Below are 117,921 nucleotides of genomic sequence, written 5' to 3' on the forward strand. Positions count from 1 at the left end.
GGTTGAATGACGAATGTATCGTCATCGTAAATTACACCGACCTTATCATTGATTTTTGAAAAACAATCAATCTTATCATTTACGGAGATCAAATCTACACAGAACCAAGGCTGGATCCGCGTGGAACTTGATTTTTTTTTTTGCTTTTTGGATAATAGGTTCCATCCAATATGCATGGAACCATTTTTTTTTTTAAATGATTAATTGTATGGCAGAATTGTTACATGGTATAAATTAAATATCGGCATCACATTCATATTTTGTAATGAAATATTGATGTAACGTTATCAGGATTAATTAGAGTACATCGATCCGTTATCGATGAGATTCCGATTTGAGCGTTTTACCCCGATTTAGAAAGGTCACAAAGAGATGGAGATCATTGTGTAAATTTTTTTTTTTATTTCAATCAAAAACAATCCGCTAGTTATTCATCAGGATATTTGATTTGACAATAACCAACATTTTAAAATTAAGTGTTATTTTAAGTACTAATATTTAAAGGTTTATTCAATATATGTTTGTCATTCTACAACCAGCCATTTTTATTAATACTCCCAAAAACAAAAAAAATTAAAAATGTCCCTATCATCTGTTTTTTTTTTTCAAAACTATCCCGACCGCCAGGCCCACGGGCGGCCCAATAAACCCACCAGACCGCCCCATGTAGAGGCGGACCAGTCCTCTATTTTAAGAAAAAAAATTTCTTGTTTAGAGTACGCACGTCAAAAAATAAGACATTTGATATATCTATGAAGTTATGTCGTAACTCTTTACTACGATTTATACAAGATATGCGCATGGGAATCAAGTCTGCAACTCACATGCATTGTTTTAACTTTTGTCAAATCAACGTTTTACTTTCGTCAAATCACCACTCAAAAAAATAAAAGAGCAAACCGGAACACCACACTCAAAGAATCCGTATCTTATGGGACCCAAGGTGTAATTTATATAGACGGTCCAGATTAATTCTCAGCCGAAATAAATTCAATGTCTTAAGAAAATATAAGAATATGTTTCAAGATGCGTGGCAAGTTAAAAAAACAGTTCATATTTTATAATTGAACATGTATTTAGGATCTGAATTTCACACTCAATAGCACGTTATAGCGGCGCAAGAGCATTTTCAGACCTCTGTCCATGCACAAGCACCCTAGTCTAAACTCAGTAGCCAAGCACTAGGCAAAGCCCACTGGTATAGTGCAATGCACTAAAAACATTAAATTTGACCTTTGCTGGTAAATTAGCAAGTATGGATTGATACAGGAACCAAACTGCAAAAATAATTATACCAGCATGTAGACCATTCAAAAATACACAGAATTGACATAAATTTTAATTTATTTGGATTTTTCTACAGTTAGTTATGAATTTCCAAAGTTTAGCTTTCGAAAAAACTTTAAACAGCCATAACTTTGGCTAGAAAAGTCAGATTTGCGCGTATGACCACTTTTCGAAAAAGGGGGGACGAGACGGATCCGAATATCATCCCGTGGTTCACCCTTGGGTATCTGAAGGATTAGAATTTCAAAAAAATATCGTTTAGTGCCTCAAAAACTCGGTTTAAGTTTTCGTTCAATGGTAGGCAGACAACGATCGGTATTTTGTTTAGTCAAAAGCCTAAGATTATTCAAAAATTATCTATATAATTATTTTAAAATTCATTTACTATTTATTGTGTTCGTTTGCCTATCTCCGAGCAAATGGTATTTGTTGACAATAATCAAATAATCAAATTATTCTCTCTTGCTCTCCAATTATTCTATAAAAAAAAAAAAAGTTGACATCATTGATGCAATCTAATCATATTTCCTTGTATATATTTGAATAAAATAAATTATTAAGAATCAAGGCAAAGTCCTTAATTAGTGTTATCTTTAGACTTGTGATATCTAACTGACAAATCAAATCAAAGTTATAAAGAGTTACGACATCTCACTCATAAATATATCAAATGTCTTGTTTTTTGACATACAAGAAAATTTTTTCTTCACAAAATTATTTAAATCAAAATATAGATCTCTCTCTAAAAAAAAAAGAGGACCGCCCGGCCCCCAAGCGGTCTGGTCCCTAGCGGACCGGCCCTGGCCTGGGTGGTCTGCTAGAGGATCTGGGCCGCCCGTAGGCTTGGCGGTCGGGGCAATTTAAAAAAAAAAGAAGGAATTTCAGGTATCCCCCTCAAAAACTTCAATATTACGTATTTCCCCCTTAAAAGTTTATAATAACGTATTTACCCTTCAAAATGATAGAAACTCACGTCTTTATCCAAAAATAATTAAATAATAAAATTGAACTCTTAAAATTTACTAAAAATTATCAATTAATTAAACATGACCATTATACCCATCCCTTCCTTCTTTCTTTCACTCTCTATGTGCCAGCTCTTATTCCTGGCGCCAAATGAAATCTCCCCATAAAAATCCCATAGATTCCATTGGAACCCTGAAATCTCTGACAAGCTGGGGGCCTTTCTAGAAAATTGGGCTGTCAGGGGACGGCCCCAGTAACGTGTCTTTGATGGGGTATTTCACTGGCACCATTTCTTCATCTTTAAAGTCATGTTATAGTTAGATAACTATTGGGAAGAAGAGTATATCATTGTTACAATTAAGCATCATAACGGACCCCATTTCACCTTTGTAAACATCTGCACATATATCTTATGGTGCGGGACCAAATTGCGAATCAGAAGTAAATCAGAATCTAGAGGATGATATAATCAAGCGATCCAAAAGAGGCAAAAATAAACCTATTTGGCATGGTGATTTTAATTTTTATTAGGTTGTCAAAAATAAGTGAAATTGTCAGGCAGGCAATCATACTTGTATCAGGTCATCAAAATTGAGAACTGAGGTTCCTGTGAGTCTGTGACTTTCTTTTCTCTTTTAAGTCAGCCAACTTCATATTTAGAAGTGCCACCATCTGTCATAATTTTTAGGATTCTGCAGGGGAGTGTAGAATCTTCCTTTCTTGCATGCATTTCAGACCCTTCAAAGGTATCCTCTTGTATTTTGATCCATATCTTGTCAACAAGATCACTTAAATTTAAGGTCCCTGAAGAAACAAAGCATTGCTATGTTAATTTCCAAAACACAACAAAAGAAAAAAGGGACCTCAAAGAAGTTATTTGGCAGTTGCAATTCTTAGAACACAACAGAAATACATAGCAAAACGCAGCTGCAACTGTCACTTCTCTGGCAAATTGAGGCAAATAAGTTCAAGAGATTGACATGGGTGCCAGCGTACCAGCAAAAGGAGGTGTATACAGAGGAACTGGCAAAGTCCGCCGGCTGGTACGAATGATCGTACACTGGAAGGCATCTTATCTTAAAACCCCACAACCCATAAAAATATACAGCCTACACACAAAAGTAAGTAGATACACGTGTTCATACGAAGGAAATTACAAGAATAAAACAACAAAACATAAATCAAATATAAGAAAGGACAAAAGAATCAGACTGGTATCCCATTGTTACTAAGTCAGCGGTGGCATCAACAAAAATGGTACAATTATGATAGCAAGTTGTATACTGTTTTTGATAGACTTGCAGAATTTTTCCTCCAAGTTGTTAAAATTTCCTTGGCACTAGAATGCTACGCTGGACTGCTGAAGGAATCAATATATATTGTTTTTTTAGTTTGTTAAAATTAATTAGAGGGAATAAAGTCAGGGAGGGAAGGAAATGAGTAAGGGTACTCTGGAAATTAACTGTACTGGTTTCTCTTCTATTTTGTTTAGTTTGAGAACATATGTCATTTGGCGTTAGGTTTTGTTGGGGAGATTTCTTTTGGCGCCAGGAATTGGAGCGAGCAGATAGAGGAGAGAAAGAAAGGAGAGGGTATACTAGTCATATTTTATTAATTTATATTTTTTAGTAAATTTTAAGAGTTTAATTTTATAATATTATTGTTTTTGGATAAATATGTGATTTTCTATTATTTTGAAGGGTAAATACGTTATTATAAATTTTTGAGGGGAAAATACATAATATTGAAGTTTTTGAGGGGATACATGAAATTCCCCCCAAAAAAGAAGAATGTAGGGACATTTTTAAAATTAAGTTTTTTTTAAGGGTATTAATAAAAATGGCCGTTTTATAACATGGTCCGTAGATTAACTATTTTTCAAAAAAAAAAAAAAAGCATGTGCAGATTGGATCGGCGAGGAACTTAGTTTACAAAAAAGAAAGAAAAAAAGTTCTAACTCCTTAGTTCTACATAGTGTTTTGCTAAACCCGTTAGGGGTTCAACCCATTTTGCCCGGCCCGTACCCGTTACCCGAGATACCCGTATTCGTTGCCCGGGTACAAACGGGTAGACGGGTACGGATAATAAACGGACTGGACTACCCAATTTGAAAAAAAATCCGTTGTACCCGTATCCGTCTACCCGCCTACCCTTTACCCGTACTTGACCCGTTACAAAATTTGAATTTCAAAATTTTTTTGGCGGCCTACTTTTAGAATTCAAATCCAGTACAATACCTGACTGAGTAGAATGAGGTCTGAGTCGTCAATTTTAATTTGGCACGAATCTCAAATTTGATCCCTATAGAATTCAGATCCAGTGCAATACCTGACTGAGTAGAATGAGTCAATGAGATCTGAGTCGTCAATTTTAATTTGGCATGAATCTCAAAACGGACCCCTATATCTCAACGGACTCCGAGATGTGTCCTTTAACTTGGCACGAATCTCAAAGCAAAAAAATTCAGAAAAAACAGAAAAAAAACCACCCGTACCCGTCAACCTGCAACAGGTACGGGTAATAAACGGGTAGGGTAGAGGTTTTGGGAAAACTACCCGTCTACCCGTTGCGGGTTGTACCCGTACCCATCCTACCCGTGTACCCGCCCTACCCGTTACCCCTAACGGGTTACCCGGAACGGGTCACAGGTAACCCGTTAGCAAACCACTAGTTCTACACAAATAAATCTGCGTCGATGATAGTTAATGAATTTCTAGAAAAATCGATCACTTAATCAGAAGTTTGAAATATTAAGATGGTGCATAAAAGAATTTCAGTCAAAATCCTTGCAAACAAGACACGCTCCATTGTCTGACTATGTTTGGTTGAGACCTAAACAATAAATAAGAAATTTAGGTCTCCATTATTCCATCAAATATGAGTTAATTCGGCCCTATCCCTCCAAAATTAAATCACCCTTCCATGTAAAATAAAGTTTAGTATGTCGATAGGAGAACAGCTTGGGTTCGATGACTATTGGATTCAAAGTGGTTTCAATGGGTTCGCTCACCATCGGTTTTGCTTTAAGATTCGTGCCCGCACTTTTGCGTATGCTTTAAAATTCGTGCGCACGAATCCTAAAACAGATCTGATGGTGAGCGAACCAATTGGAACCACTTTGGATCCAATGACCATCGGACCCAAGCTAAAGTCTGTCAATAGATCTAAATCTTTAGTTGTCGACCCAATAATACCATTTTTTTTTTATAAAACTCCTATTGTTGATCCGATAATATTATGTAAGATCTTATTTTATTTTGACATTATTTATGAACTTATTAACAATTATAAATTATGTAACACTTTCCTCAAAACTAAATAAATCATGTAAGACTTTATATTTTTATTTAGTTATGTTATGTTTGAAAACTAAATATTGTTTAGAAATAGTTTAAACATCACGTAACTTGTAATTTTGTAATACTGTATTTCAACTGCAATTTAACTGGTACTATAAAAGTTTGTTTGAACTTGTATTATCTATTATGTTTTGCATAATAAGAACCATAATTATTTCAGATTATTTGTTTTGATGGACAAAATAAGCCAAAAAATATATAATACCTACACAATTTTTCTATTAAATTTACTGCATTAATAGACGTAAGAAAAAATCAAATTATACTTTTAACTCACCAAAATATAACTAAATAAAAAATAATTTAAAACATGACATAACTTCAAGCTTCAAGCTTCAAGCCTCAACCAAATTTAGATAACTTAGACTGCCTTAAGTAAAACTAAAAAAATTAAACCACCTCTCAACCAAAATTTGAATTTTGAATTTTTTTGAATTGAAAGGCCGAATGTGTTCGTACGAACCGTTGGATCCTGCTCGCCGTTGTGCAGTAGTGGATTACAGCTAATATTACAGATAAAATTCCGTTACCCCTTACATCTCCTCACCGTCCATTTGAAAATCCGTTGATCCTCAACCGTCCATTCCAACTTGCCCTTTCGTTTAGGTCTATAAAATGGCTAGGTCTCCACTCGACAACTCACTCTCTCTCACACAACCACTCAAAGGGCGTCTTTGTATACGCCGCTTTCGCTCTCTCCTTCTCTCTTCCTCCTCTAAAATCTTTTAATTCGCTCGATTTCTTGACAAATTTTCGATTCGACAATGAGAGAGTGCATCTCCATCCACATCGGTCAGGCCGGTATCCAGGTCGGAAATGCCTGTTGGGAACTTTACTGCCTAGAGCATGGCATCCAGGTATACTTTTGATCTGATTATTCTCCCGATTTTTGTAATTTATAGAGGCAATAGGATAGATCTGTGTGTTTTATGACGATTTTACACAGTGAATGTAACAGATCTGTATTATTTTTCAAATGCTTGTCATTTTACTAATTGAATCTACTGTTGTACAGCCTGATGGGCAAATGCCAGGTGACAAGACTGTTGGAGGAGGTGATGATGCGTTCAACACCTTCTTCAGTGAGACTGGTGCGAGGAAGTACGTACCTCGTGCTATCTTTCTAGATCTGGAGCCAACAGTGATTGATGAGATCAGAACTGGTGCATACCGTCAACTATTCCACCCAGAGCAACTCATCAGTGGCAAGGAAGATGCTGCTAACAACTTTGCTCGTGGTCACTACACAATTGGCAAGGAAATTGTGGATCTGTGTCTGGATCGCATTCGCAAGCTGGCTGACAACTGTACTGGTCTCCAGGGTTTCCTTGTATTCAATGCAGTTGGTGGAGGTACCGGATCTGGTCTTGGATCTCTCCTCCTCGAACGTCTCTCTGTTGATTATGGCAAGAAATCCAAGCTAGGGTTCACTGTTTACCCTTCTCCTCAAGTTTCTACCTCTGTTGTTGAGCCTTACAACAGTGTTCTCTCCACCCATTCTCTTCTTGAGCACACTGATGTCTCTGTGCTTCTAGATAATGAAGCCATTTATGACATCTGCCGCCGCTCCCTTGACATTGAGCGCCCCACTTACACCAACCTTAACCGTCTTGTTTCTCAGGTGATTTCGTCTCTCACTACATCTCTGAGGTTTGATGGTGCCTTGAACGTGGATGTGACAGAGTTCCAGACCAACCTTGTCCCGTACCCCCGTATTCACTTCATGCTTTCCTCTTATGCCCCTGTGATATCTGCTGAGAAGGCGTATCATGAGCAACTCTCTGTTGCTGAGATCACTAACAGTGCTTTTGAGCCTTCATCCATGATGGCCAAGTGTGATCCACGCCATGGCAAGTACATGGCTTGTTGCCTCATGTACCGTGGTGATGTTGTACCAAAGGATGTCAATGCTGCTGTTTCCATTATCAAAACCAAGCGCACCATTCAGTTTGTTGATTGGTGCCCAACTGGGTTCAAGTGTGGTATCAACTATCAGCCTCCAACTGTCGTGCCAGGTGGCGACTTGGCCAAGGTGCAGAGGGCTGTTTGCATGATATCAAACTCTACCAGTGTGGCTGAGGTCTTCTCCCGCATTGACCACAAATTTGATCTGATGTATGCAAAGAGGGCTTTTGTGCACTGGTATGTGGGTGAGGGCATGGAGGAGGGTGAGTTTTCAGAGGCCCGTGAGGATCTGGCGGCACTAGAGAAGGATTATGAAGAGGTTGGTGCTGAGGCTGCTGATGATGAAGAAGCTGATGATGGTGATGATTACTAAACTTATCCGTTGTTGCTTGCTCAGTATAAGTAATGTGTGTTTCTGTTTGTTATGTTGTTTTTACCATTCATGTGTTTTTGTGGATTTCTAAGCCTACTATGTTGAAGATTTGCTAGTTTGATTCTGCTTTATATCTACCCTAGGTAGAGGTCTCGTTGCTTCGGCAATTTCTTTTATAAAGCATGGATAATTGTATCTGGAATGTTTGTCTCGTTGCTTCGGCAATTTCTTTTATAAAGCATGGATAATTGTATCTGGATTGTTTTCTTTCCTTTGAGACCAATCTTTCAAACATATATTTTTCTTTTTTTGTGTGATGACAAAATAGGTGAGATTGTTTTGTTGGTTCATCAACAAATGTGCCTCGCCAAAAAATCTATAAATGTTCGCAAGTTGAAAATAGGTATTCGTTTCAAGTAATGATTAATGTATCATGAGAAATAAGAAGTTTAGTATTTCGGTTTCTTGCCCTAATTAGGCCTTTATGGGCCTAGTTGGGCCAACTCAGAATGTGGTCCTATTTTGGGCTTACGGACCCAGTATAATGAGAGGTTGAATGACAAAATGTATCATCATCACAAATTAGATTCTTTATTTATATAAATAGTTTTGTATATACATTTCCATGGCTTTTGTGAAGCTATTCCTGCTTGAAATACCTGGCAATCGATGTGGATATTGTATAATTGTACAATGTTTCTGACCACCATTTAAAAATTTCCATGGTTTTTGTGAAACTATTCCTGCTTGAAATACCTGGGCAGGCGAAGTGGATATTGCACAATGTTTCTGACCACCATTTAAAACCTAAGGTGGAATTGTGTTTGGGAGTTGACTGCTATGGCAGTAGTCACAAACTTAATATATATATATATATATATATATATATTTTATTCTTTTCTTTGTGTTCATACTTTAATAATTTATATTGCTATTTTCCTTTTAACAAACTTTTAGCCAGGAAACCCAAGACAAAAGAATGAATTTGTACTATAGAATTATAATTTTTTTATTTATAGTTAAACGTAAAATAAGGGGTACTTTCATGCATATCATTTAAAAACTTTAAAATTACCTATTCCCCCTTTAATATTCATAATATAATTTTTATCCTTCTAAATTTCAAAAACTCACAAATTTATCTAAATTATTGTATTTTCTACTAAAATTCTGTTAAATTTATAAAGCACACATTTTATTCTTTATTAATAAATAAATTAGTAGTTTGTCTAAGAAAATTAATTAGTCTTCAATTGGTCAATTTTCCGAGGATATATATATAGTTTTAGTAAGAGACTAAACAATTTGCCTACACAGGTCCCACTGGTTTCTGTTTTTTCTTTTGATCCAGTAGCGATATACAGATTGTTTGTTTTCTCATTTCCGTTCTTATCCGAAACTGCTCTTCTCTTCAAAGGCAACACATTCCAAGAATTCTTCACGCGAATCGTGCTATGTAAGGTGATCCTTGGGATTTTTTTTTTTGAAAATAGAATTACTTTGAAATAATTTAACGGAACAAGCACAGACTGTTGGGGTTTTCGAAAACTAGTCTCCACCGATCCTAGGGATCGGTGGAGCAAAAAAAACACATCGTACAACGATCCTACGGATCGGTGCAGCCTATTTTTTATCTGTCACAGCACACTGCACGAAAGGTCACACTAAATATCCCTCCACTGATCCTGTGGATCGGTGTAGCTTCAAAATAGCCCTCCACCGATCCTGTGGATCGGTGTAGTTTTTTTTTTTTTTTTTTTTTTAAATCATAAATTTCTAATTTTTTTATTTTTTGTATTAAAATATTAGAAATGTTGAATATATTTCTTTGAAAATAGATGGAATACAATATAATTTGATTTATTAGAAAGACTGCAACAAATAATCCCGATCAATATTTTTCAGGTCGGATTTTTCGCGGCTGTAAGAAAAATTAATATATTTCTTTATGTGTTATTGGAAAAAAATAAAAATGCTCAGATTCTGAGTTATTGATCCCGGTTCAAAAGTCACTTCTATGTAATTCAGAAAATATTGTGATCTTTCTAGGACATTTAATTTATAAAAAGTTGTATCTATTTTTGAAAATAAACAAAAAACTTTAATTTATTTAATGATTGTTTTTCAAAAAGAATTCTCAAAATAGAAACAATTTTTTATTAATTAAATGTACTAGATGGATCACAATATTTTCTAGATTACCTAGAAGTGACTTTTGAACCGGGATCAATAACTCAAAATCTAAGCATTTTTATTTTTTTCCAATAACACATAAAGAAATATATTAATTTTTCTTACAGCCGCGAAAAATCCGACCTGAAAAATATTGATCGGAATTATTTGTTGCAGTCTTTCTAATAAATCAAATTATATTGTATTCCATCTATTTTCAAAGAAATATATTCAACATTTCTAATATTTTAATACAAAAAATAAAAAAATTAGAAATTTCTGTTTAAAAGAAAAAACACCACTTTTCGGTCCGTAAGGACATTGAAATATATATGTTGATGTATTCAACATATATCGCAGAACGTTGCATATATTCATCATATCACGTAATATGGAGGTCTAATATAGATTTTCTGTGACGTTCTGTGGCAAGAGAATGGTGCAGTGATAAATGGGCTGCACCGATCTTAGGGATCGGTGTATCATCGGGATCGGTGTAGGATGTTTTTTTTTTGCTCCACCGATTCCTAGGATCGGTGGAGGCTAGTTTTCGAAAATTCCAGCAGTCTGTGCTTGTTCTATTAAATTATTTCAAAGTAATTCTATTTAAAAAAAAATCGATCCTTGGTATATAAAGGCCTCAATTCTTTATTGATTCTCGTTTGTGGGACTAACTAAAGCTCCGGACCGGATTTGAATAAATCTAGACAGATTTGAATATAGTTCTTAAGTGGAATGGAATTGAACTCATGTCCATCTCAAAAAAAAAAAAAAAAAAAAAAAAAAAAAAAAAAAAATTAAACTCATGTTTCGTCAGATTTTTCTATCTTAAGTGATCACAACTATTCAACAAGAAATTTATTTTTTTGTCAATTAGTTGCCCACTTGTCCCTCGTGATTTCTGACCATCTCTTATTTTAGATAGGCCAGATATTTTTTCTTTATTTATTAAATATAAATACCATCACTTAGCTAATTTCTTTTTTACATTATAAAAAAAATGTTTTGATTATAATATTTGCATTATATTATATATTAAAAATTTAATTATTTCGTACTCTTATTAACATTTTGTGTCTATCCTTAATCGAAATTCTGAATTTGCCCCTGTTCACAGACATATTAATTTGAACATTTCTCTTAAACACGCTACATCTTTTTATTTTTTTAATATAAAAAAAATATACTTTATGAATTTAAAATTATTTTTAATATATTTCTCTTTTTTCCGCTGAAAAAAAGAGAAATATGATATTATGAATTTTAGTGGGAAAATACATAATATCGAAATTTGTGAAGGGTATACTTCAAATTGCCCCGTTAAATAAAATGCCTCAAGGATGCATGCACTGCACCTATTCTCCTCAATCCGAACTCAGATAGAGTCGTTTGACCCATTTTCCATTTGTTTTGTTAACGATCTCCCATTTCTTTAGCCCCAAAAGCCCTTGATGAATTATCACAGCTAACACACCAAAAATATTGAATTATTTTTTTCTTTAGGAAAAGCCCTAGGCCTCCAGAAAATATAATTTGTTCATTTATCAATGTGTTGAGATAGAAAAAGTTAAGAGAAAAACAATATTATTAGGTTACTATCTAAAAACCATTTCATTTCACTTGGTACTAAAAAAAAAATTCAAAATGGAACACATGTATTTTTATGTGATAATTTGCCTTCTTCCCTATATCAACATAACATTAGTTAATTTATAATTTTCATATGATTTTTTTTTTGTATTAAAATATCATATGTTGATCATGTTTGATGTACTTAAAATTATCAGAACCGTAGTATTATGTAATTTTTAAATGTTAGGTCATTAATATTTTTACGTATAAGTCACATAAAGTCACGTTGACAATAAAATGTATGAATTATCCCAGTAAATATTAACATAATGAAAAAAATTGGAGATATGAAACATTTATGAGGAAAAAAAAAAAACTAGCTTGCGATCATCACCTTCTTAATTTTAAGAGGTGCCTTGAGAAATGCATTACTGGTTCTCACATCGCCTCATTATTATCATTTAAAAACAATTTTAAAATCATTCCACTAAAAGTATAGAATCATGATTGCACATCATTGCTGATTTTATTTTATTTTATTATCTTACAATTGGAGCGATCAAAATAAGAAACTGAACGTAGTTTTCTTTTGAATATGTAATAAATCATATTAATAAAGAGATTTAATTTATGAAAAAAGATAAAGGTCAACAGCAGGGAGGCTATTAAAAAGAAAAAAGTCCGGCTAATAATTCATTGCCTGAATTTTTTTTTAAAATAATCAAAATAAACTTAAAATTAAGTCATTAGCCATGAAATTGTATCCTTACACATATTTTGTCTCACATGAAGTCATGAATTACACATATTATCTTAAAATTAAGGAGTTTTGTTTTGACTACTAATAAAAATGCATCAAATATCACCAGGTTTAATATGCACAATGCATAGGGGTGAAAATGATATGAATAATATCCGATCCATATTTGATCCGTATTCAAAAAATTAGATGTGGATATTCGATATTCGAATATCCATGTAGTTTTACGTTTCAATTATTCGTATCTGAATAATAGATATATACTATATATGTTAATATGTATTATGAAAAAAATATATTATTTACCATTATAATTAGATAAATATTATGAACTTTAGTATTTTTTATAAATATTCGATCCAATCCATATTCATCTGATATCTGACCTGTATCCGTATTCGAAAAAAAAAAATGATTTTACCACTATCATCTATCCGCTCCATTTTCACTTCAATGCATGTTTTATGTAGCCCATGCATGATTAAATTATTAGATTATAAATTTAAATTTGATTTACGAAGATTCCAAAATCAGTTAATTTCCATTGGATAACAACCCACAAATTGAAGCAGCACAAAAGAATCTACAAAGTTTTTTTTTTGTCCATCCAGTTTTTTTGAACAAAAACAACAACATCTTGTAAATTCATACATTCATAATCAATATCAAAGATCTATAGATTTATATCCTCTTATTGTTCAAATATTCTAATTATGCCCAGATGCATTTTGCATTAAAATATCTATAATAATATACTTTATCAAATATTATGATTTTTGATAAACAACAAAACATGAAAACTTGAAAAGCATGCATTTAAATATTACATATAATTGTGTGCGTTCATAAAGCAAACAAAATACATGATTGAAATGCCTCTATTTTTGGTGCTTCCATCATATCTCAATTTTTAAGAACTTTAATAACTCAAAACTCAAAATTTAAAACTCAAAATAAAACTATTGGATATGATCTACATCATTTTATCTATACACGTGTAAAATATTATGACATTTAAACTTTGTTTTGGTTGCCATCAAAATTTTGTAAAAACATACTAATGTGGGTAGTTTTTAAACGTTGATTTTTCAAATGATTAATTCACATAAAAACAAAATCAAAATGTAATATTTTTTTTTACAAACACAGATAAAATAACATAGATCACATAAAACGGTTTTATTTTGACGTTTATAATTTAAATTTTGATTTATTAACACATTTTTAAATATGATAACGCTTTTAAAAATAGAGGCATGGTGAATGCACAAAAAATGAAGCCATTTAAACCCTCCTGGTATATCAAACATTTACAAACACAAAATATTATTGTTACTCACAAAAAATGAAGCCCCCCGGTTCTTAGTTCTTACAAAGAATCAGATCAGATCAGTGAGAGATATATACAAAAAAAAAGTTTAAACAGAGACCCAATTTAGATTTACTATGTTAACCTCATACAATTTGAGAATTTACCATGAATCCGACTAATACACACAAGTCAACCATGAGTCCATGCTCAACTTGTACGTGCATTAAATAAACGCTCAAAAGATCTACAAACGACGGAATTCAAATTACCTAAGGTAACAGAAATTATGAATTTAGATCTTCACCGTCCAATATGATATATCTATGATCGGACAGTGTCGATCTGAAATCAAATATTATGTTACCTCAGAGGATGTGGAGAATTCCCGATTCACGAGGGAGAACATCCTTCTCTTAAACCTTGCGATCATCATTGAATAGTTCCCAAAGAAACCAATAGAGAGAACGAGAAAGATAGAAAGATACATAGAAAAAGAGAGAGAGAAAGAGAGAAAGAGAGGTGGAGAGACAATATAGGAGGAAAGGCTAATTCGGGCAAGTCCCAATGAGAGCCCCGGCTAACCTCTCAGTTCTTCCCTTTATATGGGTGGCGGAGCTCACAGTGGGGCCCACATCATCGGTCGCGCTCGCCGCTGGTTTCGTCGCCGCTCCCAACGCGTCCGCAGCGCTCTGAGCCAAGAAACCCGTCCCCAGCGCTCTCATTCTCATTCCCATTCCAGTGTCAATTCCAATTCCATTTCTAATTCTAGTAAACAGAGCGAGTTTTCTCAGAAGAGAGAGAAACCGAAGAGAGAGAAAGAGATCGTTGAGGTAGAGATCGAAGAACAACAAGAAGAGGAGGAGGAAGAAAGAGAGCAAAAACAAGAAGAGGAAGTTGTTGAAATCGAAGAGGAATTAGGCATCCTTGGATTGAAGCTCATACGAGTTTCCTTTAGGTGGAAGATGGCAGGATTTGAAACTTTCAAGAAGGTTTTGCATTTGCATTTTCATATATTCTCATACTTTAATCATATATTTATGGTTTATTTCTGTTGGGTTTGATTGTTTTACTATGGATAGAGGCTCTGTTTGTTTGTTTGTTTGTTTGTTGGTTTTTGTTTAGTTTTTGGTTCAGTTAGTTAACAATTACAAAAACAAAGAAACGAAAAAAGAAAAAGAAAAAAAAAGGAAAATATCTTTCTTCTTTTGAGAGGTTGGGGATGTCGGGGCTTGGATACTTGAGAGTTCCTCAAAGGAGAAGAACATTTAATGCATTAGATCGTTACAAAAAGGTTTTATCTGAAAAACTTTGAATTGTTGTTTATTTTGTATAATTCAGGTCCTATTTGTGGATAATTTTGTTGGTTTCTTAGGTGCATTTCCAGTGTCAATCTCCAATAGAAGTTTCACAAATTCTTATTTTTGATGAGTATTTTTGTTATTTTTTGGTTTATGAATTGCTTATCTGCAATTAATTTAGTTTTAGTTTCTTTTACTTTGATTTTGTGTTGCATTTAGTTTGTCAAACCATTTCATTCTTACAACAGATTATACCTATTCCTCTCAAATTTGTCAACCATCTCCATCTCCAAATCTGAAATTGTTTATGGTTCATCAACTTGTTCTTAATACTCTTTTCCTAAATAATATTCTGCTTTGATTTAATGTAATAAACAATTGAGCAGGAGGGACTAAATTATAATTATACCCATTAAAGTCAACCTTTCCTAACATTCCCCTACTTGTCCCCACAGATAGCACTATCATAAAATTCTTCACCGAAATTAGCAGAAATTGCTCTCAGATAATGAATCATGACCAATTAATTTCCTGACATTGTAATACAAGGGTGGATAAATGAGTGATTTCTTCTAAAAGCAAAAGTATTTTAAAATCAAAGAAAATAAAAATGAAATAACTCAGTCAAAAAGTAAAAATAGGTAAAGCAGAATATATGGAGTCCAAAAATACAAAAAAAAAAAAATATATCGATTTGGAACAGTTTGAGTTTGATTTAATATATTACCTCCTCATTTTGATCAGGTGACACCCGAATCAGAATTCTTTACAGAATACGGCGAGGCAAACCGGTACCAGATCCATGAGGTGATTGGGAAGGGTAGTTACGGGGTGGTGGCAGCTGCCACAGATACGCACACAGGAGAGCGTGTGGCGATAAAAAAGATCAACGATGTGTTTGAGCATGTGTCGGATGCAACCCGTATCTTGCGTGAGATCAAGTTGCTCAGGCTACTACGCCACCCCGACATAGTCGAGATCAAGCACATCATGCTACCCCCTTCTCGCAGGGAGTTCAGAGATATTTTCGTGGTGTTTGAACTCATGGAGTCAGATTTGCATCAGGTTTTTTTTATTTATTTTAATTTTTTTTATGGGTGAGGATGTGGTAATATGGATATTACGGATTGATCCGTGATACAAACTCATGTCTCTTTTTTTTAATTTCAAACAGTTGATCCGAACCATTAAAAGTGATCTCCATATGAAAATTTACTTATATATCAAATTTTACAATTTTTTTACAATTTTTTTTAGATTGATAGAGAATCACTTGATCTAAACATTTTTGACCATTCAAAAGTAGTGATTTTCTACATATCTAAAATAATTCGAAAACATATGAAATTTAGTCTTCAAGTACATTTCCATATGGTGATCATATTGAACGGTTCAGATCAACTGTTTGTAATTTGAAAATGAAGATATTGATCCATAGTACGACCCAATCTATGCTATGGTAATATGCATATTACGGATCCACCCGTGCTATAGATTCATATCTCTGTTTTCAAATTTCAAGCAGCCGATCTGCACCATTATACGTGATTGCCATATGAAGATGTACTTGGAGACAGAATTGTATGTTTTTTAGATAGATAGAAATCCCTACTTTCGGATGATCCAGAATTTTTATAACAAGTGTAAAATTCTACCTATAAGAAAAATGAATACAAGTTATAAAAAATGTAACATTCAGTTTTCAAGTACATTTTCATATGGAGATCATATTTAACGGTTCAGATCAATTGTTTGTAATTTGAAAATGGAGACAGTCGATCTGTAATATGCATATTACCATAGCCTCATTCTTTTTCTACTGTATATATTCTTTTTGCTTCTTTTCTGCAGTTCAGGTTGTAAATATAATCCCATATCAATACTGTTTAGAGCAAGCACTTTATGTTGTAACATTCTAATTAGTTTTGGTTTTTGGTTACTCTTTGCCCTTTTCTTTTTCTTTGTTTTATTTGTTTTCCTCTTTCTTGTACCTAATTTCATTCTAAGCATTGTACCTACGATAATTAGGAATCAGTTGGCATTGCTTACTGTCATCCTGTACCAAAGCTTACAGATTTATGGACCTGGCCTACCGGCCATGTAAGAACTAAAAAAATTTATGGACCAAACTGCAAAACTGTTTGTATTTAGGCGCTCAATAATGAACTTCTAAAGAATTGTGTTTGAGAAAATGGTGTGAAATCTGTATATAGGTGATCAAGGCGAACGACGATCTAACCCCAGAGCACCATCAATTCTTTTTATACCAGCTCTTACGTGGCCTCAAATACATCCATTCTGGTTAGTTTTCTCTTTTATCTGAATTTTTTTTTCTCAATTGTACATTTTGGTTTTCAAGCACATTCTGGTCAAACAAACGGGTCAATCATATAAATTTTTAATGCTGAATATGGGTGTCAATTTTACAGTACCGGAGCATTTTAAACTATATAGAACATCATAAAAATCATGTATAGCACAGAATTTTGAAAATTCGCTCCATGTAAATCCGCCCCTGGTCACATCCCTCTGTAGGATCCCAGTCCAGTCTGGTACTTATTTGCTAGCATCATGCATCATCTTTTTTAACATTGGCTTAAATAAGCCTTAAACATCAACACCAAGCAAAAAAAATAAAAATAAAACTAACTGTCCAGTAACTGCTTTGGTACTATCGTCTGAGTAACTCTAATTTTTGTTCTTTAGCAAATGTCTTTCACCGTGATCTGAAGCCGAAGAACATTCTTGCTAATGCCGATTGCAAGCTAAAGATTTGTGACTTTGGGTTGGCGCGTGTGTCATTCAATGACACCCCCTCTGCCATTTTCTGGACAGTATGTAATTTTCTTAAAAAAATAAAATATATAAATTTTGTGGTTCATTAAAAAAATTTAATTGTGTGATATGGTTTGAAATATTTCTTCTATGTACTTAAAGGATTATGTTGCTACAAGGTGGTATCGCGCCCCAGAACTATGTGGTTCTTTCTTTTCAAAGGTACACAATTTTTAGTTTGTGGATTTATAACTTGTTCACTTTATAATGTAAATTTTAAATATTTTTATTCTCTTTTGACAGTATACGCCGGCAATTGATATATGGAGCATTGGCTGCATATTTGCGGAGATGCTTAATGGGAAACCACTGTTTCCTGGTAAAAATGTGGTCCATCAGCTTGACCTCATGACCGACCTTCTTGGCACTCCTGCTGCTGAGTCCATCTCTAGGGTCTCTCTCTCTCTCTTTCTCTTGAAACCTTGGCAGAGGCTGCCAAGTACAGGGGCAGAACTAGAAAATTTAGATTGTGGGGGGCAGAAACGTAAAATGTATATGATGAATATGTGGTTACTGGGTTTGAACCCAAGTCTCCATAATAACAAAATAAAATTATAACCATTAGGCTACAAGCACGCTTATAACATTTTATGAGGAGGGCTGAACTATATATAAAAAAAAAATTAGAAAAGAAATTTCATTAAGTTTCAATATATATCATTGAAAATTTTTAAATCGGTGGCTAAGCATCCCCCGGCTGACTTGTATGTGCGTGTATGTTATTAAGCTAATGTTATAATTTGTCGTGTAATAGATTCGAAATGAGAAGGCAAGAAGATATCTGATGGGCATGAGAAAAAAGCCGGCAGTGCCTCTCACACAGAAGTTTCCGAAAGCAGAACCACTTGCACTTAAGCTGTTGGAGCGGTTACTTTCTTTTGACCCAAAAGACCGGCCTGGTGCTGAAGAGGTCAGAAACAGACCACACCTTTTGACACTTTTTACAAATTTCATTCATGCATCTGTTAATGTTATAATAAAAAGTTTCATTTGTATCCCTGAAAAATGGGAATATCAACTAATTATCAAGCTCTGTGTCCATGCTTCGTAAAGTTTATCATGGTAGTTTGTGTTTTGTTGGGAGGTAAATATTTTAATCATTTTGAACAATATGTGACATTGTTTGTTAGAAAGGAGATGCAATGCAATTGTATGCTACCATTATTAACTTTATAGTTTGAAATTGCTAACTGTTCGCATGGTACCAAAGACAAATTTTATTTTATTGTACTAGAAGAAAAACAAATTTTGGTGAATTAATTTCTTTTATATTTAGGCTCTATTGGATCCATACTTCCATGGATTGGGAAATTCTGACCGTGAGCCAACAACTGCGCCAATTTCTAAACTTGAATTTGATTTCGAAAGAAAGAAATTGACCAAAGATGATGTCAGAGAGCTTATTTACCGAGAGGTATTTCCCTAAAATCACTTTTATAGATTAGTTCGTATTTACCCTTGAAAACTTGCTCTTTGTTGTGAGCCCATTTATTTTCTTTTCCATGCATTGTCATACATCAATTCAGTTGCGATACACATAGTACACTTCTTTTTGTCATGGATGCAAAATCTCACTTTCTCATTGAACAGATACTAGAGTATCATCCTCAGATGCTACAAGAGTATCTTCGTGGTGGAGAACAATTGAGCTTCATGTACCCAAGGTTACTGATAATTATAATAATAATAAATAAATACAATTAAATACTCGTAAAATTAAATCCTTGCAATAAAAGATAATATGAAAGAAGTAGATCCAGTAAAATGTATCTGATTTGAAGTCCTTTTGCACAGTGGCGTGGATCGTTTCAAGAGACAATTTGCACATCTTGAAGAACACTATGGAAATGGAAAAGGATCAGGTGACAAGACAACTACTCCAGTTCTGCGACAGCACGTCTCCTTGCCTAGGTAATTTCAAAATTTCACAACAATTATCTAACTATGTTATATGGGCTTTTTTTTTTTAATTTTATTTGTTACTATTCGTAGAGAGAGGGTACAGACAGTGAAAGATGATGCCGTGGAAATGAATGGAGATATGGTAATGCGAGAGAGTCTACTTATGCAGGGGGAGGGATCTGACCATGCATCGGTCACTGATGGCTTGAGCAACTCAAACTTCAGTGCCCGCTGCCTGATCAAGAGTGACAGCATCAGCGCGTCTACTTGCGTGGTTGTCAAAGCAAAAACTGTCTTAGACGTAAGTTCACTTAATGATTTATAGTGTGATGATGTCTCATTTGTTGAACACATTATATGATTGTGTTATTGTTTTTATTATAGGATGAGGAAGTTGCAATTGAGGGCATCTCACACCAAGTTGCCGAACTCAATGCTACAAAATGTTAATATATTTGAAACAGGTGTCATCGAAATGCTCTAGGAGAGTATTAAAAATTGTACAAGGATGTGAATTTGCCATAATAATCAGCTATCAGTCTTTGTTCTTTTAATATTTTATTATTGTAATTTGAACTGTTTATTCTTTGTACCAAGAACCCTTGAGATATTTGTCTTCAACGGGATGGGGAGACGACCTAAAATTGCACCCCCTTTTGAGATTTTTTTTTTCCCCTTTTATCCTTCAACGAATTGTTTGTTTTAACTTTTTGATAAAATAATTTTCTGTAAACTAATAGAAGCTGAGAGAGCATGTAATATACAGAGGTATCCTTTATAATTGCTTGGCATTTTGTAATCAAGATACTGAGATTGAAGTGGTATGGTTAATAGTCTGAAGAGAGCATTATAAGATTGTTTATCCTAAAAAATAGCTTTTGATTGTTTTTTTCTTCCATTTTATACTCTTAAAAGTTCCCAATTTCAAAGAGCAATGGTTCAAATTATGGTGAAATCAATATCATGAGATTTTTTTTTTTAACCATTGCTTTAGGATGAGTTCTAGACTCCTCTAGTAGTACCGAGTTCATTGAATTTCCCTAAAGGCTATAGACTGTTCATTTTTATATTTGATAAAAGTGGGATCTTCCCACCGATTTTTCCCTGCTTGAAAAATCAATGTTCCTGGATACAGGTACCAAACCACTGGTACAATCTCCATCAAATTGCACAAATATTTTACAAACGTCTCTCATTTCTACTATATCCAGTTGCATTGATAATAGAACACATCAAATTGACCCGTTTGCTTTATTATGTGATCTTCCAGGAATCCAGGGGCTCGCACACATTGAACCCAATTTATAGATTATAAAATAAAAGCTTGGACTTAGCCTTAAGACTTAGGAGGATGGGATACATTGACTTGTCAAATAAAAGCTCATTTCACAGAGAATTAAACATCAATCAAATCCTTTAATAGAGTAATATGCAACAGAGCAGTACAAGCAGAGCAGAGCAGTTTATCGATAGGGTAGTGAAATGCCCAAGTACATTAAATAATTATCTAAAGTCAAAAAAGCTATCTTCAACCCGATTAAGCACTGCAATCATTAGTCTTACTAATTGTCTAATTATGTTTTTGTTTACAATAATTAGTACAACTTTCATCATTGAATTGAACTAGGACATTTATAACTACCTCTTATAAACTAAAAAGAGAAGAAACAAAAAGAAGATCCTAGTTTGCAATCCCTTTAGAACCCATAATTGATTTCTTCAACATTTCATAATGCTTTATCCCCTTCGGTTTCACATCCACAAAATGTTTAAGGAATCTTTTCTCTGAACTTGCAAGTACGTAGCTCAAAGAAAACTTCCCTCCAGACCTTTTTGTTGCCCCCCGGGTATTTGCCACTAATCCTTTCTTGTCTGTTAGCCAACTCACCATCTCAAACCTAAGTCTCGCTCTATCCATGTTATAGCACAAAAAGGAGGGGAAGTCAACAAGCGACTCAAGTGGATAATCTAATTTGTTTGTAAGATAATCTATCTTTTCAGTTAAGACATCAGTTGATTGGTTCAACACTGCAGGTGCCATTTTTATCATCTTAACCACATCATGGTAATCTAAGCCAGAATTGACCAGACAGTCAAATCTCTCTTGTAACTTGTCACCTCTGCCTCTAAACTTGGAAACCACTTTTGCCATCTCATCTGAGCACTCGGCGAAACCTAGTTTTAGCAAAAACTCAGTTTTTGCCTTTACAAAAAGTTGTTCATCTATATGCACAGGTTCATCAACGCTCCTTGTACAAGCCAAGCTGATAAACTTTGTCGGGTCTGCCTTTATCATGTCACTTAAGCTTTTTGGAGGCAAGCTCAGGTGGCGCAAAACAGATTTCGAACTCCTGCATGGAGAAGAGCCTAATATTTGCGGGTGGGTAGAAATAATACTAGCTATGTCACCAAGTTCCATCCCAATTTCAGTGAGGAAAATTACAGAATGACCCAAATTTTTCACATAGTTTCCAATTAGTATATCAGGTTTCTTCACAAATAAATTCAAGATCTCATCAGTTTTAAGACCAACCTTAATTAATATAGCCACAAGCAAGTATATGTTTTTTCTTGATTCGTGGAAAACAAATACTGGTGTCTCCTTGATTAGAGTTGCTAATGCCTGTTTGTCAAAACCCATTCTGTCTAGAAAGGTCAACATTTCAGAAACTCGGCTCCAATTGTATTTGCTCCTGTCAGATAGACACTGGATTACCAAATCAAACTGAACTCCAAGGCTACTTAATTTCCCATATACCCGAAGAATATTCAAATTTACTTCCCCCACCAGAAGATTCGGGCAACAAGTGACCAATTTTACAATTGCTGCTCTACTGATGCCAAAATTTTCATAATCTTTGAGTTTAGATAATAGCACCCCCTCATTGTATCTAAACACCTCTATAGATTCTAGGTAGATTCTACCAATTTTAATTCTTGGTACCCCATAACTCCACAAAACATGGTAATTCTCTAGCAAGAGAGGATCGTCAGATAAATATATTATGTTTTTTGGTAACAGGTGCTTGTATTTAGTAGGGCGCAAACCGATGCTTTCTAAAAAGGGTTCAAATTCATTAATTGGACGAAATCGAAGTAATCTACCGATAGATTGATCAGTGCTACTGTCCTCCTTTAATTTTGAAACTAGCTTTCCGAGAAACACTGGAGTGTTTTTACTGAGGTGCTCGGCATCAGGGAGTGAATAGCCTCTAGTGCTGTGGAAATAATCACAGAGATCCTTTTGAGCTTGAGAAAAGCGGGTACCGGTCCTTCGGATTCGGGTTGTTATTGTTTTTTTATCTGTAGACATGTCTCCACCAGAACTGACAGTAGAGGCATTGGAATGAACAATCCGGCAAGTAGAAAAGAGCCGACTGAATCTTGAATTATGGATCAATTGTGAATGGATATTTGGGTTGAGTTCTATAGGTCGAACAATGTTGGTTGAAACTCTAAAGGAAGTTTCTTGGGTCCAGCGGTTAAAGAGTGAAAATACAGTTGCATAATGGTTGTTGGAGTTCTTCATACGAGTTAAGGCTATAAAGAGTTGATTAAAGGAATAGATGGAATAGTGTCCTAAAAGTTCATCAATACATTCCCTACAAATCATAAATGAAAGAATGGTTAATAAATTTTGCATAACATGAAAAAGGCTATAGGTAACAGAACAGTACTAGTTAGGCATCAGTCCATAGCATGATCTCCACCTTTGCTTAATAGTGATGAAAGAATGGTTAATAAATTTTGCATAACATGAAAAAGGATATAGGTAACAGAACAGTACTAGTTAGGCATCAGTCCATAGCATGATGTCCGCCTTTGCTCAATAGTGATGCCCAATGCAGATAGTCAAACACAAATAGATGAAGTTTTCCAGGTGGGAACAATTTCAATTTAGATCAGCTACCATCCTGCTACTCTATGTACTGCTGGGTACTACCAGATGCCTTTTTTGTGTTATACAATGTCATACTCATTTGTTATATTTCTTATTTGGACTAAGATGGGCTTTACTGTGGGCAGTGAAGGTCAATTTGGGCTCTTCCCAAAGGGTGGTCAATTATTCTGGTTAGGGACTTGGTAAGTGAGCAGGTTATCTAAGGAATCAAGAAGCAGCAAGAGACTCAAAACTTGATAAATAATAAATCATAGTATCATACTAAATGTAGTAAAAGGTTAAATCGAAAACTCCCCATTTACTTAATTAATGTTCGTGATCAATACTCTTATACCAGTAATTACTGAGCTTGTAGTGGTCTGCATCAGACAAACTTCAACTTTATGAACCGGATTTTAGTTGATGCCATGTTACGGATCTTAGAAATAAATACTATACCATATACTTAAAAGCTGATGTATCCAGATTGGGTATGAGTGGACAAATACTAGAGTTGATGCCTCTCATAAATTACGACTAAGCATTATAATACCAGCCTAAATGTCCCAACAAAGCAGTTACTCCTCCTGGAGAAAATTAAACGAAAGAAATCTAAAGATCAAAATTAACCTTACAAATTGGATCTGTGGCAGCAGATAGCGTGCATGCACAGTGATAACCAGCAGATGCCAGTACCAAACTTGATCAGCTCAATTGCAAAATAAACTGATATTGGAGTCCTTGATTGCAACTGGTACTGTTATTATGCTTAAGTAAATACATGGTCAAATAATGAATTGCCTTTTCATGATTCATTATAATATTATGTCACCATTATGCTCGTAACATTCAAACCAAGTTTAGATGCGGTGAGGTAACATGCACTAATCCTAAGAACTATCAGAACCCTAATTACCTCATAAACTAGTAAATATCACACTAAGTACTGTACTAGTTAGGCTTCAGTATTTGGGAGCTAGCAATCCATACAGTACATGATGTGTTTAATGGCAATGCACAATGTAATAGTACAACACAATTAGTTACAGAATCTTGCAAGCACAATCTCAATTAGATCAGCTACCATGCTATTAGGCTACAGCTGTAGTACTGCCAGATGTCTTTTTTGTGCTATACATGTTTGCATCTTTTTTTAATTTGTGCTTAGGTAGGTATAGCAAAGGGCAGTTGTATAATCAAATTAAGCTGTTCCAGAAGGGCTATTTGGTCATTTTCCAACCAGGGATATTGTCAAGAGTGATCCATCCAAGGAATCAATAAGTAACAAGAAACTGCAAAACCTTAAAAAATAATAAATCATGCTAAATACAGAAAAAGCTAAATAGAGAACTCCTACTAACTTCATTAATGTTTGAAGTTCAGTACTCCTATTCCAGTCGCTACAGAGCATTTAGTAATCTGTATCAAACCAACTTAAAGGACTGGAGTTTGGTAGTTAATTGGAACTTTTTTGTTTGCTTTTTTTTTTTTCACTTTACACATTGGTTCTATGTTTAGGATCTAAAATATAATTCCTATTACCCGTACAGTATTGCCTAACTTGATGGGTTCAATAGCTAAAAACCCGTACAAATCCTAAATACTTTCAGAACTGTAATTAGCTCATACAACTACTACAACAAACATGACTAAATTTAATTCGTATTTGCAATTTTGATCTAACCCAACTATTTAAATAAAATATTAGAGAATGATGCATAATTACCATCCTAACTGCAGTAAATTGGTTTTATTCCGTGTTACCAAGCATCTATTTGACAAAAAGAAGCAAATGACACTTTTAATGAAAAGATTTGACAAATTGAATTCCAGACTGTAACATTTCTGGACACTTTTCCAAGCAACTTACATGCACAGTCACCACGATATACCAAGGTGCTAAATTTCAGGCCTAAAAACAAAGCACCTAAAGAAACAGGCACAGGAAGAAAGAGCACTTACCAGAATTAGAGAGAGCCTAGTCTGTGTTGAGTGTCTGGTACAATTTGAAAGAAGAGGTAGAGTGCTTCTTTAGGCAACAAGTATGAAGCGTGGCTACACAAAACTGGTACTTGAAGCCACAATAGTCGGACATTTGGCGAGATCGGGATGTTCCACGCAGAGAACTCACCCGATAGAGAGTGGGATGGTGGGACTTGGGACCTTGGGCGAGAGGAGGCGCTGGAAGGAAGGTTGGAGCTGTAGAGAAGTAGGGGTTAAAGCAAAACAGTTACGGTGAGGCCAGAGAATGGAATTCATATCTTCTGCATTAACTCAAATTTTGAGTTAAAATGTGGACCGTCCGATTGAGATCTGTACTAATATTAAAGGGCCCCGTCCATTATAGGCTTGGGCCGGATTGGCCCGAATTCTGATCGTACGGTTCAGAAATTAACTCAAACGGTACGTTAATGCAAAGGATACGTGTCCCAGAGAATGAGGGGGACGGGGTTACGGTGCGCCGTTCGCCGTTCTCGTGGAGTGAGAATCAGGACTTCGACTAAGCCCTAAACCCTATTACCCTATAATACCAAGCCGTGTCACTCGACCGAACCAGAGCAAGTTGACTTGTTTTGATCTAATTACAAAGTGTAAATTTCGTTGGAGGTCAATAAGCTTTGTTTGTCGTTACGAACTGATCAGTCAACTTTCATTTGTTTCTCCTTAATTATTGAATTTTGTAATTGTTCCGATTAAGTTACTTTGTTAATATTTTCATTTAAAATATTAACAGAATGCCACCTGAATATTCAACTCATCATTTTATAAAATTAAATAATATGGAAACAATTTGGAGACACCATTCATACATTTTCTCTCTTCCTTTTTCTTTCTCTTCCTCCGTGCTCTTTCTTTCACTCTCCCAAAATACTGATCTCTATTCTTTTATGGTTTCAATCTATGTTGCATGGATACGGGTACGGGTATCGTGTCGGACACGACACAGGTACGGCGATACGGCAATTTTCAAAAATCAAGGATACCATACGTCTATTATATATATATTTATTATTTTAATTATATTATTAATTCTTTTTATATAAATTACATATTAAAATATAGCTTAGTATACATTAAATATAATATATGTTGCAATTTAACACAAACACAAAGTGGCGTAGTGGTAATCTGTTGTTGATATGCGGTGATAGATTCTGGGTTCGATTCGCCACAGCCACAAAATAAATTTGGTTTTGCGCGGTGCATGGTGGACCATGCGCTGTGAGGGTTGTATGTGCGGTTCACCGTGAACCAAGCTTATCCCAGACGTATCAATTTATGTCAGAGGCGTATCCCAGCGAGTCAACCCATATCGGAGACCGTATCAAGATGGTTGGGACACGCCAGCTTACCTGACACGCTAGCTGGCGTGTGTCTACGTGTCGAACACGGTTACGATGAGTTTCCAGGAGTGTCAGGATAACATAGGTATCAATTGAAGGTACGTAAATATAGCACATCCCACTAAAATGCTAGATCTATTCAATTTCTTTCTTGACGCTATCAAATAACTTTTAATTAAAGTATCTAACTATCCATCAGAATGATTTTTGAACAAAATAAATTAATTATAGTCTTAATTAATAGTTTGACTTCATCTTTTTTTTTGGATTACCGTGAAGTTTCAAATTGGATCAAGAATACAATACCATATTCATACTGAGATTGGAGAGTAAATAATTGAGCATTACATTATAGACTATAGAATAAAGAAAAATTATGACATCTTTTGATACTGGGTCTTACTGCTTCGAATTAAAATTTTATAAAAAAAAAATGATATTCATTGAGGTTTTGTAAAATATTAAATAAATATATCATGAAATTGGAGGGGGCGCTCAATTGGCTGCTATTTTATTCATCGGTTTGATTAGTAACAATTACTGATCAATTGACTGCCAATTTACACATCAAAGATATGGTACCATTTTGGTATGGTAATTCCAAGGTGATTTCTGAGCATCTCGACGAAGTTTTTATTGGTTTCAGTAAGTACCAGCAACAGAGAAAATGCAAAAATAGAGTAAGAAAAAATAGAGCAAATTTTGATTCATTCATAAATCAGAATCACATAATAAGTACAGCATATCTTGCTTATATTCTGCGAGCCTTTTACTCTTTCGTTTTGACCAAAACTGAAATAGTACGGAGGAAGAGTGAAAAAGAAAGGGGAAAAAGGTCAAAAAGGAAGAGAGAAGGTGTGAATAGTGTCTCCAAATTGTCTCTAGAATTATTTAATTTTAAAAAATGATGAGTTGGACTATACTCTATACGTGGCATTCTGTTAGTATTTTAAATGGAAATATTAATGGAGTGACTTAATCAGTATAATTATAAAGTTCAATGATTATGGAGGGACAAATAAAAATTCAGTGACCAATTTGTGACAAAGAGCAAAGTTCAGTGGCTACCAACAAAATTTACTCAATTAGAAATCACTAGACAGTAGACACTCGACCGAACCACAACCAATCGTTTTCAGCTCGGTCCGAGCGAGTGAACTTTTATCAAACTCGTTGCGAGTCGATATGAGCTACGATTTTTGTGGTCACCTGAGCACATCTATATGGAAATACGATGGGTGAGGTGCACGCTCAATAGCCGGTTGTTCTCTTGGGTTCGAATAAGCAGACCCATTGCCCATTGGATAAGGTTATAGCTGCTCCCTTAATGGACTGCATGCTCATCCGAACTCGATCCGATTGCATTGGTCAAATTTGTATAAAATATTTAATTATGACTTTACTTTGTAATACCTTATGTACTAAATATCGTCAATTTTGATATTATGTTAATTATTAGTTGACTAATTAAAATATCAATTTCAGCTAATCTCAAATATAGAATAAGTTAAAGACTTTAATTGAAGATTGTAAAATAATTGAGAAGCTTGATATTTAGAGGAAATATCCTACATTCAGACGAAATATATAGTAATTTATGAAAGATTTTTTATTTACTACTATTCATATAAAGATATCATCTTTCAAAACTTTGATGATATCCTTAACTGAGGTTGTTTCGCAAATCTTCTCACATTTTCTCTCTGTGCTAGTAAATTCACTGAGTGATTTAATTCCCGATATATATGATAAACAGATACCACATTTCCTTTTCAGGTGTTTGGGGTCCACCAAATATGTTCTTACGGATCTAGATATCATAAGAAGTTAGTTTTCTACAAGCATTTACACTGGTAAGTGAAGGTTCAATTTCTACATTATAGTTGTTTGTTGCTTCATTTTTGAAATAGTCCACAATTGGTTTGAAGTCACTAAATATATGAACGGTCCCACTTGTAATTGTTTACAACCCAATTTCTATTGCGAATCGCAGTGCATCCGTTTTTGCGTCATAGGATAAGTACTCCCTATGCAAATTAGCTTTAATCAATGGTCCCTTTATATGATTGGATATAAATTTCATATTATAACTTCGCACAATTATAGCAAGTATCACTACTTCACTTCCATATGATGCATCACAGTTTACAATTTTATTTTTGGGTTTAATCGTAACATCTAGAATTTTTTTTTTTTTTATGTCGACTGGCTGTTTAGAAAAAATATTAAAATCTTTTTTTTTTATATTGTATTCAATGCAGGATGAGTAACAACAGACAACAGTCATAATGATTGCATCCATAACACGATAGATCCCGTAAATTTGGCCGATTTGGCCCTTTGGCGAGGAGAATCTGAGCAACATAGTTGTTCCTTCTGTCCTTTGATTTACGGTTTGGGCTTTTGACAAGTGTCTACCTACAGGTGCCCTCGATACATATTATTGGTTGAAGTTAAAACTAGTAACGAACTTACATGTGGTATTTTACCTTTTTTTATAAGTAGGATTTTATTTACTGCATTTCATTTGATTTCCTCTAAAATCCAAATTATTTCAATCCAAACTGGAAGAAAATCTTTTGAATTCAATTATAATCATGTCGCAAACCAAATCTTTATACGTGTATATATAGCTCACCAAAAAAAAGAATTTGAATTACATGATTTAAATAATAATCTCACGATTAATTTACGTGGTTCATTCAAATATTGTGCAAATAACACAATTTGTGTATGCATTATCATGTTTTTTTTCTCTTTCATATATTTATGCTTACAGAGTTATTCATTTGTTTTATTTTACCAGCACTATAAAGAAATGAAAATGATTCAACATTTTATAAATGGATACATTTTATTGAAAGTCACTAAACTTAGCCTTTTGTCACGAATTGGTGACTCAATTTTGATTTATCCTTTTGTGACCACTAAACTTTGTGTTCGTTTCAATCAAGTCATTCTGTTAACTTTCTGTTAAAAAAACTAACGGAATCCTACGTGGCTCCAGCTCATCTAACTTGTGTAATTATGTGAGTTATTGTGGGAACTTCAAACTATTTTTTCCGTTCTCCTGGCTGCCTGTTGTCTTCCTTCTCTACCTCTGAATACCAAACGCGAATTTGATCCGATTTAGTCAAATCCTATAAATGAATCTCGTAAAGTTCGCACCTTAATTTTCAGGAGCAGAACGACGCTCGATCGAGGGGGCACAGCAGCAATCTCTCTCTGCTGCTCTTTTCAGGCGAGCTGTTCCTTCCATTCTACGGCTGCATTGGAGAAAGAACGAAGAACTCAATGACATTATGTGAGCTTTTATTTGGGTGCTTCTCACTTGTTTAAATTATTCTGCATATATGTCTGGTATCTGGTATGTGTTGTGCTAATCAGCGCTTTGTTACGTTAAGTTCGCAAACTGTTTGATGAAATGCTTATGAGAATCATCTAGTATCATGTGTTTGATTAAATGCGACTGAGAAGTTGGAACTGTGCAAAGTGTATAGTAGATTTGGTGGTACTTATGTAGGGTGAAAAAAGGTAACAATTCAATTTTTTTTTTCCTTCAAGAGATTTAATTTTTTCAAGATGAGAAATTAGTTTCAAAGACATTGAAAAGTCTACCTTCGGAGGGAGGTTTACAGCTTATTGGAGTTTTGACCAGAGTACTTCCACTTAATGCAACTTCTACAATAGTTCCCGCAACTGGAGCTATGATTCAGATCAAGATGAAAGTTTGATACTAGTAAAACCAAATCTGAGGTGGTATTGGTTAAAAAGACTCTTGGCTTGAGCATTTCGGGTCCTTTAAAACTTGAGGTCAAAAGTGTGCAAGTGTGTTTCATGCTGTAACTTTATACATGCTTACTCATATTTACTCATTTGTATTATTTTTAACTCTGTATTCCCTCTTGAATGAATTTCCAGGTATAGAATGTGTGCTTTGAGATGGCATCCTGATCGGCATCATGGTTCATCAAAGGTATACTAACCATTGACAAATGCACTTTTTTTTATTTTTTTATTTTTTCCAATGAAGCTATTTTATAGAACTGATCTATATTTTCTTATTTTCTTTGTATGAGCAGGTAGAGGCAGAGGAGAAATTCAAGGATTACAGTGCTGTCTATAATACACTTTGTGATAGCTTGATATAGGTTGAGTTATTATATATAATTCAAAATATATTCTACTTTTTATTATGTTTTTTAGGAATTTTGTTATCCCAAATAATAAATTTTTAAGACACTAAAGCATGAAAACAGTTTTTGACACCTATTTGTACTGTCGATCAATTCAAGACTTCACCAGTATACCAGTACTAATAGACTCTATCTAGTACTGTACCAGTATTTACTGAAAGCTGGATTTATTGATAGATTCGATCTTGTGTTTCTGTTTAAAAAAAGACTTCACCTAAAAAAATACTTTACCAGTATTGTATCAGTACTGATAGACCCGATCCATCACCAGTATTGTACCAGTGCTAATCTTTGAGTTGATATTTTGTTAATTTTGCTATCACATTCTCTATATTTAACTGAACTTCTTTATTTTATCTCTTAAATAGTTCAAAGAAAATTTATTTGAGTGAACTAACGCAAGAAACGGGCAAGGAATGTCAACTACCTTTGTTTGTCAGAGTTCATGCAAGAGTTGAACAACACTATATATGATTTAGGATTAGAACTTGGATGTTGTGGCTTGTAAATGTATGTTTTTATCATACAAACATAAATGTAATTAATGTTGGTTGTACCAAATTGCAGTTGGTATCGTCAGGGGCGGAACCAGGATTTGAATTTGAGGGGGCCGAGCCGCCGAAAGACAAAAGAACAACCGCATGGGGGGTATCAATCGGTATGCATCTGTAAAAAACCATATCAACTTCCGATAAGTTGGAGGGTGCCTGGCCCCCCTTTGCTTGTACCTAGTTCCGCCACTGGGTATCGTTGTATTTCTATTTATTTATATGCAAATTCAAACTTTGTTGTACCATTTTATGTCAACAAAATAATGTTCATGTTTGGTAAACTAAATATTTTGAGAAAACAATTTGCAAGTTCAATTGTTGGTGTTTCTATTCAATTTATAGAATACACGATATGACTGTGCACTTGCAGTCTAAATCGGAAATAAAATCAAGGTTTAAAAGATACAGTTTACTGAAACTTTGTTATACATTTTTGTGCGAACACTTTGCTTTTTTGTTATGATGATTTTTTTTTTAATGTGCCTACTTTTATATCCTATAGCTCATCGGTTTGACAAAATTTAGAAAGACCACACAAATGCAAGAAAAAAGAAATAGTTCAGGGTCTTGATTGAAAGAAAAAGTAACTAATGGACCAAAATAAACAGAAGACAAGGTTCAGGAGCCAAAATGAACTTTTCAAAAAAAAGGAAAATGCGTATAGAGATGTCCACCTGATTAACACTTGGAGGACTTTAACTTCCCAATGAGATCATACTTTTGTCCCAATAAATACAAATATATAAACAAATATACAAATTTACATTAATCCATATAACCATGTAAAATAAACCACCGAGCAATAGTACTAATACAAACCAAATATAAAGAATACCTTAATTTTTATTTATAAGAGTGATGAGTTCACCACTTGCAAAATCATATATATGCAGCCTTGAGTGGGGGTGGGCCGATTCCCAGTCAGAGCCGTCCATCCGCATCAAGTTGTGCGCACTTGATCAGCACCGATTTTGATGCAAATTGGACGGCTTTGACCAGATTGGTCTGATATTAATCGGACCACCCCCACTTGCTTGAAGTAATACATATATTTAGGTACTGATAAGGCTAATTAATTTTTTGTGTCTTGAAACCTTGGAAGAAGCAAAGGTTGATTAATACTTAACATGTAAGATAGGACATGTAGAAGACTAAGTTAATTAGATGATTACGGATACAAAAACGTTTTCACTTGATTAATACAGTACTCATTGACACTTCCTAATTAAACCTCATTAAAATTAAGGCTTTATTTTGCCAATTTAAAATTGAAAGTCCAATGTACTCACCTGGACCCCTAGTTCACCACTGTTTTGCAATAACCTCTTGTTTGAAAAAGCAATAATGAACCAGGCTAATCTAATACAGTATGATTGACCAATATATATTTCGTTATTGGATTTTATAGTGCTTCCTTTTTTATTAGGATTTTTTTTTCCTGTTGTTATATTATGCTACATATTTCAGAGATATTTTCTTTTTCCACTCTTTGAGTTTTATCTTGACATGTAGAGTATGACTTAGTAGCTAGATATATGCATTTTTTTAATTTAATATAAAAATGCCATACTTGTTTTAAATATGAACAAATTATACTTTTTAGTAAGTCTACATTAGTATAGAGCTCCAGCATGAAGAACAAGTTTTATCTCATAATTAAGCTGCATCTTAATATCACACTGAGTGATTTGTTTTTAACGGTGGTAATTAATTCATATTAAATTTTTCCTAATTTTTTTATTAATATCCAAAATTAATAATTAATTTCAAAAACTACTCCCTTTGAGCTGGAATTCGAAATCTACCCAAATCGATATTTCTTTTCCGGGTTTCTAGCTAACTTTTCGGCAATAAAGTTACCGGTTTGAAACTGGTCAAAACAGACAATACTGTACAAAACAAAATATATATATATTTTTTCATTTTCCGGCTAACTTTCCTAGTTTCTAAAGATTTTTTTTTCCTTTTTGCAAAACAAAATATTTTATAATTTATTTATTTTTTGTATTGAAATATTAGAAATATTTAATATATTTCTTTGAAAATAGATGTAATACTATACAATTTGATTTATTCAAAAGATTGCGATAAATAACCCGGATCAACATTTTTAGGCCGGATTTTTCGCGGCTGTAAGAAAAATTAATATATTTCTTTGTGTGTTATTGGAAAAGAAATATATGCATTGAATTTGAGTTATTGATCGTGGTTCAAATGTTACCTATAGGTAATACAGAAAATATTGTGATCCTTCTAGTACATTTAATTTCTAAAAAAATGTATCTATTTTGGTAATTCTTTTTTTAATAACAATCATTAAATAACTTAAAGTTTTTTTTTCAAAAATAGAAAGATCACAATATTTTATGTATTTATCTAGAAGTGACTTTTGAACTGGGATCAATAACTTAGAATCCAAGCATTTTTTTTCCAATAACACACAAGAAATATATTAATTTTTCTTACATTCGTGAAAAATCTAGCCTGAAAAATATTGATCTGGGTTATTTGTCTCATTCTTTCTAATAAATCAAATTATATAGTATTTCATCGATTTTCAAAGAAATATATTAAATATTTATAATATTTCAATACAAAAAATAAATAACTTATAAAATTTTCTGTTTTGTACAAAAAAAAATCCTTAGAAACTAGTGATAAAATTACCGGTGATAAAATCCGAGATTTTTTTGCCGGTTTTGACCAGTTTCAAAACAAGAATTTTTTTGCCAGAAAGTTAGTTACAAACCGAGAAAAAAAAAATACCAGTTTAGACAGATTTCGAATTCTAGTGCAGAGGGGATAGTTTTTGAAATTAATTATTAATTTTGATATTAATAAAAATTTCGGAAAATTTTCTCACCTTTTTTCATCTCATTTCAAGTCTTGAGAGGGAAAAATTACAAGTGCAAAGGATTCTGTATTTTATGTATCTTTGGAAATTGAAGCTGGTCTGATCTTTTCTGTTTGGAGAAAATTTTGAATTTGGTTTTGATCTGATAATGTATCTTGGGGACTCTTAATATGTGAAATGAAATTCCTTATTTTCGACCATATTTGTCATTTTATATGTCAAATTATGAATAATCGATCTGGATTTTTTGCTGGAACATGATCGTTTTAATTAAGGATGGATATACAGTCTAAGGATGGAATAGTCAGGTTATTGATGGATCTATAGTCTAAAAAATCAAATTAATTATTAAGCAAACAAACACTATCTCATCATGTTATTCTGTCTAAACTCTAAAATATTTAAGTTGGTACATATATATGGTACTAAAGCACACAAACAATTCAGTAGTAAATAAAACATCCCACAACAACTAGATGAAATAACTTAAACAGAACACACAAAAATGAACTTAAAAAAATAAAATATAAGATATTATGATTAGAGGAAGGGAAATCAAATCCATTAAAATAGCAGAACCAAATAAAATATAAGATATTATGATGTCTGCTTTTGCATAACCACTTTTCTCGCTCTTAAGAAAGAGTACGAAAGAAGAGGCGATCATCCCAAGAGAGATAAATCGCCAGATGCAACCACGCAGACCATTGAAAAGATCAGCCTTGGTGTGAAGCACATCGAGGAAGGAAAGCTCTATTTCCACCATTTTAAATGCCTTCAAATGACCACAGTTCTGGAAATAGGTTTGGCTTTGCTCATAGTGATTTTGGTTGAGCCTGTGGTCTACTACAAAAGGCTTGAATATCTTATAGAATTCATAGGCCTCAGTTATCTGGTCTGTTTCATAAATATTACCTGGGGCAACAGTGTTGGAAGGCAATTGCTCTTGGTTTTGCATATCATATGACTTTCGCAATTGATCCATGCGGGAAGAACGGAGAGCCCAAGTTCTCTCCGAGCACTTGACTAATCCAGCAATGAAAACAAAGAAAGCTGCTACTCGCAGCCTGGGAATTGCCACCAACTGAAGCAATACCATAAATGCTACGACAACTTGTACGGCCAATCCGAGGAAATGCCTCCACCAGAGCTCGTTATCCTTGATTGAATATGAAGTGATGGTGTTAGGCCCACCAAGGTGGAGGAGGAGGAAAGGAGCCCACAAGGCCATCAGGCCTACACCACCGTGATGACAGCAAGTGGCTTCGCTTTGCCTCCTGAGAAGGTTGCCGAGTGCCAAGATGGCAACGTAATCAGCAAGCAGGTAAAAGAACCAGAGAACAAGGATTAGGAGCTTTTGACGAGTGTGTTTTATCAAGGGAGACAAGAAGACTAGGCCAAATTGCAAGCATAGGCTTACCAGCACCAGGGTTCTTATTTCCTCAGTATTCCATAGCCTTTTCAAGCTCTCTTTTATAATTGGCATTGTGGTACCTTCTTTTACAAAGAAGAGAGGTTTCAGTTAGGCAATGAATACAGTACGGTTCAGATGGAGGTATTTTCATATCCATATTCTATGTCTTTATCTGTTAAATTTTGGTCTTTACTCATACTCTATCCTTATCCGTTAAGATAACAGTTAATTATTGAATAAAATGGTAGTTTATATCATTTAACCTAAAATATACAAATAAATAAATAAATATATTAAACACATCATGTACGTAATATCATAAAATATAAAAATTAATTTTTTTCATTCAATTAGATTAAAAATTAAAAATTATTAATCAAATATAACAATATAAAATGTTATATAATTCAATTTCGTCACAAGTCAGTAATTAAGAAACAATATAAAATATTGTATAAATCAATCTAATCAAAATAATAAAAAATTATATAGTTAATTATATGTATAAATAAAAGAATATCATATATAATTTAATGTTTATCAATTACCCTATAGAATAACGAGTACGAAATAACACTTATCTATATTCTTTTTTGATAAGAAAATAATTTTTTTTCTTACTTATAACAATACCCATTTAGTTAACGAAAAAAATTCTTACACATACCTGCCGTATCGTATATGATACGAGTCGGGTAAACAGTTAAAAGGGATTCATTGACGCTTCCTAGTTTGAGTTCTGAAGCATATGACTATATATATATGTGTGTGTGTGTGTGTGTTTCCATATTTTAGAATTTTATTTCAAAATTTATACCATGAACTATAATGTGCTTTGCTCAGCTTGCTCGGTAGAATTAACTAATTGTAAAGGGAAGCCACTGCGTGCTGGCAAAGGAAATCTGATATATGACAATTAAATTAACTATGAAAATATAAAGTTAGCAATTCAACAATGAATATTGAACTCTTTTTTCTTTTTTTTTGAGATGAAAAATAAGGTCAAGCCATCCAACTTTAAATTTGCAGTCAATCCAATGGTGAGTGATTTTATTATTATTATAACTCCTATTGCGAGTTGGTCAATGAAAATTGGAATAAAAAGCGAACTACTATATTCAAAATCAAAATATTCACTTTTAAATAGGAGTAGTGTTTAATATCAATATATACATTAATTATAGAGTGCTTACTTGAAAGCTCTTTGAGGTGCTCCTTAGAAAAGCTCAGCTCTGAGATATGATTGTAGATGGTAATGGCATTGGAAGAACTTGACTCTGTCGTAGAGCTCTCTAATTTGAAGTTTTGAACCCAAGGGGTATTGTATATTCTTTCCTTCCATGTAAAGAAAAGTAGGGTTTATGCTTCTTACTTTCAGTGTTAATTTTCATTACGTATGCCATATTCCAATTCAAAGATTATATTCATAAATTGATAATAACTTCTTTTTTTTTGTATATTATAGTCTCACAAAAATGAGTGTTTATGTATTAATTAACTATGAAAATGAAAGACCCATATTTATTTAATATCAGATTTTATGTATTAATTTCTTGTCTACAAGAATATATTTAATCCCCAGACATTGTATGTGAAGATATTGTGCCTATACATAGCTACTTTTTAGATCTATCCAGCAACAAGACTCATTTATCTAGTGTCCGGTCTTACTAATTATAATATATACTAATCATTAAAAATTAATATTTTACAAAAAAATATATTACTATACAAAGCTGCTTCTGATTTGACAATTAACATTTTTTACGTAATATATATGAGACATGAGAAATGTTCTGAACTGGACACGTCTATTCAATATTTCACAAGCATGCATCTTAATTAATTTACTAATTCAAAATTAAATGATATAAATAAATTTGGACGCTCGTCATTTTCAAGGTTTAGAGTTAGATTATACAAAAGGTCCTTAAAGAGTTGTTTATTTGGTACTTTTAAATTCTTAAAGTTTCTAATGTATCATTTTTTATGCTTTGCTCAAAGGTGCAGTCAAATTGAACTTTAAAATATATTCCAACAAAATCGGATATGTTCTTGGCTTGAACTGATTATTATATCCTTTCCCTCCGTGCACATGTTTGCAATTTCTCAAGTGGCTATTTGTGCGCATTACAAATAGCTAAGGTAGTGTCCGGCAACCATGGTTTAGAGCTCCTTAGTGCTCTAAGGAGTCTTAAGCTCACCGAACGGGTGCTCTTTTATCAAGCTTAAAGCTACTTTCTTAGTGCTTTTTTTGTCCATTTTTCTTAAGTTTGCTCAAGATTTTAAGCCATAGTTCTACATGACTTAAGCAATTTGCCAAACTTAAGGTATTTTTAAGAAAGTGATTCTTTATTATCTTGCGTGCAATGAAATAAAAAATAATTCCAATACTAGTAGACACATATGCGAGAAATTAAGACTTGCTATGAGTTTCGTATCAGCAAGTCTTAATTTCTCGCTTGTCTACCAGTACTGAAATTATTCTTTATTGCATCACATGAAAGAAGCCACTAACCTTGCTGTAAGTTTAGTATCACGTAAGCCACTAACTTTTGAAAAAAAAAAAAATAGTATCACAAAGTTTGTTGTGTCTCTATGCTGACGATGTTAAGAAAAATGGGATACATCAACATGTTCATACATTTAACTTGCTAGTTTAATTTGATTTATGTTTGCAATTTCTTAAGTGGCTATTTGTGCGCATCCCAAATAGCTAGATGATTCATAATTCTAAGATTTGAAAAAAAAACAAAAGGTACAAATGAAAAAAGAAAAGAAAAAAGAAAACAGCTTGAGCTTTGAAAGGGGTGCGCAAAGGACCAATTCCAATTGCAAGATACCCATTTTTCCGAGACAAGATGGGGCTGCTTAGCAGCTACCATTGTCTATGGCATCATTTATCCTGTTTTTTAAGTAGCTCTATTGTCGTTACATGCTTCATGTGTTGTTGGGTAAATTCATCAAAAGTCTGATTATTTATTTTAGTGGTGGCAAAACTTTATTTGATCCGAATCGATCTTAGACAATTTAAAATTGAACAAGCTGAAACTAGATTTGACCTCAAGTCCGAATTGAGCCAAGGCGAAAAACATAAAATTCGACCAATTCAAACCTGAACGATTCATAGTCCAAAACACAATCTAAAGTCAAATAACCAAAATTTGATTTGAGCAACCCAAAATGGTACTAAATTCAACTTTAGGTGTATTTGGAGTGAAGCTAGCATAGTAGCATGTACATATCAATTTCAAAGCCATCGGATTGGGTTCAAATAATGAATCCAAACTATACTTCATGAGTGATGCGTGCACATGCAAAAAAATTTAAATTTTCGAATTTATTTATTACTAGGTCAAGCAGTTAAAAAAAACGAAGGTTTTGAAGTTATTTTAATGCACTTATTTTTTTTTTATCATTTGTTGATTACTTGAATTTGTACTAAATGAATTCAAAAAATTAAAAAAAATTTCATGTTACCTGTTGGCCATCACGGGATTCACACAAAGCTCAAATATTAAAGCTTCACAAACTCTTTTTTTGTGTGAAAGAAAATTTGGGTTTTGATGCACATAGTACTGTTGTGCTACTTTGCTACATGGTTTCTCGTAATTCAGACGGCTGTAGATGCACAATTGCACATAGTAAGTACATCAAACGGTGGCCGTGTGGGGCTTCTTCTTGGCACTTGTACCCTTTTCAAGATACTAACATTACTGTCACTGACTGCCAGTAAAATGTACTAGTTTGGAGACTCAGCTACAATTTAGCAAACAGGAACTAATAACATGAAAATGAAAACTTAACCAATCTAGTTAATTAATGCCTCTCATAATTTAGAAATAAGGATTGTAGTACCAGTTGGTTTATTCGTGAACCAACAACCGAGTCCAGTCAGTTATTAGCCTGTTCAGCAAAACTCAATATATAACCTCATTTATGTCTCCAAAAGGTATATAATTTCAAAGGAAGAGAAACTAACCATTGCATTTCAAAAGTGGCCTTATAAATTGAAATTGGTACAGTATGAATGAAGGGACCATCTATTTTACGCGGCACAAGCCAGTACAGCAACCAGCTCATCTCACTTTTACAATAAATCTGTCAGTGAAGTCATTTGGTTTATTTTCATTCTGGACTTGACAAAAAACTCCAAGCAGACTTTCCATGGCAGGACTGCTAAAAGTTAAGTACCACACTACAAGTTTTCTTTCAAACATTTCATCGAACAAGTTCTGAGCATAATAAGGGATTTCCCAAAATTTCATTTTCATATCATTTGATGCAGCATATTAATCACAGAGGAACACGCCTCCATGCCCTCGGCAACCACTGCATGCTCAGCAACTCCGTGAAAAATATTAATCACAAACAAGATTAGTGAGGCTGAACTAGCCTGCACATGCACAAACGGTTATTAACAAGCACACTATAAATTATAAAAGGACAAAAGCATAATTTGGTTTCAACTTTATGGACAACGCTTTCACCATTTCAAAAGGTTCCCAGATCTCTCAAATGAATCTTGTAAATTTTGTGAAATTGTGGAAGTTTTGCATGGTTCAGCATCAAATGTCAGTGCTAGTTGCTCCTAAAAACCAGCTTTATATGAAAGCCTAAGGTCTAGTAGTAGAGTAGCTGCCAAGCACCACTACCTAATTGTATACCTAGTAAGTACTGTGTCAGCATGTCGGATGTAGCACAAAGCATTTGATAAAGAAAAATACAATACAAAATGAAAACTAAATAAATAAAACATTACCAATAAAGAAAATACAGTGGAAAAAAAAATAATGAAAATATCTAGAAAAACAGAAATATTGAGCAAAGAAGTAGAAGTACTTCATCAGAGTAACAAACTGCCCAAATTACATAAAATGATTATCCAAATTAATATGAGCTATCTCCAACCAAACTCAACACTTCAATCATTAGTCTTACTAGTTGTCTGATCCATGAGATCTCTCGCATCATCATCTCGTCCCATTTTCAAAAGCAGTTCTAATACTGGTGCAGAGGCAGCTAAATCGGGTTTCACCCCTTCTTGCTTCATTCTGTTTAGCACACACATAGCCTCTTTTACTTTTCTGTTCATAGCATATGCTTTGAGCAAATAAGTGTAGGTTGAGAGATCTGGCGCTACATGATTGAGCTGCATCCTATTTAGGATATTCATCACATCATCAATATTACCATCATTTACATAGCCAAGAAGTAAAAATCGATATGACACAACACCTGGTTTTATACCTCCCCTTACCATTAAGTCAAGTAACTTTTCAGCTTCCTTGCTTTGGCCTTGTTTGCACAAAGAATCCATCATTGATCTATAAGTAACCTCATCCGGCAAAAAGCCTCGATCAATCATATCCTTGAAAACTCTAATCGAATCTTTCCAACAGCCTAGTTTAGAATATCCATTTATAACAATAGTATAAGTGATAAGATTAGGTGTGACACCTTTATCAATCATATCATACAGTAATTTCTCTGCGTTGTCAGTTTCCCCCCACTTGCAAAGTGCATCCACAATTATAGTGCAAGTCACGGTGTTAGGCAATATTCCCATTGAAATCATCTCGTTCAGCAACTTCTTTGCCTTTTCTAGTTTGTTCATCTTGCATAGCCCATCTATAAGAGTACTATAGGTAAAAACATCAGGAACCTTACCTCTAGAAATCATATTACATAGCACCTCCTCTGCCTTTTCACATTCCTCCTTCTTGCATAATGCATCAATGATGGTAGTATAGGTCACAACATCGGGATCATGCCCTTTAGAAATCATGGACTGAAGCAATTCCACTGCCTTGTCCAATAGCCCATTTTTGCACAACCCATCCACGAGAGTAGTATAGGTCACAACATTAGGTTCAAGTCCTCGAGAAATCATGTAGGATAGCAGTGTTTCTGCCTTCTGAGTTTCTCCTTCCTGGCACAGGCCATTAATCAGTGAGCTATATGTGATTACAGTTGGCACAATACCCTCTGAAAGCATTCGCTCAAACAAACTAAATGCTTTACTAATTGTGCCTTCTTTACAAAGGCCGTCAATCAAAGAGCTATATGTGACTACATCTGGCAGAATACCCTCTGAAAGCATTCGCTCAAACAAACTAAATGCTTTACTAATTGCACCTTCTTTACAAAGGCCATCAATAACAGTGCTGTAGGAGATCACGTTAGGTGTGCAACCCAGCTTAGGCATTTTATGGAACACCATGGCAGCAGCCTCACTAATCCTATTCTCATAACAGAGGCCCTTGAGTATAGGAGTGAAGAAGCAAGCATCAGCTCTCTGGCCCTCCCTAATAAACCGTCCAAAGAAAATCAACCCGAGTCTAGGCCGATTCATCCGAGTACAGTAGTCAATCAGCATAGTATAGGTCACAACATTGGGTGAGGGTGTGACTCCTTTAGATTGGCTCAAACGGTTAAAGAGTGAAAATACAATTGCATAATGGTTGTTTGAGTTCTTCATACGAATTAAGGCCTTAAACAGATGATTAAAGGAATAGATGGACGGTGCCGGGCTCTTAGCAGCTAACAAGCGATCAAAAAATTGAAGAGCATCTTTAATAGTAAGGGTGCCCGACCAACAACGTTCTTTTACAGCCAGTTCCAATTGGCGGATCCCCATGGCCATGTATTGAAAATGATTACAACTGCCCCACGGAAATGGTTCACTAGAGAATGTTGGTAGCCTCTAAAAATGGCTGCACCCCTTGTTCAGCTATATAGTTACCTAAAAGTTCATCAATACATTCCCTACAAAACATAAATGAAAGAATGGTTAATAAATTTTGCATAACATGACTAGGCTATAGTAACATAACAGTACTAGTTAGGCATCAGTCCAGTACGTGATGTCAATCTTTTCTTAATAGTGATGCACAATGCAGATAGTCAAACACAAATAGATGAAGTTTTCCAGGTTGGTACAATTTCAACTTGGATCAGCTACCATGCTGCTACTCTATGTACTGTTAATTGGGTACTACCAGATGCCTTTTTTGTGTTATACAATGCCATACTCATTCATTATATTTCTTATTTGGACTAAGATGTGCTTTATTGTGGGCAGTGAAGGTCAACTTGGGCTCTTCCCAAAGGGCTTTTTGGTCAATTTTTCCGGTTAGGGGTTTTGTCAGTGAGCAGGTCATCTAAGAAAGCAAGCAACATGAGACTCAAAACTTGATAAATAATAAATCACAGTATCATAATAAATGTAGCAAAAGACTAAATAGAGGACTCCCTATTTACTTAATTAATATTTGAACTCAATACTCTTATACCAGTAATTATTCAGCTAGTAGTGGTCTGCATCAGACAAACTTCGATTTTATGAACCAGATTTTAGTAATTACTTGGGACTTTTTGTGTTTTCCTTTTGTCCAATTTACAAGTCATTGCTATGTTGAGGATCTTAGATCTAATTTCTATACTGTACTAAAGAGGTGAGAAATCCAGATTTGGTATGATTGGACAAATACATTACGAATAAACAATCTAATACCAGCCTCTTTATTTCCCAATAAACTAATTACTCCTGCTGGAGATAACTAAACCAAAGAAATCTAAAATTAAACTTAACCTTACAAATTGAAACTGTAGCAGTAGATAATGTGCATGCACAGTGGTAACCAGAACATGCCGGTACCAAACTTGATCAGCTCAATTGCAAAATAAACTGATATTGGAGTCTTTGATTTCAACTGGTACTGTAACCTGCTCATAAAGATATTATGCTTAAGTAAATACTTGATCAAATAATGAATTACCTTTTCATCATTCATTATAATATTATGTCACCATTATGCTTGTAACCTTCAAACCAAATTTAGATGTTGTGAGGTAACATGCACTAATCTTAAGAACTATGAGAACCCTAATTACCTCATAAACTAGTAAATATTCAAATAAATTAGACGTATCCCTCAGAATGATACTCTTAGTGTGTTCTCATTCTTTAATTTTTTGTATTCAATATTACTAAACTGGTTGTTGGTACATAACCTAAAACAATATTTCCTTCCTAAATAATCCAGATTCACTTGTAGTTGACAAGGCAAAAGATGCCTTTTGCATGGGCATTTGCTTCTTATTTTCCACAATTTAGGCTCTAACACAACTTTCTAAAAAGATACAAGCCAAAGTTTCATAATTACCAATTTATAGGGTTAACAACTGCAATTATCAAGCACCCCATGCACAGTCAGAGGACTCCTAAATTTTACAAGTGAAGTACCAAATAAGGGATCCAGAATTTGAGGAAAGGAAAAAAATCACCATAATCAATCAAGGTGCTAAATTATTGGCTTAAAGGAAGTGGCAGGGGAGAGCAGAGCTGTTACCATTGTTCCGAGAAGAGGTTGAAAGATTGTTTAGAGAACGTGTACGAGTATCCGTCAAAATCTGCTGCTGGTAGTGAGAATATCTCTGAGGAACATTTTCACAAACACTTGATGTGCACGTGCAAGAGAATTGTATTATGCCACTAAGAAAGAGGAAGAGATGGGTAAGAGAGAGAGGCAATGGTGAAATAGAAAGGGAGAGTAATTGATTGATGTTGCTTAGTATTTAGTATTAGTATTAGTATTAGTGAGAGGTTTGGAGAAGAGAATGAGGTGGCGGTGAGCTGAGAGTGAGAGCTGAGAGGGAGGAGTAGATCAAGGGTGGTTCTTTCGTCCGATTTTAAAACCCTTCCCTTTTGTCAGAATGAAAGAAGGTAAAGCCCATTTGGTCGGTGGGATGGATACAAGGTTGCGTCAAGTTCATAAAAGATGCTCTGAGGAGATTTAAGGTGGAGAAAGAATTGAAATAAACGACAAGTTGGGCTTTTTAGAAGGCTTTGGACCTCCATACAGATATTATTCGTTATAAAGGTTTCTTTCATACTTTTAATCAAACAAGTTGAGACCACAGACATGGATTTCTCCAATTTTTTTATTCATATCAATCGATGATGCACTTAATAGTTTTTGTTATTCTAGAATATTTTCGTACCAACTTGATATGAATAAAAAAATACGACGAAGATTTCAAAAAAGAAAAAGAAAACAGAAAATAAATACGACGAAGATTTCAAAATTTCAAGTTTTTACAAATTTTAAATGGGTAATCGTTGTCATAACCATCATCAAATTTTGAAATATCTCATTTTCCCATCACAATTTGAAAATTGTTTATTTTCCCACTAAAAACGAACAGCCTTTCTCATTTTTTTTTCTTTTCCTAAATCTAATTTTAAAATTTTATTTGAACTGATGTCAAATTTATTTAAACTTTATTTTCGATAATTAGTCTTTAAATAATAGTCAAATAATCATGGCCACTAGAAGAGTAGCATTCCAATACTAAAAAAGTTTGTGGAAAATGATAAATTGAATAACCTCTAGAGCTGGCACAAAAAATATCCACAATCAATCAAAGCTCTAGAAATGGTACCAGAAATATTATATCTCCATATAATTTGTCTTTCTGAGCCACTTAGATTTATGATATTTTTCCTAAATAAATAAACAAACAATCATAAAAAAAGAGGATTACGTATGTCTTTTGAGTTTTTAAAAAATATACAAATTGTCCATGTAAGTTTTGGAGAGAAAAAAAAAACAGAAAGAGTGCTGCTGAATTTTAATAAATAAAAGAATTAGTAGAAATTCTACCGATGAAAATTATTTAATATTTGAATTGGTAGATCCAAACTATTTCTTTTTTCTTTTTTTTTTTGCACATGTTTACATGTGTTGGGATTTTCAATGGTTCCATTATCTATGACTACTTGATTTATGTTATGCTCCTCATATGATGAAGCCACAGAGAATCCAAACACATCTCTATTTTTCTGAAAAGAAAAATATATGATTTAAATCAATAGAATTTTTACCAATCCTTCTATGCATAAAAATTCAGCAGCACTCTTTATGTTTCTATTTTTTTTTTATATATATATATTTTTTTCTATAGATAAAAAATTCTCTAAATTTTGTATTTTAACTTTATATTTTGTCATTTTGCAAGTTACTAATAGATGAAACAAGCAATATTGTCATCCTTGCTTAAACCCAGTCACTTCATAATGACCCTTCAAAGAAACAAGCAAGTAAAACTTGAAAAATATTGGAATTGTCGACTAATATTTCTCAAATTGAAGCTAACACGCAATGTCTCCGAGATAAAATTTACAGCCACACCCAATCATTAATTCATTGTCGTAATTTGTGCATGTATTAATTAATATACCTGTACATATTGGCAACTTCACCCCTATACCGATAGATATTGTCAGACATCAAATTAAAATGAAGATACAAGGGATAATATATAGCCATGTCAATTATATCCGGGTTGGACGAGACCTTAAATCTAATGAAAAGGTCTGCTGATCATATAAACAAACTATAATTAACGGAAAGGAAAAATAGTAATGGTTGAAGCCAATATGCATTGCAAACATGTGCACTGAATGTTTCATTCGGAAGGGCCATTCAACTTTGACATATATCATTTTAGTTTTGATGAAAATTACAAGAAATTATGTAATGTTCAAAATAGTAAAATGCTAGAGATATCTCACTTCAATTAAAAGAATTGTACTTGACGTTCATAACACAGCCTCATCTAACAACAGTGAATTTTGATACAATACAATATGGGCTTTAATTTACTGACATCTCACATATGCTTAGACTAGAATGCAAAGCAACCAAAAAAGCAGGTCAGAAGTGTGGCTGCAAAACATTAAATCACCCAAAAATATAAAAAAAATATAAAAATAATATGTTCAGGCCTTTTTCACAAACACTTCTATTGTTACAAGTAACACTAAATGGAGCAACAAACTGTGCAAAAGTACATAAATTGATCATTTAAATTCAAATAAGCTATCTATTGACAACAGGATTAAGTACTTCAATCATTAGTCTTACCAATTGTCTGGTCCATGAGATCCCTCGCATCATCATCTCGTCCCATTTTCAAAAGCAGTTCTAATACTGGTGCAGAGGCAGCTAAATCGGATTTCACCCCTTCTTGCTTCATTCTGTTCAACACGCACATAGCCTGATCTACTTTTTTGTTCTTTGCATATGCTTTCAGCAAGGAAGTGTAAGTTGAGAGATCTGGCGCAACATGATTGAGTTGCATTCTATCTAAGATTTTCATCACATCCTCGATAGTGCCATAATTTGCATGGCCGATAAGTAAAATTCTATATGATACAGCATCTGGTTTTATACCTCCCCTTACCATTAAGTCAAGCAACTTTTCAGCTTCCTTGCTTTGGCCTTGTTTGCACAAAGAATCCATCATTGATCCAAATGTAACCTCATTCGGCAAAATGCCATGATCAATCATATCCTTCAAAACTCTAATAGTCTCTTTCCAGCAGCCTACGTTAGAGTATCCATTTATAACACTAGTATATGTGATAAGATCAGGTGTGGCACCTTGATCAAGCATATCACACAATAGTTTCTCTGCTCTGTCAGGTACTCCCCTCTTGCAAAGTGAATCCATAATTATATTGCATGTCACGGTGTCTGGCGGTATTCCCTTTGAAACCATCTCATTTAGTAACTCCTTTGCCTTTTTTAGTCTGTTCATCTTGCATAGCCCATCTATAAGAGTGCTATAGGTAAAAACATCAGGATCCTTACCTCTAGAAATCATAATACAAATCAACTCTTCGGCTTTTTCAACTGCCCCCTCCTTACATAGTGCATCTATGATAGAAGTATAGGTCACAACATTGGGATCATGCCCTTTAGAAACCATGGACTGGAGCAATTCCACTGCCTTGTCCAATAGCCCATTTTTGCACAACCCATCTACGAGAGTAGTATAGGTCACAACATTAGGTTCAAGTCCTCGAGAAATCATGTAGGATAGCAGTGTTTCTGCCTTCTGAGTTTCTCCTTCCTTGCACAGGCCATTAATCAGTGAGTTGTACGTGACAACATTTGGCACAATACCCTCTGAAAGCATTCGCTCAAACAAACTAAATGCTTTACTAATTGCGCCTTCTTTACAAAGGCCATCAATCAGTGAGCTGTATGTCACTACATTTGGCACAATTCCCACCGAAAGCATTTTCTCAAAAACACTAAATGCTTTACTAATTGTGCCTTCTTTACAAAGGCCATCAATAATAGTGTTGTAGGAAATCACATTAGGTGTACAACCCAGCTTTGGCATTTTATTGAACACCATGGCTACGGCATCACTAATCCTATTCTCAGAACAAAGGCCCTTAAGTAGGGGATTGAAGATGTTAGGCTCAGCTCTCTGCCCGCCCTTAATAAATCGCCCCAAGAATACCAAGCCTAGTCTAGGCTGATTCATTCGGATACAGTAGCTGATCAAGACACTATAGGTGACACCATCGGGTGAGGGTGAGACCCGTCTAGGTTGGGTCCAGCGGTTAAAGAGTGAAAAGACAGATGCATAATGGTTGTTGGAGTTCTTCATACGAGTTAAGGCTGTAAAGAGTTGATTAAAGGAATAGATGGATGGTGTCGGGTTCTTTGCAGCCAGCAAGCGATCAAAAATTTGAAAAGCATCTTTAATAGTAAGGGTGCCCGACCGACAACGTTCTTTTACAACCAGTTCCAATTGGCGGATCCCCATGGCCGGCCGTGTGTTGGAAATGGTCAAAACTCCTCTTACAAGATTGGTGGTAGCCTCAAAACTGCTTCTAGAATATAGGCAGATACACCTCTTTTTTTTATTTTGTATGGACAGAAATCCAAAGAGCTCAGCCTTCACAGTTCAAGGAGAGAGGTCTGCCGCAAGGGCCTTACTGAATAAATGCTATAATTTATCAATGGATTACCTACAAACATAAAAAAGAAAAAATGATGAATAGAAGTGTTGCAGGTCAGTACAATAGGTACCAACAGACATGTTTAATGGCAATGCACATTTAGTACAGTCTCACAATGTAATAGTCCAACAAAATTAGGTAGTCTCACACAATTTCGATCAGATCAGCTACCATGCTATTAGGCTACAGTTAGGTACTGCCAGATGTATTTTCTGTGCTATACATATTTGTATTTTTTAAAAGTTGTGGTTAGGCAGGTGTAATGATTAGCAAAGGACAGTTGTATAATAAAATTAAGCACTTCCAGAAGGGCTTTTGGTGATTTGCCAGCCAGGGATATGGTCAATGAGAACTCCTATTTACTTCATTAATGGGACTGGTTCTTTTGCTTTTTGTTCACTTTATACATTGGTTCTATGTTGAGGATCTAAAATATAATTTCTAGTGCCATAGCAAGAAGATCAGGCCTCTAGAATCGATACACCTTGACCAAGAACAGAGTTGATGCCTGTCATAATTACAAACGATACTTTACAATGGAAAGGCTGAAAAAATTGAATCCATACTGTAACGTCTCTTTGGGACATTTTATCAAGCAACTTAAGTGCATGGTTAGAGGACTCCTAAATTGTAAAAGCACCTGTAAAGGAACCAGCACAGGAGGGCAAAGGTGTTACCATGATTAAAAATACCCTCGTCTGTCTTCTTCTTTCTTGCATTTCAGACAAGAGGTTGAGAGCTTGTTTAGAAAACGTGTACAAACCGTAGCCGTCAAAATCTGCTGCTTGAAGCGAGAATATATCTGTGGGACATTTTCACAAACACTTGCCGTGCAAGAGAGTTGTATTATACCACAGAGAAAAAGGAAGAGAGGAGTTTGTAAGAAGAGGTAGAGATGGGAGGCAGCGATGATGTTGGTGTGCTAGCAGAAATTTTGAGCTTTGATCCGGACCTTCCGATTTTTAAACAAGCAAGCAACAAGGTTCTATTAAACCTGATCTGATCGGTGGGACTCAAGTCAAAGAGGCGACACCTTTACTTTGATTCACGCTCTTCTTTCCGTTTTTGGCTACTTATTATGGGAGCTATCGCAATGAGTCCAAACGGATCCAGTACCTCAGCAAAAGGAGATCTCCATTATCTCCTTCCAAAAATATTTTACAACTTTTCTTAATAATGTCCTCCCCTTATTTTTTATCTTTTTTCAATAAAAAACCAAAGAACATTTAAATTATTATTAATCTTTTATATATCTGTTTTTGTTTCAAAGAGGATAGAAAATTTTTGCTCCCGAGAAAAAAAAAAAAAACCACCCCTCAAGTAGAAAGATCGTAAAGTTTATAGTTGCTCTCCTGAATTTATTTAAACTTTTTTATAACTCCTGTTGAATAAATAAACTGCTAAAATTCTTGATTTGAATAAATTAGAGTGTGGAGTTTTGAAGATGCGTTGAAACTTTTGCAATGTTCAAGTTTTTTGCATTTCTTCAAAAAGAGCACAACTATTTGTGATCTTTTATCTCATTTTTTGTTTTGTTCTCATGCCCAAGTATAGCACAGGATATTCTTCAAAAAGACAGTAGTATAGCACAGGATATATATATATATATTTTCATTTTCTCGTGTTTAGTTTACACAGCAAATAAGGAATTAAAGATAAATTTTTTCTTTGTAAATTTAAGTGGGGTCCATTTACAATATTAAGAAATTCAATTATAAAAAAATTAGAGATATTTTTCAAACCTATGGCATAAAAAGCCAAAACCTTTTAAAATTATTTTGTCATGCTATACATGGGGTTGGTTGATGTTTAATTAACATATAACAACAGTAACCATTATAAGTTACAAAATTTCTCCTAACAAGCAATTTCTTCTCCAATTCTATGTAAACTACCAGTTTACCAAATGAAAAATACTGAGTGAGCTCAATTGATCCTAGCTAGGAAAAATTGATGCTTACCGCCTTCTTTTCTTCCTCTACAAGTTCTTCATGTACGCAGCAGCAATACATAGATTCTACATAGAAAGGCTACATTCAATTCAATAAGTAAAGGACCACAAAAAGCAAAAACCTTCAACTCATCAGTGTCATTGGCTAGCTCTTCATAATAAAAATTCAAATTAAGGTTTTCTTTCAAGAAAAAGCTTATCATGGTTGGTTTTTTCTATTTCGGCCCAATATGACCTACAATGTTTTATTGACTTATTCCTTGAATTAAATGTTTCTCTTTCCAAAACCATTAAAGAATGTTAATGTTTGTTGGACGGAATTAATTTCTGCCAAAATTTAATAGTTTAATATTTTCATTTAAATTATCTCCAGATTGAACGAAACATTAAATCTAAGAAAAGGTTTGCTAGATCATATAAAGAAACTATAATTAACGGAAAGTAAAAATAGTAATGGTGAAGCCAACATGCATTGCAAAAATGTGCACTGAATGTTTCATTCGGAAAGACATTCAACTTTAACATATATCATTTTAGTTTTGATGAAAATTACAAGAAATTATGAAATGTTAAATAGTGAAATGCTAGAGATATCTCACATCTCACTTCAATTAACAGCAAATGTACTTGGATGTTCATAACACACACAACCTCATCTACAACATTGAATTTGGATACAATACAATACGGGTTTTTACTGAATGACATATACAAAATAAAGCAAAAGTAGGCTAGAATGCAAAGCACCCAAAAAAACAGGTCAGAAGTGTGGCTTCAAAACATTGAATCACCCAGAAAAGAAACAAAAGAATATGTCCAGGGCTTTTTCACGAACACTTCTATTGTTACAAGTACCACTAAATGGAGCAACAAACTGCCCAAAAGTACATAAATTGATCATTTAAATTCAAATCAGCTATCTGTTGACAATAGGATTAAGCACTTCAATCATTAGTCTTACCAATTGTCTGGTCCATGAGATCCCTCGCATCATCATCTCGCCCCATTTTCAAAAGAAGTTCTAATACTGGTGCAGAGGTAGCTAAATTGGGTTTCACCCCTTCTTGCTTCATTCTGTTCAACACGCACATAGCCTGATCTACTTTTCTGTTCTTAGCATATGCTTTGAGCAAACAAGTGTAGGTCGAAAGATCTGGCGCTACATGATTGAGATGCATTCTATCTAGGATATTCATCACATCATCAATATTACCATCATTTACATAGCCGAGAAGTAAAAATCGATATGATACAACACTTGGTTTTATACCTCTCCTTACCATTAAGTCAAGTAACTTTTCAGCTTCCTTGCTTTGGCCTTGTTTGCACAAAGAATCCATCATTGATCCAAATGTAACCTCATTGGGCAAAATGCCATGATCAATCATATCCTTCAAAACTCTAATAGTCTCTTTCCAGCAGCCTAGCTTAGAGTATCCATTTATAACACTAGTATATGTGATAAGATCAGGTGTGGCACCTTGATCAAGCATATCACACAATAGTTTCTCTGCTCTGTCAGGTTCTCCCCTCTTGCAAAGCGAATCCATAATTATATTGCATGTCACGGTGTTAGGCAATATTCCTTTTGAAACCATCTCATTCAGTAACTCCTTTGCCTTTTCTAGTTTGTTCATCTTGCAGAGCCCATCTATAAGAGTACTATAGGTAAAAACATCAGGATCCTTTCCTCTAGAAATCATAATACAAAGCAACTCCTTTGCCTTTTCAATTGCCCCCTCCTTACATAGTGCATACATGATGGTATTATAAGTCACAACATTGGGATCATGCCCTTTAGAAACCATGGACTGAAGCAATTCCACTGCCTTGTCCAATAGCCCTTTCTTGCACAACCCATCCACAAGAGTAGTATAGGTGACAACATTCGGTTTAAGCCCTTGAGAAACCATGTAGTGCAACAGTTCCTGTGCCTTCTCAGTTTCTCCTTCCTTGCACAGGCCATTAATCAGTGAGTTGTACGTGACAACATCTGGCACAATACCCTCCGAAAGCATTCGCTCAAACAAACTAAATGCTTTACTAATTGTGCCTTCTTTACAAAGGCCGTCAATCAAAGAGCTATATGTGACTACATTAGGCGCAATACCAACTGAAAGCATTCGCTCAAACAAACTAAATGCTTTACTAACTGTGCCTTCTTTACAAAGGCCATCAATAACAGTGTTGTAAGAGATCACATTAGGTGTGCAGCCCAGCTTTGGCATTTTGTAGAGCAACATGGCAATGGCCTCACTAATCCTATTCTCATAACAGAGGCCCTTGAGTATAGGAGTGAAGATAAAAGCATCAGCTCTCTGGCCCACCCTTATGAACCTTCCAAACAAAATCAATCCATGTCCCAGTTGATTCATACGGATACAGTAGCCGATCAAGACACTATAGGTGCAAACATTGGGTGAGGGTGAGACCCGTTTAGATTGGGTCCAGCGGTTAAAGAGTGAAAAGACAGTTGCATAATGGTTGTTGGAGTTCTTCATACGAGTTAAGGCTGAAAAGAGTTGGGTAAAGGAATAGATGGATGATGCCGGGTTCTTAGCAGCCAGCAAGCGATCAAAAAATTGAAGAGCATCTTTAATAGTAAGGGTACCCGACCGACAACGTTCTTTTACAACTAGTTCTAACTGGCGGATCCCCATGGCCGTGTGTTGAAAATTGTCACAAGTTCCACTTGTAGAATCGGTGGTAGCCTCAACACTTCTTCTAGAATATGGGTTGATACACCCGTTTGTTTGACTTGTTTGGATAAAAATCCACTTGGAGAACACAGCCTTCACAGTTCAAGGAGATAGGTTGGCTGCAAGGGACTTACTGAATGAGTGCTATAATTAATCAATGGATGACCTACATAATAAAAAATGAAAGAATGGTGAATAGATTTTGCATAAAGTGCTAAAGTATTGCAGGTCAGTACAATAGGTACCACACTAAGTACTGTACTAGTTAGGCTTCAGCATTTGGGAGCTAGCAATCTGTACAGTACAATGTAAATAGTCCAACACAATTAGTAACAGAATCTTGCAATCACAATTTCAATCAGATCAGCTACAGTTGGTACTACCATATGTCCTTTTGGTGCTATACATTTTTGCATCTTTTTTTTTTAATTTGTGCTTACGCAGGTATAGCAAAGGGAAGCTGTATAATCAAATTAAGCTCTTCCAGAAGGGCTATTTCACCATTTACCAGCCAGGGATATGGTCAATGAGTGATCTAAGGAATCAAGAAGAAATAAGAGGCTGCAAAACCTTCTAAATTAATATATCATGTTAAATAGTTGGTTGTACAAGTATACATTGACCAATTTTCGCTCCAACCCAACTTTTTAATACATTGTAGATGATGATGCTTAATTACCAGATTTATAGTGTTCATAACTGTAATCAATTGGTTTTATGCTGTGTACGGTACCCAAGCATCTATTTCACAAAAACAGCAAAGGATACTTCCCATGAAAATATTTGACAAATTGAATTCCAGACTGTAACATTTCTGGACATTTTTCCAAGCAACTTGAATGCACAGTCACCACGATCTACCAAGGTGCTAAATTTCTGACATAAATGCAAAACACCTAAAGAAGCTGGAACAGGAACACAGAGCTCTTACCACAGTTAAAGAGAGCCTAGTCTGTCTTGTTTCATCTGGAAGAGGAGGTAGAGCGGTTCATTAGGTAACAAGTATGACGGGTGGTGCTTTGAGCGACAATTCTTCTAAGAAGCATTTTGACAAACAGTTGAAGTGTAGGAGAGAGTTGAGAGAGGAGGTGAGCTGAGAGTAGAGAGGAGGAAGACAGAAGTTGCGTTGGAAGAAGAGAATGAGGCGGCTGTGGTGGCGCTGGGAGTAATTTAGTTCAGTTGGGGAGAAAAAGGGTAGTGCTTTCGTCCGATCAATTTTGGTCGGTGGGATTTAAATGGGGGCAAAGATGCGAGAGAACCTTTGTTTAATTGGCGTCACTAGCAAGTCTAGCAAGAGCCTTCGTCCGATCAATTTTGCACTTTTGACTCGTAGGCTGGAGCCATAATTGTTTTTCGTTTGTTTGCTGCTTACTATTTGTGTACTTTTGTCGAACATTTTTTTGCCTAAAGTTCTTAAAAAAATTTTGTTCAGCCAAGATTTTTAATGTTTTTTTTTAACTCAATTAGCCTTCTAAAATTATTAATTAAGACTTAACTTTGTAAGTTCTTACATTACTGCTTAAAATTACCGATTTTGATATTATGTTAATTATTAATTGACTAATTAAATATATTAATTTAAACCAATCTCAAAACATAAAGGAAATGGTTGTCAGGAAAATAAAAAATAAAACTTTGATTGAAGGATGGAAAATAATTGAGAGGCTTAATTATATAGAAGTTACAAAAACTTCATTTATTCAAATACAACAACTATTTGTCACCACAATTTTATTCATATTAATCAAACACCTATTTTAATCCTAATTTTCTTTTATTGCAGTGTTTTATTTTTATTTTAAGCAAAGCTATTATTCAAAAATTATATCATATATGTCCAAGGATTAAATTTGGAAATACCGCATGTTTGACTATAGTAAGATGTTGTGAGGGATTAAATAGTAAATTAAACACATCATATTTTCATTTATATAAATTCAAAAATATTTTCTTTTTACTGAAAAGTTTTTTTTTCTAATTGCTTTAAGATACAAATAAGAAAAATATCTAAATGTCACACAAAAGGCTGCACAGACAATTTCACACTCGAGAAATGCTTTTGAAGAAGTTGACATGTCAAGTAATAATTAGTGCTTGCTAGATAGAGTCCAATTTTTTTCTTCTCGCAATCTTCCGTGACATATTCTTCATTAGAAAATAAAACAAATCTCTCTCACAGTTGGATCCACTTCAACGTTCTAATTTATTCCGCAGGAGCATATTATATATAGTGCATCTACATTTTACAATTTCGTTCAAATTACAAATCTAACGTGTTAACTTCTTCTTTTTTCCATTTTTAAGATGAAAATTTTATAAATAACAAATTTAATAAAACCACTTTCAGAACACCACACTGGTAAAATAATCGATCCCCATTCATTTATCTAACTAAAAATATAAGGAGGAATTTTAAAATATATCTTTAAAAGTTATAAAATTATATATTTTCAATTTTTTATTCCAATATTTAAATAACATATTTATCCCTCTGAATTACAAAATTTGGGGTATCCCTAAAAAATAGAAAAAAAAAATACAAAATCATGGGCAAGTTTGTATTTTTCTATTTTAAATAATATTCAAAAAAATATGGGCAATTTTGTATTTTTCTACTTTTTTAGGGATATTAAAAGAAAATTGGGGCATGATCGGGGAAATTTTTCATTCATAGCAATTATAAAATTCAGATGTACGAAAACAAATAGAGTACCTCGTTTTTAACCAATATAGTAAGATTGTAGGCAGTGAGAACGATCCAACTATTTATGGATCGGAGGAATTGATCAAGATCCATCTTTTTTATTTTATTTTTTAAAACGGTTGAAATTTGTAATGGTGGTACCACATTCATGTTAGTTTGTAATAATCTAAAAGTCAATAATACGATAAATTATCATAAAGCTTTGTTCATGAATTGAATGTTTATTTATATATCATTTTGTTGCCTTGAGTATTATTGAATTTATGGATCATTTCGAGTTCATGACTGAAATTGTGAAACTCCATAATATAGATGATATATACTCTTAAAAAATCACTGACCAAGGTAATTAGCAGGAGCACTAATTACCGCGATAAGGTTAGTATGTGGATTAAAAGATGGCTAAGTTTTACAAACCACCTGACACGAGATGTCATTTTAATCACATAGATATATGTTCTAAGAACATGGTATTTGACAGACCCCGAATGAAACATTAAATAGAATTGTGTTCGTGTCATTTATGTTTTCATTCAGTGTCAAGTTCTACAGTATGAGGTATTTATCGTTCCCACTAATAAATATGTATGTGTGAGTGTTATCTAACGCTGTCCGTAAAAAGCAGTCATAACGGTAGCATTTCCATATGTATAGCTTAGCTGAGGAAGTGATAGTTTACCAAGAATATTTTTTGTCCCTCGTATCTCTATACGAGCTATAGCATCACTGGGCCCCTTGATAGAGTAAGATTATCTGCTAGCGGTATAATTACAAGAGTAATTATATTTGATAATCTGCTCAAGATTAAGAAAAGATTCAGTTAGCAAGGATGACACACATCTACCTTGAAACTAATCTGATAGCTATGAGACAGAAGAACAAACACAAGTAAATTGTTTACTGGATCGTGATATTGTACTGTATAGCATCATCTGTGTAATTGGATGGTCATGATGTGTTGCCAGATGCCGCTCATGATTATAGAATTTAAAACAATTTTAACTCTATTTACCAACATAACACAGATCCTATTGGGTCACACCATATATGAGTTAATCGGAGAATCTTATTGTGATTGATTATAAATTGATTATGATCAATAGTAAGATGGTTATAATTAATTATACGTGTTATAATTAAATTATAAATGTTATGTAAAAATAACAAGTAAAAACATTGGTTAATTTATAAACGTGTGTGACGCGTTGTATAAATTTAACCGGTTAATTTATAAATGTGCAGGACACGTTGTATAAATTACCGAAACAACAACCGCAAGAAATATAATTGTTCAGAATAATTATACGAATATTATTTGTATTCGGGCCGAGGGCATTCGGGTCTTTTCAGATTCGTCCTTATCCGCATGACGTGTCATCGATCCTATCCAGATGACACGTCATCGATCTTATCCACATGTCATCATCCTTATCTATTCAATTGCATATCTTGTAAATAGGCCGAACTTGGAGAGCATTTTGGTCTTTTGGCAACCGACTCTAAACCCTATAAATAGGGGTGGAGGGGTAGAGAGAAAAACTCACTAATTCACACGTATCGTTTCGTGCAGAATCGAATCGGTATTTTCTCTCTTTCTCGGTTTCTCTCCCAAATAGTGTTTCGGCTGAGAAAAGAAAGTTATACGTAGTTGACGTATAATCTTGTGGGTTGTTGTGAAAGATATTTACGGGATCGATGAATAGTATTTTACCGAATTTCGCAGTATGTCAGTTTTGCTTATTGATGAAACTGAGCAACCGAAAATTCGTGTTTACGGATTTTCGTCTTTTTCTCTGTGAATAGTGTTTTTGCAGAATTGACTTTGATGATGAAATTTAAAATTAACTTTTTTGTTTGAACAATTTTGATGATGAAAAATAACAATATTAATAAAACGTACCACAAATAAGGCATTCTAGAACTAACCACGGACTAATACTTTTCAGTTGGCGCTTAGTGAAAAGAGAATTGTTCTAGTTACTCGAGCTATTATATCCGAGCGCGTCCCCCCAAGTAGTTTAACAGAAAAACCTTTCAATATTGTCTAACTTCCATTTCCAACGCTAATATCCAAACATTTAAAGCTATGTTTATAACATTTTAAAATGTTACTCGCAAACATATAAACCTCTGTCTGAAAGCATTTTTAGATAATTTTAACTCTCAACTGCTTTTGTCATCAAGCCAAAAAAGAAAAAATTCTTTTCACCCACTATTTTTTTTTTTTTTTAATTATAATTTATTTTTCCGATGATCCGTGATAAAATTTACCAATCTAAAAATACGAACATTTTCTATTCGATTTTATCTTTCAAATAAGATCCACGAAGAAATACTTTTGAGTAATTTTAAAGTAATTTGTTTTTTTTAAGTAAAACTCATGAACACTTTTAATTTTCAAGTTTTTAAATCTCAGTCTACAACCGTTAAAATTTTCAAAGCTTTGTACATGAGGTTTATATGCTTTGTAAATGCAGTGTTATTGTTGAGATTTATATGCTTTGTAAATGCAGTGTTATTGTTGAGATTTATATGCTTTGAAGTGTTATTGTTGAGGTTTAAATTCTTTGTACATGACGTTTATATATTTTATTCTAGAGATTTAAAGTGTTATTAATGAGGTTTATATGCTTGTACATGAGATTTATATGCTTGTAAACAGAGATTTAAATTATTTTCTAGCAAAATAAAAAAGCTGAAAGTCACAAAGATTTAAAGTGGTAAAAAAAAATTACGTCACAAATATAACTCTTAAGTTATTCTTCATGGATCTCATTTGAAAGAGAAAATCAGATAAAAAAACGTTTACATTTTTAGATTCACAAAATTCATCACGGATCGTCGAGAAAATGAATGAGAATGATCAGAGAAAAAATAAAAAAAAGTTAGTAAAATGAATCTTTTCGTTTTTTGGTTGAAAACAAAAGTAGTTAGGAGTTAAAACTATACAGATTTAGAATTTTAATGCTTGCAGATAGAGGTTTAAATGCTTGCGAGTAACATTGTAAAATGTTATCAACATAGCTTTAAATGTTTGATATTAGCGCTGAAAATGAAAGTTAGATAACATTGAAAGTTTTTTTTGTTAAACTACTTGGGGGACACACTTGGAGATTTTGTTTGGAATACAATTATCAGGCTCCAATATAATAATATATATGAGGAGGGCTGAAATGCCCATTGGTTCATGCCTCAATCGTATTCTAATGTTTTTATTTTTAATTTCAAAGTTCAAACAAACGATCCAAACTACTCAACATGATATCCACATTTAAATATAATTGGAAACCAAATTTTATATTTTTTGGAATTCTTTTACTTTTTTTCAAAGTAGGTACAAAATAATTATTTTTCAGGAAATTGTGAACCATCTAAAACAATGATTCTGTACCTATCTTAAAAAATAGTAAAAAAATTAAAAAAATATATAAAATTTGGTCTCCAATCATATTTTAACATGAATATTATGTTAAGCAGTTCAAATCTTTTATTTAGACTTTGAAATTGAAAATAAAGATGTTAATATATGATTGAGGCAAAATGAAGGTAGACATTTGAGCCCTCCTTTATTATTTATACAGGAAGTTTGCAAGTTGAAAGTATGTATCTTGAATGGACAAAAAAGATTAATTACAGTCGTTAGTTGACTAAGGGAAAAAGCAAACTAATGAGAGGGAAAAAAAGGGAAAAACTTATCCAGAAAACACAGGAGATATCTGCTAATAGGAAGGTCTTTATGTAAAGTGGTTTGAGATTTTAATTTGAACAAAAGGAGGAAGTTTGAAATTAGGTGAAAATGTAGTGGATAATATCCGACCGATATTTGATACGTATTTAAAAACTAAATACGGATATTGAATATTTGAATATTGATATGTGTGAATTCGGATACAGATATAACTTTAAACTTTAGCTATTCATATTGAATAGTAAATATATACCATTATAATTATTTATAAGATCAATATTATGAATTTTGATATTTTTTTAATAATATTTATATTTTTTAATAAATAATAGTACTGAAAAGGGATATTTATCCGTATTCATCAAATATTGAATCTGTATTCGTATAAAAAAATACAGATATAATTTTACCACTATTTGATCCGCTTTCATCTCTAAATTTGAACAAAGAACAAAAGGAAGGGAGAAAGATGCATCAATCCAGTTAAAGGGAAACTTCTTATAGGAATAAACAAAAATGAGAAAAATTGAACACTATTTTGTGCACTTTTTATGTCCTTATTGAAATATTTATTAGCGGAAGAATTATTTTTTATCTTTATTTTAGTGGAAGGAGGATGTTGATTGCCCCTAGCTCCTAGTCACTGGGATAACTAGTTTAATTCATAAATTCGCATCAAACAAATATTAATTTAATCTAACTTTTTAGTTGAACAACCGAAGTTTGTATACCAAATAGAAATTATTCCAGGGGACATCTGTACAGCAACACAACCACACTATAAAATTTTTTTAAAAAAAATGGACACTACTATTGGAAACAACCAATTCCAAGAAATCACATCAACAAAATACACAATTGAAATTACCGACCAGTTACAAATTAACTATTTAACAGTATAACAACTACTGACATTTTATTTTATTTACGGCGGGATATCCATTTGAATAAACAGACTTATTGTATAATTTATGACTTTGATGACTTTAAATATAATTAATATTGCTATATCGCTAATTTGTGGCAAAATGAGAAAAAAGAATTTGGCCTAATCTCAACTCAATAAGATATGAGTGAGGCTATGCTACTTTGCAATGTGCACATTGTTCCGTACATTAAATTTATATCTCTATTTTTAAAGTCCAAATAGTCAATCCGAATAGCTACATATTATTATCATATTTTTTTTTATTTGAATATTATGATCATATAAAAATATACTTGGAGATCGAATTTTATATTTTTTGAAACTTTTTTACTATTTTTTTTGGTAGGTAGAAAATCACTACTTTCGGATGGTCCAGAATTTTTTAAATCAGGTGATTTTCTAATTGTCTCAAAAAATAGTAAAAAAATTTCAACAAAAACATAAAATTTGATCTCCAAGTATACTTTCATATGATAATAATGTTGAGCGGTTTCAGATCGACTATTTAGACTTTAAAAATAAAGATATAAATACAATGTACCGAACGATCCGCGCATTGCAAAGTACCATAGCCTCACTCATAAGATATTTATTCGAAGTTATACTTGAAAAAAAAAGTTAGTGACTAATTTTTTATTTGAGCTAACTATTTAATTCTTAAAAGCAGATAAATCTTAACCGTTAGCATAACAAAAATAATTCATGATTACGGATGATAATAGGAAAGTTATCATATATCTGAACTGTTTGCATAGCAAAATCAATTTCTGCTTTAAAATAAAAGAGATAAATTGTAACTGTTAACATAACAAAAAAAATTCAACATTATATCAGAGGTATCATATATCTTAAACCGTTTGCATAACAAAGTTGATTTTTTGTTTTTATTTATAATGAAAGAATTCATACTCAACACCCATTTAAATTAATATCATATTAAATAGTGAACACATATGAATGTTACAATTCTTCTTACTAATTAAATAATTTCAATTATAATCAAATCGCAAACCAAATCTATATTTGTGTATATATAACACAACAAAATTTAAAAACTTGAATTATATGAGTTATATAAATAATCTGAAGCTCCAGCAACTACTGTTTAGATTTTTGCAATTCGGTCATATTCACTGTCAGCTATGTTACTCGGATACTCCACATTTGGCGCCGTACCAATATCAGATATGGATATGTGTACGATACGGCCCCGATACGTATCCGATATGCCAATTGCCGTATCTGATGACGTGGCGTATCCTTAACACTCTGATACGGTCAATGATACCCACTGAAACGCACTGATATCTGTGGGCAGACGGACATAAACCTCAACCATTGTAGCAACTTAACTTTGTTATTGTTACATAGTAATTTATATAACTTACATATATAGAATACCTTATTGAAGATTTTTGATATTTAATTTATATAATACAAATATTGAATTAATAATATAATTAATATAATATATAGTAGGCGTATCGTATCCGAGATTTTTGAAAATTGCCGTATCACCGTATCCGTATCGTATTCGATACGATACCCGTACCCGCATCCGCATCCATGCAACATAGACTGTCAGTCTTTCAATTTCTCCGTTTTTCTCAATCTGTAATTTCAAACAGCAAGCACGCGGATAAGCACTTAAGCAATAAAAGGAAGATGTGTACAGAAACCCTAGAAACCATTATGTGCTTAGCTACGAGTATAGATGCAAGCCCTTCCGAAAAAACAATTAAAACTTACATTTCTTATGTGCTCAACTTGTGTTGAAATGCGTCGGTCGATTTCTTGCACAACTTAAAAAACTACTCTCTGTGTTTAAGAAAATAATATCAGTAAAATAACTGCACAGACAAAAATATTAAAAAAATAAAACAAACTAATAACAATCAAATGTCAGCGGGTTCAAAAATTCGTGATTCGGATATAATTCGAGAATGATTCGGTACAATAAGAAAGCAAATAATTACCTTAAACCCTACGATTAGATCCGCTTTTTCAACCGCCGCCGCACTCCGACGGCGACCAAATAATTTGATCAGCCGGCATAAATTTGCACGCCGATCGCTATGAGAAAGATGGTGATCAAAGCGAAATAGAGAACATCATGAACCAAGATCGATATCCCACTCACTCTGCATGTTTCCAAATTCGATGATGCGACAGCAGCCTGGTAACTAGAAGAGCAGTCCTGGAGTGAGCAGCACAAACAACACCACCGCTATCCCCAATCCGCCATCCAGCGGTGATGCTGTTTGTGTTGTTTGTGCTCCTCACTCCAGGATCGCTCTTCCAGTTTGTTCATGATATTTAATTTTTCAAAAATAAAATAATTAATAGCAAAGCCGAAAGAGAGGGTTCGGTTTGGTTTAGTTGTTTTCGTTTGTTCTTAATTTGAGTGAGAGGAGTAAGAGAGGGATTTCATTTGGGGATTACATGTGGTATTTCACCTTTTTGATAAGTAGGAATTTGTTTACTGCATTTTATTTGATAAGTAGGAATTTGTTCACTGCATTTTATTTTATTTTCGCTAAAATTCAAATTATTTCAATACATTTTGCCTTTAAATCCAAACGAGAACGAAATTTTTTGAGTTCAATTATAATCATATCGCAAACCAAATTTTTATACGTGTATATATAGCTCACCCAAAAAAAAAAAAAATTTGAATTACATGAGTTAAATAATAATCTCACAATTAATTTATGTTGTTCATTCAAATATTGTGCAAATAACACAATTTGTGCATGCTATATCATGTTTTTTATCCCTTTCATAGATTTATGTTTACCGAGTTATTCATTTTTTTTTTTCACAGCTCTATAAAGAAATGAAAATGATTCAACATTTTAGAAATAGAAGCGTAAATTAAAGGCGGAACTCAGTTTATTAATATTGTCAAATCGAGATGCATTAATAATAGATTAACTTGTCAAATATTGATATTATTTTTGAATTAAATAAGAAGTTTTGAAAAAGAAATAATAGTATATTAATGTATACTTCACATTTTAATTTTTAGCAGAACACATCAAATTGTACAAATATTTCACACAAGTCTCATTTCTACTACATCCAGTTGCATTAATAATAGAACACATCAAATTGGATTGACCCGTTTGCTTTATGATGTGATCTTCCAGGAATCCAGGGGCTCGCACACATCGAACCCAATTTATAGAATATAAAATAAAAGCTGGGACTCAGGACTTGGGAGGATGGGATAAATCATACATTTACTTGTAAAATAAAATAGTGGCTCAAAGCTCATTTCACAGATAATTAAACATCAATCAAATTCTTTAATAGAGTAACATGCAACAGAGCAGTTTATTCATAGAGTAGTGAAATGCCCAAAGTACATAAATTAATTATCTAATTTAAAAAAAAAGCCATCTCAACTCGATTAAGCACTTAAATCATTAGTCTTACTAATTGTCTATTTGTCTAATTATGTTTTTGTCTACAATAATTGGTACAACAACTTTCATCATTGAACTAGGACATTTATAACTGCCTCTTATAAACTAAAAAGAAAAAAAAACAAAAAGAAGATCCTAGTTTGTAGAACCCAAAATTGATTTCTTCAACATTTCAGAATGCTTCATCCCCTTTGGTTTCACATCCACAAAATGTATAATGAACCTTTTCTCTGAACTTGCAAGTACGTAGCTCAAAGCAAACTTCCCTCCAGACCTTTTTGTTGCCCCCCGGGTATTTGTCACTAATCCTTTCTCGTCTGTTAGCCAACACACCATCCCAAACCTAAGTCTCGCTCTATCCATGTTATAGCACAAAAAGGTGGGGAGGTCAACAAGCAACTCAAGTGGATAATCTAATTTGTTTGTAAGATAATCTATCTTTTTAATTAAGATATCAGTTGATTGGTTCAACACTGCAGGTGCCATTTTTATCATCTTAACCACATCATGGTAATCTAAGTCAGAATTGACCAGACAGTCAAATCTCTCTTGTAACTTGTCACCTCTACCTCTAAACTTGGAAACCACTTTTGCCATCTCATCTGAGCACTCAGCGAAACCTAGTTTTATCAAAAACTCAGTTTTGGCCTTTAGAAAAAGTTGTTCATCTATATGCACAGGTTCATCAACGCTCCTTGTACAAGCCAAGCTGGTAAACTTTGTCGGGTTTGCCTTTATCAGGTCACTTAAGCTTTTTGGGGGCAAGCTCAGGTGGCGTAAAACAGAATCTGAACTCCTGCATGGAGAAGAGCCCAATATTTGGGGGTGGGCAGAAATAATACTACCTATGTCACCAAGTTCCATCCCATTTTCAGTGAGGAAAATTACAGAATGACCCAAAATGTTCACAAAGTTTCCAATTAGTATATGAGGGTTCTTCACAAATAAATTCAAGATCTCATCAGTTTTAAGACCAACCTTAATTAATATGGCCACAAGCAAGTATATGTTTATTCCTGATTCGTGGAAAACAAATACTGGCATTTCCTTGATTAGAGTTGCTAATGCCTGTTTGTCAAAACCCAATCTGTCTAGAAAGGATAGCATTTCAGAAACTCGGCTCCAATTGTATTTGCTCCTGTCAGATAAACACTGGATTACCAATTCAAACTGAACTCCAAGGCTACTTAATTTCTCATATACCCGAAGAATATTCAAATTCACTTCCCCCATCAGAAGATTCGGGCAACAAGTGACCAATTTTACAATTGCTGCTCTACCAATGCCAAAATTTTCATAATTTTAGAGTTTAGATAATAACACCTCCCCATTGTATCTAAACACCTCTGCTGATTCTAGGTAGATTCTACCAATTTTAATTCTTGGTACCCCATAACTCCACAAAACATGGTAATTCTCTAGCAAGAGAGGATCATCAGATAAATATATTATGTTTTTTGGTAACAGGTGCTTGTATTTAGTAGGGTACAAACCGATGCTTTCTAAAAAGGGTTCAAATTCATTAATTGGAAGAAATCGAAGTAATATACTGATAGATTGATCAAAGCTTCTGTCCTCCTTTAATTTTGAAACTAGCTTTCCGAGAAACACTGGAGTGTTTTTACTGAGGTGCTTGGCATCAGGGAGTGAATAGCCTCTAGTGCTGTGGAAATAATCACAGAGATCCTTTTGAGCTTGAGAAAAGCGGGTACCGGTCCTTCGAATTCAGGTTGTTATTGTGTTTTTCTCTGTAGACATGTCTCCACCAGTACTGAGTACTGACAGTAGAAGCACCCCATGCACAGTCAGAGGACTCCTAAATTTTACAAGTGAAGTACCAAATAAGGGATCCAGAATTTGAGGAAAGGAAAAAAATCACCATAATCAATCAAGGTGCTAAATTATTGGCTTAAAGGAAGTGGCAGGGGAGAGCAGAGCTGTTACCATTGTTCTGAGAAGAGGTTGAAAGATTGTTTAGAGAACGTGTACGAGTAGCCGTCAAAATCTGCTGCTGGTAGTGAGAATATCTCTGAGGGAGATTTTCACAAACACTTGATGTGCATGTGCAAGAGAATTGTATTGTACCACTAAGAAAGAGGAAGAGATGGGTAAGAGAGAGAGGCAATGGTGAAATAGAAAGGGTGAGTAATTGATTGATGTTGCTTAGTATTAGTATTAGTATTAGTATTAGTGAGAGGTTTGGAGAAGAGAATGAGGTGGCGGTGAGCTGAGAGTGAGAGCTGAGAGGGAGGAGTAGATCAAGGGTGGTTCTTTCGTCCGATTTTAAAACCCTTCCCTTTTGTCAGAATGAAAGAAGGTAAAGCCCATTTGGTCGGTGGGATGGATACAAGTAGAGTTTTGCTAAACCCGTTAGGGGTTCAACCCGTTTTACCCGGTCCGTACCCGTTACCCGAGGTACCCGTACCCGTTGCCCGGGTACAAACGGGTAGACGGGTAGACGGGTACGGGTAATAAACGGACCGGACAACCCAATTTGAAAAAAAACCCGTTGTACCCGTACCCGTTTACCCGTCTACCCGGACCCGCCTACCCGTACCCGTCTACCCGCCTACCCGTACCCGACCCGTTTCAAAATTTGAATTTCAAAATATTTTTGGCGGCCTACTTTTAGAATTCAGATTCAGTGCAATACCTGACTGAGTAGAATGAGATCTGAGCCGTCAATTTTAATTTGGCATGAATCTCAAATTGACCCCTATAGAATTCAGATCCAGTGCAATACCTGACTGAGTAGAATGAGATCTGAGTCGTTAATTTTAATTTGGCATGAATCTCAAAACGGACTCCTATATCTAAACGGACTTCGGGATATGTCCTTTAACTTGGCACGAATCTCAAAGCATAAAAATTCAGAAAAAACAGAAAAGAAAAAAAAAAAAAAACCCGCCCGTACCCGTCAACCCGCAACGGGTACGGGTAATAAACGGGTAGGGTAGAGGTTTTGGGAAAACTACCCGTCTACCCGTTGCGGGTTGTACCCGTACCCATCCTACCCGTCTACCCGCCCTACCCGTTACCCCTAACGGGTTACCCGGAACGGGTCACGGGTTACCCGGAACGGGTCACGGGTAACCCGTTTGCAAACCACTAGATACAAGGTTGCGTCAAGTTCATAAAAGATGCTCTGAGCAGATTTAAGGTGGAGAAAGAATTGAAATAAACGAATATTTATATCAAAAAAAAAAAATTCAAAGAATATTTACGGTTTGAATTAAAAATTCAAACCATAAATAATCTGTACGGTTTGGACAAAAATAAAATTTTGACAAAAAATGTGATTATTTATAATAAAATATTTATAAATTTGGGTATTTTTAAAAAACTCGATAAAGGTTTCTTTCATACATTTAATCAAACAAGTTGAGACCACAGACATGGATTTCTCCAATTTTTTTATTCATATCAATCGATGATGCACTTAATACTTTTTGTTATTCTAGAATATTTTCGTACCAACTTGATATGAATATTTTCATTATTAATTACACGTAAATAGGAGCATCCTCATGTGAAATAATGCCTTTAGACACGTTCAAATTCAATGCTAACCGAAAAATTAATCATGATACTTTGTGAGAAATATAATGCATATCTTACCATAACATATAGCTAATTATTAAAATTTAGCTTAATAAATATATTGTTTAATATTAAAAAAAAAGGAGTACCTTCTTCAATTTATTACCGGGAGATGAACAATTTATCCGAACTTATTATACAGATTAATAGCAAATCAAATTAATACTTTGGAAATGAAAAATTCCAGAATAGTAAATAAGATATGATATAAAAAAAATGCTTAAAATAAGACTAGTATTTGAAATGATTTATTTTTATTTTTATAAGATATCATTGACTATTATTGTACAGCGTGAATATATGTTAAGGCCAGCAGACCACAATTGGGTCGTTATTTTTTTCAAAAACAATGCTAAGGCTAAGGCTGAATTTTTACTTTACGGTTTGAGATTGACTCTCAGCCACTTTGAGATTCGGGCTAGCACAGGGACAGTATTATTGAGCTTTGAGATTCGTGCCACGTTAAGAAAAACAGTCCAGATCCAGTGATTGTAATAGGTACCCGGGAAGATCTAAATTCATTTGTGCAGCTTTACCGTACAATTCATTTTAAAAGTTGCACGGTATGAGGAATAGCTCATATATAGGAGTTCCCCTGAAAATAGATTCTATAAGTTTTATATTTATGATTTTTTACATATAGGATAGTGTCAATTTGTCAAAACATTTATTTGCGTATCTCAAATTTTAATACATACGTAGTTTATGATTTTTTTTTTAAAAATTATTACTCTAAAGGTAGTTTTTTCTTTTCATATATCTAAATAAATAACTTGATTATCAAATATACAACTTGATTTAAAAAGTTACAACACGACATATATACAACTTGATTATCAAATACAGAGCACAACTACTATGTATTATCAATTAGAGTTTTAACATTCATAATTATATATACATTTCCTTTCTTAATATTAGATATTCTTAATAGTTATTGCTGAAGTCACACGAGCTGCCGTCACTAACACTGAAGCAGCAATAGCTGTTGTTGATTCTGTACGAGCTACCGCTGCTGACACTGAAACCGCATGAGCTGCCACTGATGTCGAAAAGGACAAACTACATGTGAGAAATATGGTAGCTATTGTGGCTGTTTTAGGTGTTATTCTGAATTTAGAACTAACTCTAAAGGAGACTGACCAACATAAAGTGCCTAAGCATGAAAAAAATGAAGTTCTGTCTCGCATCCACCAGAGTGATTATGTCACTTATCATTATTGTCTTCTCTACGTATTCAGGGGAATTAATTTAGTACACTTACTAAAGGTGAAAGAGACATTTCACATTCAGTAAGTGTACCAAATTAGTTCCACCTGAACACAGAGAGAAAAGATTAATAATCAAGTGACATGCTAAATCTGATGGATTCGAGACAACTTCCACCAAATTTTCTAATGTTTAGGAATTTTATCTTGGTCTGACTCTTTAGAGTTAACTTTGAAGTCAGAAATAATACCTGAAACAACCACTATGACTATCTTATTTCTCACATGCAGAGAAATGACAAAAAAAAAAAACAAAAAAAAAAGGACGAAGATTTCAAAATTTCAAGTTTTTATAAATTTTAAATGGGTAACCGTTGTCATAACCATCATCAAATTTTGAAATATCTCATTTTCCCATCACAATTTGAAAATTGTTTATTTTCCCACTAAAAACGAACAACCTTTCTCATTTTTTTTTTCTTTTCCTAAATCTAATTTTAAAATTTTATTTGAACTGATGTCAAATTTATTTAAACTTTATTTTCGATAATTAGTCTTTAAATAATAGTCAAATAATCATGGCCACTAGAAGAGTAGCATTCCAATACTAAAAAAGTTTGTGGAAAATGATAAATTGAATAACCTCTAGAGCTGGCACAAAAAATATCCACAATCAATCAAAGCTCTAGAAATGGTACCAGAAATATTATATCTCCACATAATTTGTCTTTCTGAGCCACTTGGATTGATGATATTTTTCCTAAATAAATAAACAAACAATCATAAAAAAAGAGGATTACGTATGTCTTTTGAGTTTTTAAAAAAATATACAAATTGTCCATGTAAGTTTTGGAGAGAAAAAAACAGAGAGAGTGTTGCTGAATTTTAATAAATAGAAGAATTAGTAGAAATTCTACCGATGAAAATGATTTAATATTTGAATTGGTAGAAATTCTACTGATCCAAATTATTTATTTTTTTTGCACATGTTTACATGTGTTGGGATTTTCAATGGCTCCATTATCTATGACTACCTGATTTATGTTATGCTCCTCATATGATGAAGCCACAGAGAATCCAAACACATCTCTATTTTTCTGAAAAGAAAAATATATGATTTAAATCAATAGAATTTTTACCAATCCTTCTACGCATAAAAATTCAGCAGCACTCTTTATGTTTCTATGTTTTATATATATATATAGAGAGAGAGAGAGATGGGCTATGATGCATTGCAATGCATGGATGGGTTTGTGCATTGGACCATAAATCTAAAATTTAAAATCCAAATGACCGATCTAAACCGTTCATATTGTTTTCCATATTAATATGTGCTTGGAGATCAAATTTTACATTTTTCTGAATTTTTTTACTATTTATTAAGTATTTTACAAAATTGTTGATCCAACGGTGACTTAACAAAACAGTAAAATCAGCAGCCACCGTTGGATCAACAATTTTGTAAAATACTTAATAAATAGTAAAAAAATTCAGAAAAATGTAAAATTTGGTCTCCAAGCACATATTAATATGGAGAACAAGATGAACGGTTTGGATCGGTCATTTGGATTTTAAATTTTAGACTTATGATCCAATGCACAAACTTCTTCATACATTGCAATGCACCATAGCCCATCTATATATATATATATTTTTTCTATAGATAAAAAATTCTCTAAATTTTGTATTTTAACTTTATATTTTGTCATTTTGCAAGTTACTAATAGATGAAACAAGCAATATTGTCATCCTTGCTTAAACCCAGTCACTTCATAATGACCCTTCAAAGAAACAAGCAAGTAAAACTTGAAAAATATTGGAATTGTCGACTAATATTTCTCAAATTGAAGCTGACACGCAATGTCTCCGAGATAAAATTTACAGCCACACCCAATCATTAATTCATTGTCGTAATTTGTGCATGTATTAATTAATATACCTGTACATATTGGCAACTTCACCCCTATACCGATAGATATTGTCAGACATCAAATTAAAATGAAGATACAAGGGATAATATATAGCCATGTCAATTATATCCGGGTTGGACGAGACCTTAAATCTAATGAAAAGGTCTGCTGATCATATAAACAAACTATAATTAACGGAAAGGAAAAATAGTAATGGTTGAAGCCAATATGCATTGCAAACATGTGCACTGAATGTTTCATTCGGAAGGGCCATTCAACTTTGACATATATCATTTTAGTTTTGATGAAAATTACAAGAAATTATGTAATGTTCAAAATAGTAAAATGCTAGAGATATCTCACTTCAATTAAAAGAATTGTACTTGACGTTCATAACACAGCCTCATCTAACAACAGTGAATTTTGATACAATACAATATGGGCTTTAATTTACTGACATCTCACATATGCTTAGACTAGAATGCAAAGCAACCAAAAAAGCAGGTCAGAAGTGTGGCTGCAAAACATTAAATCACCCAAAAATATAAAAAAAATATAAAAAGAATATGTTCAGGCCTTTTTCACAAACACTTCTATTGTTACAAGTAACACTAAATGGAGCAACAAACTGTGCAAAAGTACATAAATTGATCATTTAAATTCAAATAAGCTATCTATTGACAACAGGATTAAGTACTTCAATCATTAGTCTTACCAATTGTCTGGTCCATGAGATCCCTCGCATCATCATCTCGTCCCATTTTCAAAAGCAGTTCTAATACTGGTGCAGAGGCAGCTAAATCGGATTTCACCCCTTCTTGCTTCATTCTGTTCAACACGCACATAGCCTGATCTACTTTTTTGTTCTTTGCATATGCTTTCAGCAAGGAAGTGTAAGTTGAGAGATCTGGCGCAACATGATTGAGTTGCATTCTATCTAAGATTTTCATCACATCCTCGATAGTGCCATAATTTGCATGGCCGATAAGTAAAATTCTATATGATACAGCATCTGGTTTTATACCTCCCCTTACCATTAAGTCAAGCAACTTTTCAGCTTCCTTGCTTTGGCCTTGTTTGCACAAAGAATCCATCATTGATCCAAATGTAACCTCATTCGGCAAAATGCCATGATCAATCATATCCTTCAAAACTCTAATAGTCTCTTTCCAGCAGCCTACGTTAGAGTATCCATTTATAACACTAGTATATGTGATAAGATCAGGTGTGGCACCTTGATCAAGCATATCACACAATAGTTTCTCTGCTCTGTCAGGTACTCCCCTCTTGCAAAGTGAATCCATAATTATATTGCATGTCACGGTGTCTGGCGGTATTCCCTTTGAAACCATCTCATTTAGTAACTCCTTTGCCTTTTTTAGTCTGTTCATCTTGCATAGCCCATCTATAAGAGTGCTATAGGTAAAAACATCAGGATCCTTACCTCTAGAAATCATAATACAAATCAACTCTTCGGCTTTTTCAACTGCCCCCTCCTAACATAGTGCATCTATGATAGCAGTATAGGTCACAACATTGGGATCATGCCCTTTAGAAACCATGGACTGGAGCAATTCCACTGCCTTGTCCAATAGCCCATTTTTGCACAACCCATCTACGAGAGTAGTATAGGTCACAACATTAGGTTCAAGTCCTCGAGAAATCATGTAGGATAGCAGTGTTTCTGCCTTCTGAGTTTCTCCTTCCTTGCACAGGCCATTAATCAGTGAGTTGTACGTGACAACATTTGGCACAATACCCTCTGAAAGCATTCGCTCAAACAAACTAAATGCTTTACTAATTGCGCCTTCTTTACAAAGGCCATCAATCAGTGAGCTGTATGTCACTACATTTGGCACAATTCCCACCGAAAGCATTTTCTCAAAAACACTAAATGCTTTACTAATTGTGCCTTCTTTACAAAGGCCATCAATAATAGTGTTGTAGGAAATCACATTAGGTGTACAACCCAGCTTTGGCATTTTATTGAACACCATGGCTACGGCATCACTAATCCTATTCTCAGAACAAAGGCCCTTAAGTAGGGGATTGAAGATGTTAGCCTCAGCTCTCTGCCCGCCCTTAATAAATCGCCCCAAGAATACCAAGCCTAGTCTAGGCTGATTCATTCGGATACAGTAGCTGATCAAGACACTATAGGTGACACCATCGGGTGAGGGTGAGACCCGTCTAGGTTGGGTCCAGCGGTTAAAGAGTGAAAAGACAGATGCATAATGGTTGTTGGAGTTCTTCATACGAGTTAAGGCTGTAAAAAGTTGATTAAAGGAATAGATGGATGGTGTCGGGTTCTTTGCAGCCAGCAAGCGATCAAAAATTTGAAAAGCATCTTTAATAGTAAGGGTGCCCGACCGACAACGTTCTTTTACAACCAGTTCCAATTGGCGGATCCCCATGGCCGGCCGTGTGTTGGAAATGGTCAAAACTCCTCTTACAAGATTGGTGGTAGCCTCAAAACTGCTTCTAGAATATAGGCAGATACACCTCTTTTTTTTATTTTGTATGGACAGAAATCCAAAGAGCTCAGCCTTCACAGTTCAAGGAGAGAGGTCTGCCGCAAGGGCCTTACTGAATAAATGCTATAATTTATCAATGGATTACCTACAAACATAAAAAAGAAAAAATGATGAATAGAAGTGTTGCAGGTCAGTACAATAGGTACCAACAGACATGTTTAATGGCAATGCACATTTAGTACAGTCTCACAATGTAATAGTCCAACAAAATTAGGTAGTCTCACACAATTTCGATCAGATCAGCTACCATGCTATTAGGCTACAGTTAGGTACTGCCAGATGTATTTTCTGTGCTATACATATTTGTATTTTTTAAAAGTTGTGGTTAGGCAGGTGTAATGATTAGCAAAGGACAGTTGTATAATAAAATTAAGCACTTCCAGAAGGGCTTTTGGTGATTTGCCAGCCAGGGATATGGTCAATGAGAACTCCTATTTACTTCATTAATGGGACTGGTTCTTTTGCTTTTTGTTCACTTTATACATTGGTTCTACGTTGAGGATCTAAAATATAATTTCTAGTGCCATAGCAAGAAGATCAGGCCTCTAGAATCGATACACCTTGACCAAGAACAGAGTTGACGCCTGTCATAATTACAAACGATACTTTACAATGGAAAGGCTGAAAAAATTGAATCCATACTGTAACGTCTCTTTGGGACATTTTATCAAGCAACTTAAGTGCATGGTTAGAGGACTCCTAAATTGTAAAAGCACCTGTAAAGGAACCAGCACAGGAGGGCAAAGGTGTTACCATGATTAAAAATACCCTCGTCTGTCTTCTTCTTTCTTGCATTTCAGACAAGAGGTTGAGAGCTTGTTTAGAAAACGTGTACAAACCGTAGCCGTCAAAATCTGCTGCTTGAAGCGAGAATATATCTGTGGGACATTTTCACAAACACTTGCCGTGCAAGAGAGTTGTATTATACCACAGAGAAAAAGGAAGAGAGGAGTTTGTAAGAAGAGGTAGAGATGGGAGGCAGCGATGATGTTGGTGTGCTAGCAGAAATTTTGAGCTTTGATCCGGACCTTCCGATTTTTAAACAAGCAAGCAACAAGGTTCTATTAAACCTGATCTGATCGGTGGGACTCAAGTCAAAGATGCGACACCTTTACTTTGATTCACGCTCTTCTTTCCGTTTTTGGCTACTTATTATGGGAGCTATCGCAATGAGTCCAAACGGATCCAGTACCTCAGCAAAAGGAGATCTCCATTATCTCCTTCCAAAAATATTTTACAACTTTTCTTAATAATGTCCTCCCCTTATTTTTTATCTTTTTTCAATAAAAAACCAAAGAACATTTAAATTATTATTAATCTTTTATATATCTGTTTTTGTTTCAAAGAGGATAGAAAATTTTTGCTCCCGAGAAAAAAAAAAAAAACCACCCCTCAAGTAGAAAGATCGTAAAGTTTATAGTTGCTCTCCTGAATTTATTTAAACTTTTTTATAACTCCTGTTGAATAAATAAACTGCTAAAATTCTTGATTTGAATAAATTAGAGTGTGGAGTTTTGAAGATGCGTTGAAACTTTTGCAATGTTCAAGTTTTTTGCATTTCTTCAAAAAGAGCACAACTATTTGTGATCTTTTATCTCATTTTTTGTTTTGTTCTCATGCCCAAGTATAGCACAGGATATTCTTCAAAAAGACAGTAGTATAGCACAGGATATATATATATATATTTTCATTTTCTCGTGTTTAGTTTACACAGCAAATAAGGAATTAAAGATAAATTTTTTCTTTGTAAATTTAAGTGGGGTCCATTTACAATATTAAGAAATTCAATTATAAAAAAATTAGAGATATTTTTCAAACCTATGGCATAAAAAGCCAAAACCTTTTAAAATTATTTTGTCATGCTATACATGGGGTTGGTTGATGTTTAATTAACATATAACAACAGTAACCATTATAAGTTACAAAATTTCTCCTAACAAGCAATTTCTTCTCCAATTCTATGTAAACTACCAATTTACCAAATGAAAAATACTGAGTGAGCTCAATTGATCCTAGCTAGGAAAAATTGATGCTTACCGCCTTCTTTTCTTCCTCTACAAGTTCTTCATGTACGCAGCAGCAATACATAGATTCTACATAGAAAGGCTACATTCAATTCAATAAGTAAAGGACCACAAAAAGCAATAACCTTCAACTCATTCCCATAATACCCTTCAGTGGCATTAGCTAGCTCTTCATCATAAAAATTCAAATTAAGGTTTTATTTCAAGAAAAAAGCTTATCATGGTTGGTTTTTTCTATTTCGGCCCAATATGACCTAGAATGTTTTATTGACTTATTCCTTGAATTAAATGTTTCTCTTTCCAAAACCATTAAAGAATGTTAATGTTTGTTGGACGGAATTAATTTCTTCCAAAATTTAATAGTTTAATATTTTCATTTAAATTATCTCCAGGTTGAACGAAACATTAAACCTAAGAAAATGTTCGCTGGATCATATAAAGAAACTATAATTAACGGAAAGGAAAAATAGTAATGGTTGAAGCCAATATGCATTGCAAAAATGTGCACTGAATGTTTCATTCGGAAAGACATTCAACTTTAACATATATCATTTTAGTTTTGATGAAAATTACAAGAAATTATGAAATGTTAAATAGTGAAATGCTAGAGATATCTCACATCTCACTTCAATTAACAGCAAATGTACTTGGATGTTCATAACACACACAGCCTCATCTACAACATTGAATTTGGATACAATACAATACGAGTTTTTACTGACTGACATATACAAAATAAAGCAACAGTAGACTAGAATGCACAGCACCCAAAAAAGCAGGTCAGAAGTGTGGCTTCAAAACATTGAATCACCCAGAAAAGAAACAAAATATGTCCAGGGCTTTTTCACGAACACTTCTATTGTTACAAGTAACACTAAATGGAGCAACAAACTGCCCAAAAGTACATAAATTGATCATTTAAATTCAAATCAGCTATCTGTTGACAATAGGATTAAACACTTCAATCATTAGTCTTACCAATTGTCTGGTCCATGAGATCCCTCGCATCATCATCTCGCCCCATTTTCAAAAGAAGTTCTAATAATGGTGCAGAGGTAGCTAAATCGGGTTTCACCCCTTCTTGCTTCATTCTGTTCAACACGCACATAGCCTGATCTACTTTTTTGTTCTTTGCATATGCTTTCAGCAAGGAAGTGTAAGTTGAGAGATCTGGCACAACATGATTGAGTTGCATTCTATCTAAGATTTTCATCACATCCTCCATAGTGCCATAATTTGCATGGCCGATAAGTAAAATTCTATATGATACAGCATCTGGTTTTATACCTCCCTTTACCATTAAGTCAAGCAACTTTTGGGCTTCCTTGCTTTGTCCTTGTTTGCACAAAGAATCCATCATTGATCTGTAAGTAACCTCATTTGGCAAAATACCTCGATCAATCATATCCTTGAAAACCATAATTGACTCTTTCCAACAGCCTAGCTTAGAATATCCATTTATAACACTAGTATATGTGATAACATTAGGTGTGGCTAGTGGTTTGCTAAACCCGTTAGGGGTTGAACCCGTTTTGCCCGGCCCGTACCCGTTACCCGTGGTACCCGTACCCGTTGCCCGGGTACAAACGGGTAGACGGGTACGGGTAATAAACGGACCGGACAACATAATTTTGAAAAAAAACCCGTTGTACCCGTACCCGTCTACCCGCCAACCCGTACCCGTCTACCCGCCAACCCGTACCCGCCTACCCGTACCCGTCTACCCGTACCCGTACCTGACCCGTTACAAAATTTGAATTTCAAAATTTTTTTGGCAGCACCCTATAGAATTCAGATCCAGTGCAATACCTGACTTTGTAGAATGAGATCTGAGTCATCAATTTTAATTTGGCATGAATCTCAAAACGGACCCCTATATCTAAACTCCATCTGGGATGTCTTTTAACTTGGCACGAATCTCAAAGCATAAAAATTCAGAAAAAAACAGAAAAGAAAAAAAAAAAAAAAAAACCCGCCCGTACCCGGGATACCCGTACCCGTCAACCCGCAACGGGTACGGGTAATAAACGGGTAGGGTAGTGGTTTTGGGAAAACTACCCGTCTACCCGTTGCGGGTTGTACCCGTACCCGTCCTACCCGTCTACCCGCCCTACCCGTTACCCCTAACGGGTTACCCGGAACGGGTCACGGGTAACCCGTTAGCAAACCACTAGGTGTGGCACCTCGACCAAGCATATCATGCAATAGTTTCTCTGCCCTGTCAGGTTCCCCCCTCTTGCAAAGTGCATCCACAATTATATTGCATGTCACGGTGTTAGGCAATATTCCCTTTGAAACCATCTCATTCAGTAACTCCTTTGCCTTTCCTAGTTTGTTCATCTTGCAGACCCCATCTATAAGAGTACTATAGGTAAAAGCATCAGGATCCTTACCTCTAGAAATCATAATACAAAGCAACTCCTCTGCTTTTTCAATGCCCCCCCTCCTTACATAGTGTATCTATGATGGTATTATAAGTCACAACATCGGGATCATGCCCTTTAGAAACCATGGACTGAAGCAATTCCACTGCCTTGTCCAATAGTCCTTTTTTGCACAACCCATCTATGAGAGTATTATATGTCACAACATCAGGTTGAATTCCCTGAGAAACCATGTAGCGCAACAGTTCCTGTGCCTTCTCAGTTTCGCCTTCCTTGCACAGGCCATTAATCAGTGAGCTGTATGTCACTACATTTGGCACAATACCCACCGAAAGCATTTTCTCAAACAAACTAAATGCTTTACTAATTGCGCCTTCTTTACAAAGGCTATCAATAATAGTGTTGTAGGAAATCACGTTAGGTGTACATCCCAGCTTTGGCATTTTATTGAACACCATGGCTACGGCATCACTAATCCTATTCTCAGAACAAAGGCCCTTAAGTAGGGGATTGAAGATGTTAGGCTCAGCTCTCTGCCCGCCCTTAATAAATCGCCCCAAGAATACCAAGCCTAGTCTAGGCTGATTCATTCGGATACAGTAGCTGATCAAGACACTATAGGTGACACCATCGGGTGAGGGTGAGACCCGTCTAGGTTGGGTCCAGCGGTTAAAGAGTGAAAAGACAGATGCATAATGGTTGTTGGAGTTCTTCATACGAGTTAAGGCTGTAAAGAGTTGATTAAAGGAATAGATGGATGGTGTCGGGTTCTTTGCAGCCAGCAAGCGATCAAAAATTTGAAAAGCATCTTTAATAGTAAGGGTGCCCGACCGACAACGTTCTTTTACAACCAGTTCCAATTGGCGGATCCCCATGGCCGGCCGTGTGTTGGAAATGGTCAAAACTCCTCTTACAAGATTGGTGGTAGCCTCAAAACTGCTTCTAGAATATAGGCAGATACACCTCTTTTTTTTATTTTGTATGGACAGAAATCCAAAGAGCTCAGCCTTCACAGTTCAAGGAGAGAGGTCTGCCGCAAGGGCCTTACTGAATAAATGCTATAATTTATCAATGGATTACCTACAAACATAAAAAAGAAAAAATGATGAATAGAAGTGTTGCAGGTCAGTACAATAGGTACCAACAGACATGTTTAATGGCAATGCACATTTAGTACAGTCTCACAATGTAATAGTCCAACAAAATTAGGTAGTCTCACACAATTTCGATCAGATCAGCTACCATGCTATTAGGCTACAGTTAGGTACTGCCAGATGTATTTTCTGTGCTATACATATTTGTATTTTTTAAAAGTTGTGGTTAGGCAGGTGTAATGATTAGCAAAGGACAGTTGTATAATAAAATTAAGCACTTCCAGAAGGGCTTTTGGTGATTTGCCAGCCAGGGATATGGTCAATGAGAACTCCTATTTACTTCATTAATGGGACTGGTTCTTTTGCTTTTTGTTCACTTTATACATTGGTTCTACGTTGAGGATCTAAAATATAATTTCTAGTGCCATAGCAAGAAGATCAGGCCTCTAGAATCGATACACCTTGACCAAGAACAGAGTTGACGCCTGTCATAATTACAAACGATACTTTACAATGGAAAGGCTGAAAAAATTGAATCCATACTGTAACGTCTCTTTGGGACATTTTATCAAGCAACTTAAGTGCATGGTTAGAGGACTCCTAAATTGTAAAAGCACCTGTAAAGGAACCAGCACAGGAGGGCAAAGGTGTTACCATGATTAAAAATACCCTCGTCTGTCTTCTTCTTTCTTGCATTTCAGACAAGAGGTTGAGAGCTTGTTTAGAAAACGTGTACAAACCGTAGCCGTCAAAATCTGCTGCTTGAAGCGAGAATATATCTGTGGGACATTTTCACAAACACTTGCCGTGCAAGAGAGTTGTATTATACCACAGAGAAAAAGGAAGAGAGGAGTTTGTAAGAAGAGGTAGAGATGGGAGGCAGCGATGATGTTGGTGTGCTAGCAGAAATTTTGAGCTTTGATCCGGACCTTCCGATTTTTAAACAAGCAAGCAACAAGGTTCTATTAAACCTGATCTGATCGGTGGGACTCAAGTCAAAGATGCGACACCTTTACTTGGATTCACGCTCTTCTTTCCGTTTTTGGCTACTTTAACTTATTATGGGAGCTAGCGGAGTGAGTCCAAACGGTACCTCAGCAAAAGGAGATCTCCATTATCTCCTTCCAAAAATATTTTACAACTTTTCTTAATAATGTCCTCCCCTTATTTTTTATCTTTTTTCGATAAAAAACCAAAGAACATTTAAATTATTATTAATCTTTTATATATCTGTTTTTGTTTCAAAGAGGATAGAAAATTTTTGCTCCCGAGAAAAAAAAAAAAACACCCCTCAAGTAGAAAGATCATAAAGTTTATAATTGTGCTCTCCTGAATTTATTTAAACTTTTTTTTATAACTCCTGTTGAATAAATAAACTACTAAAATTCTTGATTTGAATAAATTAGAGTGTGGAGTTTTGAAGATGCGTGGAAACTTTTGCAATGTTCAAGTTTTTGGCATTTCTTCAAAAAGAGCACAACTATTTGTGATCTTTTATCTCATTTTTTGTTTTGTTCTCATGCACAAGTAGGAGAGACAGTAGTATAGCATAGGATATATATCTCCATTCTTATATTATGCACATAGTTGTCCTGATCCGCTAACGACTGAGATTGAAAGATGATTTTTCAAATTGAATATCAACACTCCATCACATAATATGTATTCTTTTGATTAAATATATCTATTTTATATGTAGAAGTCTAAATTTAGTTAAAAACATACTCCCCACACAGACTGCTACATAGTTTATCACATTAAAATTGAATAAATCGCTAGCAATCCGTTTCCTTATTTCTCCTTACAGCTATCTTTAATTCTTAATTACAATTAAATTATTTCCTTATTTCTCTATTTCCTTTGTTTCATTTCTTCTCTTCCGGATTTTGTTTAGAGCTATTGTATCTTTGTGAATAGATGAATAACAGATCAAGTGTTGATGGAAACAATCATATCTTTCTGATCTGGAGAGAAAATGAAGAATATCTAGAACTTTTATGTAAAGAAATTTACATCAAAAATATATATGTAGAGAAAATTCTTATTTGAATCAATAATCATATATTTTCCAATTGTGTTTCTTCACATATCATTTCTCCTCTAAATCGTTTAATAGCATGTCTTGGTTATGAAGAAAATTAGATATTAAATCGCAATGATACTTTAAGAATTTTTTTTCATGTTATATTTGATTTTTTTTTCATTTGTTGTTATTTCTTTTATTTTTATTTATTATTTGGATTTCTTTTTTTTTCATTTCTTTTTTTTTCATTTAAATATATATATTTTATTTTGTGTGAATGTCAAATAAAAAAGTCTATTCATATTCTATTCAATCTTATAATATGTCTCCGTTGCAACGCACGGACATGATACTAGTATATATATATAGGGTCTGTCTAAATTGCTGCTGGCAGCATTTCAGCAGACGTGCTGCCGATGCTATATTTAGCTGTGTGATGTCCAAACAACAAATCCAAACCGTTAGATGTTTAATCTATATTATAATCTACTTGGAGACCAAATTTTATATTTTTTGGAATTTTTTTACTATCTATTAAGCTGGTTTGAAAACCGCTGATTTCAGTAAATTTAGAAAACTGCAGCATTGAAATCAGCGGTTTTCAAACCAGCTTAATATATAGTAAAAAAATTCCAAAAAATATAAAATTTGGTCTTCAAGTAGATTATAATATAGATTAAACATCTAACGGTTTGGATTTGTTGTTTGGATATCACAAAACAGAAAAATGGGCGGCAGCACCGCCGGCAGAAATGCTGCCGGCAGCAAATTAGCCATATCCATATATATATATATATAGAGAGAGAGAGAGAGAGAGAGAGAGTGGCTAATATGCATTCGGTTGCATATGGACCGAAGTGCTTACGGTCCAAATTTGATTTTTCAAAATCCAAACGGTCAATCTGAACCGTTCATCTTGTTCTCCATATTAATATGTGCTTGGAGACCAAATTTTATATTTTTCTGAATTTTTTTACTATTTATTAAGTATTTTACAAAATTGTTGATCCAACGGTAGCTGCTGATTTTACTGTTTTGTTAAGCTAACGTTGGATCAACAATTTTGTAAAATACTTAATAAATAGTAAAAAAATTCAGAAAAATATAAAATTTGGTCTCCAAGCACATATTAATATGGAGAACAAGATGAACAGTTCAGATCGACCGTTTGGATTTTGAAAAATCAAATTTGGACTGTAAGCATTTCGTTAGAATTTGGACCGTAAGCATTTCGTTTGAAAAATCTAATGAAAATTTGGTCTCGAAGCACATTTACCGATCCTTCTGTGCATAAAATTTTTCTTTATTTAAGCTGCTTAAATAAGTAGAATTTTTACCAATCATTCTGTACATAAAAATTCAGCGGCACTCTTTATGTTTCTATGTTTTTGTTTTTATATATATTTTCTATAGATAAAAAATTCTCTAAGTTTAGTGTTTTAACTTTATATTTTGTCACTTTGCAAGTTACCAGTAGATGAAGCAAGCAGAATTGTCGTCCTTGGTTAAACCCGGTCATTTCATTATGACCCTTGAAAGAAACAAACATGTAAAACTTGAAAAATATTTGCAATTGCCAACTAATATTTCTAAAATTCAACCTAACACCCAATGTCTGAGAGATAAAATTTACAGCCGCACCCAATCGTTAATTCATTGTGGTAATTTGTGCATGTATTAATATACCTGTACATATTGGCAACTTCACCCCTATTCCGATAGATATTGTCAGACATCAAATTAAAATGAAGATACAGGGGATAATATATAGCCACGTCAATTATATCCAGGTTGGACGAAACCTTAAATCTAATGAAAAGGTCTGGATCATATAAACAAACTGTAATTAACGGAAAGGAAAAATAGTAATGGTTGAAGCCAATATGCATTGCAAACATGTGCACTGAATGTTTCATTCGGAAGGGCCATTCAACTTTGACATATATCATTTTAGTTTTGATGAAAATTACAAGAAATTATGTAATGTTCAAAATAGTAAAATGCTAGAGAAATCTCACTTCAATTAAAAGAATTGTACTTGATGTTCATAACACAGATAGCCTCATCTAACAACAGTGAATTTCGATACAATACAATACGGGTTTTAATTTACTGACATCTGACATATGCTTAGACTAGAATGCAAAGCAACCAAAAAAGCAGGTCAGAAGTGTGGCTGCAAAACATTGAATCACCCAAAAATATAAAAAATATAAAAAATATAAAAAGAATATGTTCAGGCCTTTTTCACAACAACTTCTATTGTTACAAGTAACACTAAATGGAGCAACAAACTGTGCAAAAGTACATAAATTGATCATTTAAATTCAAATAAGCTATCTATTGACAACAGGATTAAGTACTTCAATCATTAGTCTTACCAATTGTCTGGTCCATGAGATCCCTCGCATCATCATCTCGTCCCATTTTCAAAAGCAGTTCTAATACTGGTGCAGAGGCAGCTAAATCGGGTTTCACCCCTTCTTGCTTCATTCTATTCAACACGCACATAGCCTGATCTACTTTTCTGTTCTTTGCATATGCTTTCAGCAAGGAACTGTAAGTTGAGAGATCTGGCGCAACATGATTGAGTTGCATTCTATCTAAGATTTTCATCACATCCTCGATAGTGTCATAATTTGCAAGGCCGATAAGTAAAATTCTATATGATACAGCATCTGGTTTTATGCCTCCCCTTACCATTAAGTCAAACAACTTTTGAGCCTCCTTGGTTTGCCCTTGTTTGCACAAAGAATCCATCATTGATCCATATGTAACCTCATCTGGCAAAAAGCCTCGATCAATCATATCCTAGAAAACACTAATCGACTCTTTCCAACAGCCTAGTTTAGAATATCCATTTATAACACTAGTATAAGTGATAAGATTAGGTGCGGCACCTTTATCAATCATATAATACAATAGTTTCTCTGCCTCGTCAATTTGCCCCCTCTTGCAAAGCGAGTCCATAATTATATTGCATGTCACAGTGTTTGGCGGTATTCCCTTTGAAACCATCTCATTTAGTAACTCCTTTGCCTTTTTTAGTCTGTTCATCTTGCATAGCCCATCTATAAGAGTACTATAGGTAAAAACATCAGGATCCTTACCTCTAGAAATCATAATACAAATCAACTCTTCGGCTTTTTCAACTGCCCCCTCCTTACATAGTGCATCTATGATAGTAGTATAGGTCACAACATCGGGATCATGCCCTTTAGAAATCATGGACTGAAGCAATTCCACTGCCTTGTCCAATAGCCCATTTTTGCACAACCCATCCACGAGAGTAGTATAGGTCACAACATTAGGTTCAAGTCCTCAAGAAATCATGTAGGATAGCAGTGTTTCTGCCTTCTGAGTTTCTCCTTCCTGGCACAGGCCATTAATCAGTGAGCTATATGTGATTACAGTTGGCACAATACCCTCTAAAAGCATTCGCTCAAACAAACTAAATGCTTTACTAACTGCGCCTTCTTTACAAAGGCCGTCAATCAATGAGCTGTATGTTACTACATCTGGTGCAATACCCTCTAAAAGCATTCCCTCAAACAAACTAAATGCTTTACTAATTGCGCCTTCTTTACAAAGGCCATCAATAATAGAATTGACAAAGAGGAAATGGTTCTAAAAATGAATTCAATTGATTCCTGTGTTCCTTTGGGCCTATATAGGCGGTACATTTTGCGTAAACAACCCTACAACTTCTATAATACCTTTCTTGCCTATATAACCCTACAACTCTCATAATACGATAAACATACATATTTCTCAACACTCCCCCTCAAGATGGGCAAAAGATATCCTTCAAGCCCATCTTGTCACAAAACCTATCTAGATCTATCGAGCTAAGTCCTTTGGTGAGGCAGTCAGCTACTTGATCTCTAGTAGCTACATGACTCAGCTCCAATAGTCCACCCTCTAGTTTTTCCTTTATGAAGAACCTATCGATCTCCACATGCTTGGTTCTGTCATGCTGCACAGGATTGTTGGCAATGCTAATCGCGGACTTGCTATCGCACCACAATTTCATTTTAGCTCCGTTATTCACCTTGAGCTCTTCCAACAACCTCTTCAGCCACACCATCTCAGCAACTGCCAATGCCATAGCCCTGTACTCGGCTTCTGCTGTCGATCTCGCAACAACTGGCTGCTTCTTGCTCTTCCAAGAGACCAAGTTACCCCCTACAAACATGCAGTAGCCAGCTGTGGACCTCCTGTCATCAAGAGAACTAGCCCAATCCGAGTCACAATAGCCCTCAATGTTCATGTGCCCATTCTGCCTGAAAATCAAGCCCTTTCCTGGTGCACTCTTCAGGTACCTCAGAATGTGATACACTGCGTCCATATGGCCCTTCCTAGGGTCATGCATGTAGCGGCTCACCACGCTCACTGCAAATGAGATATCGGGACGAGTGTGGCTCAAATAGATCAATCTGCCTACCAGTCTCTGGTACCTCTCACGATCAACCTGTTCTCCTGTCTCTGCACTTATTTTGGCCTTCACATCGATTGGAGAAACCACAGGCTTGCACCCCAACATGCCTGTTTCAGTGAGCAAGTCTAGGACATACTTCCTTTGTGATAGAACAATTCCCTCTGCTCCACGAGCCACCTCAATTCCAAGGAAGTACCTAAGCAGTCCCAGATCCTTCACCTCGAATTCCTTCCCCAATCTTGCCTTCAACTGTGCAATCTCCCCCTCGTCATCCCCGGTAATGATCATATCATCAACATACACAGCTAACATAGTAATGTGATCGCCATGTTGTCGAAAGAACACCGTGTGGTCTGCATTGATCTGCTGGTAGCCCATGCCTACCATAGCCTTCCTGAACCTATCAAACCAGGCCCGAGGGGACTGCTTCAACCCATACAGCGACTTCTTGAGCCTGCACACCTTACCCACTGTCTGGTTCGTGCCAAACCCTGATGGCATCTCCATATACACCTCCTCTAACAAGTCACCATGAAGAAAAGCATTCTTCACGTCGAGTTGGTGTAACTTCCATCCTCCATTCGCTGCCATGGAAACCAGTGTCCTCACTATGCTCATCTTCGCCACGGGTGCAAAGGTCTCATCATAGTCGATTCCATAGGTCTGACTGTACCCCTTCGCTACCAACCGAGCTTTGTAGCGTTCAACCAGACCCTCAGGATTCTGTTTCACTGTAAAGACCCACTTGCATCCAACTGCCCTCTTGCCTGGTGGTAGTGACACGAGCTCCCAGGTTCTGTTCTTTGCAAGGGCCTCGAGCTCTTCTAACATGGCTGTTTTCCACTTCGGATCTTCTTTAGCAACCTGCCAACACTTAGGGATAGAGACAATGTCTAATGATGCAATGAATGCTCCATGTACAGGTGATATGTGTGAGTAAGAGACAAACTGGGCAATGTCATGTGGGAAACCATACCGGTCAGGAGGAATGCCTGCATTCTCGCGAGAAGTCCTCCTTACCGATAAGGGAGTGGGAGGAGTAGAGAGAGGAATCATATCACCTGTGTATTCTGGATCTGAGGTGGATGGTGAAGGTGTCTCAAGAGTCGGAGCAGGCAGGGACAAGGGACTTGGCACTGTAGGCACGGTTCCCTCATTCTGCTTCTTCCTCCTCACATACACTTCACCATATTTCGACTCCCCCTGAGCCTGAGTTCCACCACCCTCGGACTCAATCCTCTCAACTTCTGGCTCAACTCTAGCCGAAGTCTCCTTTTCCGGCTCAATCACAGCCTCTTCGATCATGGGGCAACCAATACCACCCACACTCACCATCCTCCTCTCACCATCACCACTACTCTCCTCCTCTCGCCTCGTACCTCCTGTATCGAGCGAGCTTTCAAATGGTGATGTTGCTTCTGAGGAGTAGTATGGTTCAAGCTCGTGAAAAGTAACATCCATACTCACAAACATTCGCCTCTCAACTGGACTCCAGCACGCATATCCCTTTTAAGTGGATGAGTATCCCACAAAGATACACCTCACGGCCCTTGGATCAAGTTTTCCCACATTGGGCCTGTTGTCATGTACAAAGCACACACACCCAAAAGTTTTGAGAGGAAGAATATCTCCATTCTTACCTGTCAGCATCTCAATTGGAGACTTCCAATCCAATACCCGTGAGGGCATCCTATTGATCAAATAGGCTGCTGTCAGAACTGCTTGCCCCCACAAGTGCTTTGGGACTTTCATCGAAATCATCATACTCCGAGTTACCTCAAGGAGATGCCTGTTCTTCCGTTCCGCTACCCCATTCTGCTCTTGTGTGTATGGACACGTGGTCTGATGTTGTATCCCCTGAGATGACAAGTATTCCCCAAACGCCTTGTTAGTGTACTCTGTCCCATTGTCAGACCTCAATACTTTCACAACTGCACCATATTGAGTCTGAACCATCTTGTGAAAATCTTTAAAGCAAGCAAGCACATCACTCTTATTTTTCATCAAGTAAAGCCAAGACACACGAGAAAAACAATCAATAAAAGACACAAAGTATTTAAATCCATTCAAAGTAATTGTAGGACAAGGTCCCCATACATCCGAATGAATCAAATCAAAACTACAAGGCTTCCTACTCCCAGAGCTAACATAAGAGCTTCTGGTGTGCTTGCCCAACTCACACGCATCACACACCAATTTTTCTTTATTTGCCTTTTCAAATAAAGACTGAAACATCCTACTCAAAACTGGAAATGAAGAGTGACCCAATCGCCTATGATGGAGCATCAGTAGGTCTTCAACACTTCTCTCAACAATGGATGAGAGGGCCGAGCTCATACCCTCTTTATCCATGTACCACAGTCCTCTATGCATTGTGCCAGTCCCAATCTCCTTGCCCGTCCCCTTCTCTCGGAAGACCACCTTGGGATTATCAAACAAAACAACACAGTTTAGTTGTGAGATAATGACACTTATAGATAGGAGATTCACAGGAAAAGCAGGAGCATGCAAAACATTAGACAAAGTCAAAGTGTTGGTACATTTCACTGTACCATTACCAACCACCGGCTGGGCCGTACCATCGGCTGTCCGGATGCTCTCTGGTACCGCTAAGTGAGTATAGGAAGAGAACTCCTTAGTAGCACCAGTCACATGACGAGATGCACCGGAATCGACTATCCAATCTGTTGATCTAGCGGTGGACCTAGAGGAAAGAGCAAGTATATCACTAGTACCTGTAGTCGAGTAAGCAACAGAGGCAAAATTACCCCTGACATCAGAAGAGGAGGAGGTGGATGCATCATCACGCACACTCTTCCCATCACCTGTCGGTCTCTGCCTGTTCTTGAGCCCCTGAGAATAGGCCTCCACGAGTGCCTGATCCTCCTCTGACAAGCCCACACCAGCTTCTTCTTCCCCCTCAGCAACCATCAGATGTGCCCGGTTGCCTCTTCCACCTCTTCGGCCTCCACGGCCGCGACCACGACTCCCAGACTGCCCCCTTCCACCTGTCTCTCCTTTGGTGGCTTAGGGCAAGCCTGCTTCAGGTGACCTACCTCACCACAGTTGTAGCACTGTCGAGTCTCACCTCTATACCCAGTGTTACCTGGGTTGGAGATAGCTAGTGCTGACCTAACTCCTGGAGATCCCCCTGTCCCAGCCTGTAATCCCATACGGCTCTCCTCCTGTATCATTGCCGAGATCGCCTCATCCAGTGAGGGGATCTTCGACATGGCTAGCAACATAGCGCTCCTCTGCTCGAATGCTGAGTCCAAATGCCTCAGAAAGTGCATAGTTCTCCTCTGAACATCTCTCACACCCTTCTTGCAATTTGGATCCATACAGCACTCAGCAGGAGAGAAGTGGTCGTAATCTGCCCACAGTCGCTCCAGATCTGCGGCATACTCTCCAATCAACCTACCTCTTTGTGCTACCTCCTCGATCTCTCTCTCGATCTGAAACACCCGCATGTTGTTGTCAATCCCCGCATAGATCCGCATCAACTTCCCCCAAACATCACTCACGTTCTCTATTGCATCAACCGTCTTGGCAATAGAGGCAACCATCGAGTTTAGGAGCCAAGTGTGCAGCATACTATTGGTAGACCTCCACACACTGTACCCAGCCGAGTCCTTTGCTGGTACTTCCATCTCACCTGTGATATACCCATCCAGGTTCTTCCCTACCAGAGCTCTCTTAACCCAACGCGACCAGCTCAAATACGAGGCTGGCCCATCCAGTTTTATGTCCACAGACTGGAGCTCCAACTTCTGCGACTTCGGCTTGCTTTCCACAGGAGCTTGGCTCACGGCCAACGCTCGCACCATGATAGCAAGCTCATCAGGAGTCAGCTTCGCGCAAGCCTTCGCGAACGGGTTCTCGATCTCCCCTTCTGACATTGATCCGACTTAGATCTACGCCTCACGTATTGTTCTAAGTCTGAATCACCTCTACAAAATCGAGTTCTTGACTCTTCTTGACCCGATTTAGATCCACATCCACATCATCTCCCCCTTTCTTCTTCCTTCTCGTGACCCGATCTTGATTTATCTCATCAAGATTCGAGCTCAAACCCCAATCTCGGGTATCGTGGGGTAAGGGCCCCCCACGCCGGCCAAATCAAGCACAGAAGGGAATAAGAAGAAATATGGATCTGACCTAGGCAAAAATAAAGATCGGATCAGATCTGTCACCAAAAAACGGAGCCAAAAAATGACTCAGAAAAGGCTGGCGGAGGAGGTAGGTTCAGCCACGAAAAAGAGAGGCGGAGTAGGCTGAGCAGGGCGGAGGCGGAGCAAAAGGAGAGGCGGATCTGGTCGGAACAGCGCTGGACGGAGCAGATCTAGACCATCTCAGCCGGATCTGCTGTAAAGGGGCGGAGCTCAGAGGCGGCCTGTGGCGGAGCTCCGGGACCTGGCGGAGCTCAGGCCGTGACCAGGAGGGTCAGGCGACCTGAACGGAGAGAGGCGGAGCTCAGGCAGTCGGGCGGAGCTGGGCGGAGGTGGCTCTGCCTTGAATCTGTGGAATCGCGGTTACTGTAGCGCGCGGTTACTGTAGCGATTTTAGGGTTTCGTTTTTTTCAGCTCTGATACCAAATTGACAAAGAGGAAATGGTTCTAAAAATGAATTCAATTGATTCCTGTGTTCCTTTGGGCCTATATAGGCGGTACATTTTGCGTAAACAACCCTACAACTTCTATAATACCTTTCTTGCCTATATAACCCTACAACTCTCATAATACGATAAACATACATATTTCTCAACAAATAGTGGTGTAGGAAATCACGTTAGGTGTACAACCCAACTTTGGCATTTTATTGAACATGGCTACGGCCTCAGTAATCCTATTCTGAGAACAAAGGCCCTTAAGAAAGGGATTGAAGATGTTAGGTTCAGCTCTCTGCCCGCCTTTAATAAATCGTCCCAAGAATACCAAGCCTAGTCTAGGCTGATTCATTCGGATACAGTAGCTGATCAAGACACTATAGGATACAGTAACCGTCAAAATCTGGTGGTGGAAGTGAGAAAATCTCTGAGGGACATTTTCACAAACACTTGACGTGCAAGAGAGTTCTATTATACCATCTGCAGTGAATTGGGGTAAGAGAGGAATTTGTAAGGATGAAGGCGTCTGAAGAAGAGATAGAGGAGGCGATGGGGTATGATTAGTGACCAGTGAAATAGAAATGGAGCGAAAACTAGTGAGGTTTGGAGAAGTACCATGTACCACCCGACACTTGAGACCTAATTTTAGCGGAAGAGAAAACTATACAAACCGCTGCGGTGGTCAACATAAAGTTAAAAAACAAAATTTCATCTATACCCATTGTTTTTCTAACATTTCGATATATACCCCACCAAGAAAATTAAAAACAAACACTGCAGTAGTCAACATAAAGTAAAAAATAAAATTTCATTTATACCCATTATTTTCTTAACATTTCGATATATACCCCACAAGTGCTAGTAAACTAGTAAAGTCATCCACCATCAAGAAAATTATCCATTGTGTACATAAACCATGTGAGGAATAAAAGAATGAGTAGCCACCTCATTTGGTTCATTCAGGTCATCTGCTCAAAGTAGATGTATAAATAAAAAAGAAAAATATATTTGTCTTACTTGGAATTCACAGCTGGTTACCACGAAGTGATGTATAATGTGAAGCTAATAAATAGATTGGAATCGCATGAATTTTTTTAAAATGGCTATTTCAATATCCTATTAGGTAAGCAATTAATGTTGTTTGGCCTGCTAATTTTTTTGGCGAGTGAATTAGTTCTGAAAGGAGAGATCATCTATTCTACCAGGCATCTAATACTTATATAGCATGTCATAAAATACATATTTCTCAAAAGAAAACAAAGCATCATTTATTATTTATATTGCATATTCATTATAATAGAAAGTAAGTGCATTGTGAACCCAAAAGAAACTTTTTTTTTTTTGTGTGTAACATTTCCGTATGCGTTTACAATATATAAAAGTGCTGAGTAAAATTTACAAAGAGAAAAAAAAACACACACACACACAAGAAACCAGATCCAAATTTGAAAACATTACAAATAACGAAAGAACAGTAAAAAGGAAGAAAGAAAATATCCAGAATAAGAGAAATATTGAGCAAAGCAGTAAGAAGTACTTCATTTAATAGAGCAACAAACTGGCCAAATTACATGTGATTATCTAAATTCAAATGAGCTGTCTTCAACTAAACTCGGCACTTCAATCATTCGGCTTACTAATTGTCTGGTCCATGAGATCTCTCGCATCATCATCTCGCCCCATTTTCAAAAGTAGTTCTAATATTGGTGCAGAGGCAGCTAAATCGGGTTTCACCCCTTCTTGGTTCATTCTGTTCAACACGCCCATAGCCTCGTCTACTTTTCTCTTCTTAGCATATGATTTCAGCAAGGAAGTGTAAGTCGAAAGATCGGGCACAACATCATTGAGATGCATTCTATCTAGTATATTCATCACATCACCAATATTGCCATAATTTGCATAGCCGATAAGTAAAATTCTATATGATACAGCATCTGGTTTTATACCTCCCCTTACCATTAAGTCAAGCAACTTTTGAGCTTCCTTACTTTGGCCTTGTTTGCACAAAGAATCCATCATTGATCCATATGTAACCTCATTCGGCAAAAAACCTCGATCAATCATATCCTTGAAAACTCTAATCGAATCTTTCCAACAGCCTAGCTTAGAATATCCATTTATAACACTAGTATATGTGATAACATTAGGAGTGGCACCATGATCAAGCATATCATACAATAGTTTCTCTGCTCTGTCAGGTTCCCCCCTCTTGCAAAGTGCATCCACAATAACACTGCATGTCACGGTGTTAGGCAATATTCCCTTTGAAACCATCTCGTTCAACAACTTCTTTGCTTTTTCTAGTTTGTTCATCTTGCAGAGCCCATCTATAAGAGTACTGTAGGTAAAAACATCAGGGTGCTTACCTCTAGAAATCATATTACATAGCACCTCCTCTGCTTTTTCAGCTTTCCCCTCCTTGCATAGTGCATCAATGATGGTATTATAGGTCACAACATCGGGATCATGCCCTTTAGAAACCATGGACTGAAGCAATTCCACTGCCTTGTCCAATAGCCCTGTCTTGCACAACCCATCCACCAGAGTATTATATGTCACAACATTAGGTTGAATTCCCTGAGAAACCATGTAGGACAACAGTTCCTCTGCCTTCTCAGTATCTCCTTCCTTGCACAGGCCATTAATCAGTGAATTGTATGTGACAACATCTGGAACAATACCCTCTGAAAGCATTCGCTCAAACAAACTAAATGCTTTACTAATTGTGCCTTCTTTACAAAGGCCGTCAATCAAAGAGCTATATGTGACTACATCTGGCAGAATACCCTCTGAAAGCATTCGCTCAAACAAACTAAATGCTTTACTAATTGCACCTTCTTTACAAAGGCCATCAATAACAGTGCTGTAGGAGATCACATTCGGTGTGCAACCCAGCTTAGGCATTTTATGGAACACCATGGCAGCAGCCTCACTAATCCTATTCTCATAACAGAGGCCCTTCAGTATAGGAGTGAAGAAGCAAGCATCAGCTCTCTGGCCCTCCCTAATAAACCGTCCAAAGAAAATCAACCCGAGTCTAGGCCGATTCATCCGAGTACAGTAGTCAATCAGCATAGTATAGGTCACGACATTGGGTGAGGGTGCGACACCTTTAGATTGGCTCAAACGGTTAAAGAGTGAAAATACAATTGCATAATGGTTGTTTGAGTTCTTCATACGAATTAAGGCCTTAAACAGATGATTAAAGGAATAGATGGATGGTGCCGGGCTCTTAGCAGCTAACAAGAGATTAAAAAATTGCAGAGCATCTTTAATAGTAAGGGTGCCCGACCAACAATGTTCTTTTACAGCCAGTTCCAATTGGCGGATCCCCATGGCCATGTATTGAAAATGATTACAACTGCCCCACGGAAATGGTTCACTAGAGAATGTTGGTAGCCTCTAAAAATGGCTGCACCCCTTGTTCAGCTATATAGTTACCTAAAAGTTCATCAATACATTCCCTACAAAACATAAATGAAAGAATGGTTAATAAATTTTGCATAACATGACTAGGCTATAGTAACATAACAGTACTAGTTAGGCATCAGTCCAGTACGTGATGTCAATCTTTTCTTAATAGTGATGCACAATGCAGATAGTCAAACACAAATAGATGAAGTTTTCCAGGTTGGTACAATTTCAACTTGGATCAGCTACCATGCTGCTACTCTATGTACTGTTAATTGGGTACTACCAGATGCCTTTTTTGTGTTATACAATGCCATACTCATTCATTATATTTCTTATTTGGACTAAGATGTGCTTTATTGTGGGCAGTGAAGGTCAACTTGGGCTCTTCCCAAAGGGCTTTTTGGTCAATTTTTCCGGTTAGGGGTTTTGTCAGTGAGCAGGTCATCTAAGAAAGCAAGCAACATGAGACTCAAAACTTGATAAATAATAAATCACAGTATCATAATAAATGTAGCAAAAGACTAAATAGAGGACTCCCTATTTACTTAATTAATATTTGAACTCAATACTCTTATACCAGTAATTATTCAGCTAGTAGTGGTCTGCATCAGACAAACTTCGATTTTATGAACCAGATTTTAGTAATTACTTGGGACTTTTTGTGTTTTCCTTTTGTCCAATTTACAAGTCATTGCTATGTTGAGGATCTTAGATCTAATTTCTATACTGTACTAAAGAGGTGAGAAATCCAGATTTGGTATGATTGGACAAATACATTACGAATAAACAATCTAATACCAGCCTGTTTATTTCCCAATAAACTAATTACTCCTGCTGGAGATAACTAAACCAAAGAAATCTAAAATTAAACTTAACCTTACAAATTGAAACTGTAGCAGTAGATAATGTGCATGCACAGTGGTAACCAGAACATGCCGGTACCAAACTTGATCAGCTCAATTGCAAAATAAACTGATATTTGAGTCTTTGATTTCAACTGGTACTGTAACCTGCTCATAAAGATATTATGCTCAAGTAAATACTTGATCAAATAATGAATTGCCTTTTCATGATTCATTATAATATTATGTCACCATTATGCTTGTAACCTTCAAAGCAAGTTTAGATGTTGTGAGGTAACATGCACTAATCCTAAGAACTATGAGAACCCTAATTACCTCAAAAACTAGTAAATATTCAAATAAATTAGACGTATCCCTCAGAATGATACTCTTAGTGAAAAATCACCATAATCAATCAATGTGCTAAATTACTGGCTTAAAGGAAGTGGCAGGGGAGAGCAGAGCTGTTACCATTGTTCAGAGAAGAGGTTGAAACCTTGTTTAGAGAACGTGTACGAAGCGTAGCCGTCAAAATCTGCTGCTGGTAGTGAGAATATCTCTGAGAGACATTTTCACAAACAGTTGATGTGCATGTGCAAGAGAATTGTATTATACCACTTAGAAAAAGGAAGAGAGGAGAGGTCGGGTAAGAGAGAGAGAGAGAGAGAGAGAGAGAGAGAGAGAGAGGAGATGGTGAAATATGATTAGTGAGTAGTGAAATAGAAAGGGAGAGTATTAGTGAGAGGTTTGGAATAGAGAATGTGGCGGCGGTGTGGCATTCAGTGGGGGAGAAGCAGAGGGGTAATTTGGTCCGATTTTGAAACAACCAAGCAACAATCTGATCTGTGTCTGGGATTCAAGGGGTCGAAGATGCGACAATTTGGTGTCTTTACTTTCGATCTGCGCAGGAGACCATTATCTTCTTTTTGTTTTTGGCTGAAATTTTGATTGCATCCGGTTATTAATTTCTTTTGTCAAAATATTTATTTACGTATCTCAATTTTCAACACATACATAGTTTATGAATTTTTATTTTTGAAATTTGATACTCTAAAGATTTTTTTTCTTTTTATATATCTATTTTCGAAGTGCAGACGATCAATCTAAATCATTAAACATGAAAATTTTATATTTTTTTTTATAATTTCTTTATTATTTCTTTTAGAAAATCATTACTATTTGATGGTCCGGAATTTTCAAATCAAGTGAATTTCTACCTATCTAAAAAAGCAGAAATAAAATTTAAAAATTATATAAAATTTGGTTTGCAAATATATTTTTCATATGAAAATTATATTGAATAGTTCGTATTGATTGTTTGAACTTAAAAAATGAATACATAGGTCCACAATGCAAGCTGTGTAATATGCTCATTCATTAATCTTTATATATATGTGAACTAGAATAATTAAAATACTCTTTTTATGAATGAAAAAATAATAAAATATTATATCTCTCAAATTTATTTTAGCCAGCGCTTAAATAGATATACAGTAAGACATCATCTACTTAAACTTGAGTGTAAATTTTAATCATTTTATGAAAAAATAAATAGCAGCCCCCTCAAAAATACATTTAAAAAAAAAAAAAAAATCTAAAGTAACACTTTACGTCCTTTTCTTTTTAAATCCTATACAACGTCAATGTAAATTTGAAGTTTCTTCATGAATTGGACCACCAGATATATCTAGTTTGTTTTGTTCCTAGCGCATATGAGAGCTATCATGGTAGGGTTTTACATTTTAGAGATGATCTATGTTCGCAAGATATATTTTTTTTATATATTAAGAAGGGTATATTTGCCTTTTTGTGCACTGTGCAAAAAAGAAAAGAAAAGGTAATAACCAATTAATATCGTAATTAACAAGTTCAATTGCACTATATATTACAACACGATATATATACAAGTATATACAACTTGAATATCAAATACAGAGTACAGCTACTAGGTATTATCAATTAGAGTTTTAACATTCAATAAATTATATATAGATTTCCTTTTTTTAATACTAGATATTCTTAATAGCTACTCAGTTTTCCTGTCTTCACCGTCTGATAAAGATCTCAACATTTTACATTTACTTGAACAAATCTCAATGCCAGGGCCGGTTCTGAAAATTCTGGGGCTCGGGACGAGACAAAAATTTGAACTCTTAATATACACAATTTTTTATTAATATATCAATAGATTATACAAAATAGAGGAACATAAAATCAATACCCCTCAAAATAAAACATATATAACGAGTCAATGATTAACATACTCACATCATGCTTCTTGATAAACAAAATAATAAAAGGATTGAACCTAGGTAATGAGACAAAGTCGCTGTGTCGCTGAGTCGTTGCTGCTGTACTAACTTGGATCGAACTATGACTTACCTAAATTTTGATATCCGCCATAGAAATTAAAAAAAAAAATGGCGAACGCTAAGTTACATTTTTTTGCCATTTTTTTATATTAACTGTACAGAAAAAATTTGATAATAAAAAAGTGTCAAAAGCTATGCTAAGTTAGGTTTTTTGAGTTACCTTGATATTTTCTGTAGAAACAAAATTGGCAAAAAATTGGCAAAAGTTTGATATTCGCTGTAGAAACAAAAGAAATTTGATATTTGCTGACAAAACTAAAGTTTAATTTTCTTTTTTTCTCGTTTCACTTTCACAAGGCGGGAGTTAGGTTTTTTTTTTTTTTTTTTTTCTCGTTTCACAAAGGAGGCGGGGAGAAGCTAGAAAGTTTCTTTTGGGCCCCCTGACTTTTGGGGTCCAGAGCCATCGCCCTGGGTACCCTAGGCTAGGGCCAGTCCTGCTCAACGCTTGGACGGACCCACATGTCAGCCTCCTCCAAATTTTGGCCTAAAAGTTTGATTACTTGCATGTGTTTATAGAGGGCCTCCGTGCAATGGCTCAATATTTGAGATATGTAAAAAATCACTTGATCTGAATGGTGTAGAATTTTCAGATCAAGTGATTTTCTACCTATCTAAAAAAATAGTAAAATTTGGTAAGCAAGTACATATTCATATGGAGATCATGTTGAACGGTTCAGATCAACCGTTAAGATTTTAAAAATTCAAATATTGAGTCATTGCACGGAGGTCCTCTATGCTACTCATAGCATATTGGCATTTTCCTTTATTAAAATGTAAAATTTTGGATTGGCCGAATTTTAAATAGAAAAAGAAAAATATTTGTCTTTCACTTTATATTTATTACATGATTACAAAGAAAAATATTTATCCTCATAATTTTTTTTTTATATTTGAATAATATTTATAAATGAACAACTAAATTGGATGTATACTAGAATTATCCTATTCATATAAAATATCACTTAGAATGATCTAAAACTTGCCCAGTCTTAGAAAAAAAAAATAGAATTATTGCTTGTATCATGTCCAATTTATATAAAATTGTTTTTTCATCATCCATCAAGCAATTTAAAAACTTAACAATTTGATTTTGTCACATTTAATTTAATTGATAATCAAATGCATTTCAAGTTTGTTTGAATTTGATATACAATTTGTCATGCAATATATTTAGTTTGAAATTTTGATGAATATTGCCGTCAGTTTGCCATAAAATTAATATTTTGATTTTACTTAATAATTGTCAACTATGCATTCTAGTCATATTCACTCACAATAATTGGTAAGTTTCTCTCAATCCTTCCGACATCTCCTTTCTCCTTGGTAACTAGTAAGTGCGCGGATTTGAACCACCAAATTCAATTCGACTTCAGTGGGGTCCGCTGGTAAGTGAGACTGTGAGAGAAGCAATAATGGGTGGGGTCCGCTGGTAAGTGAGACTGTGAGAGAGAAAATAAAGGAAAGATTAATTTGGGGTGGGGTCATATTGTAAGTGAGATACAAAAGAAAGGAAGAAAGGATTTGAGGATGGCACTATGTGGTCGTTCGTGTAGCCGGGTTGTTACTTTCCTCTCTTAAATCCAAATTTTATTCTTTATAACCGAAAAGTTTCAATTTTCAATTTTCATTGGATTTATGGTTTCAAATCTTTTGAAAATTTTAATTTAGTTATAATTTGTTTAGATTTAAATTTTCATCTGCAAATAGCTATTAGATAAAAAAAAATTAATTTTCGAAAATTTTAGTTTATAGCTAATTAAATCTTGTTGAAAAGTTCAGGTTAAAACAGAATTGGTAACCCAAGTAATTATTTTCTCTGTGTATTAACATTTAAGCAGTCACACCACTATCTTGTTTTGTTTGTGGTGCATTCTTTTTCTCTGAGTTTGACTGTGAACTCTCCTACTGTTTCATCTATTAAATTATTTTATAAATGCATATGTTGTGGAGATATAAAATATATTAATTTAAAAATTCATTTTTTTTTTATCTTTGGACGTTACAAAGATAAAAATTGTTTGTGTATGCTATTTTAAGAAAGATCATGTGATTCTAGACTATAATAATAATAAATACAGACAATCTTATTTACTTTTATCTTAGAATGTACATAATAAAAAATAAAAATAAACTTCTTTACCCTATTAAATACATTATCTCCATAATACCAACTGAATAATTTGAGATTTCGCATATCTAAAAATTGGAAAAAAAAAATACATCAATTATAACAATATAATTTTTTTATTTTGCAATTTACATGTCTGTAACAATAAAAAGATGCACAGAAACTTATGTCACATTATTTTTAAATTTCATATGATTATTAGTATTAGAGTGAAATCGATATAAGTTTTAGAACTGTTTAAAAATTAAAGATTTTTACAAATAAAATAGCAAAACATCATCATAAGCCTCTAACCACATTCAAATATAAAAAAAAAACGAGTTTTTTTTTTAAATAGTAAAACACTTATGAGAAATATCAAATAAAACATAACTTATATAATATAGAATAGAAGAATATGTCGTAGGCCCGAACTTGCTCTAGTGTGAAATTTTTTAGCATATATATTGAAGTTTGCTGAATTTTGAGAGAGAAGAAACTAAAATTTATTGATTTTTTTATATGATTTTAATTTTCTATATGGTATCTATTTTTATGCTACGGAATTTAAAGGGACATTAAAATGTAATTGATCTCTAATTAATTATTTATTTTCAGCACTTCTTCTTAAGATGGAATCGTAGAATTCAACTAGCGTGTAATTATTTTCTACGGACTTCTTTTCTCAAGCTTGCAAAATCATTACACTTTATCGCTTTAAGTAATCTTTTTCAACCCTTTTCCAAACTAGCACGTGTCTTTGTATAATTGCCGCTTGGCTGATTATTTTGACTCCTCAATTAATTCAAAATCGAAGCTCCACCCATAAGAGTGGGATTTTTTTTAGAAACCATAAATAAAAAAAATATATTTTATCAAACTAACTTGGTTACTTTGTTTTTTACAAAAATTATAAGAACCGAGATGCCATTTCGGTTCCATTTTTTTTTTTTTTTTGGACTAAAATGGCAATTCGGTTTGAGTCATTTTCACAAATTTCAGAAAAGAAGACGTTAAAAAATTGTGAAAATATCTCGGACCAAATTACCATTTCCGTCCCAAAAAAAAAATCGCAACTGAAATAGCGTTCAGTTCTTATGTTTTTTTTTGTGAAAAAAAAAAAGTAATCATGTTGGTTTCATAAAAATCTTTTTTTTTTTAATTGTGGTTTATAAAGAAAATTCTATGAGTGGAGGGCATCCCGATAGGCCTAGCTTAAATTCGGTTTGATGTTCAATCATAATTATCTGATCCGTGTTAAGATTCATGCAAACTTAATCAGCATGAATCTTAACGTGAACCGGACAACTTCGATCGAAAATCAAATCAAATTTGGTCTTGTGCTCATCGATTAGACCACCCTCAATTTCTTGAATACATATCACCTAAGGTAGCATACTATTTCTATTTAAATCCAAACCATCCAATCAGAATCCACACAAATATTAAAGAGGCTCCATACATTTTACCTCGAATTTAGTTAACCCAAATTCTGATCAGACGGTTTGGATCTAAAAAAATATATATTTTATTACCTCATAGGATATGGACTATATACAACTCCTTCAAGTCAGCATCGATCATCTGCATTAATTAAAAAAAAAAAGCTTCTTTTGAATGAATGCAACTCGGCCGTCTAATTTTAAATGGAATCAATCTGGCTTTTTTTAATAATAATGTAGATTTAGTTTGTACGGATTTTAAAGTAAATCGGACAATTCATATATATTAATTCAAAATATTCCTTTTTGAGTTAATACGGAGGATATGAATTCAATTCCTTTCACACAAGATAGATGCTAGCATGCAGTACAGTTTGCATAAACTTCAAACTAGGCGCTACTATGGCTTCAAACTAGGGTTTCTACAATTCCAAATCCAACTTTTCATTTTTTTAGATTGTATGAATGTCTATAGAAATTGTTTTTTATGCATGAATTTCAAAATAAATGAAATGTTGGATTTGGAATTGTAGGGACCCTACAATCCCTTAGCTAGGATGGTAGCAGATTTATTTCCTAAATTAAGGGCTTAGACTTACATGCTACAGCTGGGGCACTACAATATCTTTAACCTAGACCTGTGTACTCTTGGACTTGCGTTCATGAAGCACACAGCTGTATAGACGATATAGTCTTATAATTGCTGTGCATTTATTAGTTTGTTTGTTGTATTTAATCTAGCTGCCTACTAGAGTGTAAAAAACGTGTTGTGCCATGTCGTATCGTGATTAACATGCCGTGATTTTGACCTCGTGCTGTGTCGTAACTAAGTTATTTTTTCACGTGCCATGCCATAATTGAAATGTCAAGGGGTGGTCATGGCACGTGAATGGTCACACTGCATGAGTCATGTCGTGCCTAAACGTGACTCACGTGACCAGTTAATTTATTCAAGATTCACCATTTGATCAAGATCTAACAGTTCTAATTACACGTAACTCGCGGGAACACGTGTCGTGCAGTGCCGTGACTAAATATTTTGCATGCCGTGCCAAATTTTCTAAAATGGTCACGGCACGGGACACGCGAGTCACGACATATAACCGACACACGTGCCGTGCCTACTTTCGCAGTACTCTTCTATTAAATTAGGTTTATTTATTTTTACTTTTTTAGCATTCCAATACTAAAAAAGTTTGTGGGAAAATGATAAATTGAATAACCTGGTTTTTAGGTAGATTGTTTAATTAAGAACCCAACAAAACTGTTTTAAATTAAGTTTTAACAAAAATCTTCCTAACAACCATTTACAATCATATCATGTACACATCCCAACAACTCCTCAATTACACCTTTCTTACATATATAGCTCATCAATTTCCAACAATTTTATTCGCAGTTTAATTCTGATAAGAACGAAGATCATGTACAGGTTATAATTAGGATTAGACCTTTGAATACCGGTGAAGGCCATAAGAGAAATGCATCGGTCACATGGATTGGGAATCCAGAGTCTCGCTACGTACATTTCATCTAGTTGCTGATGAGCACGTCACACAGATAAATTTGTGCTATTTTAATTATGAAGCTCTTTTGAAATATTGTTCCTAATTTCTTTGAAATTTTGGAACATTTCGTGTAGACTTACAAAAAAATAAAAAATACTAAATAAAATATGGATATCAATTAAAAGTACACCAATCCAGAAACTTTGGAACAATTCGTGTAGACTTATACAAGCTCCATTTTTCAAATTATTAGTGAAAAATAAATAAAATGCTTAAAATGATACATCAAAACCATTCACAAACTATAGCTAATTAAGTTTATCATGCATGCCCGTACTATTTAGTCTGGCAATGAACGCTCTCATCCTCATTTGAGATCCATGTGGACAACCCAAATATGACTGTTCCTTTCCATCCCAATAGAAGCCATTTGTTAGCTTCTTCAATAAAAAAGTCCTTGTGGTAAAGCTCTCTCACTGTTCTCTTTATCTTTTTCTTGATCAGTGAATCCACCGGCAACTGCACAAAACCGGCCCGAAGATTCCTAGCTTGCCACTGCCTATACGTCTCAGGCCTATCCACTCTCTCAGAACCCTCACAAGCTATTGCATTAATTGCATTCGGACTCGCAAAATTTCTTTCTATATGGAGCCTCACCTCACTCTCTCGAGGCATATTTGACTCAAAAATATCCAAAACTGAAGAGAACTTGGACAAAACTTCCTTAAATCGGGTTGTATAGAGCGGCGTACTATATGAGCCATTAACAATCCCATGAATAAAAACACGTGGTTTGATCTCCCTTATGATGCTTAGAACTTTATCCCGAGGGCAGCTCATGGAAATTGTCTCATCAGCAAGCTTTTCAAGTTGATACAAGCAATTTACTACTAAAATCTCATCTTTCTCAATTTTAAGATCTTCTATTCTAATGTTCTCCCATGTGGATGCTATACCTTGATACTTGAGACGGATATTAAACCTCTGAGCATATTCTGACAACTGCCTTCCTGTCTCTTCAACTAGTTTGCCTGGGCGAAATCCCTTTTCCGGAAATTCTATTCCAGTTATACGGATTTTAGGCGGCGTACCTCCTAAGCTCAAGAGACGTTCAAACAAAGATGCCCATAAGAATCCCATGTGGATTCCGAAGTCAATTATGTGAACCTTTGTGGCATTTTTTGAGACGTTAAGGATTGTTTGGTTAGAAAAGTAATATGATGCCCTAAAAAATGGGCAAATTGCATGATAAACTCGGAATGCCTTCAAAAACTCGGTCACATTTCCTTGACTTGACAATAGTTCATGGTAGATGTCACTTCCCGTACCAACTAAGCGTGCCTCGAGTGCATTCACCACATAATATGCCAAACGTTGGTCGCAGTCTCCCCTAGGGGATGCGTGTTTCCTTATTTGCTTGATGAGTTCAGAGGCCTTGTTGTAATCATCAGCAGAAACTGCTTCAGAACAGTGCATTAGGAGAGAACAAAGATTCACCATGCCATCTCCAATTTCCTCCTTTCCTAATGCCTTTTTAGTTCTTATGTCCACCTGACGCTCCAGTGACTCATTTTTCATTTCTTGTTTCACAATTTCACGTATGGAGATTACCTCTTTCTCATATTCACTACTGTGGGAAAGGAGAAATTGATCCAAGTTCTCATTTCTCGCCGGCTCATTTGAGGAAACTGCTTGTTGTTTGCAAGCTCGCCCCTCTGATAGATCTGATTCTCTACCATTAAGAGTACTCCTTTTTGTATAGGTCTCGTAACATCCGTATTTGTTCTCGCTGACGTAGTTTGTTTGGAGTTCTTCATGAAAGTCAATTGTATTTGGCTCTAAACCAACAAACAACTTTTCAACTGCTGGAAGAAACTTCCTTGCTTCTTCAGCACCCTTTTGGACTTGCGTGGCCGGAAAGTTCTCCATAAATAAAGAAGATATACTTTCATCACTGGTCAAGAGGGGTCTCAAATTACTGTGTGTTGGCACATCATTTTCTGAAACACTTTTAATAGTATTACTGGAACCAATACTTATAGTGTTATCATTTTGAGGCGGATGGAATTTGATCAAGGTAGGTGAAAGAGTGTACTCTTTTCCAAGGAGATCATAGAACGATTTCTCAGTTTCTCGAATAGCTGCCTCTTCTTGATATAGGTTTATATCATCATTTATATCTTCTTCTAACAGAATTTGGCCTATGTAGTTGATTACTGCATTGGACGTGAGATCGCAAACCTCTTGGCATTCTGGTGTGACATTCTGGTTTATGTTGTAATTCGAAAAAATTGGTGGTATTGTCTGGTAACAGTCAAAAACAGCTTGTGGTGCATTCGGTGTATCTTGGACATAATTCCCTTCTTCTTGGGAGTTCCCATGGCAAAGCCCTTTTGAAGCCATATGAAACTATGTTGTAGATTTTGTGCTTTCCGAGTTGCAAACTGCCAAGTAACTGCAATTTGCACCAAATTAATTGTTCAATTTCTCATTGCAAAAAAGACGGTTACAAAGGAAATAGTAGAATATAAATGGATATAAATCCAAAGTTATAAGGTAAAAAAAGGATATGAGTGAATTGGCTATAAAAAGAACTTGCAATTACTTGGAGAAAAAAATTGTTGGAATCTTAGGCTGTTTGCAACTTTGCATGTCATTTTTCACATCAATTCACATCGAAGTGAAGCAAAGAAACTGAACTGAAACATTAAAGTGAAAAACAAAGGGGAAGAAGAAAATTCGTGTAATGCTTTTCTCTAGCATTGTTGAGAAATAAGATCTAGGATCTCAGATTAATAATCATCATAGATCTAGAAATAGAAGGCTAGGATTTAATCAAGAAAGTAAAGGGGCCTCCTTGCATATATTCAACAAATAGGTATACTGTACATAGGTACAAGGTACAAACGGTAACAAAACAGTAGCTTAGATGTTTGTAATATATATAGGAATGGAAACAGTGTAAAGAACTGATTTTGAATGAAATAATTGTTTTCTCAAAATAATCTCTCCTCATAAATTGCATAAATTCAACAAGCATCCTTGGATGAGTCGGGGTATAAATAATTCAGGTTTCTTTGGTCTAGACTTGAAGTTTTGTTATAAAAGAATGTGGCTGTTACGTCTTCATTCTGTATTGAGCAAATTGGTTCTGAATTTCTGATTAATAGGATTACAATGGAGATGTCCATTCTAGACTCTACTGGAAGTCAAAACACAATCAGAGACTCAAAGAGAATTGTAGATTCAGTTACAGGATTAGTTAGCAAAACAACATTCTGTTAGTAAGCTTAGAAGGAAAGATTATGCTGTAATCATTCTCTATATAAGAGGATTGTACATGTAATTGAGATAACAAAGATTGTTTCACTTCCTTTTTTATCTCTATTTCTATTTTGTTATATTGATTATTCTATATATTTTCTCACCATCATGGCTATGAAAATCAGAATTAGTATTGGTAAGTTGACCATAGAATCAGAATCGTGTGAATTGGTAGAAATCCGTTGAATCGATCGAAAACTCGAATTTTTTTCAAAAAAATCTTGTTTTGTATTTAAAAACCGGAAAAATAAATTGTAAAAAAATAATTTCTCCAACAATTATGTTAAGACAAAAGATTAAATCTTTGAATCATTGAAATAGATCTAATGTAAACGAGGATAAGAAAATAATAAAAAATATTTCGTTGATACTAAATTATTTTGCTTGTGTAACTTTCGTGTTGTATATAGTCATAAAGTCGATTGATACGGTATTGAAATATTTTTGGTACAACACTGCAAAGAGTGGGACTGTTCTAGCTAATTAGTAAATTGAAGTCTGAGCTAAAATAAAAATTTAACCGAAAAATAAGTATTGAATAAGAAAAGACCCAAACAAATCAGCTCATTTTCTTTGAATTGCAATTACTGGTCCCACCGTCAGACTTTTTATTTCTCCTCTCTTTCATTCTATTTACGAAACAGAGTCATTGCAGATATGGAAAACAGTTAAATACGCAGAATTAGTCAAAATTCAAAAGAAATCGGCTCAGAACTGAAGAATCGGACTACCTTGAACCAAATCAGTTAACTCGGCCGAGTCAACATGATTCAACCGATTTTCGAGGGAAAAAATGCTCAGGCCGGAAACTAAGATAAATATCGGCTCGGATCCGGTCGATACAGGTCCTACTTGACGGATTTTCCAAACCATACCATCCCAAAGTTAGCTCAGATTAAAATCAAGAGAGGTCATCATGATATTTGACTCACATCAAAGTTTTAACAGCCTGAAACATGACAAACTTACTCGGAACTAGGGCATCTAATTATGACATTACATGTCACATATGCCAAAATAAATTTGGAAGGCTCCGTTCTAATTTTGAGGTTTATGGGGGTCCGAATTGCAATAAACTAGTTAGTTGTTTGCACCGGTTCGGTTTAGTGTTTTTTGGTGTGAAAGCTGACTATTTTGTGGTCACTAGTACCGGCTTTGGTACTGGAAAATAAGGCTTGAGTGGACCGTTGAGGGACAGTCAACGGTGTTGTAGATAATATTTTCCTTTTGTTTCTTTCATTGCTGTTTGGTTGATGCATGGGTATGTAATTGTATTCTTTCAAAAAGAGAAAGAAAGCATCTTACATATGCTTTGTTATGGTAATTAATATGTTGGAAGAACTAATTTCATGACAAATTTACCCTGAAAATAATAATATCCGGGGAAATTCATTAGCAGAACAAAACTGTAAAGATGAGGTCTATATATAAAGCCGTACCTCGCTATCCGTAGTCCCTCTGCAGCTCTGCTTGCTCTGCTTTCTCTCTGTTGTGAATATAGAAAACACTTCCCTGTATGTGTATGCTAAGACTTCTCTTCTTCTACCTACCTCTCTGCTTTCTCTCTGAAAGCTAGTGGTGGGAATGAATTGTAGAAAATCAACTAAGACGGAGGAGCTTCATACAGGTAGTCATCATGTATTTACATTGACAATTCAGAGAAAAGGAAATAGGAAATCAACATGTTCTTCGTCGCCTTCTTAATATAACATTCACATATTATCCATTGCTCCGTATGATGATTGGTGTGGCCGGTTTAACAGAATTAGTCTTAAGCCCGTTATGGAATGGAAGAAGATTTCGTGACATGACCATTTAGACCATCTCCATCACAGCAATTCATTAACAATTAAAAACAGCTTCATGGCACTAAATAAAATTAAACCAATCTTAATTTCTAAACCTCTCCACTCCTAAAATTAACTTTCAATTTCTAGGGGAATTTCACGTATATTCCTCAAAAACATCAAAATTACGAATTTCCCCCTCTAAATTCTGAAATTATGTATTCCCCCCTCTAAACTTCAAATACTGACAAATTTACCCATTATATTGTTTTTTATATTAAAACTCAATTTCAATTATAAAATATCTATTTTATCCTTTATTAAAAGCATAAAAAATTTGTGGTTTGTTTAAGAAAAATGTCGGTCTTATATTTTATCGGTTTTTGAGTACAAGTGGTTTATTTTTTTACTTATGTGAGATAAATGATAGAGGTGTCTCACAACGAAGTTTGTCTTTTTCTTCTCTGAGATGAATGATAGAGATACAGTAAGAAAGAGTTTGTAAAAAAAAAGAAAAAAAAGAAGTGAGGCTTAGTATATTATTAGAGGCATTCCCCCTAATAAAAATCAAACAAAAACGGTAGAAATATATATTAGACTTTTTTAAGGACCAAAACAGAAACTTCTCTTCCAGTTTTCCATGTTGATATCGCCGTTCGCTGATTAGATAACAGAAGAAAACTGAAAGTCTTTCACATATACTATTTTTCTGAGGCATTTCACATAAACAGCAGAAATTGTTGAGGCATTTCTCACTGTTTTTTCTTTTCACTTAATTATAAAACAAAATAATTTCACTGTTCATCCTGTCCGAAGCCGACTCCTTAGCTATATTTCACTTCATCAAGTCTTTTTGTACTGCTTCATCCCATGTCAATCGTGGCCGACCTCTGTCTCTCCTTGTATTTTCGATACGCTTTATAATTCTAGTACGCACCGGTGCTTCAGGAGGCCTCCTTTGGAGATGCCCAAATCATCTCAAACGATTTTGGATGATCTTCTCTTCAATCGGTGCTACTCCAAGTTTGTCACGTATCATCATTTCTAATGCAGTCCCGTCTTGTATGCCCACAACCCCAACGCAACATACGCATCTCTGCTACACTTATCTTCTGAACATGTTACCTTTTAGTAGCCCAACATTCTGCACCATATAACATTGCAGGTCTGATAGCCATCTTGTAGAACTTGCCTTTGAGCTTTTGGAAAACTTTTATGTCACATAGAATGCCAGATGTCTGTCGCCATTTGACTCACCGCGCTCGAATCCTATGACTAACATCTTCATCAATCTCACTATCACTCTGCAACATCGATCCTAAATATCGAAAGGTGTCCTTCCTAGGCACTACTTGTCCAGCCAAAGTGACATCTCCATCATCTGACCGAACACCGCTGAACTCGCACCTCATATATTCAATTTTAATCCTACTAAGTCTAAAACTCTTTTATTCTAGAGTTTGTCTCCACAACTCTAGTTGTCTATTAACTCCTATCCTACTCTCGTCAATTAGCACCACATCATCAGTAAAAAACATACACCAAGTAATCTCCTCTTGTATGTCCCTTGTAACTTCGTTCATCACTAGAGCAAAAATATAGAGGCTCAAAGTTTACTCTTGATGTAGTTCTATCTTAAGAAAGAAACATGTCCTCGTCTTTGCTCGACATTCCTTTATTTTATGTTGCTGCCATGCTGGGTTATTCAAATTGCACTTTAAGCAATCAGTAAATTGAGAATTCAAATTTCTACCAAATGTCCAGACGAGTCGAGAATTGTGCAAAATGGGCCAATCAAACTGAAATAAATCTCCCATTTCATAGGCATATAATTGATTGCGAATTTTCCATTGAAATATGTATGCAAGATGGAATAAGTAAAAAAAATTAAGCGATATGACAAATCATTTACAATGATTTTAAAGACATGTCCAGTCTTTTTAAACAGCAGTTTGTACCCATATAACCAAACCCCTTTTTTTTTCAGAAAACCATGATCACTACTTGGACCATATGATTTCAATCGAAGAGTACAGATTAAACCATGTTCAGAACTAACAATAACATTGATAATTCAGCCTCAATTTAGGCTACTTACAAGAACATTGGTACCCAAGGTAGAGGCAAAGTATGAAGGACGAAAGCTTAATATGGTTTCAAATGATATTTCAATTTTGTGGACAATCATTTCCCCATTTCAATAGTCTCCCAGTTTTCACGAATGGATATTAATTGCTAAAACCTTTGTGAAATTGAGGAAGATTTGCATGGTACAAAATTTGAAATTAGAATTCAAATGTTAGTGCAAGTTGACTCCCCAAACACCAGCTTTATATGGCTGAGGATTAAGGGCCAGTAGTGGAGTAGCTGCTAGGTACTGGTACATTAATTGTACCTGGTAAGTACTTGATTAGCAAGTTGGATGCAGAACGACTGCAAGTGATAAAACAATCAAATCACACAGAAAATTAAACTAAATGCATAATTAGCAAATAAAACATTACAAATTATAACAAAAAAGAACAGTGAAAAAAAATAAAGAATTCATCCAGAATAAGAGAAAAATTCAGAAAGGAAGTACAAAAACTTCAGTTAATGGCACAACAAGCTGCCCGAAGCATAATAATTGATTATCTACATTAAAAAAAGCCAACTTCAACCTGATTTGGCACATAAATAATTTGTCTTACCACTTGTCTGCTCCATCAGATCTCTCGCATCATCATCTCGTCCCATTTTCAAAAGCAGTTCTAATACTGGTGCAGAGGCAGCTAAATCGGGTTTCACCCCTTCTCGCTTCATTTTGTTCAGCACACATAACCTCATCTACTTTACTCTTCTTAGCATATGCTTTCAGCAAGGAAGTGTATGTTAAAAGATCTGGTGCTAAATGATTGAGATGCATTCTATCTAAGATATTCATCACATCATCAATATTGCCATCATTTACAAAACCGAGAAGTAAAAATCGATATGACACAACACCTGGTTTTATACCTCCCCTTACCATTAAGTCAAGTAACTTTTCAGCTTCCTTGCTGTGTCCTTGTTTGCACAAAGAATCCATCATTGATCCATAAGTAATCTCATTTGGCAAAAAGCCTCGATCAATCATATCCTAGAAAACCCTAATCGACTCTTTCCAACAGCCTAGCCTAGAATATCCATTGATAACACTAGTATATGTGATAACATTAGGTGTGGCACCTTGATCAAGCATATCATACAATAGTTTCTCTGCCCTGTCAGGTTCCCCTCTCTTGCAAAGTGCATCCACAATTATATTGTATGTCACGGTGTCAGGCAATATTCCCTTTGAAACCATCTCATTCAGCAACTCCTTTGCCTTTTCTAGTTTGTTCATCTTGCAAAGCCCATCTATAAGAGTATTATAGGTAAAAATATTAGGATCTTTTCCTCTCGAAATCATATTACATAGCACCTCCTCTGCTTTTTCAGCTTTCCCCTCCTTACATAGTGCATCTATGAAGGTAGTATAGGTCACAACATTGGGATCATGCCCTTTAGAAACCATGGACTGGAGCAATTCCACTGCCTTGTCCAATAGCCCATTCTTGCACAACCCATCCACTAGAGTATTATAGGTCACAACATCAGGTTCAACTCCTCGAGAAATCATGTAGGATAGCAGTGTTTCTGCCTTCTGAGTTTCTCCTCCCTGGCACAGGCTATTAATCAGTGAGCTATATGTGACTACGTCTGGCGCAATACCCTTTGAAAGCATTCGTTCAAACAAACTAAATGCTTTACTAACTACACCTTGTTTACAAAGGCCATCAATAACAGTGCTGTGGGAGATCACATCAGGTGCACACCGCAGCTTAGGCATTTTATGTAACACCATGGCAACAGCCTCACTAATCCTATTCTCATAACAAAGGCCCTTGAGTATAGGAGTGAAGAAGCGAGCATCAGCTCTCTGGCCCTCCCTAATGAACCGCCCAAAGAAAATCAACCCAAGTCTGGGCTGATTCATGCGAGTACAGTAGTCAATCAACATAATATAGGTCATGACATTGGGTGAGGGTGAGACTCCTTTAGTTTGGCTCAAACGGTTGTAGAGTGAAAAGACAGTTGCATAATGGTTGTTTGAGTTCTTCATACGAATTAAGGCCTTAAACAGATGATTAAAGGAATAGATGGACGGTGCCGGGCTCTTAGCAGCCAACAAGCGATCAAAAAATTGAAGACCATCTTTAATAGTAAGGGTGCCCGACCAACAATGTTCTTTTACAGCCAGTTCCAATTGGCGGATCCCCATGGCCATGTATTGAAAATGGTCACAACTGCCCCTTGGAGATGGTTCACTAGAGGCTGTTGGTAACCTCTAAAAATGGGTTGCCCCCTTGTTCAACTATATGGTGTCGTAAAAATTAATCAATACATTCCCTGAGAAAAATAAATGAAATAATTGTTAACAAATTTTGCATAACATGACAAAGGCTATAGGTAACAGAACAGTACTAGATAGGCATCAGTCTGATACGTGATGCCCACCTTTGCTTAATAGTGATGCACAATGTAAATAGTCAAACACAAATAGACGAAGTTTTCCAGGTTGGTGCCATTTGAATTTAGATCAGCTACCATGCTGCTACTCTTATGTACTGCTGGGTCCTACTAGATGCCTTTTTGTGTTATACAATGTCATACTCATTCGTTATATTTTATTATTTGGACTAGATGTGCTTTATTGGGGGCAGTGAAGGTCAGTTTGGGCTCTTCCCAAAGGGCTTTTTGGTCAATTTTTCTAATTAGGGGTTTGGTCATTGAGCAGGTCATCTAAGGAATCAAGAAGCAACACAGGACTCAAACCTTGATAAATAATAAATCATAGTATCATAATAAATGTAGCAAAAGGCTAAATAGAGGACTCCCTATTTACTTAATGTTCGAATTCGATCCTCTTACACCAGTAATAATTATTCAGCTAGTAGTGGTCTGCATCAGACAAACTTCGATTTTATGAACCAGATTTTAGTAGTTACTTGGGACTTTTTGTGTTTGCCTTTTGTCCAATTTACAAGTCATTGTTATGTTGAGGATCTTAGATATAATTCCTATACTGTACTAAAAAGGTGAGAAATCTAGATTTGGCATGATTGGACAAATACCTTGCGAATAAACAATCTAATACTAGCCTCTTTATTTCCCAATAAACTAATTACTCCTGCTGGAGATAACTAAACCCAAAAAATCTAAAATTAAACTTAACCTTAGAAATTGAAACTGTAGCAGTAGATAATGTGCATGCATAGTGGTAACTCGATTGAATAATAAATTGCCTTTTCATGATTCATTATAATATTATGTCACCATTATGCTTGTAACCTTGAAACCAAGTTTATATGTTGTGAGGTAACATGCACTAATTCTAAGAACTATGAGAACCCTAATTACCTCATAAACTAGTAAATTTTCAAATAAATTAGACGTATCCCTCAGAATGATACTCTTAGTGTGTTCTCATTCTTTAATTTTTTGTATTCAATATTACTAAACTGGTTGTTGTTACATAACCTAAACCAATATTTCCTTCCTAAATAATCCAGCTTCACTTGTAGTTGACAAGGCAAAAGATGCCTTTTGCATGGGCCTTTGCTTCTTATTTTCCACAATTTAGGCTCTAACACAACTTTCTAAAAAGATACAAGACAAAGTTTCATAATTACCAATTTATAGGGTTAACAACTGCAATTATCAAGCACCTTGTGCACAGTCAGAGGACTCCTAAATTTTACAAGTGAAGTACCAAATAATGGACCCAGAATTTGAGGATTGGAAAAATAAAAAAAATGACCATAATCAATCAAGGTGTTAAATTAGTGGCTTAAAGAAAGTGGCAGAGGAGAGCAGAGCTGTTACCATTATTCAAAGAAGAGGTTGAAAGCTTGTTTAGAAAAAGTGTAGGAAGCGTAACCATCAAAATCTGGTGCTGGCAGTGAGAATATCTCTGAGGGACATTTTCACAAACAGTTGATGTGCATGTGCAAGAGAATTATAGTATACCACTTAGAGAGAGGAAGAGAGGAGAGAGTTGGGGTAAGAGAGAGAGGCGATAGTGAAATAGAAAGGGAGAGTAATTGATTGACGTTGTTGCTTACTATTAGTGAGAGGTTTGGAGAAGATAATGAGGCGGCGGTGAGCTAAGACTGAGAGTAGAGAAAGACAGGAGAATGAGGCGCAGGGAGTAGGGGTGGCAACGAGCTGTGAAAGAGTGAGCTAGGCCACACTCGTACTCGGCTTGTTCGTGTATCAAGCTGAGCTTGTTCGTGTATCGAGCTGAGCGAGTGAGTTTGGATTTTAGATCCCGAGTTAAAACTATTGCTCAAGATCGACTCGTGACTTGTCCGAGCGAGCCAAGCTAACTCGTTACTAGCTTGACATATTTATAAATTTGTATTTTTTCTTTCTTGCTATATCTTAAATTTTCATAACACATCTTATCAATTATGGCTAAAACAAAATAATATTTATATGACTAATTACTGAGGAATACTCTTAATTCAAATGTAATTAAGCAAATCAACTACTATAAATTAAATTTACAGCTAAACTCATACATACAAATATATCAAAATTCTAAATTCATACAAACATATTCACTAAATAAATTCATGCATATCAAATCAAACAAATTCATACAAATTAACTTAGTTGCTTGTAATTAATTCACACGTATTCCATTCAAAATTACCAATCAACTTAAACACATATCTTTCATCAAATGATAACTTAATAATAATATACAAAAAATAATAATATACAAAAAATGATAACTTTTAAAACACATATCTTTCATCAAATGCACCCTATCATTTTTCTCCGTTTTCAAAGTCCGAATAGTCAATCCGAACCGTTAGATGCGATCTATATATTAAGATGTACTTGGAGACCAAATTTTACATTTTTTAGAATTTTTTTTACTATTTATTAAACCACTTTGAAAATCGCTGATCCAATGGTCCAGAAAATGTAAAATCAGCGATTTTCAAAGTGGCTTAATAAATAGTAAAAAAAATTCAAAAAATGTAAAATTTGGTCTCTAAGCACATCTTAATATATAGATCGCATCTAATGGTTCGTATTGACTATTCGGACTTTGAAAACAGAGAAAAAAAATTTGAAAGATAGGATGCATTTGGGTGCACAAAAATTTCGGCCATTTTTATTAATACCCAAAAAAAAAACATTTTTACAATAATAACCTGACATTTTTTTTTTAAAATCTGACCAGACCGCCGGTAATTGGGGCGGTCCAATTTCATACCAGACCGCCAGGATCCTGGGCGGTCCAGTAGGGACCAGACCGCCTGGATCCCTGGCGGTCCACTATGCTGCCATATAGCAGATCTGTCTGCTGTCTCTCCAGCACAGTATCATTTATTAAACCACAGAGAAGAAAGAGAGAGCGATTTTGGCGATTTTGAAGCGATTTTAAGCGATTTAGAGGCGATTGCTACAGGTATATTATTTTTTATTTAATTATTTTATGTTTAATTTTTAATTAATAATTATTATACCCGCAGTCTGTAAAAACTATAAATTAGGCTTTAAGTAATATTATAATTAACTTTTAAATTCCAAAAAATAATGAATCTATTATACTGTAATTCTTATGAATGTTTTTTTTTAAATGTAGTTTGTTAAGGACAAAATGCTGGTTGCACTGTACGTGGGCGGTAGGCTAATTAAGGGTGTAGATGGCGTGTATTACTCGAAAGATGCCTCATTCGGCTTGCAGGTTAATGAAAGAACCACATTTATTGAACTTAAGCAACTAGTATATGAAAAGACTGGTGTGAACCCCGACCGGTATGAATTAGAATTGGCTACCCGAATTGACACACAACGGGCTGGGGCGGGTAGACCTTACTTTGTGAGTTTTCCTATAACAGATGAGGAGTTGTGGAAGGCTGTGTACCAACAATTTGAGTCTAGGGGGGTCGCTATGATAGACTTATATTCCAGGAGGGTTCCCCAGGCCGGAGCTAGACCTTTTAGTGCGGCTGGGGCTGGACCTTCTAGGGCTCCCCCTGCTGGACCTTCAAGTTATGACAATTCGGCTTATGACAGCCAGGGGTACCACCACTCCCCTCATGACAGCCAGGGGTACCACCACTCCCCTCATGACAGCCAGGGGTACCACCATTCCCCTCATGACAACCAGGGGTACCACAGTCCCTGTTATGACAACCCGGGGTACCATTAAGAAACATCTCACAACGGATAAATTGTGTAGAGTATGTTAGACTACTTTAGAACTACAGTTATATTTTCTAGCATATTCAATAATAAATTCAGAGATAAATGATAAATTGTCTGACAAGATGATAAAATACATTAAGAAACATCTCACAACGGAAAAACTAAATTGACGAATTTAAAATCCTATTGCTTAGCAGTCGGCTTCTTACCAACTGACTTCTTAGGAGCCGGATTCTTAACAGCAGTATTCTTAGCCGCCGGCTTCTGATTCGTGACACCCGACGATGTGCTCGCCTTACTAGTATGAGTACATGGAACTCTTTTCAGACCATATCCATATGGATTTTCGACAAAGTCATCGTCTGAAAGGGGTGGATTTTCAATGGGATATTTGACACCAACTCTTTTCAAAAGAAGTATTGCATCACAGTGACATTTAGCAGCATGAGTACCTCTTTCGCTATTGTCCATCCTGTTCAACAGAACCAGAAACATAGACTAATTGTACAGTAAACATACACTAATTAAAAAATAATTAGAAAGGAATGAAAAAAATTACCTGAAAGAAAATCGCCTGAAATCGCCCAAACAATCGCCTGCGCTCTCTCTTTCTCCTTCTTTGCAGTGTGTGCTAGAGAGAGAAAATGCTGATTTTATAGGACAGCTAGTGGACCGCCGGAGACACCAGCGGTCTGGTCCCTAGCAGCTGTTTTGGTGAACTTCAGTTGTATTGGTGAACTTCAGCTGTTTACATGTCTTATTGTTGAACTTTAATTGTATTCGTGAACTTTATAACTTTGATGTAATTTGATTTGATTTGTCAAAAAAAAAAAAAGCATACTGTTTCAATTTTGGATAATTTTGGGCGATTTTGAGGCGATTGCTACAGGTATAATTGCTTAGTTTTAACAGTTGATTAGTTATAATTTGACGAAACAGATACGTTGTAATATAAAATAAAACATAAAAACCAACATGAAATATAAAATAAAACTGCAATCATAATAATACTACAGTCCAAAATACATCATAAAAAACTGCAATCATAATAAATACATCATAAAAAAACTGCAATCATCTCCTATGCTTCTTCTCCGAGGGACTGAACCTAGCAGCTGCTTTGCCTTTGAGCTCCCTGTCCGGCTGCACACGCCTCGGTATCTGCTGGGAGTGAGGACTCACATCTCCTAAGTCCTCCTCTCCACCCTGACTCTCATCACCAGTGAGGTCAACCTCCCCCGGGCCCTGTGTATACATGTACGGCGTACCTGTATCGGCTCCCCAGGGATCAAATGGAATGACTGACCCGGTATCGGTGGTCTGCGTACGCATCTCCCATGGATCCTCGGCCCAGCTAGGTGCATAGGTGGCAGGAGGCAGTGCGCCAAATAATGCAGATACAAATCCATCTGTGGTCTGAGATGCACTCCCACCAGCCTCATAGTCGTGCTGCATCGTATCTCTGTATCTTGGTCTCGAAGAGGCAATCACCTCATCATCTGTATCCTCCTCGGGAAGGTCGTTCGTGCTAAAACCGAGAGGGTCTTGCCGAGCAGGTATTCCATCCTAAATTTAAATAAGGTCAGATCTGCTATATATAAAAAACTCTGCTATAAAATATAGAAAGCTGACATACCGGGCCAATCTCCACCGGAACTCCATATTTATTGTAGTAAGCGTCCCATCCTTGGGTATTCAGAATCCACTCGTGGAATGCCCAACCTGAGTCATCAGCTGCATAATTGAAAGTTAACTTAATTAGAACCGAGAATTCGAGGAAAATGAAATGATTATGTGTGTCCTACTTATAATATTAAATTGTAATCACCTGCAGGAGGTGGCGGCATCTCGGAGGCGTAGATAGGGACTGGTGGCTCATCCGGATTTCGCCTGGTAGTCTTGATCGCCTCCCGCCAATTGATGTTCTCTTCAGCATCGCGCATCATGCCAATGAGGCGGCCTTCCCAACCGCCTACCTCCACGACTGGTGCCGTGTGCTCGAGCATTTGGCATCCTATGGCTCGCCAAGCATCCCTCGCCATGCAGACCAAACTGTGTCCAACCCCTCTCACAGCTGCCAGTAACTGCACACAACATATCATCATGATTATGACAACAATAAGTAATTAAAATTTGCAATTTTTAATTAAAGTATATTTCAGTTGTACTTACCGCACGAGCATGGATCGGATCCCAAGGCAAGAAACTCCTAGATGAATCCTCCATCAGTCTACGTCGAAGGGTGTCGCCGTAATGGCCTGTAAGGTAGACTGACGGCATGCCGTGTCTCTGGTACCAGACCTCATATCTCAAACGTCCGGGACCTACAGGCAATGACTCAGGAGATGGCGGACTCCATAAGTGGTGCTCCGGATGTCCAGCCCAGTCGTACTCCAAGCTGAAACGCTGCCTCCAGTCGACTTTGGGCTTGCAGTGAGTCGTTCTGCAAGTACAATTAATTAGAAAGTCCAGAAACGAAATTAAAATGACAATAGTAAAGTGATAACGATATTTTTTCCTTTGACGATAGTACTTACTTGTGGAACCTGTCCGTCTCATCCTGACCAATCAGCGGGTACTCCGGGATGAAGGCATCCAAGCCGAACTGTCGGGACACCCGATCGGGATAATGGTACTCCACTATCCAGTAACAAACTAACGGTCCCTGATAAAACCAGAGTGGTCTCTGCTCCAATGTCAACCGGCTCAGAAGACCGCTACGATAAAATGCACGATACGGGAACCAATCGATGTTACAATATCGGAGCATCTGGAGCTGACCCCGGACATAAGAAACCCCCTTGCCCGTCTCCTGGTAGTCGTGATCCCTGCCCCATATAGCAGCATATGCGGGGCATCTGTCTGGGTCTG

The 117,921-nt window shown here is 35.3% G+C and overlaps 10 protein-coding genes, 1 long non-coding RNA gene and 1 pseudogene across 14 annotated transcripts; 3 read left to right on the forward strand and 9 right to left on the reverse strand.

Annotated features, from left to right (window-relative positions):
* The first annotated feature begins 6,248 nt into the window (after positions 1-6,248).
* Positions 6,249-8,086, forward strand: LOC144548525 (tubulin alpha chain-like). The gene is made up of 2 exons (XM_078297215.1): positions 6,249-6,469; positions 6,628-8,086. The coding sequence occupies exons 1-2, from the start codon at positions 6,377-6,379 to the stop codon at positions 7,888-7,890; spliced, it is 1,356 nt and encodes a 451-aa protein (XP_078153341.1). The 5' UTR covers positions 6,249-6,376; the 3' UTR covers positions 7,891-8,086.
* A 6,051-nt stretch (positions 8,087-14,137) lies between these two features.
* On the forward strand, positions 14,138-20,403 carry LOC144548526 (mitogen-activated protein kinase 16-like). The gene is made up of 12 exons (XM_078297216.1): positions 14,138-14,695; positions 15,749-16,069; positions 17,218-17,305; positions 17,711-17,838; positions 17,942-18,001; positions 18,083-18,232; positions 18,594-18,749; positions 19,116-19,253; positions 19,430-19,503; positions 19,634-19,750; positions 19,832-20,042; positions 20,126-20,403. The coding sequence occupies exons 1-12, from the start codon at positions 14,309-14,311 to the stop codon at positions 20,189-20,191; spliced, it is 1,896 nt and encodes a 631-aa protein (XP_078153342.1). The 5' UTR covers positions 14,138-14,308; the 3' UTR covers positions 20,192-20,403.
* Positions 20,404-21,278: 875 nt separating this feature from the next.
* On the reverse strand, positions 21,279-24,378 carry LOC144548528 (transcription termination factor MTEF18, mitochondrial-like). Of its 2 annotated transcripts, none has more exons than XM_078297219.1 (2): positions 24,257-24,378; positions 21,279-23,343 (listed from the first exon to the last, which is right to left on the reverse strand). In XM_078297219.1, the coding sequence occupies exons 1-2, from the start codon at positions 24,286-24,288 to the stop codon at positions 21,423-21,425; spliced, it is 1,953 nt and encodes a 650-aa protein (XP_078153345.1). In that variant the 5' UTR covers positions 24,289-24,378; the 3' UTR covers positions 21,279-21,422. The 2 variants fall into 2 exon arrangements, with proteins under 2 accessions (XP_078153345.1, XP_078153346.1); XM_078297220.1 differs by having other exon boundaries at positions 24,252-24,377.
* Positions 24,267-54,658, forward strand: LOC144548541 (uncharacterized). 3 transcript variants are annotated; one of them, XR_013509385.1, is made up of 4 exons: positions 24,267-24,394; positions 25,593-25,672; positions 54,460-54,544; positions 54,578-54,658. It is a non-coding gene; the product is annotated as an uncharacterized LOC144548541 (long non-coding RNA). The 3 variants fall into 3 exon arrangements; XR_013509383.1 differs by having other exon boundaries at positions 24,389-25,672; XR_013509384.1 differs by lacking the exon at positions 24,267-24,394 and having other exon boundaries at positions 25,549-25,639; positions 54,435-54,544.
* LOC144548281 (uncharacterized) lies at positions 35,078-37,216 on the reverse strand. The gene is made up of 2 exons (XM_078296966.1): positions 37,174-37,216; positions 35,078-36,060 (listed from the first exon to the last, which is right to left on the reverse strand). The coding sequence occupies exon 2, from the start codon at positions 36,050-36,052 to the stop codon at positions 35,078-35,080; it is 975 nt and encodes a 324-aa protein (XP_078153092.1). The 5' UTR covers positions 36,053-36,060; positions 37,174-37,216.
* On the reverse strand, positions 40,663-54,623 carry LOC144548282 (uncharacterized). Its single transcript, XM_078296967.1, has 4 exons — positions 54,388-54,623; positions 46,897-48,815; positions 42,744-42,748; positions 40,663-42,686 (listed from the first exon to the last, which is right to left on the reverse strand). Exons 2-4 carry the CDS (start codon positions 48,608-48,610, stop codon positions 40,905-40,907), a joined length of 3,501 nt encoding a protein of 1,166 aa, XP_078153093.1. The 5' UTR covers positions 48,611-48,815; positions 54,388-54,623; the 3' UTR covers positions 40,663-40,904.
* An 8,162-nt stretch (positions 54,659-62,820) lies between the features above and the next one.
* LOC144548714 (uncharacterized) lies at positions 62,821-63,021 on the reverse strand (annotated as a pseudogene).
* A 1,318-nt stretch (positions 63,022-64,339) lies between these two features.
* Positions 64,340-65,437, reverse strand: LOC144548330 (transcription termination factor MTEF18, mitochondrial-like). Its single transcript, XM_078297002.1, has one exon. The coding sequence runs from the start codon at positions 65,435-65,437 to the stop codon at positions 64,340-64,342; it is 1,098 nt and encodes a 365-aa protein (XP_078153128.1).
* A 6,981-nt stretch (positions 65,438-72,418) lies between these two features.
* Positions 72,419-74,498, reverse strand: LOC144548331 (pentatricopeptide repeat-containing protein At5g03800-like). The gene is made up of 2 exons (XM_078297003.1): positions 74,210-74,498; positions 72,419-73,541 (listed from the first exon to the last, which is right to left on the reverse strand). Exon 2 carries the CDS (start codon positions 73,334-73,336, stop codon positions 72,419-72,421), a length of 918 nt encoding a protein of 305 aa, XP_078153129.1. The 5' UTR covers positions 73,337-73,541; positions 74,210-74,498.
* Positions 74,499-88,349: 13,851 nt separating this feature from the next.
* LOC144548332 (uncharacterized) lies at positions 88,350-89,383 on the reverse strand. The gene has a single exon (XM_078297004.1). The coding sequence runs from the start codon at positions 89,316-89,318 to the stop codon at positions 88,350-88,352; it is 969 nt and encodes a 322-aa protein (XP_078153130.1). The 5' UTR covers positions 89,319-89,383.
* Positions 89,384-91,454: 2,071 nt separating this feature from the next.
* Positions 91,455-94,921, reverse strand: LOC144548531 (uncharacterized). The gene is made up of 2 exons (XM_078297231.1): positions 94,753-94,921; positions 91,455-93,489 (listed from the first exon to the last, which is right to left on the reverse strand). Exon 2 carries the CDS (start codon positions 93,365-93,367, stop codon positions 91,646-91,648), a length of 1,722 nt encoding a protein of 573 aa, XP_078153357.1. The 5' UTR covers positions 93,368-93,489; positions 94,753-94,921; the 3' UTR covers positions 91,455-91,645.
* A 7,125-nt stretch (positions 94,922-102,046) lies between these two features.
* LOC144548333 (scarecrow-like protein 14) lies at positions 102,047-104,113 on the reverse strand. The gene has a single exon (XM_078297005.1). The coding sequence runs from the start codon at positions 104,111-104,113 to the stop codon at positions 102,047-102,049; it is 2,067 nt and encodes a 688-aa protein (XP_078153131.1).
* Between the last annotated feature and the right edge of the window lie 13,808 nt (positions 104,114-117,921).

The sequence above is a fragment of the Carex rostrata genome, chromosome 33 (genome assembly GCF_964058835.1).
Source record: "Carex rostrata chromosome 33, lpCarRost1.2, whole genome shotgun sequence".
Classification (NCBI taxonomy): domain Eukaryota; kingdom Viridiplantae; phylum Streptophyta; class Magnoliopsida; order Poales; family Cyperaceae; genus Carex; species Carex rostrata.

Excerpts from the sequence above, each read along its gene's own strand:
- LOC144548525 (XM_078297215.1), top strand. The coding sequence starts at position 6,377 with ATGAGAGAGTGCATCTCCATCCACATCGGTCAGGCCGGTATCCAGGTC. Across the intron at positions 6,470-6,627 it reads GCCTAGAGCATGGCATCCAG|CCTGATGGGCAAATGCCAGG; the intron begins GTATACTTTTGA and ends ACTGTTGTACAG.
- LOC144548281 (XM_078296966.1), bottom strand. The coding sequence starts at position 36,052 with ATGCCAATTATAAAAGAGAGCTTGAAAAGGCTATGGAATACTGAGGAA.
- LOC144548526 (XM_078297216.1), top strand. The coding sequence starts at position 14,309 with ATGGGTGGCGGAGCTCACAGTGGGGCCCACATCATCGGTCGCGCTCGC. Across the intron at positions 18,002-18,082 it reads GTGGTTCTTTCTTTTCAAAG|TATACGCCGGCAATTGATAT; the intron begins GTACACAATTTT and ends CTCTTTTGACAG. Across the intron at positions 19,254-19,429 it reads GAGAGCTTATTTACCGAGAG|ATACTAGAGTATCATCCTCA; the intron begins GTATTTCCCTAA and ends CTCATTGAACAG.
- LOC144548282 (XM_078296967.1), bottom strand. The coding sequence starts at position 48,610 with ATGGGGATCCGCCAATTGGAACTGGTTGTAAAAGAACGTTGTCGGTCG.
- LOC144548531 (XM_078297231.1), bottom strand. The coding sequence starts at position 93,367 with ATGGCCATGGGGATCCGCCAATTGGAACTGGCTGTAAAAGAACATTGT.
- LOC144548332 (XM_078297004.1), bottom strand. The coding sequence starts at position 89,318 with ATGTCAGAAGGGGAGATCGAGAACCCGTTCGCGAAGGCTTGCGCGAAG.
- LOC144548528 (XM_078297219.1), bottom strand. The coding sequence starts at position 24,288 with ATGCACGCTATCTGCTGCCACAGATCCAATTT. Across the intron at positions 23,344-24,256 it reads TGCTGCCACAGATCCAATTT|GGAATGTATTGATGAACTTT; the intron begins GTAAGGTTAATT and ends TATGATTTGTAG.
- LOC144548333 (XM_078297005.1), bottom strand. The coding sequence starts at position 104,113 with ATGGCTTCAAAAGGGCTTTGCCATGGGAACTCCCAAGAAGAAGGGAAT.
- LOC144548331 (XM_078297003.1), bottom strand. The coding sequence starts at position 73,336 with ATGGGGATCCGCCAATTGGAACTGGTTGTAAAAGAACGTTGTCGGTCG.
- LOC144548330 (XM_078297002.1), bottom strand. The coding sequence starts at position 65,437 with ATGGGGGAAGTGAATTTGAATATTCTTCGGGTATATGAGAAATTAAGT.